At 42.0% G+C, this 144,179-nt stretch overlaps 1 protein-coding gene across 3 annotated transcripts; it reads left to right on the top strand.

The window, feature by feature from the left end:
- Positions 1-64,048: 64,048 nt before the first annotated feature.
- On the top strand, positions 64,049-140,887 carry EGFLAM (EGF like, fibronectin type III and laminin G domains). 3 transcript variants are annotated; one of them, XM_059492763.1, is made up of 24 exons: positions 64,049-64,269; positions 79,643-79,752; positions 81,684-81,767; positions 82,869-82,895; positions 87,237-87,354; positions 87,596-87,731; positions 94,144-94,310; positions 108,773-108,888; positions 109,132-109,426; positions 111,907-112,007; positions 113,197-113,297; positions 114,377-114,521; positions 116,364-116,553; positions 120,195-120,320; positions 121,051-121,294; positions 125,567-125,678; positions 127,236-127,352; positions 129,543-129,723; positions 132,034-132,057; positions 134,188-134,266; positions 135,140-135,283; positions 137,745-137,828; positions 139,165-139,268; positions 139,800-140,887. In XM_059492763.1, exons 1-24 carry the CDS (start codon positions 64,161-64,163, stop codon positions 139,952-139,954), a joined length of 3,069 nt encoding a protein of 1,022 aa, XP_059348746.1. In that variant the 5' UTR covers positions 64,049-64,160; the 3' UTR covers positions 139,955-140,887. The 3 variants fall into 3 exon arrangements, with proteins under 3 accessions (XP_059348746.1, XP_059348745.1, XP_059348747.1); XM_059492762.1 differs by having other exon boundaries at positions 64,057-64,269; positions 79,640-79,752; XM_059492764.1 differs by lacking the exon at positions 132,034-132,057 and having other exon boundaries at positions 64,058-64,269; positions 79,640-79,752.
- Positions 140,888-144,179: the final 3,292 nt, after the last annotated feature.

Genomic DNA, 144,179 nt, shown 5'->3' with positions numbered 1-144,179 from the left:
TGTGAGTTTCACTGGATCTCTGTTCAATAAGATCTTCCTGTGGAGCCAGCCTGCTGGTCTCTGGGTGTGCACCCGGCACAAGCCTCATTCTCCACTGGCTCTTAAAGTGAAGATTACAAGTAACAGTGAACTTTTGTTACCATTCTGATATTGTCCTGTGAATCATAATTTAAATAGAATATGACTTAAAAACACTCCAAAACCTAACTCTGTGGTCAAAGAATTTTGCTCTTTCTAAAAGAGGGGACCTGTCCACGTGAATCCAACACACAGATTAAACACAACTGTACAAACAGATAAATTTTTAACTTTAAAGCCCTATTTGAAAACCTTAAGAGCAAAAATGTACTGAGACAGATATCATGACACTCTAACAGAACCGTGGTTTGATTTTGAGGCTGAACTGTGAAACTACAGGTTTTGCACCTTTAGAGCCTTCCCAGGTTTTTTTCAGCTGCACTGATTTTCCAGGGCTGGTTTTGCAAATAAAGAGAGTTGTGTGACTTCTGAGAGTGGCAGGTCTGCCAAACTGTCTAGCGCTGTCTGCCATGTGCAATCATGGAAAATAAAAATGCTTTTCCTTTAGAAAAATCTCCTGGAGGCTCCTTGTGCACAGGACTGCTTCCACCACCTTGCTGTGCGCCAGGGAGGGCCAGGTTCACAGGATCATTTCTCCTTCCTAGCAGGGCCAAGTCTTCTGTCAGCTCATGAAGTTTCTGTAAAGGCAGGTCCTTTACCCTCTCTCTTGAAGTATGTTGGAGAGCTGGATACACGAGACAGTTTCTTAATACTCATGTTTTTAAATTCACCAGTCTTGATGAAAAACACTTTGATCTTACCCGGCTACCTTAGCCTGGCTTAAATTAAAGTAGAGTTTTGGGAGGTATGCCAGGAGCAGTACTTGCAGCATCCAATATAGGCAACACAGTTACAAATGTTTATAAAAGAGGTAAACGAAGACATTACGGAAAGAGAACACTTAATCTAATCACAGCAAGTTCATATCTAACAGAATCTTTTGGGTTTCAGCTGACTTTTCATTGCCCCAAAAGCCTTGCAGGGTGTTTCTGTCTTTTGCATCTGCAGCTTGGGGGGAACCTTCCAGGGCCAGCTGGGTCCTCATTGAAGGGATCAGCTCCCTCCTGATGAATTTTCCATGTCATTCTTCCTTTCACTTCCAGGCAGAGCTAGGTGAATTGCATGTGCTCCATGGGCCTATTGCTGCTCAGATAGGCAATATCTGGGAGCTGTGGCCTCAGAGCTTTCCTTTGGTGTCAGAGCTGGCAGTGTCTGCGTTTCTGTGGTTCACAGTTTTCATGCTCCATACCTTAGAATTTCCTGTCAGCTTCTACAGTAATAGATGCCCTTGTTCTTGAATTCATGAATGGGCTCAGTGGCAATGAGGATGTCTAGGCATGGGGATAATCAACCCCATAGAGAAACAAAGATTATGACGCACTTGGCCACACCAAATTTAAGCCTCAAAAGATGCTCTAGCATTCACTTTTAATCAAACTAGGAGCTAATCTTTTTTCTGTCGAACAAACTCTGTAGTGTGGTTTTTCATAAATGACAGGCTGCATTTGGAGAGAATTATTTTTTAATTTATTTGTGGATGGACATCTGAAAGTACAAAGCTGAATAAGATAAGGGACAATGCAATAGAAAAGGTAGTGTTGTACTGGTTTGAGAACTGATATAAACAGAAAGCTTTCTTTTCATATCTGGGTGTCATCAAGAAAGTTTGTTACAGACTTGAACATGAAGGGACAGAGCTCTCCTGCAAGCACCCTGGAAAATTTGCTGCAACATCCTTGAGGTATCATCCTGTCTGCTGCTATGAGACAGATGCATTGAATATTATAAAAATCATCAGAAAGAGTATATATGACTTTTTAAAAAATCTACTTTCCAAATCCACAGTCAAATGGAATGATTTTACTGTTAGTTGAATGTGCCTAATATATACTAGTATGCATAAAAAAATCAAGATAAAGGAACTGTTTGGCTTGCTCATGGTTTTAATGTACATGCTGGGAGATATTTTATTATTTTTTCAGCTTTTTGAGTATTTGGAGAAAATGTCCATTGCTAGCTCATTGCCCAGATCTCATTCTGATATTCTTTGCCATATGTCCTGATGCCTCACTCAGGAGCTGCGGTGTAAAGTTGCGACTTGTTTTCCAAATGCAAGCCTGTATCCCTCTTCTGCTGTAAGGTTTGAACATGAAATATCTCTTCTCAGTTGAAGTAAGAGTTTTTTCTATGGCTGTTGGTATTGACTGACTTCAATTACTCATATGCTTATACAATTCAAAGTTTGTAGTAATGATGTGGTAACATGATGTGCCCCACAGGATATCTATGGCAACGCAATTTTTAGAAGACTGCAAGCGTCTATTTGAGAGGATGGAGCCTCTAACTTTTAGATTTAGAATAGAGTGTTTTCCATTTTTTTGTGAAATGTAGACATATTGCTGTTCAGAAGAACATACAACTACAGACACTCCAGAGAAAATGTACTACAGTGTTGAATTTATGTATGTGGAGTTCAACTACTGCTTCTTCAAAGCTTTGGCTACTGCTGTTTCTGCAGCTCCAGCACTGCTCAAAAGCATCAGAGAGCTTCCCTTCCATGGCCACCTCTTGTCCCTCACGATGACTTCCCGACACAGGCAAAATTAGGGGGACCATGAAGGTAATTCCCATCACTTCTTCCCTTCAGGTTGAACAGTCAGTAATTATTGAACTGAATCTTGACCATTTACATGCAAATAAAATTGCAAATAAGCAGTGGAAATTCATAAGAGCAAACCATTTTCTTTATCTTTATTCGGTATCAAAGCCAAAATTCAGTTCAGCCTCCTTTGTGTATTTAGTTTCAGGGGTTAGTGAGGGACTGCTATTTGTGAAAACTAATGCAAATGAATGATACATTTGCTTTAAAAATGACTGCAAAAAGAACATACTAGATTCCAGTGAGTGGTAGTGTTTTGGAATTCATTCTTCAATGAATACATACAAGGTTGTCTAAGTCTTCAGGAGAAAGCCTTCACAATTTGTATTTTAACACTAAATACAAGCTTTTAAATGATCTATTTACACATGTAATTGAAACTAATTCACAAACTAGCTGGAGGTCAAACACTAATTACTGAAGAAATTTTTCCCAAAACATGAAGTAGCTTGTTCTGGAGAGCATGCAAATAGTCAGGGAAGAGCAACGCAGGGTGTGGGGAATAAGTTGCTGGGACATGGTAGTATTGTGAAACCTCAGCCCCAGGGCACAGATTGTGTATGGGCAGAGGAAGGAATAAGACATAACTGAATCACTGTGAAATGTGAACAGCTTAAAATTCACCTCACGAATCGCTTTCTTTTGGATACCATGCAATATTGTGATGGTGACATACTAGCTTTAAAAAAGATCTGTTTCAATCCAGTCTTCCAGAACTATGGGATGGAGACAACTTCACAACATACTGTAGTAATAAGCACCTAAAGCACATATGTTTACCTGAGAAACACTTTAACTTCAAAAGACTCACTGCAGCTTTTCTGGGATTTACTAAACATGTGCACACAAAAAGTACGGCGAAAAGGTATTCAAGGAGGTTCTTTTGGTTTTGAGGGAATGCCATAAAATGTTATTTGAGGTCTCATTGTTCCAGCAGAGTGATGCAGGTACTCTGTGAACATCTCTGAAATGCCTCCCTGTGAACATAATTAACTAAGGACTGACTTTCTATGGTTTCTAAGAGAAAAAAAACCACCCAGTATTAAATATTTATTGTTTGCTATTTACCAGTGAATTTTCCTCTAGTCTAAAACACATCCTTTTTTTTCAGTAATGGATGTAGTCTGTTGACAGTTGCAATATGTGAGAGAAAATCTGTCCATTGGCATCTCCTTATCATGATGCTCAACAGCTAGAAGAAAACACAGTTAAAGTAATAAATCTGTAAAAAAAGAGATTGAATGTAAACTCCCGTAAAGCAATAGGTTCTAAATCCACCAAGGGCTGTATTCAGATGGGTAATTTGTTTGTTTGACTTCATAACTGTGTGCAAGCCAGAAAGAGAAATAGATGCTACCAAAAAAGCAACGTCTGATCAGAAGCAGTGAGTGGGGAGGAGAGGGGGAAGCTGGAAACACTCTTTCCTGTTGCTGTGCCTGCCAAGCCTTGTTTCACAACTCCCGCTGCCGCAGAGCCCCACAGACCCTCTGCTCCTCCGGGGAGATGCGAGTGTCACTGTCTGCCAGGACCTGGCCTGCGCTGCCAGGTGGCAGCAGAGCCAGGCAGGGGACCCCCAGACATTGTAGTTTAGTTTATTAATTAGGTCACTTACTGCCACAGCCTCATTAATTAGTTCATTAATGAGGCTGTGGCAGTACGTGACCTAATGTTCTTGAGGACATGCATGTCCTCTCTCCAAATGGAGGGCTTTGCCCGACCCTCATGTCTGTTCCAAGAGTGAATCCCATGTGGAAGTTTTCTGACATCTCGCTTTGATGTTGCTGAGGGTACCAGGAGGTTGGTAATGTGCTTGAGGTCTGAGCTGCCAAGGACTCAAGAGAGTTTACTTAATCGAAGACCAAAATCTGCTGCAGTCAATGGGGGACTTGCATTGACCCTAGGGCTTTTTGGATCAGGTTCCAAATGATTAATTCCTCATAAACAAAGAGGAAAAAAGAGATTCCAAGGACTCGGGCCTGGAAGAAAGACAAAATTTGGCCCTATGACTGTCATACTCTTTATAAACTGAGTTACATGGTTATATAGCTTCTAATTATCTTGTAATCTTCAATGCTGTGCGAATATTAATATTTACATGATTGCCGTGTGCTATGGTTCTGTGAGTACTTGCGCTTCCAAGAAATGCCTGTTCAAGAATGAAACAAAAAATAACTCACATAAAAGAATAAAGTTTGGCCTCTAGGAGCAACTTCCAAGCGCATTACTGAAATTCCAGAGTTGAGTATGATATAAACTTCAAAGATGCTGACTAGGAAGAGAGGAAGGAAGGGAGAAGAGCAGACATGACAGTGAAAAAGAAGATGAGAGTGGCGAAGGACAAGGACCTTGAGTTCAGTAACATTCATTTGCAGTTTTCAACTGAACATTTTTAACATAGTCAGGTTTAATTCTGTGTTGTTAAAATAGTGAGGGCATGGCCGGACAGAGGAAAGCCTGATTGACTTTTCCATTAGGTGGATGTGTTTTTTCTCAAGTCTGCTCTGACCTTTAGGTCTGTGTTTTTTGTTACAAAATCATAATGGCCCTAATTGGTCTTCCTCCTGAGTTGTTCCCAGACTTGTGAGATTCCTAGGAAAGGAAGCAAAGGTGCTCATTTGATGATGCTTGTGGGTCTCTTCCAACTCAGAACGTTCTGTGATTCTTTTTGCTGTCTGCTGGCAAATGGAGGGTTGTGTCGGAAAGCGTTAAGCTCTTGTCTGCTGGGTGCCACCAGATTCTGGTGTAAAGCTCTGCTCCCCTGGTGTGCAAAGCCTGTCTGCCAAGTGCATCTTGCCTGTGTGTGAGGGACAGTTGTTTCTTTGTGCAACAGAGCAGCAGGATTGAGCGCAGTTTGAAATGCATGTTCCTTGCACTCTGAGTTCTTGTGTATAACTGAGGTTACAGGTGGGCCAGAAAAACTCCCTTCTCTTCTCTTAATGTTTCATGGAGCACAAACTGTATGAGAGCAAATATGTGAGGCAGGGTTCTTCTCAAGTGTGGGAGTAGACATCTGACTGCCAGCATTAAGCTGATACTCACACAGATGCCATCACTATTTTTACATTAGGGAAATTAAGTCCTTGAGTTGTTATAAGGGGGAAACATAACATGACAGTTTGTATTGCCATTAAATGTAAAGGAAATGGCAAAGGAGGAGATTTTCATGCAGGCATGACGTTGCATCTAAGAGTGCCATGGGAGCCAGGTTCACATGGAAAACTTCTTGTGGGAATCAGACATAATTTCCTTCTAAGAGCCCCAAATGTGCACCTTTTTTTTGGCCACCGGAGCCATACAAATCCTTTATGGGCAGTCTGCAGAGGGTTTTCAGCTCTGGCTGTTTGTGATGGAACCCACAGGTTATTAGTTTTGTGGTCTCCTTATCCTCCCTGGGACTGAAGAAAATTAGAGCCTGCCATATTGGAACTGGTAGTCACCTGACAGTGACAGTCAGCAATGAAATATTATATATAACAAGCTGTGGATGCAACTTAGCATACATCCAAGAAATAAATTTCTTGTCCAGAAGTCCAAGGCTTACCTATCTGCCTTAACATTCTCTAAAAGAAATTTTCAGTAATCCTAGCGTAGTGTTTTGCAGAACAAGCACGTGCTAAGATGGGAAAAAAGCTCAGACTGAACACTATCACATTACAAAATGTTTGTTTGGGACTAGCAGCTTAAAGAAGTTCTGACTGACCAATCTTAACAATATAGAGACAGCTGTAATTTTACATGGTGGACATGCAGAATTTGCACTATCAATCAGAAAATCACAGCTGAAAAGAACAGGGTCAGTTCAGTTGCGTCTTGATTTAAAATTGTTCAACTTTCTTCTGAAGTGAGCTGAGTGCTCATATAGCAGTTATTTTGTCTTAGCTGTGAATCCACAATGGACAGCTGGAACATAACTTAGGCAGCTGAGCTGTCTGGCAAGTGATCCTGTGGTTTGCCACTGCATGTGAGCCATTAACGCTGGGCCACAGCACCTTGCCATTAACATTGCAGTTGAACAGAGAGCTTAAATATTCCACACTGGCCTGGCAGACTGGGTTCCCTAGGAGGTAATAACTTCCCAAGGTGCCTGACAATATGACCTGGCTCAAGGCAAGAGTTCTGAGTGATGAGTAGTCACTAGGTCTGTAACCACAGAGCTGGCAGCTTCCCAGGCTGGTGTGAGCATGCCCTTGTCCGTGGGGTTTGACAGGAGCACAGCCCAGAGTCTGTGCCCTGCCCTGACTGCACAGGAGCACAGCCCAGAGTCTGTGCCCTGCCCTGACTGCACAGACTCTCTAGCACAGAAGGCTCAGAAAAGCAGAGAGGCTAAATGGGGTGGACAAATGCTGACCTACTAGTGGATAACATTCTTGCTGTCTTCCCAGGCTCCTTTCTCTGACCTGGTGGGTACACATGTCTGTGACGAGCAAAATAAACCATATAGGTAGAAAGAATATGAGTGGTTAATTCACACATAATGGCTATCTTTAAACCTACAACATCACTCAGGGCAGACAGACTCTGGCCTGCTGCAAAATGGGTGTATTTCCCTTTATTTCAGTAACAACACATTGTATCCTGATTCTACAGTTGGAGAGGGAGCAGTAGACCATGCTACATTGGCCAATGTATATCAATTTTTATGCTGTAAATGCTTCCAGTTGCAATGTCTCTCATCTCCTGTCCTCCCTGGGAAATATCTTCAGTGAAACTCTCCACGCCTAGTGCTGTCCTAAGCCATCTACAGCATAATGGTTGGGAACAGAACTCTGAGGCACAAAGGGATGAGACCACTGGGAGTGAAATCTTAGTGGGCAATGATTCCTTCTTGAAGGTGGTCTGGGGGTGCCTTTCAAAATACAGTGGCGTTTTCTGCTTCTAAATGTTGCACTGCTGTTTTGTATCATTGGTAAAGGCATATTCATTTTTACCCTGGAGGGAAGACTTTCATTACTTTAATTGTAACAGTTCATATGCTGCAGACAGTCTGATTTTTAACATATGTTCCCTGGTATATCAGTTGGAATGAGTTACGCTCCTTTAAAAAAGTCACTTTACCCAGTACAGGATATTTCTTTTTGTACTAGTTGTTTGGAAATGTTAACACTCAAATGATCATGAGTATCCTTTGAAGTGAATCCTGGCTTGGAGATCGATTGCTGAAATTAGCACCTTGGTTATTTTTGCTTTAGTCTGTCTGCTTGAGGTCTCTATAACCATGTGGGTTGATTGTTTTACAACTTGGAGGTTATCTTTGACATCTAAAGGGGCAAAGCACTTCATTTTCTTCTCTTCCCATTTGGGGTTTGGAACTAGAGAACATCTCAGTCATGAGAGTCTCCAAAATTTCTCTGTCTGACAAATTGAATTACTCAATTTTGATTCAAACTACCAGGACAGATATTTCAGTCTCGTGTGGGAGAGGAAACATGGAGGAGTCTCTGAAGCAGGAAGGTTGTGGGTTGTTTCACACTCAGTATCATCAGTGGGTTACGGTAGAAGCTGATGTAAGGGAAAAGTCTAGTGACTTGTGATGTCTCTGTGCTAGACTGGCTAACAGGAGGCACCAGCAAGGCTGCTATTTTCAGGCAACACCTTAAGCCCTGGAAATCAGACCTCTTTATGGAGTCTCAAGGCACCTACAGTCATTAGTCACTTAAAAAAAATCCTGACTCTTGTTTGGATAAGGCTTAAAGGATACTGCAAGGTTATTTTCTTCCTTGCTCACTGGTCTCAGATTGGATTATGCTTCCAAGGAGCTCAGTCTCACGGGAAAGCAAGTAATTTGATGGGTTTCGGATTGTCACTCAGAAAATTCATACAAACATGCCAAGAAGGATTTTTACCGCTCCCAAATGTTTTTCCCCTTTTGCTAAGAATATTTGCAGATCTTGACTAAATTTGTAAAAGAAGATATAAGACACACATTCTTCACTGTGAAATATACATTAAGGAAGTTGGAGTGTGATTTATTTCCCATATATATATAACATAATGTTCCACAATCTGCATCCACTATCTCATACCATGAGATGATGGCAACCTGTGTGCATCAAAAAGATTCATCAATAACCCTTTATTTGGAATGCAGCAGGGGAAGGAATATAACAGGAAAACAACTTTGCAGCAGTTATCTCAAAATATCTCAAAACCAGCAGCAATAAAACCTTTCCAGAACAAAAATGGCTACATTCCTAAGGATATGTCCAAACTGCTTGAGATAACCAGAGGATACATCTAAATTTCTGACAAGTTAGCAGTTTGAGAAAATCACCACAAATCCTTCTTCATGAGGTCCCAAAATAAAACCTGAAGAGGTTGCAATGGACTCTATGTGGTCTGAGAGAGCAGAAGGGAATTCCAATTATTATTCTATAGTAGCATGAGAGCTTTTAAACTTCTGCTGAAGTTTCTGGAGTTTATTGCTAGTGACAGCAACTACTTTAGTTCTTCTGTGACTGTCTTGAATTTTGTCCTTGGCAACTGTTAAGGGAAAAGAATCTGTGACTTACTTCAAAGCTTCCATGAAGGGCTCTGTTAGAGACTTTCTGCTGTACACTTAGACTTTTGGAGGGCAGTTTTGTGGAACTGCCTGCCTTCTTCTCCTCTGGGCTTAAGGAGTATCTGGAATGAAGAAGCTTGTTCTTCTGATGTGGAAAAAAGACTTCTGAACTGATGGAAATGACAGTTTGGGCAATGCCAGAAGTTCAGGATCCTGCTCCGGACGTGTAATTAATCACTGGAAGTCTTGTCCCCAGGTTGTCATAGAAACAAAATAAACTGCATAATCTGAAGCAATTGTATTAGCTGAGATTATATAGAAATTTTAAAAGGGAAATATGGTCTCAAAAAAGGAAAAGTCGGTCTATAAAAGGATAAGGAAGAAGCTAATCCAGTGATTGGGTCTCCTCAGGGTGGATTTCTGGCACCTGAATGGTGGCTCTTGTCACCAAGATTTGAGCAGGTTGATTCATAAAGTCAAAACCTTTCCCTATGTGTTGTGCTGCTGTGCTTATATGTAGGCTATACCAAACATAATTGTAGTTTGGTGTTGCTGGACAAAACTTTTGCATAGGACTGAGCTAGCTGACACCAGACCAAAGCCTCAGAAATCTTCAAATAGGGAAAATTATTGTCAGGCTTCAAAGTTTCTGAACTGCTCTTTGACTGTTAATTGACTTTGGTGGGACTCAAACCAGGCAAACACTGAAAATTTTTGCTGAGTAAGGGTTTGAGGAATGTTAAACTACCAGCTGGTTCTAATTTGAATTATTGTCTTAATTAGTCATTTGATTTTGACACATCTAAAACACGTACTCTCTTGGAATAAGCTTTCTCTTTCTTCTGACTAGGCTGTTTCTCAGTCCTCCCTCACAATTTAACCTGTTCTTCAAACAGCAATATTAGTGCGAGAACAACTAGCACTCTGCCCTTGTCAAGACTGAGCTCTCTAATTTTTTTCCCTCCTGAATCATCTGTTGGAAGGATGTGAATCCAGGAAATTATTTTTAAAATATTATCTCTGTGATGGAATATGGCATCTTTGATGTGGGTGACCCATTCAAAAAATACATCCAGCTGGTAGATTTTGAGCCTTTCATTAAAGTTTAATCGTGACTTCATTATAAAGATGTCAATATAATTTATTTAACTTAAATGTCATACGTAGTTAACACTTGGAAAAGTCGCTGACATTTCAATAGTCACATGTAAATGTTCCTGAAGAATAAAGCTCCAATATTGTTTTCTGCCACTGTGCACTTTTTTGTGGTGTAACTTCTGTTTCAGTTCCCCAAAACTCTGCACATATCCATTGTTCTTGGGGCCAACACAGGAATTAAATGTTCCCTCAGGATTGGAGAATCTGTGCTTGTTCTCCTGCTACCCCCATGAAAATCCCAAGTAATTATTTCTGAGTTTCTTTTCATTGTTTTCGTGACTTGGGAGTACTTGAAGGCAATGAAAAGGATGGAATTTGTTCTAAATTTAGATGAAGCAATTCAGAGCACAAGATATGGGAGAGATGAAACCAGCCTCTAGCAGCTTTCCTGAACTGTGTCTTAAAAAGTCATGGCACATCATGGATCCATCTTCTTTAATAAATTCAGGATGACCACACATGAATTCCTGCCAGTGCATCTCACAGAATTTAAACAATCCCTTTTTGTCTTAATCATGCAACTTCTGTTTCAGCTCAGGTCTGTGTGTCTGGAGGACACTGGTGAAACCCTTCAAGTGAAATAGAATTCACTGTACCTGCACACATTGCTGAGAGGATTAGTTACAACTGCTGTTTTGACTAAACTCCCAGAATTAATTTCAAGGAGATGTTTCTCTGTTATCAATCAGGTACGTGCACACAGTAGGCTGAGGAGACCATGGTTGAGTTTGCAATACCATGTGGTCTTTTCTGTCTTACATGACCTCTTTTGGAGCCACCTGTTGAGTTTCACTCAGTAAATCCTCTGGGTGATGTATACGGTTGCAATTCATTACTATGCTGACTTCAGACAAGTAAATGGAACTGCACTGCATATAAATTGTATTCATCATTTAGTTTTAAAAAAACTTTTACTCCTCTTTTACTGAGCACAAAGTTTACAAGGTTGCAGTAGTTCCAGAAAGAGCAGAGTCTGAGGTCTCTTACATTGTCAAATGACAAGGATCTTGTAGTTGTGAGACAGCTTAATAATATATATATTTTCAAAACCTCAATTTGTAACTTGTTTATCATCAGTTGATCTCTAATCCAATTTGACTGAGTCTTAACTGAAACTCCTCCTTAATATTTCGTTATCTCCATCAGCTTTGGACTTTTAGCCCATGTTGACAAATTTAAACAGAGAGGCAAGAAAGAAAAATAGTTTAGTTAGTAGATTAATTTAACAAGCAAGAGTAGGAGGAAGCTGTTATTTTGTGTTTTTAATTTATAGCCATATGACCAAGAATAAAACCTAGGTTTCACCAATAAACTCATCTGGAGTACATGTGTAAGCAGTTAAAAAAGTATGCTGGACTTTGGCAGCACATCTGTCCTAAATAGTCAAGCAACAGACTGGAAGTTGCTTTATATTCATTTCACAACAAAATCTTTAATATGAGAGTCTAAAGAGGAGAAAGAGGAGGGGAAAAAAAAACAAACAAACCAAAAATCCTCCAACAACACAATCTTCAAACCTTTCACCCTCATAAATGAGTTAAATTTCTATTGTGACTTGTTACCAAAATCCAGAGGAACAGTCAGAATAAAAATAATTTTAAACCTCTTATTCCCTTCAGACACAGTGACAGCACATTTCCACAAAGTCACCTCCGAATGCACCATTTGAAGTAAAACTGTGTCCAACAGATACATGGGTCCTGACAGCTGCGCTACAGAATTTCAAAGAAATTATGTTCCTTTTTTTGGGTTTTTTTGGATTTCCCCCGCCCCAATCAGTTAATTACTTTTATGCACTTAGAAGAATAAGACGTGCTCAGTCCTGGCATAAGAAGGAATCCACTAGTGCAAGCGAGGCATCCACAGTAAAAGACAGAAGTTTAGTGAAATCAGATTGCACTTCTTTTGTCCTTTCTTATTCTAGTGGATTTAATTGACACAAATCTGTGCAAGCTGTAATGCATTCTGATGGATTTTTACTGACAAAAATATTTTTTATGTAAACCTAATATTCCTTTTCAGATTTCTGTTAATGCTTGGTAGCTAATGCTTTTTATTTCTACTGATATTTCTAGTGTTTTGATAGTATGAGTTCTGTAGTGCTGACTCTAATTGTGCACCCCAGTTAAGAAGAGTTACAATAGGAGATTTGGGGTTCTTTGGGGTGGAAAATTTCACTTTTTAATGTAATTTTAGAGACTTTAATCCACAAAACCACAACAAAATTACATGGGAAACTCTGGAAAAAAAGGAGAATGCAAATTATATGGAAATAATTCATTAAAATATATATTAAAATGTTGATAAACTTGAGTCTGCTTCATATAAAGGCTGTTTAAGAGCCTGACTGACCTCCCTGTGGCTCACTGAGCCCAGTTTTCCTTTGTGCCAGCCTAGTCCTAGGTGAGCCACCACGTTTTGGGCAGAGGAGAGATGTTTGGGGGACTCTTCGATCCTCCTTGTGTTTGAGATCAGTTTTTAGTACAGAGATCTGAATACTGTGAGTGCTCACAGAGCAGCCTGTTGGATCCCTGTGTTGGAAGGTGAATTATGAGGAAATCGCTGTGCTTTTTACCTCGTCCTTTGGGAAAATTCAGAAGGTTACCACTGTGCTTCCTTTGAGGTGAGGGAATCCAGACATTTTTGGGATGGAGCAAAAATGTTTGAATGGACAAAACCATTAAAGCAAGAAAGCACAAATAAGACCACAGCTACCTCTTAGTTGCTAGTTCCTCCCAGCTGAATTTTAAAGATTTCTGCTTTGATGGATGCAGACTTCAGTAAAGGTTTGTCTCTGGCAGTTCTGAGTTAGGGATGTGTTGGGAATGGCTGTCATTAAAACCTCAATACCTGTAAGGACCTGGGTACAATTTTGCAACATCTGGTAGTGGCCACCTGATCTCTCACTACTGGTGCTGATTTGTCCACACTGAGACAATTTCTACCACAGATATCTCTAACATTTCTTCTCAAGACTGAATGCTTTGCAGGCTGCATCAAGCAGCAAGTAGCTTAAAGGCAAATACTTGCCATTACCTGGAAGGTAAATGTCTTTCAAGCCTCTACAAGCTCTACTCGTACTGAGCATCAAACAAATCAGTGTCTGTTATGCATATTGCTCCAAGAACACAAGTACAAGAACAGTTTTAGACAGGGTAGTGAACAAGAATTTATTTCTCAACCAGTTTTTTTCTCTTCTGTTTTAGTTACAAGAAAACTTTTTGGTTTTTTTGCTTTCAAACGGGACAAAACAATATGAGAAGTCACCCACAACATCTGCTAACATCTAGATAAACATCTCAGTGACTCAGGCTGCTTCTGCCCTGTCTGCCAAGCCTCTACTGCCACCCACCGTGGGTTGTAGAGGAGAAACTCCAGGTGTGTTTTCAGCTGGAAGTCTTTTGTATCTGTTATGCAGACAAATTGCCAAATGAATCACCAAACCATGTGATTTACTCAATATGCAGAATTTTGCAATGGGAAAATTGCAACTATAAACAAGCAAATCTTCAAATCTTTTAAAGGGCTGTTTCCATTCAAAAGGGTTGCTGAATAATACTGGTTAAATCCTGTAGAAACAAAATTTTAAAACTGCTCAACTGAGCTTGAATTTTGTTCTCTGGAAATACAGAGTAAATGGCCCCAGATTTTTCATACATTGGTCTCTGAAATAGCATAGGCACATTTGAAAATGTCTCACTGTGATAAACCCCCATCTGTTGTCCTTCCTCCATGGAGAGCTGATGTATGTCATTGTTCTTTGCTGTGGTGCAACCCAGGACTTTCCAACTTGAACCATCACATTTGGGTAATGTCTTAAAATCATTCATATCTGAAAGTACTTGGATGATTATTTACTTAACTTTTGCCCCATCACTTGATCCCAGACAGCTCCTCAAAAGCAGCACCTGGTTTCCTGCTGGCTGGGGGCTGCGTGCACCCCACAAAGGCAGGGGAAACCCTGCCTGCAGTGAGCTTGGGCACAGCACTGCTTCCGTTGCCACTGCTGTCTTCAGAGCTGTTCTCACAGCAGCTTTCCCAAACAATAAATTTCTCTGATATAAAACAGCACGGTGTAAATTTTATTATTGTATGTCACTAGAACAAACCAAAATGGTCTTAGTGATGAATCAGTTAAGAAAACCCTTCACCCTGTCCTTTTAGTGTCTCATCCCCCCTGTAGTGTTTGGGTTTATGGGCTTTTTAAAGGCTGCAGTGATAACTCTCACGAGGAGAGTCTTATATGCAGCCATAGATAAGTGTAGGCAGGAGAGGGTCACTGACATGCTGGGAAATCTGCTGTCTCCTCATGCAGGGCAGTCCAAAAATAGTATCCTAACTGGTCCTATTAACTCTTTAAGGTCCTTATCCCACCTCTTGTGCATGTTCTTGGGCTGCCTTTGGTCAACTGACATCACATTTTCCCTTTGGACACCCCATAAATGTGCGATCTGTTTCCTCACGGATTTTGGCATGTTTAGTTGTGCACTGGTGTGCAGCACCTAGTAAGAGCTGTCACAGATGTTACCAGTGGAAACAGGCTCTGAAATAGTAATTCTTTTTGTTCGCAGACCCTCATTACATCAGCTGAGGCCAGTGTTGTCCAGTGCCCAGAAAGAGGACGCGGAGAGGAGAGCAGAGTGTCCCCTTCCTGGGGACACCCAGCCCTGCTGGGTTACAGGCTGGGTAATCTCTCTTGCCCTCCTGATGTCTTGCACACCCCTGGCTGGGAGAGAGGAGCAGCAGCTCAGCTGCACACCCACAGAGGTCCTGCTGGGAGGTGACAGTGCACAGCAAACCTCCTTTGGTGGCTGACACAGCTCCACAGTTTGACTGGGATTCACCTTAGGCAAATGCACCAGGGAGAGGAGCTGCCCCGGGCCGTGCAAGGCAGGAGTGTCACACTAAAGGCTTTCCCCAGAAGGAATGGGAGGGACCTGGTTCTGCCCTGCAGTGCCTTGTTAGGTTGCTCTGCAAATGATAAATGGCTTCTCTGAGGACTAGTCATAGGGGAAGCTGTCCAGACAAAGTGGGTTTACATCCAAGGCTCTCCTGTGTCTAGCTGACAGTTCTGGTGCTGCTGATGGCCCATACCTGTGGCCAGACTATCTCTCATTTTTGGTATGAAAGTATTTTCCCATCAAAAATGCTTTCAGAAGAACCCAATTTTCAGCTGATACTTTGGTGAAAGCAAAACCTTTTATTTCTGACTACTTTGCCAAGCTTTACTATGAGTTATGCCATTTTAGATGAAGATGTCTGATGCTTTTGTTGCTTCCTCTCATGAACTCTTCCATTTGGCATTAAAATAATATAGGGAAGAGAGTGCCACATTCCTTCTTGGTAGAAACAGGGACTTTGATTTGTGAGTGAAGACAGTTGTAAAACCAAAATATTATGAGGTAAAGTTTAGATCACAGATTAAAATTTTCTGATGGAAGTCATGGAAAACCTTGCCAGTCATCCTAGCTGTGTCCCCTTCAGCTTCCACAGCACAAAGCAAGAAAAGCACAGTGTCCAAACAGAAAGGATGTGATCACACATTTATCAGGTTACTGCTAACAACAGTTTTATTAAACAACAGATACATCTTTGTTGTGGCACAAAGCAGTAATGGGCATGCTGAACTCAGAGTATGAAGGTCATTTATGTGAAAAATGTATGGTAAATACTTATTGATAAGTTGCAGGGAACCACAGACAAGAGTGAAGAGCTTTATGTGCTACTAGCATAAAACAGAGTTTTCAATCCAGTGACAGCATTAACCATTTTGAAACCCCTCAGGGTCAATACTGCAAGTGTGTCCTCATATGCCCAGGATTCATATGTCTTTCTCCATCTGGCTCTTCTCTCAAAACAGTTTTATATTGTTCTACTGATTGCAATGTGTATATCATCCTGCTCAGATCTCCAGGAGAGTAGAACTGAGTCAAAAGAGCTGAAGATGAATGAAGTAAAATTTTGAGTGAGATCAGGTGACAGGAAAGCATCCAAAAATGAGCATTTTAAAGGGAATTAGGAAAAAGGTTTAGACAAAGAGGAAAATTTAGGACAGAGAAAAGTTAATAGTTGTTTTGGAGATATACAATTCAGTCAGTACAGAGGTAAAATTGCATCTTTAAAAATTATGCAGAGTATAAAAGAAAGTGCTTTTGTTTTACAAGTTCTAGGTAGGAAAAGGGGGGAAGCAAAGTTTTTTATCTAGGATTGCTAGTGGGTTACTAGATGTAACCATTAAAAGTTCTATTATTGATCATTTTAAAAGCTGAACAGGCTTTTTGTGTATGTGTGTTATCTCAGAAATTGACTCCATATGAGTGGTATGTGAGTGACATTTTACTGATTCCAGTCCTAGCTGTGTGTGTGACATGGCCTGTCACTGCTTTTTCACCTTTTGTGCACTGGAGCTGTTTGTTCTGGCTTAAAGTTTGCAGAGAATTTAAGACCTGTCATGTAACAAGACAGCAAAAAGTGGAAAGGGGCCATAAAAGCCAGAGGAATCTTTGTTATATTAATCTAATATAACTAGGAAACATAGATATACAGCTCTGCTGTACTCTGTCCACATAAGTAGGGGATGCTGAATGCTGATGTTTAAAAGAAAATAATTTTACTCCAATGAGGCAAATGGCCCAAGAGACAGAATCTCCTGTTTTTTTCTGGCTGAAACTCAGTTGCTGTGTTTTAAGGGTCAGATCACCAGCCGCAGCATTGCTATTTTGTCTGTGTGTGAGCAGACTTGGCATGGCCAGGCAGTGATGTGCAAACCCTAATGGACAAAAGCTAAGCCTTTGATGCACTGGAGAAGGACACCAGACTGCCCTTCCTTGAGAACTACACTGCCACAAGTCTGCGAAGGAGTTGCTTTTCAATTTGATGGATTATTATAAACTGGTCGTGAGTGTGCTCTTTGGGTTTCTCTTTCCTTCCTTTAGCTATCTGGTTTTAATGAAAGGATATTTATTCTCTATTAGCCCTTTGGTGCCTGTCTCCCTATTTTTTTTTTCCAGATATCCCTCACAACTGTTGTATTGTGCTCTCTTTGGGGAGTTCCTCAGGAGAGGCACATACCCTTCCTGCAAAGAAAGGGTTGTACAGGGGTGGCACACAGTGCCACAGGATGCTGCAGACACAGACCCTCATATTTCTTCATCCATTTTTGCAATAAGGAAAATTCTATCTGACTTTTGTAGCAGTGTTACTTGTGTTCTCATTGCCTCCCACTTGAGCATAGCAATTCTTGGTCGGGTACAGCATCAGATTGCAGCGGGGTTAGCATGTGGTAACAAGAATGATGCTGGGGGGCCTGAAGGAGGGAGAGCATTGCTCTAATTTTAAATCACTGAACTGGCAGCTTCATCGTAGATCAGCTTACCCAGACTCAAAGGATATTGCTATCATCTGTTTAACTGAAATTAACCTTCACTGATACGAGGTAATTGCGTTCCAAAATCATTGGCAAACTTCTGTTAATCAGTCCCCATGTGACACTGTCCTTAGGTTTAGGAGCATTATTTTCAAGCTGTGAGAACAGATTTTTAAACCCAGCTTTGGGACTTCCTGACTTCCAGCCAAGTTGTGGGCAGCTGAGCGTGTGTGCTATGCAGTTTTTAAATCAAATATGTTCTATGCTATGAGAAAACTTTGCACAGGAAGCTGAGTCTGACCTGTGACCAAGCTTACCTGGCTCCTGGGCTCTGTTGTTCTTAGGAGGGAAGAATAAGGTAAGAAGCCTTCTGATATGTTCTCTTCCTGTGTGCAGTGAAAGTCTCACCTCCCACAGTCTCTGCTCTGTGTAGGGACAGCACTAGCATGGCTGCAGAGGCCTGCTCTGAAAGAAGGCAGGAAGAGACTGGGCAGAGCCAGCGCTAGGGACACCTATTTCTGGAAAAGGGCTGAAAGCCATCAAAGCAATTCGTGTTTATGGGTCATCAAGGAGGACAGAAATAGGAAGCTGCCTTGTTCGTGTCCTCATTTAACAATGACTTATGGACATGGGAGAGGAAACTGTTATTGAATGGCAACAGCAGATGCCAAGTCAGGTTACTCTGCTGTCTGAATAGGTTAAATCTAGTGGATACCATCAGAGGGTGTTAGAGTGTCCTAGAGAAAGGACATGTGGATGAGAAGGATGAGCAGTTTTGCTTCTCAGGCTCATCCTTTCCCATAAGCCTGTAAAGAGACCTTCCTATGGAGTGGCATTTGGACATGAGGATGTCTGGTCATCTGAAAGGAATCTTATGAGTTTGAGGAATCAGCCCTACTTACTGATATTTAACTCTACCTAAACATTCAAACCTTCACATTTAGGCAGTCATCTGAGGAAAGAGGTGAGTTAGGACCCATGTGTAAACTCCACGATAGTCCCTTGTTTTATTCTAATGGTTTTCCAGACTGGCAAGTATTGTGAAGATACTTTGGGATTGAAGCTTTGCTTACCTTTGTTAAAGCTGATGTTGTTGTGATCCTTTTTCTTCTTTTAATATACTGTGACAATCTTCAAACAACTGTTTTCTGCATGTGGCCTTAGAGCCTGTGTGGAAGATTTCTTGTTGTGCCTTGGTTCTCATCAGTGGTGTTAAATTTGTTGAGGGCTGAGTGCAAAAAACTCTACTGTACAGTCATGGGAAGGCCCTGTGTGGCTATAAGGCAAGGTAAGAAGGAGAAGAAAAGGTAAAGTGTTGTTTATTTAAATTTAAGCACAGCTCAGCTGCTAAGCCAGCTCCAGCTCCCCTCCATGCCCAATGCATTCAGACCTCACTGGTACTGGTGGTGGTCAGTGCTTCTCAAGGCTCTCTCTCAGCTGTTTCAAAACACTTGCTCTTCTATTTGATGCTTTCTTGGAAGACCCCCCAACAAAGTAGGTCTGAGCAAATGTGCTTTTGCTTGTGTCATCTTGAGTCCAGGTTCAAATTGTGTCCAGAAAGAGCTCAGCATTTTGTGTGCCTCAGCCCATATATAGAGGGAAGCAGCTTACTGGAGTCAGGACCAATAACCAGACCGCTTTACTTCTACTGAAATAGAAGCGATATGGGAAAAGATCAGGCTTTGTTTATTCAGGGTAGAGAAAGATCCTGTTATGGCTAAGACACAAGGCAGTAGGATATACACATCAAGATGTAATGCTGCTAAGGTGCTTGTAGAAGTGGAGAGCTGCCAGGCATCCTGATTGCATTCTAGTGTCTAAACCAAACAGAGTGGAAAAGTGCCTCTGTGCTTTAATGACCTTTCCTGGGGTCACGTTCTACTCCCATTCATTTGGGGTTTGAATTTGGTTTTTTTTTTCTCTCTTGAGAAAATGTTTAAAAGTTAAAGTTCATTGTGAGTCTCAGATGAATTTCTGAACCCTTCCCAAAAGTGTCTGAAGCACTCACACCTGTCTGTTGATGCTGACTTGCTGCATTCCTTATTTTGTATAAGGTCTCAAAAATTGCCTGGTTTGAGCAGCCTGGTGATGTTCCCCATAAAAAAGAAAAATTTAGGAATACCAAGAGCCTGGATAAATAGTAGAACTATTGCTCTTGTAGGACACAATTCCTGTGTTCTTAGCCCAGTTTATGCATTGACTCATTGGATGACCTTGGAGAAAGTGTATTGGAACAGGGATTGACTTCATCAGGCTGGTGATTAACTCATCTCAGCCTTGTACTGGTGAAAGAAAGGTTTCTGTGTGAAAGGAAAGCCCCCACCAAGGCCTTAATTCAGCTCTTTTCATGCTTGCTGGGCTTTACTCTGAGTATTCTTTTACAAAAACAATGCCACCTTTTATGGATGGGAGGAGTGGAGTTTATCAGAACCGAGTGATATAACAGAGAGGCTTCCATTTGCCAAAGATTCAATCCAATACTGATGGGAAAATCTAAATGAAGCTCCTCCAAACATTTCTGATCCCTGCTGCAATATTATTTGAAACTGGAAATATCTGCATGTTCATCTTGTTCATAAAAGACTACCCCAGAAACTCACATCCCTTACTCTCAATTATGAAAGAAATGTCTAGTAGCTCTTTTCTTCACCGTGTTTTGATAGTGAGGTTGGAGAGTGTTTGCACTGGAAAGCTTCCCAGAGAGAATTTGATTGGTCACATTCAATTTTAAAATGGTTTATCTCTTCCTAAACCCTAGGTTCACAGTATTTAATATTACTAATGGGATGGTGAGATTGCCAAGCCTTTATCAGCATACAGATATCAGAATGGAAATAGTAAAATGACACATTAATCTTTGAGTTCTCAATATGTCACCATAGAAACACCCACTGCCCATTATCTAAGTGTTACGAAAATACCAAGTTCTTAATAACAGACACGTCGGAGGAGCAGTAGAAGTGCTGGGAAATGAATATTGCTGTTGGCCCAGTCCTTCCTTTCCTTATTCATCTTCAGTCACAACCTGGACTTGCAGGCAGCACTGCCTGCCTCCCATGGAGAAAAGTCATTGCCATGCTGTCTTCAAAGGAAAGATAAGAGACAAATTGTTTTTTGGTTTTTTTTTTTTTTTTGTTTTTGTTTTTGTTTTTTTGTTTTTTTTTTGTTTTTTTTTTAATTAATGACTCTAAGTACTCCTATGCATGATAGTTGATCTGTGGTGATAGCAGAGCTCTCTCTAGCTTCACTGTCACTAGGTGAAACTCTTGGGGACCTGACATTTAGTTTAGAGCCTTATAGGTGAGGAGGAAACCAAATAGCAGGCAGCTCGTGGCTTGCAGGGCTGTGATTTAACAAATAGCACCATTTCTAGGCTTTCCCCTCTCCCTGTTGTTCCAGATCCTGACCATACCTATAACATATTCCCAAAGGAAAGAATCAGAAAATGGAAGAATTGCCTATTTGACATTTCTGGCAGATGAGTGGAGAGTTAGCATCAGTAGCATTTGCACCTCTGCCTCTCAAGCTGTTTCCCACCGGCTTTGTTGTGTAAATGAAGTTTAGTCAACTGTCATCTCATTAAACAGCCTGCTTCCCTCTGGGTAGTGAAGGAACTGGAGCTAAGAAACACATTCCTGAAGGTGCTTCCACTTTCTTCTACACACAAAAATAATTGATCTCTTTGTACTAATCAAATAGAAAGGATTTTTTTTTTTTCATTTATGATTGGGGAGGTGAAAAAGTTGTCTGAGCAAATATTTTTTGATATATTAGGGTGATAATCTTTCCTGAGAAAGAAGGCTCTTCTGGTACATTCTCTAGCATACTCAGAAAGAGTTTATTCTTTCAGTGAAAGAAGGAGAATTCAGCCTTTAATAGTAGGAGGAGGAGGAGAAGAAGATGAAGAGAAGAAGAAGAGGAAGAAGAAGAAGAAGAACAGCAGCAACAACAACAACAACTGGTCCTGCTTGGACCAGGAATTATGCTGCAAAGAGTAGTGCATCACACGTGCTGAGGGTTCTGAGCAGAAGCAGCATCCTGTCCATATGTTATGGTAACAGTATTTTCCAAAGCCTGTTTATAAGCAATGCAACTGATGCTTTGTAACTTGTCCTAATGAAAGTGGTGATGATTATACTCGTGAAACAGGCAATGGGACAGAACAGAGATTCTTTCTTTTAATCCAAATGTCCTAAGACATAGAGAGCATATGAAGCCAAATGAGGGTTTTATCTGCCTTAATATGCAGTTGTACCTTTTTTATGAAGCGTGCACACAAAACCTCTCCCTCGTGAACAAGGGTTTAATGCTAACTGGCAGAGATACAAGCTCACAGTCCTTTGGTATGGCTCTCTAATAGTACTGTTGGCCCATCTCTTCCAAAATCAGATCCCACACACAAAATGTATGTTTAAGTCAAACTTTCTCTGTGAGACACTTATCCTAAGCTCCACAGAGGCTTTGCAGGTGAGCCAGAAATAACCAGAGCTCACATAGCTGCAGGGAAAACAAAAAGCTCTGTTTATTCACTTAGTGATCTGGCTGCTTGTGTCATCCACAATGTCAGACAGAATGTCAGCACCTCTGTTTAACTTATGTTTCCACTTTTCACAGACCTGATATCCTTAAGTATAACTAATACCTGCTGTATATCTTATGAAGAGTTGGGAAGCATGTCTGAAAATTGCAGTTCTATAAGAAATCAGTCGATGTTTGTACACTTTACCAGCCACGGGCTGTCTCGCACAACTGTGTATAGATAGCAATGATCCTTTCAGCATTTTAGAACAACAGAAAAGCCCCAAATACCAACCTTGCAGATTCTTTCATATTACTTGCCCAGAGCATTTTATTCAACCATAATAAACACTGTGTGCTGGTGATGACCTAGTGGAGCACACTGCAGGGGAAATCATTAATGCCCACACATTTGTTCCCTTGGTCACCGTGGCCTAAGAATAAAAAGTCATATCGTGGTGATACATGTGCACTTTGCAGGGATTAGCACATCTGTATATTTCCATTTTTTAATAAAATGTCAGCTACATGAGTGTTACAGCACTCGTGATGATTACTGTATTTTGCATCTGCTAAAACTAATGAGGCAAGGAATTTCTAAAGTTCAAACACTTTCTTCATTTCCTAAAGCTTAAAGATAGAACAGTTCTGGGAACTGAATGCAAATTTCTGAATTGAATTAAGAGGAAAATTGAATTAGGAAGGGGTTTTTTTCATTTTATAAAAGAGTTACATGTCCTACCACAGCACAACTGCACACAGTAGACCACACATAGTAAAAATTCAAAACTAGATAAATAAAAGTCTTGATTTGCATTTGTTTTTGGTGGCAAAAGATATGTCAGAGCCTCATCTTCTCATTTAAATGAGTGAAGTTCTGCTTGTGGAGTTTTTTTGTTTACTTATGTTTGTTTTTTGGTGGGTTTTTGTTTGTTTTTGGTGGCGTTTTTTGTTTAGTTTTGGTTTTGGGGTTTTTTTTTGGTTTTTTGTTTGTTTTTTGTTGTTTGTTGTTGTTTTTGTTTTTGTGGCTTGTTTTTCTTTTTAGTTCCTTGCTTGAAGTTCTTTTGGTCTTTTTTGTTGTTTTTTGGAGGTTTTTTAATACTGTGGATATGGTGTTTGATTTTCCCTCAATAAGTGCAACCCAGTCTTATGTGCGTGTATGTATATATATATATATAATTTTTTTTTTCCATTGAATGGGGCTTAAACTTGCATTCTAAGCACATATCCCTGCCTAGACTTGTCTGTAGCTGAGGGCTGGACTGCTCTTGCCAGCTCTGTACTCAGCTAGCCTGGTGATTCAGACCTGACCACCCTTTCTAGCAAAGCGACCTGCTGAGGCTGACTGCAGCAAGGCATCCCTTTCAGCAGAGGGCTGGTCCAGGCAGGGAATATCATTGCATATTGAGGTAGTGTGTGATTTATACTGCAGTCCTATTCTTCATTAGCTGTCCATAGAAATAGGCTTAGTGAGCAGATGATGTGGATATCAACTCCACTCTGATAGCGCCAGACATCACCTGGCTTTGAAAGCAAAGGAATTTCCTTGTGTTGGCAACTATGTGTGGTTGGACTGGGGCAGATTAATTTCTTGGTAAAGAGAAAGTAACTGTTCCCTGTCACAGTAGCCTAAAGCCAGCTCTTAATCATCCATCAGCTGACCATTCTTCTGTGGTGTCCTATAACAGCCGTTATGGCCCAAAGATCACAGAGCCTTTGGTTACTTGGTTGTTTTCAGAATTAAATTCCTAGTCCAGAAAAATCTCCTAATCCTATCTCAGTCATAGGAGCAGTTGAATTTTGGATTTGCTCAGACTCTTAATGGAAGGCAGCGTTCTGGTGAGCTGAGACTTCGGCCAGGCTGAGCTGCAGAGATCTAAAGGAGCACATTGCACACCTGCACTGAGGATGTAACATCAGCTGCTGTGAGTCCAGAAATAAGATCCTCCCAATGTGTTAGTACCATCCTACAGAGGTTCAGACAGAGATGAATAAGAAGAGGTTTTGGTGAAGCACAGCATATGAAACTTTAGGAATAGTTCCTAGATCAAAGACATCCCAAAGTACTTTGCTTCCCTTTTGCATACCACAATTTCAGTAACTTCCTTATGTCCTTAGCTTCTCTTCTCTGCATTCACATTTACCTTCAGCTTTCCTAACCCTATCCCTATCCTCATCTCACCTATGGACATAGAAAACCTGCATCCTTGTCTCTGGGAATGGTGGAACAACAGACTGAAGTATCTGAAGGTAATACCTCCTCATTTTGGAAATTCATATACTTCCTTTTCCTTCCTATAGGGTGATGCAAAGTATGATAAAGAGCAAAATAAAGTTGGACAAATAATTTAATCACTATGGTACAGTATTCATTTTTCTGAAATAGAAGTCCTAAATGAAGAGAATCCTGTAAATTTTAGTAATGTAAAATTTACATTTTAGTAATGTAAAATTCCTACTTAGATTCAGCAGTACATTCAATAGTAGCAGGCACAAAGCTCAGTAGTAGCCTATTTTTGGGTCATGCCTTTATGTTAAGAACATCTTTTCCCTACTTTTGGGAACATTTGGAATTATGTGGTGAGATTGTCATAGTAGTACCCCGTGTCTAAGAAAACAGCTTTTACGGTTCTTTTTGCAGAAGGAATATCTGAGGAATCTTAAGGCAGAGAGTGCAGGTTCATCTTACTAAGTTGTGTCTCCCATCCCCTTGTAGGCAAGAGTATAGTAATTCTAAACAATTGTTTAAAGCAGCCTCTGAATTCCTGGGATAGCTTGAGAAGATAATTAGGGTTTATAAAACCTGAGTAGCACCCTGCATGGAGATTAGACACGGCTTCTCCAGCCTTGAAGCCTCTACATTGCTGTGGAGACTTTGCTCTGCATTTCCAAGCTTGTGATGCGCAAGGTTTTAAGTGTGAGTTGCATTAGAGCCTGGAGGTTTGAGCCGAGATCCAGAGGAGTGTGTGCGCCCAGGAGCAGCCAGACATGCCCCTGTTCAGAGGGCAGGCTGTCCTGTGCCTGGAGGAGTCTGCCTTGTCCCTGCAGACTGCTCCAGCAGCCTGCCACGTGGGCAGAACAGGTGCTTGTGGGTGGCAGTATCATTTACCCACTGCCATCAGCATGGAGTCACCCCTCCACACACTGAACAGGGTCAGCAGCAGTTGTCTGCTCAAGATAATGATCCACACAGGCAAGGGATTAGAGCAGATTGCTGGTTGCAGCCACCTGAGACCATAGTGTAAGTGCTTGGAAATGGGTTGCTGGTTTTACTTTCTCTCTATATTTGTGCTTCATTTAGCATAATGCAGCAGGACACAAACTGATAGTGATGAAAAAAGTTAGGAGAATTCTTAATTTAAGAGAATACACGCTAGTAGATGCATAGATCCTGAAGGGGAAATAAAAGGAATTACAGGACCAGCAGAGATTTCTCTGCAAACATCTTTGAGGAAACCAAACCTGAAAGCATTTTCCATATAAGAGGAAGGGAATTAATAAAGCACATCTTTCTCACAGGAAAGAGCTCTGTTCCCAATGTTTCAGCATAGTGCAAACTTCTGTTGACTGCAGAAGTAGAAGCAAAGCTGGTGCCTGGTAAGTACCTAAGTTCTTTAGCTGTATTGGACAGAAATAGAGGTAGCTCAAGGGCAAATGACAGCAGAAAGAAGCAGCTGCAGCTCCTTGGTGTGGGCATCTGCACTGTTACTCCAGACCCACATGACCATTGATTTTTGTGAAGCCAAATCTGTTCAAACTCACAGAGCGTCTTGATTTAGCTAAATCTCTCAACTTGTAAACTTATTCTTCTATCTCTCAGAGTGCTGGGAATATTCTATCAATCTGCATGCTGTAACTGTAACCCATCAAGTTATCACTGGGCAATCAGCATCCACCTGTTTACCATGAGCATCAACAAGAACAGCAGGTTGTAGTACCAACCTGCTTTTCCTCTGCAGGTTACCTCCATCTCATCTTCATCTGACAGTGTGAGACTGCTTCATTAGGAGCCATGTGAGAAGGCACAAACCCGTCCTTTTAAAACTTCAAATGGAATTTAAAAGTGTCTGTATATAACCCTGCTATAACTTTCCTTATCCTTGAGTAGTGCAACACTGATTTCCATTCAAAGGCTTAACTTACCTGAGTAATTTTCCTTGATGCTTTATGGAGAAATCACTTTTACCAGTGAATTATTTTTGCTTTATTTCACATTTATTAAGAAATCAACACTTACAGTGCTTTACACAGGGGCTCACTTTTACAAAGGGCTACTGAATACCATCAGCCCTGTCAACCAGAGGCTTCCAGTAAATAGAAAACACCTTGCAGAATTGAGGTCAAAATTAATCTTATCAGGGAAAACAGTGTTTGTTCTGAATATGTAATTTGTATGAATTTTTGCCTGTTTCAGTGAACAGAAGACACTCAGCATGTATTGAAGCTGGGACAATCCTGCCAGAAGTGTTTCATCAGAGCAGTCCTTCCCTGTGAGAGGTCAAGGACATTGAGTACATTGCAAAACTGATCCTGAACATGGATTTATTTCATGGGGTCTTAAAAGAGACTGGTGAAACTTAACAGCCTTGTATACTGCAAAAGCCTTTTCAAACAAACACTTATCTAAATGCATTTGTCCCTGAAGGTCAGCACAGGGAAAGGTACAATACATCCACTAATGGCGTCTCTCAGATATGGTTTCTGTTGTTGATTTTTGTCTCATCTGGACACCTTCCCTTTTACTAGGGGTGAACTACAAGAGAAAAGCTTTTCAGAAGCAGTGAGTAGTCAGCAGCCTCCTTCACCATTCTAGAACTGCATGGCTAGCTGCTGGTGCCAGTGGAAGCATGCACAAAGATCTTCACTGGCTTGTACCCTTGGATAAATAGTTGGAAAACCAGGACAGTGGAACAACCACTTGACATTCAGCAGATCTTCCATGGCTGAGATTTTACCTGCTTCGAGGCAGGTAGTAGAGCTTGAGGATAACTACAAAATCAGCCCCAGCTGTCAGCAGAATGAACACGTCTGCTTAAATGCTGTGTTTGATCTGGCCTTTGAATTCTGACCCAGGTGAAAAGCTGGCATGCTGCTATCTAAATATTCATGGTTAACAGCAGCAGAAATGTATGTAATGCACAGAAACCTGTTAGAAATGTCCTGTGTTGCAAGAGTTCTGTCAGTTTTGAAGGCTTTCAGGATTCTTGAGAGCTAGCAAATGTGAAGTGCTTCAGATGACAAACTACTACTCTTTCTCTCCATTTATTGTATATGCCGAAGAACAAACTCAGAACTGATCCAACATTTTTTGGGATGTGGCCGAGGCAAACTTTGCCCTTTTAACTCTTGTTTTTCTTTACAAGCTGTGTTTAAATACTTTGGGCCCATGTAGTTTTTATTACAAGGAAAACATACTTGCTCTGCGCCTCCTCGTGTCACTATTTTGACATACCAACCCCTTCTTTTCTCTCCAGGCAGTCTCTGGAGAGCCTGGATGAGTGTAACAGCTCATTGACTTGCAATGTGATTAATCCTTGGATTAGTAAAAATATGATGCAAACAGATCCTGACCCAGTGCTGAATGCTCTTCTTGCCTGTGCATGCAGTGTTAGGTGCCTTACAACTGTCTCGAATTGATCAGGACATCCGGATTTTGTAACTTCATTTTATAACTGTTCCTCTCTCTCAAATTCCATCCTGTGAAGTTCTGAGGATATGTAACAAGAAGCCACCCAGTTACTATTCCTTGCAGCTATCTGCCAGTGTCACCTGCTTCTCTAGCATCATCATGCAAGCATGCACTGTCACACTCCCCACTGGAATCTCAGCTCGCGAGTTGAGATTCACACCATCATTCAGCCTGACAAGAGTGTTGACTCCTGGAGCCAGAGCTGTGCTTGGGAGCACATAAAAGCACCGGAGTCCCCTACAACTTGGCAGGACTTCAAGGACTATCCCAACGAAGAGATCTTGACAGCATAGTTGTAAACTCCACAGGCCCCAAGGGCTCAAACACCATGATATTTATGCTGCAGACTGGATTGCCAAGATAGTATCAGTGTTATGCAGACATCAGTCCCTGGGTAAGAAGTAGCATTTCTCACACCTGTTAATTGGCATTTGAAAAAATTGAAGCTGATTGGAGTGGGCAGCACAACTGAGGAAGACAATGCATGCAAAGGCTGTGTCCAGTGTTTCTTCTGTTCAAAAAGACTTCAGCTGCATGGGTACCACAAATAATTGCAGAAGCCACTATTAACTGAAAGAATTGCATGCTGAATTATTGAAATTCCTGGTATATTTAAGATGGTTGTTTTACAGCCTTTCCAGTTCTTATTATGACTTCAATCTCTGCAAAAAATGTGAGAAGTCCAGAGCTGTTAAACCCAAAACATACTTAGGAAGCATCTAATAGTATGACCAGCAACGTTAAGATTATATGCAGGCTTTCAAATGAAGCATGATCTTTATACTTATCTCTGATGATAATACTGTATCTAAAGTAGGTCCTTCAAAAGTTTCACTGGACTGGTGTGACTGTAGAAGTATGTCCAGGCATTTGTGTATTAGTAGATAGTAATTAAAACATCAAAGAGGAGAGATAAAGCTGGAGACCTTTGGCAGGTAGTGTTTCTGGAACTTGAGGCAGTGTAAATGCAGAAGCACTAAATTAAGTTCATGAAGTCAAGTATTTACAGCAGATTTCAGACTCTACCTGTTGAAGTAAATGGGGCAGTTAATACCTTTGAAAGCTGGTTTTTATGTTAATTCATGGGGGGAAAACCTTAACAAATTCCAAAGACGTAACTGCATTACTCACCTCTAATCCTCAGATTTTTTTTCCTGGGAATTGCAAGGCTTATATATTAGCATAACATTTAAAAAGAAATTGGACCACAAAAAGTAAACTTGGAACAATTCAATTCATTTCCAAGAATTATAATGAAAATAAGGTTAATCTTGTTAATATGAGAATCTCAACCATGGGAAGTCAAACCCCAAACCATGTTGAAATTATTCAGCCCCATGTGAAATATCTGGAAATTGCTCCCATCTAGTAGCAGCAATTAATCAGATTCTTAGGAAAAACCTCTCCTCAATGAATGTAAGAAAAATGAGAACAACTGTTAAAATTTTAATGAATAGCTGAAGATATGCATCCTAAGGCTTAACTCAGAATCAGAGCATGCCTTGGGTTGGAATGGATCTTAAAGATCACCTAGTTTGAACCTAGCTCCTTTCCATGCCACTCACCAGTCCAGGCTGCTCAAAGCTGAATCCAGCCTGGCCTTGAACACTTCCCAGGATGGGGCACTCACAGCTTCTCTGTTCCAGTGCCTCATCACCATCTGAGTATCAGTTTACTGCTAATATCTAATCCAAATATCTCCTCTCTTAGTTTTAGACCATTGCCCCTTGTCCTATCTGCTGTAAAAAGTCACTCCCCATCATTTTTATGATCTCTGTTTAAACACAAAAAGGTTCTCTCTGGAACCTTGCATGCCTCGGGCTGAATATCCCCAATATCCCTCCCAGTCTGTGCTCCAGCCCCCTGATCAGCTTTGTGGCCTCCTTTGGACCCTCTTCAACAGGTTCATGTCTTTTTCATGCTAGAGAGCCAAGAGCTGGATGCAGCTCCCCTCCAGGTGGGGTCTCACAAGGATGGAGTAGAGGGGCAGAATCACCTCCCTTGACCTGCTCGTCTCATCTGCAAAAATTCTGCAATAACATTCCTGCTCAGATTTTCTCCTGGCTGTTTCTCTATTTCTAATAAGAGTAGAGAAAACAACACCCTATGCCAGCTACTGTTGTGCATTTTTCACTTCCTCCCTCTCCCCTCACTCCCCATTCTTTATAAGCCCTCGGACTTGTTGCTCTTTTCAATTTTTTTTTTTCAGGTGTCAACCTTTGTACTTTTCTTCTATTGAATCTTGATACAATCTGAAAATTGTACCTTTTCTCCTCTTGAATCTCTCCAATTCTACTGTTTTCTTTTTACGGTTTTTTTGGGGTTTTTGTTTTTAGGATGGCTTCCCCACCTGTCTCCCCAAGGAGCATCTCTGGCATTTGAAGACGGTGCAAACAGATCCTCGCCATGAGGTAAAGGCGGGCAGGAAAGGGCCGAGGGCAGGGAGCGGGAGCACCGAAATGAGACGGGAGAAGGACGGAGAGAGGTCCTGCGGGGTCCAGGGTCCCTCTGGCGGCCACCAGCCCCTGTCCCTGTGTCCCCCGCATCCCTGCTGGTCACCCCGCGCTTTAAACCTGCTCGCCCGTCTCTTTTTACTTCTTGGAGCAGCAATTTTCAGCTGTCAAACTCATTCTCCTTTTCTTTGCTAAGTCCGGTACTTAACCTGCATTATATAAGTGGCTTGAAAAAATGTTGGCTGTGTCAACTGCCAAAAGCTTGACATCAGAATTTAAAGTGCAAAAACGTTTACATGATGCTAGCCTACTATTTCAGCTGATGCTATTTTAAACTTACAAATCCCCATTTATTGACTGAATATTCTTATCACAAGCACACTTGTGCAGACTTTTGCAGAGAGGGGAAGCACCAAGAGAACCCCTGGCCAGAGTTGCACACTGTGCAAATCAAATTCTGAATACTGCCATAAAGTTTTTCAAATGGCAGCTCGTATCTTTAGAACTCACTGCAAGTTTGTGTAAAACTTTGGACCCTGAAAACTAAAAGCATTGATGTTGTTGTCCTGCATTTTTGTTCCTGGGATGCTTTGTCTGGTGATGTTAACATGAAGGTTTCAGCTTTTTCTGGGATGCTTTGTCTGGTGATGTTAACATGAGGGCTTCAGCTTCTTCTCACTTTCAACTTAAACTCACCAGTAGGAAGCCTGTTTTCCTTAGTGGTCTTCCAATTAATTGAAAGTTTGAACTCCTGGACTTGCTGTGATTGAAATTATCATATTATGTTGTTTCATCCCCAAATAATGTATTTTGTGAGTCTGCAAGTTTTGATACTGCAGTACTGCATAAAACGGTTTCAGTTTCTTCCAAAGCATTATAAGAGAGCTCTTACTTTCCTTTCTTGATTAAGCTTTATTAGAGAGAACAGTCCTCTACACAGGACTTTAGACAAAGACTTCATCATATTTATTAGAATTCATTTCAGGGCTGAACACAAAATACTAGGAGAGATTCCTTCAGCAGTGTTGAAATAGCATATCTGATGCTGACCATGCATATTATATTCCCAGCAACTGACTGACATGCCTCCAAAAGATCAAATTCAGCCTTCCTTGCATGATGTAAGATAGAAATCTGGCCTAGGATTTAACTGTACCTGGTAATTAAGTTTAAAGAACAATAAGGCCTCACAAACCTCTCCAGGCCTACAGTAAGCATGCTGGAATCTTGGTTGCCATTTCTGCAAACTGTTTACAATTCACATACCTCTGCAAATCCAATCCTGATCTCAAATTGCTGCTCATAAACAACATAGCAGAGATTTGATGTATGAGGACATGCTCTGAATATCCCTTTGCTAGCAGTAGCATGGCTAACTTCTAGCATTAAAAATGCCTCTTATTACAAGCAGTGCTCAATTAACTACTTGAATATATCTCTCAGCCAATTTTTCTTTTTTGTGACTCGTGGCAAAAAGGCAGATATAACATGCTTTATTCTCTTGTTCTTTTGCTAGCTGCCTGTAAATGAGTATTTTTCATAACTAGAGTCACGGCAGCCTCTTTAAACCATCCCAGAATTTCTGCAGCAGTCAATCAAAGCCAGATGCTGTCACCTTCAAAGCACGATACAAAGCTGATCTTTTAGGCAATGTTCTTCTCTAATCTTAACACATCAGCTGTACATTAGTGAACCTTGCTGGTGCAGTGATTGTGAAACATGAGGTAAATTCTCCTGCTTCATTAACTGTATTTTATGAGGAAAGAAAGGTCTTTACAGGACCTATTGTTCAAATAAGAAAGAAAGAAGTTACACACCTATATTTATTTGACTTTACAATATAAAAATTCAGGGCTCTATCTCCAATATTAGCAGTTTCATGAAGACAGGCAAGCATCCCAACTCTGAGGAACTTGAGAAATTGTGCAGAAGGGAAACTTGACCTGGTTCTAAAAGAATTGTTTGAAGAGAGGTTTGAGGGCAGGAGAACAGAGAGAGGAGAACTGGGATATACAAGACTGAAAGGAGAATTGGCCAAGGTCAGGAACAGGAACAGCTCTTCCTTACCTGTGTTGAACAGGTAAAGCTTAAGTTTTATGAGCTTACTTAAGTTAGGGAAAAATGTCATGTCCTGAGCTGGGCTTATTCCCAGTGGGCATTGGTGTAACGATAAGTTATTTCTAAGAGAAAAAGCATGGGGATCTTAAAAGAACAAGAGACACCAAATATGCATTCAGACATGAATACCCCCCATCCTAGTCTCAGGATGTATGAATTGGTTGCAACTGAGGTTCTATCCTTGCACTGTTGAGTTTGCTCTTGCCTGGGGCAGTGACTGGTTGTGAGGGATGATACAAAAGAGTGTAACAAAAAAGGCAGCCTAGGGAAACTCATTTCAGGCTCCATGGCACCACTGCAAATTAGATTTAGTAGAGACATGAATTGACATGCCATAGTGGAGAAGGATTGGGTGTGACTTTACAGGAAGAAAGTAGCACCTCAGGATTGTGTAGAGTCCCTTTGATGAAGCTCTTGGTTATGTGAGTATGTGCTTATCTCCAGGAGACTTTCAACAATGTGTCAAAAAAAGTGTCAAAAAAACCTGCTAATCTATAAAAGAATGAGATTCAGTGTTCCTCCTAGATTGATAAATAGTTACAGGTAGAAATGTGGAGTAGGAATAAAATTGTTTTCTCAGTCCTCTGGGGAACCTAGAGGACTGTGCTATCTGACATATTCATAAATGATGTAGGAAAAAGGAGAAGAAGATAGCAAATTTTGCATACGATAAACTACTCATGACAAGAAAGCCAAGAAAGAGCTGTACAGGAGAATGTGCTGAGCAGAAAGATTTCATGCTATTGGTAGGTTAGAAGATACAATACCTGGTAGAATCCAATGCTACCAAAGATGCAGAAATGCATTTGGAAGGAAAAAAACCACAGGTGCTATGACAGATCCAGCACTAATTACTACCTCTGAGGAAGGGACCTATTTCTTTGGAAGTGTCTGCTCACTTTGCAGTGACAAGCATACAATAGTAAAACTTAGTGGGAAAGTAACAGGGACATACCACAATGCTGCTACAGAAATTCATGGTGTGAGTGTATCCTGATGACTGTTTTCAGCTCAGAACTGCTGTCATTGAGAGGACATACCAGAAATAATAAAGAAAGAAAAAGGTTCAAAGGGTGGCAAATATGAACCAAGATTTGCAGCAGCATCAGTTCAAAGGTCAACTGAGCAAAGATTCTGCTACCTACAAAGAAAGACATGTTAGAGAAAGAAGAGATGTCTAAACAGAGCAACACAGAGAAGGTATCTGGAAAAATAGCCCAATCTTTGGGAATAAATTGTCTTTTGCATTGTCTAATGCAAAAGAGAATTTCTACAGGTAGTGGGGTTTCACTACAGATGTTCTATTTAGACATTACATAAAGAAGAAAGGTTTTTTTACAAGGAAGGTGGCGAGGCACTGAAATAGGATGTGTTGGACTTCCCACCTCTGGAAACATTCAAGATCAGGTTGGATGGGACTCTGAGCAACCTGACCTAGTGGATGATCTCCCAGCTGATTGCAGGAGGGTTGGGCAAGGTGACCTTTAAAGGTATCCTCCAATTCAAACTACTGAATGATTCTGTGATTCTTCTTCATAATGATATAGAATGGAGAGATGTCAAATGAAACAAGGTAGTGCCAGTCTTAACATCAAAATTATGTATTTCATAGTGGGCTCTGAACTGTGGAAAACATTGGCAGAAGTTTGTGAGTGGCAGTGTGGATTAAAAGACAGGATTTGTTCATTGAGTGTAAAAATTCTGTTTGACACAAAGAGAAAGCTCAGAATCCTTTCTGAGAAAGTGCATAACCATGACAGTAACCTTCTTTTCCCACTAGATGTCCCACAAACCCAGCGATTGCAATAATTCTGCTCAACTGGCACTTCTTTCCGCCACGAAAGTTTATCATCTCTAAATTAAAAAGGTTCTAGCAAAGACAAATTCTTTATTCATCTGTACTGATGCTTGAGAAATACTGGAGAAGAAGCTTAATATTCAAAAACCACATTGATTAAACTAGATTTCAGTGGGAATTTATTGTTAGAAGCTGGGCTTCATTCAAGGGTTCAAGTCGAGCAAGTTGTGAAAGTGTAATTGGACCTCAGGGGACAAGAATGAACAAACCAGTTTAGGACCTGGGCGGTAATGCTGTTTACAGCTCACACACAAGGGCTCTTTACAAAGCTGGTTCCTAACTTGTTATTAATAATGTTTGGGGCTTTTTGTTTCTTTTGTGGTACTGCCTTTCTAAATAAGGCTCTTTCTTTCAAAATGTCAATTCTTCTGTCTCTAAACATATATAAGACCCGCACAGATATACAAGTTTCTCTTGTATACAGCATACAGATATCCACTTAATAACTCTTCCACTGAGGATATGGAAATTTAGCCACCTGAGAACCTGTATCTTTTTATTATTTGAAAAAACAGTCAAGGGCTCCTGCTCCTGCTTTTAGGGTGAGAACACAGGATTTGCGAGCTAAAAGATAAAATTTGTTGCAATTATTGACTCTACAGCTATCACAGTGCCCTGAAATTTCTTTCCTGTGCTATCTAGGCAGCTGAATTTGGGATACCCTGTTCTAAATATTGCTAAACTACATTTACTGTGAAAAGCTAATTTTTTTTTCATTTTGCAGTAGAAATACTACTCAAAAATGTCTGAATAGGCTGGGTTTGCTTTTATAAAATTTTATTATATAAATGCAAAGAATTATAAGAACTTTTTTCAGACATGTTTTTAGTACAGACCAGAGATACTGGCCATACAGTTGCTAATGCAAGTATTTAGAAAGGTCTCAACACTTGAAGTGTTTGCCGAGAGTGACACAGCTACCTATAGACACCTAAACTGCAAGGAAGAATGTAAAATCCACTGTGATCCCAGGTGTGTTGCTCTGCTAACTCATTGCTCTCATTACTTAAAATGTGTAGATTTCTCCACATGGAATTTTCCTGCCTTTACTCCAACCCTGGACCTGATTTTGCCTTTCTGAATTAGGCTAAAAACCACCAGAGCCAATACTGAGTCTTCTATTTGTTCTAATGAACATTTGTTCTGATGAAACACTTCAGGACCTGACAGGGTATGGCATGGTACCTGTTTAAAAGAGAGGAAGAGTCCACAGAAATTAGATTTAGAGTACTAGGAGAAACCTTAGGTCTTGACTGTTACATCACTTGCAATGGCTCTCCCTTCAAGTACCTGCTCAGTTAGAGACTGAGAAAATAGAAAAAAATATTTAGTGTGGTGTGTTTTAGTGGGAAGGAAAACATTTGTGTTTCTACAGCACTGCTTGGTAGAACTTTTGGTAAAGTTCAAATGAAGATGAAGGGGTTTCTTCTCTAGTTAATGTTTCTTAAATATCGCAGTGTCTTTTTGGGAAGTGGTGTCTTTGTAAACCCAGATAACCAGATAAACTAAGATAGTCTGAAATAACATGGCTTAGGAATTTTATGGCTATTTCAGTGTTAAAACAGATTAACAAAGCTTGTCTTCTTTGTTGGCAAAGAGATTTTTAGTGCTTCCTTTTTCTTTTTTTCCCCCTTCTTCTCAAGCCTATCACAAAATGGTATTTCATTTGGAGAATGAAAATATTTTCATATTTTCAGCATGTTCTCAGCAGTTGCTGCCAAAATCTGGGGTTCTTTGACTTCATATTTCTACTTATGACAAATCTCAAGGGAGACTTTCTAGCAGGCCTGGGGTGAAAAAGGCACTGGAGACTCTGGCTGTACAACGCGTATGGAGGGGAAATTTGCAGTGCAGTGATAAGAGAGCAGCTGAGGAAATGGTTTAGATACTGACCTTCAAGTTAGAAGGGAGCAAAATCTAGGACAGCAGAAGGAAATCTAGTAATTTGAAAGAAACAAAGAGCTTGTGAAAGATGTTTGAGACAAGAATGGAAAGAAGACTCTTGAAGCTGGGAAGGTTTTGAACAGACCTAAGCTTTTCAAAAGCTAGGTTCAGCAGTATTTGGGAAGGTGAAACAATAGTGAGAATAGAGGTTCATGAGCTGCAAGTCTGGGTTTCTGTGGGACACTAGCTCATCCAGTCCAGCTACCTGTGTAAACATCTTTATTCTTGCCCCAGAACTGGTCCTGTCAGAGGACTTACTCAGACATTTATTTATTTTACTATTACTAATGTTCTGATTCTCAGATTAAATATTTGCAAACCAATACTGTTTGCAACCATTTTTTATGTTATAGAATCATAGCATATCCCGAGTTGGAAAGAATCCACAAGAGTCATCAGTTGAACTCCTGCCCCTTCACAGGACAGTCCCAAGAGTCACACCATGCTCCTGAGAGCATTGTCTAAACAATTCTTGAATTCTTTCGGGCTTGATATTGGGACCAATTTAATGGGGAGCCTGTTCCAGTGCCCAATCACCCTCTGGGTGAAGAACCTTTTCTAATATCCAACCTGAACCTCTCCTGACACAGTTTCAGGCCATTCCCTTAGGTCCTGTCACAGAGATCAGTGTCTGCCCCTCCTCTTCCCCTCATGGGGAAGTTGTAACTACAATGAGGTCTCCAGACTGAACAGATAAAATTACCTCAGTCATACCTCAATGGCTTCCTCTCCAGACCCTTTACCTTCCTTGTAGCCCTTCTTTGGACAGTTTAATGTCTGTCTTATGTTGTGGCACCCAAAGGTGCCCCAGCACTCGAGGTGAGGCCGCCCCAGCTCAGAGCAGAGCAGGACAATCCCCTCCCTTGCCCGGCTGGTGATGCTGTGCCTGATGCCCCCAGGGCAGGGCCGGCCCTCCTGGCTGCCAGGGCACTGCTGGCTCCTGTTCAGCTCCCCATTGACCAGGAGCCCCAGGTCCCTTTCCATGGCACTGCTCTCCAGCACCTCCTTCCCCAGTCTGTCTGTTCACCCACAGCTGTCCTGGCCCGGGTCCAGAGTCCAGCACTTGTCTAAGTTAAATGGCTGATGATTGCCCATCTCTGATTTGTCAAAGTCACCCTACAGGCTCTGTCTGCTCTTGCAGACATCAACAATTCCTCCCAGTTTAGTGTCTTCAGCAAACTTGCTCAGTGTCCATTCCAGTCCTGTGTCCAAGCAATTTATGAAGACGTTGAAGAGCACAGGGCAGAGGATGGAGCCCTGTGGAACCCCACTCGTGACAGATCACCAGCCTGATGTCGCCCCAGTCACTGTAACCCTTTGTGCCCCACCCATGAGCCAGGTCACACATCACAGGATGTGTTTATCCAGTTGTGAGCTGGACATTTTGTCTAGAAGGACACTGGGAGACCCTGTGGCAAAAGATCTACCAGAATGCAAAAAATTTCCATCAATTGGCTTCCTTTATCAGCTGAGTGGGTTACCTTGCCATGAAAGGAAATCAGATTTGGTAAGTAGGACTTTCCCCTCATGAAGCTATGCTGGCCGTGACTGATGACTGTGTCACTCTTCAGCTGTTTTTTAGTATCTCCCAGAATAATTTTCTCCCTAACTTTACCAGGAACTGAAGTGAAGCTGACAGGTCTGTAGTTTCTAGGATAATCCTTCTTGCCTTCTTGCCTGGACAACTTCCAGTCAAACGGGACCTCTCTAAATTTCCAAGACTGCTCAAAAGACATCAAGAGAGGCCTTGTGATGACATCAGCCAGCTCTTTGAGCATTCTCACATGAATCCCATCAGGCCCCATAGATTTTTAAGGCTTCATCTGGAGCAGCTGATCCCACACTACTTCACGGCCAGCTGAGAACTGGTCACTCTCACAGCCGTGTTCCTCCAGCTTAGAGCACTGAGTCTCCTCAGTCCTTCATCTGTATTGAAGACAGAGGCAAAGAAAGCATTAAACACATCTTCCCTGTCTCTGTCCCTGGTCTGTGAAGGGATCCTCCTTCAGCCTGTGACAGGCTGATGCTTTTTCTGCGCTGATTTCTGCCAACACTGAATTTGAAACTCTTTTTCATTTGTCCCCACATTTCTGTCCATCTTCTACACCAACTGAGCTTTGGCCACATGAATTTTCTCTCTGCTGTAGTATATTTCTCCCACACCACCTAACTTGCTTTCACTGGGAATACACTTTTCTTTTTGCCTTAGCTCCTTGTGTCCGTTCCTTATCTCAGTGCTGCCCTTTATTTTAAATAAGTTTTTACTTTCCCTGATTTTTACCTTTAGAATATGATCATAGAAATAATTGTCTCATGATTTTTTGTAGTACTTAATCCACTCCAGTAGCATAGAATCTCTCTTTTTTTACATTAAAAATGTGTCTTATTTGCACATCTGTATTTAAATATGGTATACATTCATAAATGTTTGAAAATCACTATTGATTATCTGTGAAATCAGCATAACACTTAAAAAAGAAATGAGGTTATACTACCATAATTTTTTTAAGTATCTGTAAACATACTTGTTTTGCCAGATTGAAAACTGAGTCTGTCATGAGCCTTTGTAAAGTAGATTTTGAAGCTGGAACATGTTAATTTAAGGACAGTATTTTTAACACTTGTTTTTATTTTGCTCAGGTCTCTGTCTTTGCAAATATTTTGTCTGTTGTTTTTCACTATAATGGACTGAGGAGTTAAATTTTCATATTAGAAAATATTTGCCTGATTGAAGTAATATTTCAATTAGGCAACTACCTCAGGTACCACATTTTGTATTTCAGAAAAACGTAACACTTTCATTTTTTCACCCCACTAAGTTTATTTTGCAGTTTGAAAACACATTTTCTTCCAAGTACCTTGTGAAATGACACTCAAGTAAAAAGTGCCAGAAAGACATCAAGTTTGCAGAGTTAAAAGAGTTTTTATCTTCCTTTGGTGATTTGTTGCCATTCTTGAAAAAGTCCTTTTGGAGTTTTGTTCTTTTGATGTTGAGATCTAGATTAAAAAAAGAAAAAAAAAGATAAATGTGTATTATTGGTTTAATATGTACACTCAAGCCTGATCCAATACACAGAGAAAGCAAAAGCCTTCCATTAGCTTTTATGGGCCCTTTAAACATCAGCATATCCTCCAGAGCAGCAGCTGATAAATTGTTGCTGATTGTGGCCTTTGAAAACGAACCATGCTGAGGTTTTTACCACTTCCAACAGGATCCCACCAAGGTAATCATTATGTACAAAGCTAAATACAGAAACATTTGTTCTATGGCAAGTTATTTATGTTTCTCCCCTTGTCTCACAGTATCTCTTTCATTACACTCCCCTTTCCTATTTATTATCTCTGTGATTGGATTCTTTCAGTATGCATAATTTGTTGGAATATAGTTGGTATGAAAGGCACCATAGGAAATAAGGTTTTATTTCATAAAGAATTGTTTTTAAATGTTGGGCATATTGGCCATTGGTTTCATTTTTATTGCATTATGAAATCATAAGCCACTTGAACACTTGAACTCTTACATCCTTCACAGCAAATAAGCAATGAAGTAATGAATAATACATTTTTTATTTATGTTGCTTCCTGCAAGTTCCATCTAAGGCTATTGGGTGAAGATTTAATTTTCCGTGCACTGTGTAGTTAGCAGTTGTACATCCACAATCTATCACAAAATAATTATTTGTATTGTTGCATTTAAAAACAAGAGGAAAAACTTGGTGGGCGGTGGGGGGGACTGTGCTTCTGTGGAATAAGAATACTTTTGTTTTTGATATAAATTTTTACCCGGAGATCCTGCTATGGACAGGCATGGTGTGTTTCCTGTTTATGTTTTATGTGAAGGTGGGTGAAAGTAAATTGTATTTAGGTATCTAAGGAAAAGGCTGTGGATAGACAAACTGTTAGCTTAGGTATCCAAGTTAACATTGCTTTGGCAATGAGGGTTGATGTGCCTGCTTTGCAGATGACACACAAGTGTTAGAGCAGCCTCTTGATTATTCCTACCTCAGACATTAGACATATCCAACACATGGGAGCCTCAGGAATTCAAGTGTCTTGCCAACACTCAGATGGTATCTTGATGTTTGCAAAATGAAGTATCATTCCCCAGCACCCTCCCTTTCCCATCCATCCTTCTCTTCCATGGCTCATTTCCTCCATTTTTGCTAGCAAAATGACCTGGGGTTAATCTGAGCTATTTTTGTGTTGTTTTATTTTGTTTCAACAGACAGAGTCTTATCCAGCCTTTTTTGAAAATCAGATTTGTGGGGTTATTATCAAAATAACTACACAGTCAGTTCTAAAGGAACAAGAAGACAGGAAAAGGCACATGCATAGGATCAGTAAAACTAACTGAAGCACAGATGTGGCAGTTTTACAGGTACTGGAATCTTTCCACTAAGCTACAGGCAAATGCTTGTTTTAATCCGAATGCTTATATTCAAACTTTCCAGTGCCTGCTTTACCTTTAGATCTCGTCTCTTAAGGATGAGGAACTCTTTGTAACACAAGAAACGTTCAGAGGTGGCCTTTGTGATGACTTAAACCACTCCAGTGGCACAGATGGAACAGAGGCACCCTCCAGTCCTAGAAAGACCTCAGCAATTTGGACTGCACTGAGTAGTTCTGAGCCTGCCAAGGCTGAGAGGCCTCCAGAAGGTCCCTTCTCCATAGCTCAGCTCCCTCACCAGCTAGGAGGGTGTAACCCCTTCCTAGTGAAACACTTTCGAGCTCACTGATGGTGGTCTGAGACTGGGGACTGTCAAGCTGCAATGCAGCGTGACAGTGTGTCCACAATACTCCAGTGACATTGCAGGTAGGCACTGAACATAAAACAGCTCTGTGAAGATAGTCAGAGACCCTCACAGAATCACTCATGAAACTGATCTGAGGGAGTTTTCTTCCACTGCCAAAACAGAGGAAGTATAAAGGTTCTCTTAAACACAATGTAATGTGTATAGCAATTCAATTTCTTTCAATGAACTGACCTTATATCTATAATCTCTGGTGCTGTTAGGCAGAGCAAGGCTCTTAGTAGTTCTTGCTGGTATGCAAAGAGCATTGGTGTCATTGCATTGAAGTTTTCTTCCATGAATGTCTTTAATGCCCAGAAGAGTGATACAGAAGGCCCCTCTTAGTCCTGTGAGCCTGTCCTTGGGGCCCTTTTGAACTCCTGTTTGTCCTACAACACCATGGGTGGTTTCCCTGAGACACACAGTGGGCTGAAGTAAGATTGTTGCTCAAATACAGGGGTAGCTCTTAAGCTTCATTACCCTGTATTCCAGCTACTTGTATCAGTTACCTTCATGTTTATAAGATTTCCTTCTTGCTGCAAAGGCTGGGATCTCATTTATTTTTAATGGAAGCTTTATCTTATGCTTCTAGAGCATGAGACTCTCAGTTTGGTATGGTAATATGTACACTATGGGTTGAATATCCTAAAGAAAAAAAGATCAGATAAATTGTTAGTTTATCTGGACGTAAGAACTTGCAGTGACTTTCAGTTTCACTGGTATAGATCCTCCACTTGTGATCATTTGTTGCTAAGCTTAACCCCTCTTCCAAAGGTTTCTTGTTGATCATCACTATTTTCACTTTTAAATAGCTAACCTCCACTTTGAAATAAGCTCAAAGCTCAGATCATACTTCACAACTTCTCTATCTTTGTGCTTCTCTTGGCCTCTCAATGCCTTTCTCAGCCCATTGCTGTCATCAGCTGCTGCCTTTTTCTCATCTCCTACAGAAGACTGACTTCGACAGGCTCAATTAGCATTGAAGTGCATTGGGTGAGTGTTTCCTCAGCACCTGACATGATGTTCACAGAAAAGGAAATTAAAGTTCCCAGTTTTTCTAAATATTCCTCTGGGTCTTCTCCTTTGAAGGGGATGAATTTTGCATCTTGTACATCTTGATTCTGTTGCTTACCAGCTCTTGGGCCATTGAGGGTTTATTGCCCAGGATCCCTCGCTGACATACACATTTTCCTTGAATATTGTAGCAGAAGTTAGGATGCAGCTTTGCTGATTAAGCAGTGGTATTGAGCAACAATAGCTCTATACATGATCAGAAGTATTTTTCCAACCAGCAGCTCTTGGCAGCACAAAGCCCCCTTTCATCAGGCAATGCCCATGGATATGTGGAATACAAAGTCAGGCTGTGTGCAGGAGCTATTTATCAGAACAGCACCGTGCACTTTACCAACCATAGGCAACAGTGGAAAGGGGACCAGGGCTTGGAAACTCAGACCAGGAACAAAACTTAGCTCTTGGACACAGGGACCAAATCTGGTAACAGCTAAGCTTGTCATGCAAAGGCCTGTTCAGCACGAGCAGTCCCCCTGAAAATACATCACTGCAAGTGTTCTGCCACAGAAAGAATATGTGTCTGTCCTATTCACTACATGGTAAATTGGATACAGCACAGCTTTCCATCCTTCCACAGTAGGGAGGCCCTGTGCTATAGGAGAAAGGGTAATTCAGGAATGTTTGTGCAGAAATTTCTGAGAAATCAGTGATGGAGGTTATAGCGCTGCTCACCTTTCACAAGGAAAAATTATCCATTTTGCAGGGGTATGCTACAATGCCCATATCTGACAACAGCAAGTTTCCTCACATATCCCACAGAAGTCTCTTTTGCCTCTACACCACTGCTATGTAAATATAAGAAAGAAGATGGGAGTCTCCTTGTTCTTTTTTGTTCTTTCAATCTGAATCTGGACATAAGTCTGAGACAGAGGACTTCAGAGTTACCTTCAGAGCAAATGCTACTAAATACCTCTTATTATTTGATGGTCGCTTTCCACATGAGAATAAGTCATGCTTCATTTTCTTCTGCCAAAGCTGGATTAGGGGGCTGGGTGGGAGGTTGTGAGATGTCTCCTGATTATGGTCTCAGCACATCCAGCTGAGTGCCACAGAGTTTCTTTGAGGTTACATTGCAGCAATGAGTGGATAACCTGCCAATGTGTTCTGTTTCCTCTACAGGGAGTAATTGAGAGGAGCACTCACAGGGGAATTAACATGAGATAAACAAAATACTGCAATTCCCTTGCCAGTCAGTGACCCTCCTGGCAGATAAGCATTCTTCACGCCGTCATCTTAAACCAGTGCAGTGAAATGTGTGCTTAGCATTGCTTTGCTGTAAACTGTTTTAACTGCTGGTGTCAAACATGCTTATCCTTGGCTGAAATACTAACATTCACAGAGAAATTTGCACCAGCTTGGCTGGAGAGCATCTGTGTCTGGAGCAGTCTGGGCAGCAGGACCTCTTTGGAGACCCAGCACAGAGTGGCCATGACATATCTTTGCTCATCTCTAACAGCTGGGCTCCTCTAGGCAAAACAGAAAAAAAACCCCCACATCTTCTGTGTGCCCAAAACCACATCTGCACTCCTGACCTGTGACAGAAACATCCATTTCTGTATGCAGGGTTTTACACTCAGATTTTTCTTTGTTGCTGATCATTGCAGCATGGAAACAGCTGCAAACAGCAACATATTGATGATCCCAGCATCTGTGTACAGAAGGGCAGGAACTTTCTGCTGCAGCACAGGGGTGAAGCCCCACACTCATGTCTAGTATCTTCAGGAGAGCAGCAGGTAGACAAGAGAGTGGAGATTTTTCCCCAGAGTACTGAAGCTTTTTTTCACATACATTTTCCATCAGTAACATTACCTGCTAGCTTAGCATATTTAAATTACTAGAGATTTAGAGAATATTACATTGATTCACTGACAAAGACACTGACCAACTACAGGGTCAGTCAGGTGGAGACAGTACAGCTAATGCAAGAAAGCACTTTTGTCTTTTATTGCTATCGTGAGCTGTTGTTTGTGTTTCACTCCGTGTGTGTGTGTGTGCGTGTGTGTGTGTGTGTGTGTCTGTATTTTTAGCAGCTTGGGTGTAGAATAAAACTAACTTAATTCCCTTGACAAAAAATATTAAACATCTGACAAAAAGTGTATGTTCAGCAATTGCATTCCACATCTATTTTTTTTTGCCTTTTACAGTTACACCCCCCATAGCTTCACAGTGCTTTGAAGTCAATGAAAAAGTTTCTCTGTGGATAGGATTCACTCTTTTGTCTTGGCTTACCTGCTATAAGACATATAAAATACAATGCAATAACAAACAAATGGGAACGGATTATATGAAAAAATTAGATTTTTATTATATGAATACCTCAAAGACAAAAAGAAAAGAGTTTATTCCTTCAAAGAGAAAACAGAGAAACAGAGAACAATAATATAAATACTGTAGCAAAACAAATAAATAGATCATATTCCTAGGCTTGCTCTTCTGATTAATTCCTAATAAAATGCAAGGATTTTTCTGGATTTAATTCCAGACAAAACATGAGTGGCTTTTCACTGATGAAGTCACAGTCTGATGGTCTGAATTTAAGAGAATGGTGGATTCTGAATATCCAGCATCAGTCTGTGAATCAGATTATATGCAGTCAGACGAAACACACTGGTAATGTAAAATTATAGAGACAATGAACCTGAGGCTGCACCTTGTCCTTAGCAGTGCTGATGGCAAACTTCCCACTGGCTTTAGTCTAAATCTTTGCTTGATTGTGACGTTGGATAAATTATTATTAACTTGAAGCTATGTCACAGAAATGTTAACAAGGCAAAAAGATATAACAAGGACACAAATTTTAGCAGGAAAACGAATCATTATATATTCCATAGAAAATAATTTATGTTCTTGAACTGTAAATTATCCTTGGAGTTCACTCTTTTGCAGATTTCTCTGAAACGAAACATGAAGAAAAGATTTATATTTTCTCTTTAGGAACTTCCTTGTTGCATTAGAGAAAATAAAGTCTGACTTAAAACAGAAATTTGAAACTAAGCACTGACATTTTGAAATAAGCACTTTGGTTAGTTTCAAAATGTTGCTTTGAAAAATGGAAGTATTTTCTCAAAATTGCTCTTTTCCCAGGGGTGGATGGGACTCTTTAAATTAGGAAATGCAGGAAACTTTTCTCCTCCACTAATTCATTTACTTGACTTTGGAATTTGAGAATGAAGCTGAGGCAGTTCTTTGAAGGAAAACTGAGTGTCTATAAAGAAGAATAAACTCTAGTGTATCTCTCCATCTGCACAATATTTGATCATGTCAAATATTTTCTTTTTGCAAAGCAGGAACAGAAAGAGACTATACATCTGTGCTATGCTTAACTTAAAAATATCCTGATTTTCGCCACAGTGCTAACAAGAACCAAAATTGGTTTGTCCAGTTCACTGTAATGTTTAATAAGCCAATGAATAGAACTTCTGCACATCCCAGGGAGGTAGATTAAAACACTCACTCTATCAATGGTTTTTTTCTAAATATTCCTCAGGAAAGTGCCAGGACCTTCTGCTGCTCTTCAGCATATTCCAGGCGGTGTCACTCACGTGTTTCAGAGCTCTGATGTCTAGCACATATCTGTGTTAGAAGCTTTTTCCTCCTTCAAGACCATCACTTCCCTGCTCTGTCTGATTTTCTGCAGATTTTCCTGAGGTGAAAAGAATTCATGCTCCAGACAAACTCAGTCCCTTTGTGCTGGGTAAAGAGATGATACTAATCTTGCTAAGCCTAGAAGCTCAGCTCTAATGTCCAACACGGTAAGTCGGTCTCATCCTGTTCCAGTTTCATAGCTGAAGATTTGCAATTTAACCTTACATGATGGTTTTCATCCGGAGGAGCCACTTGTTTCAGCTGGGTGCACTAAGGACAGGCCTCAGATGACCAAAAGCTGCCAGACAAGATTGGTGATAGCTGCCAGAGATGTGCTGTGCTTAAACTCACTGTCCCAGCCTCAGTGCTGGCAGAAAGACACTGGGATTACCAGTGGAATCATTTATATACATATATAAATATATATGTATATGTATATGTACACACATATAAAGAAACGGCTGGTTAACTCAGTCCTTCACAAACTGTACTGTTATGTGTTTCACCTCGTCCTAGTTTTTCCCTAGCAAAGAGATGAAGTAGCCATCAATCCTGGCTTTCCAGCCTGCTCCAGTGTCTTCCCCACCATGTTGTGCCAGGATATGCACCAGGCTTAGGTCACAGCACAATGGACATGTGCTCTTGCTCATTTCTCTGCTCTTTAACACCCTGCCCCCCGAACCTGAACTTGCTGATAGAAAATTACAAAATGTTCCACCCAGCTGTGCTTTACACTCCACTACAGCCAAGAAGTCATTACTGATTCTCTGGTGCCCAGGAGAATCCAGATTTCCCCTGGGATAACATGTCACTTCCTTTCAGGTACTAGCTTGCAAGTTTTGCACTGTCACAGCATGAAATCACAAGTCTGAACCTTATTTTGATTTTTTGTTAGTAGCTGATTGACACGGGTAGCCAAGTAGAAAATAGACTGATATCATGGAATACAGTGAAAAGCAAATGGAGTTGACAGTTGCTGCAGATACTCCAGGTTATCTTCTCATTTCCTCACAGAATGGGAGAAGGTTCATTTTTCAGGGCTTTGCTGTCATTTGGCCATTGTGAGCAAAAGCAGAGCCAGTGCAGCCACCTCTAGCTGTATGGGTGCCAGACAGAGCATTCCAGCCCCAGGGCCACCTTCATGAGCAGCCCTAGGGCATCCTGTTTCTTCATCACTCATTCTCTTTCTTTGGACTATTTTATTTATTACTGGAGGTACAACACAAACACCTCCTTGTGAAGACATAAGGCCTCTCGTTGTTAAGCACTAAGTTGTACTGGATAAGGGAAGTCCAACACTTTCACAACCCTTCGTTTTGCATTCCGCTGCTTCAAAGGCGTGTGAGGGAGTGTGGTTGTGTGTGTTCTGTTATAGCATCCCCTCTGCTCCAACACAAAAGGATATTCCTGGGATGACCCCAGGAATATAAGTTCGTACGTGGGTATCTTCTTTGAAGAGGATTTTTTTTCAAGAAGGACTGCCTGTAGACATAGGAGGTGTAATGTTTTTAAAGTGAAAGAGGGTTAATTCAGACTAGATATAAGGAGGAAATTTTTTATGCTGAGGGTGGTGAAACACTGAAACAGGTGAACCAGAGTAGCTGTGGATGGGGCTCTGAGAAAATGGTCCAGTTGAAAATCTCCCTGCTTATGGAGGCTGGACTAGGCAACCTTTAAAGGTCCCTTCCAACCCAAACTGCTCAGTGATCCTATGATTTTTTTTCAGGATAATGCTTTTAAAATATGTATTTTCTGGTTCCAATGTAAAACATCTTAACACCTATGCCATGCAAGTAGTCATCACTGGGCTGTGAGGGCATATGAAAAGGATTGGAGAGGTTACTCCTGGCTCCTCTGAACTTCTGTCCTCAAAGTGGGACTGGGGAATAGGTAAGACAGAGGATGTTCAGAAATAATATTATTTGCTTTAAGATAATGTAAAATTACCCAGATTAATAAATTTCCTTCCCACAGATTGCCTTTTGCTGATGGATTTTTTTGGGATTTATGCAGAACACTTCTTTTTTCCTCCAATTTAAACTACAAAAACTGAGTTTTATCATTTAATTCTATATATGATCATGTAACTCCTGGAGCTCAAGTTTTATAATGCAAAAATTGTCGCCCCAACTATTTCCTCAAAAAATTGAGGGATTCAGAGCTCCTACAAAGCTTTTCAATAGAGCTCCAGTTCTGAGCTGGTTCCTTTATCTTCATCTTTGACTTGCTATCTTTAGCACTCTCCCTAGACTTATTTAATGTCTCTGATCTTACATACCCTGCACGCTTACATACTTGGCTCTAGTTTTTCCCCCTGGACTTTGCTCTTCACTGATTCTTCTCTCTGGCACTCACTTCCTCTCTCTATCAAGATACATCCTCTTTTGGAGTGTACATCTCAAATCTCTCTGTTTTTCATTTCAGGCCTGTAGCTATGTACTTTTATCTTTGCCTTGCAAACAAAGTGGATTTAATCTTCTCTTTTAGCTGCTTTTTTATTTTCTTTTATCTTCTGTATTTGTACTGTTTATCTGTTTATAGTCAAGTCTGTGCTAAACATTCTTGCACTCACCTCTGATGAAACTTTTTTTGACTCTGGTCAAAAAATTAGTACCACTTTCCTGCATGCAGCCATCACTAGTAATTTCTTTGTTGTTGTTCCTTCCTTGTAGTGATTTATGTTAGGTATTCCATTGCCTTGATTATGCACGGATGTCATTTACACACACAATTTAGGCAACTGGACCATATTAACCTTGCTTTGAAATGATGGCTCTCACTCTTTCACAGATTAACTCATTACAAAGAAAATCCTGTCCCTCACTTACTAGAAGTTAGGCATTTCATTTCTCCAGCAACTAGAAATACATCCATTTTATCAAAGAATAGTTACTGAGGTACACAGACTTCCAAAGGAAGAAATGGAGAGCTGGACCATTTCGATGAGGCCAAGGGCATCTTATAGACCTAATATCCAATTAGCAAGGAAAGGTTTGCAAGAGCCTGTGTCTTGTCTAAGTCATCATTCTCCTTTGTTCATGGAGAAAGGGAGGAAAAACACAGCCACTGCTGGTATAGAGCCCTCTCTCCCTATCACTTGGTTCATTTCAAAAGGGAAAAAGTTTAGCTGTCCTACCTCATCTTTGACCATCTTTTTTCTGTCCGGTTGCATGGGAGGAACAGCAACCATAACAAAAGTAGTTTTGTACCTCAGACTGGGCTGCTACACTGCAGTGTGGAGGCCATGAAGGACAGCATCAGCAGTAGCTACCAAATTGTGTCAGGCATGGACAACTGTTTACACAGACAGGAGTCAATTCAAGGTTTCATTTCCTTTGTTTCCAAGAAGTGCTCTGGAAAAGAAATGTTCCAGTTACTTGCAGCTGTCCTTAAATTTTCTAATAAATCCACTCATTTTCCCTTTTCGTGCAAGTTTTTTCTGGAACATATTTCACCAATGTTTTCCTTTGTAAAAGGTATTGTATCCCTCTATCACCGTCTTCCAAAGTAGATCCTCACTCACAGAATCATAAAATTGTTGAAGTTGGAAAAGATGTCTAAGATCAAGTCCAGTCTAGCACCACCATTATGTTCACCATTAACCCAGTCCTCAAGTGCATATTCACATGTTTCTTGAAGACTTTCAGGGATGGTGACTCCACCACCACCCTGAGCAGCCCACTCCAATGCTTAATACTGTTTCAGTGATTAAATTGTTCCTGATGTCTGACCTGAACATTCTCTGGCACAGCTTGAGGCCATTTCCTCTTCTGCTGTCACTGGTTGCCTGGAAGAAGAGGCTGATGCCCACCTGGCTACAACCCCTGTCAGGCAGTTGTAGAGAGTGATGAGGTCTCCCCTGAGCCTCCATTTCTCAAGGCTAAACACCCCCAGCTCCCTCAGCTGCTTCCCAAAAGACTCATTCTCCAGACCCTTCCCCAGCCCCACTGCCCTTCTCTGGACCCTCTCCAGCACCTCAACACCTTTCTTTTACTGAGGGGCCCAGAACTGGATAGAGAATGTGACTTGTGGCCTTCACCAGTGCCCAGTGCAGGAGAACAATCCCTCCCTGGTCCTGCTGGCCACACTGTTGCTGATGCAGGCCAGGGTGCCCTTGGCCTTCTTGCCCACCTGGCACACACACTGGCTCTTGTTCAGCTGCTGTTGACAGCACTCCTGTTCCTTTCCCACCCAGCAGCTTTCCAGCCACTCTTACCCCAGCCATAGCACTGCCTGGGGCTGCTGTTACCCAAGGCATGACCTGGTTTACTGAGCCTCCTACAATTGTCCTTGGGACATGGACCTAGCCTGCCCAGATCCCAACTGACCCGCCAGGTCTTAGACAAGAGAGCAGGATTAGGGCTGGATTGTGAATCTCCAGTCTAAGCTGAGATGGGTGGGAGGAGCAGCATCACTTTGTGTGGGGATCAAAGTATAGGCTTTATCTTTACCTCTGGCTCCCCCATTTGTTTTGGAAAAGTCATATAACTAGCCTACAGAATAGCACCACACTGCTCCCTGCCCTTTCAGTGTCAGTGCCCAACAGTGGCTGGCTTCCACAGGAATGAGAGGCACTAATTTTTCTCTGTTCTACTGCTATCCTTTTCCTAAGTCACCAGTTTGCTTCTTGTAGTGTGGGGAGAATGAAGGTCTTTTTATTTTCTTCACCCACTAAGTTGGAGCAGTGTCAATTTAGTTCTCAGACAGCAGGTCACACCAGCCAATAAACAAACCCCAATGATCCCCTACAGCTTTCACAGGCCTGCACTTTGACATTTGATTTCTGAGACTCCCACTGCAGCTGAAAAGGTCTGTTCACATTTTGCTTCTGAGAGTTCTGGATGAAATTCAAACTATCTTGTGTACATACAACATGGGCAAGGAATTTGTTTATTACATTGCTAGGTATTCATAAGTGTTTAAAGTGTCCCTAGACCAAGCCCCCAATGCATGGTTGCATTTCCAAGTCCTATTTGTTTTTAAAATCCTTCTTGTTCGTATGAAGAAAACTAAGCACTGTTTTTTACCACCTAAACCAATTTTTATTTTTGTTTTTCCAGAGTTCAGGAACAATGGGTTTGCAAATAGCAAAAGAAGTGGTTACAGCATGTGATTATAACCAGCAGCTAAGCATATCTGGACGGTTTGCCACAATCATTGTGACACCAACTCTATTGCACTCAAAGGTGACAGATAGGCTAGCAGGGTTCAGATGTCTGTGCTGTCACAAGTGCTTCAAAGTCAGGGGCCAACAAAGCAGTTTGCTATATTTTGGTGTTGCAGAACAATTTGCTATATTTTGGTGTTGCAGAACAGTTTGCTATATTTTGGTGCTGGCTCTGGATTCTGGTAGTGAGTGGAGCTGCAGTACAGCTGAGAGCCACGGCCCAAAAGCCAGAGAATTCTGGTGAGACCAGAGACAGAACACTGCAGACACTGTCTTCCTGATGTGGCTGTGCTGGACAGAAAAAACAGGAGCTATTTAAGAATTAAATTCTGCATAAAGTCAGCATTAGATTAGTAGTGAGAGCAAAGGTTACAGTACTTTTTTTCAGCAGTACATATTAATGTAATATCTATAAATATGGAGATATAAAACATTTTATGCTCTTGATTACATGCCACATGCACATAACACAATCACAATAGATTTAGTTAACTGAGATCTTGACAAATGTACAGGTTACAAAAGATGAAAATATATGGAGTGCATTGGTCAGAGAAATTTAAAGAATGACACTCTTTAATAACTGCCATTCTGCTGCATATGAAGAAGAAAACAGATGGATCCAAGTGGTGTTTTCTTAACAGAAAACAGAATGGCATAACTCTGTGATTGGTGCAGTAATAGAAATAAATCAAAGAAAAATTACTCTAGGAAGATACAGAATGGTATCCTTGAGGAAAGATATCTAAATGCGACACCAACAAAGCAGCATTCAATACATTTTAAATTGGCTTAATCCAAGAGACAGTGTGATGCCTCATAGATATGATACATGTGATTCAAGATTCTATTATTTCTGTTAACAGAGTGCATCTGGAAGGTCCTAAAGATCTGAGAAATTTTTATGGGCATAATTTGTTTCCTTCTTTCTTTTGAAAATATTTTTTCCTGATGGTAGACAAAGGGAGAACAATCACACCTGTTCTTTCACCATGTAAAATAAAATGTAAAAATAGTTTGTAGTGTTAAATATAACGTTAGGATGCTTTCAATTCACAGGAAGACTCGGTCATTGTCTTCCTCCTGGATGAGTGAGCAAAAGAAAGCCTTGATGACTTCAAAGAAGGGTTTGGAAAACACAGGCTACATAAACACTGGAATCCTATTTCATGAGCAGGCTGTCCCTTCTGCCCTTACTGCTATAAGGGAATGTGCTAGGGCCAGACCCTTGGTGACTGTGAGAGGCAATGTTTTTCTGAAGCTGGTGGAGCATCCTAGGAGCTGCCCTGATTCAAATTAACAAAGGACCTGACCTAATAAATTACAAAATATAATATAGCTGTAGTAAAGGGGACATACATTTATATCCTTATTGGTCATCTGTGTGTTTGGCAGCAGCAAAGTGACCTCAGGAAACATGGTTGCAAAGCAAAGATACAGGTGGCATTTGTTGCTATGGCAGTTTGAGACAAAACAATGAGCTTCGAGTTACAGAGCAAAAAATTACTTGGTATCTCCTCTTAATAAAATCCCTGGACATCCTGCACCCAGTGTCTGTGAGATTTTTCTCTATTATATGGAGGGTCCTTTAGTAACTAGAATAGAGAAATACAGCCTAGTTCACTCTACTTAATCTAAAGTTATGTATGTGCCCTTTATCACTGCTCTGTCTTGAGCCTGACCTGAAAAATGATCCTGAACTGAAAAATGGTACTATAAATCCAGAGTAGCTCCATACATATGGGTAGTGGTGGACAGATTACTCTGAGTATAAGCTGTTGTATTTTTGCTTTCAAATTGTGTAAAAGTCAGTATTTACTTCCTTCTACAAAGAAGGTGGTTTATCTAATATTGATAGAGCTCATTGCTTACTAGACTATAAACATGAAAGAGGCACTATCCAATGTAGTTAGAACAGCCATTTTTCTGGCTATTCTTGTTCTGTCTGGAAATTTTTATCTGGACAGAATTTAAGGACTTTTGCACATTTTCACAATCCCTTGGAATCAGGCCTAATGAAGGAGCAGAGCAGATGACACTCATTAAGAATCCATATCCCACCCAGTACACATGCTCCTTATACCAGCAGAGTAGGCACTAGACCACACACACAGACATGTGTTTCTGAAAGGAAAACCTGGTTAAAGCCATGGTAGTACCACTGAAATGATAATATTTAAGAGTACTACAATTCAAAACAATTTTAAAAAGATGTGGCACAGAGTAAGGAAGTCTCTCAAAAACGTGAAGTTCTCAATTCGTATAAAAGAATATTAAAAAAAAAGCAACAAACATTTTATTTTTCCCTTTTAGCTCTTTTTTTTTTTCAATATTACAGCTGTTTTAGTTCAGCCTTAGGTTAACTGTCCTTGTTACAGCATATCTGTGCAGATATTAAGACTGTTTAGGAAACCCTAATAATCTGTAGCTTGTGCACCTGAAGAAATAGGGCAGTCTTTAGGGAGCTAGGTCAATGGTTTCCTCTCTCCTGTCTTGTAAGCCAACGCATAATTTGTTGCTTTTTAACTTTTTGTTAAAAAGTAAATTTGATGGGTTCTTACAGTGTCCACATCAGGTTTCTCTTCTCACTAAGACTACACAAAACTTTTGCTCTTACACAAGAGCAGTGTAGCTCTGAGACCTTCACGCTTTTTGGAAGCTGGATACAAAGTCCTACATATGTGCATAAATCAGAATACAAAGTGGTGTTTCCCAACTGTTGCCCTTTTTTTGCCTAGAGTAGGAATAGCATGGTTGTAGCTTCATGTATCCCCAAGCACTGAGCTATTAAAAATCATGCCTGAACACCTCAACATTCATCTGACAAGCGCAAAATCCACTGAAGTCACTAAAAGGTTTTCAGTTGACTTTACCAGCTTTGGTTCCAGTCCAGTAAGGCAATTCCATTAATAAGATTTCCAGAACCATGTGGTCTAAGTTACAAAGTGTCTTATTTGTATTAGACCCATAACAAAAAATGCTAAATCAGATGGAGAACTCATATTCTAATTACAAGCTGAATATACCATTCTGTTCCCTGTCTCTGAGAGAAAATAAATTGCTTTGTCCATTGGCAAGGAGACAGCTGGCCAAATTAATGCATAACTTCAAGTGCAAAACCACTGCCTCACAGTGACTTTGCTCTGCACTTGGGTCTCAGCAGTGGGTACCAGAGAAGCAAATGGCAGGGTGGTCAGCATTGAAACTGAAGTGGAAATTTTTTGAAAACAAGCTCAAGATGGACATTGGGACAGGAACATAGTATCCCACTCTGCAATATAACAGGACTGTTGGGTGGAGATGCATCTCAAAACTGCCTTGGCACTAGAAAACTGTACTGGAACAATCTGGCCTTGAATTTCAAAGTCAAAGGAAAGGGAGATGCATGAACATGCCAGAAGGCAGCACAACTGACCCAGGCTTGAGAGAGTTTTACATAGCATGGATATGTAAAATCCATGAATGGATTTTACAGTTTTACATAGCATGGATATCACATGTGACGTGAGTGCACAGCTGCCCTGCACAGAGACTATCAGTCACCTTCAGAGTTATGCTGCGTCAATGGAATAGTTCCTTCATCTCCTGCATTACAGATCAGCCCCATTTCCCTTGGACTTTGCAGCCCGCCAAGACACTTGGAACCTGAAATACGGATCTACAACATAGTCATTATAAACATAAATAAAATGAATGATGACATTTCCTACTCCATAAAATCTGCTGCTCTGTGACTGCTCAAGAGTTCATTTGGTCTTGTGCTCTTGGGGAAACAAAGAATCTCCCAGATCCCTTATGTTAGTCTGGGCAGTGCTGTACTAGTGACTGCCACCAAGCAGTGGCCCTTGGCAGCCACAGTTGAACTTGTCCCTCTAGAATTGTATGGAATCTAGATATTACCCTATGCAGGTAAGCAAAAGGAAATTGCTGTCTTGTTTCAAACATCTTTCAGCCTAAAAATAAGAATCACGATTTTAGGATGAGTACCTCAGTAACCCACTGTTTTCATATTTGCACAAGCAGGAGGCTTTTATAATGACAAGAAAGATGTAAGATCAGATTGAGTTAAGCTTGTGAAATAAATAACATATTTTGTGAAATAAATAACACATCATATTTTTTTAAATCTTCTTAGTAAAAAAAAAGAAAAAGTTAAAAGGTTTCACAACTTATTCACCTTCTAATCCTACCCTAGTGCTGTTGATGCCTTTATGGTTTATTGGCTGGACCGTGCTACCAGCTATTTTTATATAAACATTACTACTCTGCTAGGGCAAATACTAAAAAGTGCTTTTAAGTATATCTTCAAAAATTATGATTCTTAAAAACTCCTTAGAGGCTTGTAAAGCTGCAAGACAGCTGGAGTTAATCTCTATGGTATTTTCTCTGTGTTTCAAGACAGTGAATAATGTGTGACAAGTGAAGTTTTCAGTGATCTCTGGAAAGAGACAGAGAAAGAAGATCTTAGATGAATCAATGATCAAACTTAGCTGGACACCTCTTATTTTTTATATTCATGTAAACTTGGAGACCATGTGATACCTACAAGAGGGTTTTTAATGTCAGGTTCAATAGGTAAACTAGTACATGATGTTATAGCTATGGAAATATGTTGGAACACTCAAGACCATGGCTCCTACAAGGTACATGACACTCATCCAGCAGTTTTCTCCTTGACTTGGAAAGAAAAATTAATCTTATGAAAACTTTTGCTTTTTCCTCCAGTGCTTATATTTCTCTATGGAAGGAGGAGAAGAGAATGACTGAGTGAAAGTGAGCAAGTAGATCTTTTGGTCTTCCATGTCTTCAATGACCTTCCTAGAAATGTCATTCCTTCTGCAAAATCATCTTTTAGTGCCCTCTCTGGCAAGGAAGAAGGGAGGAGTGGATGAGACCCCAGAGTGCTGCACAGTCCTCAGAAGAGCCTTGACAGGTAGGAAAGATAGACAGACAAGAACAGTTTGAAATTCTTCGAGGGCAAATGCAGGATCCTGCCCCTGGGGAGAAACAGCCCTGGGTACCAGCACAGGCTGGGGCCCAGCCTGGTGGGAAGCAGCTCTGTGGAGCAGGAGCTGGGGCTCCTGGTGGACACCAAACTGTGCATGAGCAGCTGTGCCCGTGTGGCCAGGAAGGCCAACAGAATCCCGGATGCCTTTGGAAGAGCACTGCCAGAAATTCAAGGGAGGTGATCCTGCCCTGCCACTCAGCTCTGGTGAGGTCTCACCTGGAGTCTGCTCTGGAGCACAACAGAGATATGGATCTCCTGGAGTGGGTCTAGCAGAGACCTGCAAAGGTGATCAGGGGATTGGAGCATCTCCATTATGAGGAAAGGCTGAGAGAATTGATCCTGTTCAGCCTTGAAAGGGGATAACTGAGAGGGGACCCCATCAGTGTCTGTCAGTGACTGCAGGAGGGGTCAGAGCAGGGACCAGGCTCTGTTCAGTGCTGCTGAGCAAAAGAACAGAGGCAAGGGGCAGTGAGAGGTGCACGGGAAATTCCACCTGAACATTGGGAAGAACTTTACTGTGCAGTGCCCCAGCACTGGAACACCTTGCCCACAGAGTCTGTGGAGTCTCCCTCTCTGGAGATATCCCATTTTTTTTGATGCAATCCTGTGCCGTGTGCTCTGGGATGGCCCTGCTTGGGCAGGGGATTGGACCAGATGACCCACAGTGGCCCTTCCTACCTGACCCATCCTGTGATTCTGAAATTCTGATCACAAACGTGGGAAAAATATCCTGGCAAATTATATCCTAAGCAGGAGTTATACATCAGTTTGTGAAGTTAACAGATGAGAGGGTGGGGAGATGGTACATATCATATTAAACAGAAAAAACAATGAAAGACAATCTTTGAAGTCACTTTTTTTTGAGAGCAGCAGAAGGACTGAAATGGGAAAACAAATAGGAAGATAGTGCCCTGAGCTCCTCAAAGCATTGTGGATCATTCATTTTTCATTATATTGTTATCATAAACAGAAAAGACAAAAAACCCATCATTTTCCCAACACCTGCCACACTTACAAATAATAAATATTTAATATTGGATGCATGTAAACTTTATGAGTGTCTAAAGCAACATCAAGCAACATCTAAAGCAACATATAAAAGACCACATTTCTTCCTTCTGCTGCTTTTCATTGCATTTACCATTAGTCCAATGAACTGACTTGACAAGAGGAGATCTTGCTCTGCTAAATCACCAGGAATAAACTGGAATTATTGACTTATTTGAGATGAAAGGATAGAGAGATGTATAAAAATATGCTCATATTCTTAAGTGGTTTTTTTTTTTTGTATTTTGGTCCTTGTGCTTCTGCTATTTCTTTATGAGTTGAATAAAGGACACGGTAAAGAGTGTCTGAGTTCAAAACAATTCTTTCCCCACCTTACCAAAATACAGCCAAGGAAGAGGAAAGGAGAAGGAAAACAAGGTTATTAAACCAGGAACCTACAAATCCACAAACAATTCTGACAGAAAGAATAACTAAATATCTTTCTTTTCAGGTTTGGCTCTCACAAGCTACCACATGTTGCTGGGCCCCATTTCCATGGGGCTCCTTTGCTTAAGAATCTTCCAATCTTGTAGTTAAATTTATTTAGATTGAACAATTTTGGAGCTTACTTTGGACCTCTGTAGCACACTGAAACCCTAATGTATGACTGAGGAGCTGTCAAATTTGTTGCTACAAGAGTCAGAAAAAGTAATATTTACCAAAAGAAACTAGAGGATTACATTTTTGCATTTGAACACATAGACTACAACATCCATTTTGGAGTGCTGGCACAAATGAGTGATTGTGCACACTCCTAATCACATTTATTTTAAATTTTAAACAAAGTAACAAAGTCGGCCCACAAACAGAAGACCTATAGTTTATAGCATGTAATCCTATTTTTTAAGCAGTGTAATGCATACCAGTTCTTCATTATAAATTATTGTAAGTTATAAATATAGATGATCTAATTATAAATACACTGCAACGTGTGACTAATAAAAAATGTATAGTGTGTTAGGGAAGAACACTTGATAATATGATAAGTACTAATATGACATAAAAAGTGAAAATTAGTGAGGGCAAAAGAGTGAGACAACAATGAGCAATGCAATGTTTTGTGCTGGTCAGATGACTGCAGGGCTGTGACCACTATTTTTCTTGCTGCTCATCATCCTCCCGTTCCCCACTTTTGTTCTCAGCATTTACTTGTGGCATGCTTGGAAGTCTGGGGCACAACAAGGCCTTTCTATGTAATGTCCTGGTCTCTGTGTGTAGAGCTACAGGTCCTGGCTGTGGTTTTAAGTCCTGATGGAGTACAAGGAACAAAGTAACCTGTGAAATGTATTTAGTAAAACCATCCTGAAATGTCATAGGAAGCAAAGAGATGGAGGGACCAAAAAATAGCCCAGAACACAGCAGGGGGCAGGGAGGTTGGGAGAAAGAGCTGACAGCACATGAATGAAGGTTGTAAAGACTCTCTTCTCTGTAGCACAGTCATTGCTTGCAGATGCTCATGTGTGCTTCTGGCAATGCTACAGCCAGTCCATACGAGAGACAAGGGAGGGCAGAAAGAATCTGAGCCCTTGGTGAAGCTGATGGTTTGAAGTTCATGAGTCTGGGTAATAAATATATGTAAAATATTTATTTATGTGACAAGAGAAGGCTGATGATGTTTGGTCTTGTTTTTTCAGCATTTAGTACCTGTCCATGTGTAGTACGTCTCTGATGTACAGTTGTTTCTATAGTGAGATATGAGTAAATGGCAGGCAGGGATTGTTTTGGGTTCCTTCCCTTAAATGAATTAAATCAGGACTTCATAGACTGTCTTATGGAAAACATAAAGAAAGAAAGAGCTTTGAAGGCTCAGTTGAGATCCAGATCCAAAATAAGTTGATAGTGTCGGAAGCTAAGAACCTATTGGATGAACTCATCCCTTCACTGTTTCAATGTAGTTTAAATTCACATAGACCTTTATGTGTTTCCTAATAATATGCTAAGGAAGAAGCCCTACCAACTCTGCAGGAAAACTAGTTTCCATGACCCTTGAGTTTGTTGGGCAGCCTGAACTTCCTAACTTGTTCAGATGTACATTGGCTGAAAGAAACTCTACTCAAGACACTTTTTAGTTAAGCCAGGAAAAACCAGTTTATGCAGAAGAGTTATGGCTTTAAGTGAGATATTGTCATATGCACTCTATGCACATCTATGGCATTTTGAAAGTTAAACAATTACTAATTATAAAGATTAGTAGAAGCAACACATATATTAATCTATTAAACATCACTGGTTTCTAATTTAATAATAACATACAAATTACCGTTGGTTTGCTTGTTATTGCTATAAAACAAAATGTGACTTGGTAAATTAAAGTTTGCTGGTTTTAAGTGATATGACATTTTTGAGGTTTAATTTTGAAAACTAGTAAGTAATAGTCCTTCCATTTTCCATAAATATATGAAGTTACCAAAGTCAATAAAAAAATCTTTTCTTCTACATAATTCTATTCAACACATATACAGATTGGTAAACCTCTTAATCAGTATCTCATTGGAATAAATACCAGGATGGTAAAACAGATAGAGTGACCTTGGCATACTAAAAGGACCTTAATAGGTCAAAAGTTTACACTCTTCCTTTGAGAAGAACCTATGGAAAACTCCTGACAAAAGTCTATAGTGGATCATGAACAAATAGACACAATGCTACATATTTGGAAATTGTCTTTTAAAAAATGCTGATTATTAAGAAAAAAAAAAAAAGAGGGAGAACAACAGAATTTTTAAAGCTTTAATTCATGAGAAAATAATCCATTCTTCATAATTATGAAAATGTCCAGATTCCAAATGTCTTAATCTGCCCCCTATACTCTTATCATAAAAAGATTTATAAAGGTACAAAATATCTCATTTCAACATGAGATGCCACCATTTTTACACTTCTATCTCAAAAGACTTTTTCACTGTTTTTATTTTAATCCTATTCTGGACTAAATGTATTCACATGTTCAACAACTCTGGAAATGTTATAAATTTATACTCCTGATTCAAGTGAAGACAAGCTCCAAGGCAAAGACGAGACTCTCCGACCCCCATGAATCACCTCACTGTCCAGATTCTTCTGCTCCCCAGCCTCTTATCTGGTCTCTTAACTGCCCACAAACAAAGGTTTTCTTGCTTCTGCTAAATAGTTTTGGGGTAAACATCCTGTTTTAGGTCCCTTCCACAGTGATTTATGGTAAAATCAGGTGTTGAAAATAAGAGTGGGGATCTATTTTTAACTATGAATGAATAATGTTCTAGATGCCTACTAAACACACTTTGTTTCTTAGAGTCCTGATGTGCCAACTTTGAAATTTACCCAAAAAATGAAGTCCTGCTACACTGGACCTCCAAAACCTGAAAGGGAGGTTATGGCCGTGCTTGAAAATTTAGTGCTTTGCATTTGTATCTATTTTTACCTTTTCAAGGAAAAGGGGTGGCTCTAGATTCCAGCACTTGGAAATCCCATGTTGATATAACAGGCTAATGGAGATGCAAGCTGAATCAGGTTGATGAGTTGATCCTTCTGGATGTGGAGCTTTTAGAAGGGTCTGAGTACATAGAAGTAGGAGACACACTCTCTCCTGCCTTCCCAGGACATCATTCCTTGCATCCCTATTGCTGGATGCACATTCATTGCCTCTTAAGGAAAAGAGGTGAGAGGAAAATTGTCTGTGTTGTATCCCTTTGCTTCAGTGAGTAAGAAACTATGTGGACTGGAGTCCGATTCCTTCCCAGAGCTACAGAGCAAGAGAAAGAATGGAATATTCAACCTGAACACAGGGCTAGTATATCCAAATTCACGTGCTGGCTTAGTCAGCATCTTCCATGGTGGTGGAGATACAGATGGAAAATTGCCTCCACCACCACTAGACTCCTGGGTTTATGGGCTTTTGAAAGACTGTGTCTCAGTCCTTATCAACAATTATTTACATCCACTGGAGAACCAGGCACCTGAAAGATATTTTACATATTCTCTGGAACAAAGCAAAAATCTCATCACTGGTATAGAGGTGGCTCTAAGGCTGAATCAAATGGCAGACCACTGATTAAAGCCAAATTCAGACAGAACAAATTTCAGGTAAAGACAAGGAGAGGCAACTGGAAGAATATGCTGACAAGAGGTAACAATGGCAACTGTGCTTTTCTGGTACAACACACTCCTCCATGATAAAGGTAATTTTTTGTCTGTAAGATGATGCAGTATCTCACAAGATGGTCTGAGACAGGCACAAAACTCAGCAACAGTTGAACCTCCCAAAACTCAGCACTGTCAAAAGTTCATGTAAGTCTTCACTCATCTTGCCATCTCCCAGATCAGTGAACAGCAATGCATATGTTTATCCTTTAAACAGAATTCTAAGCTTTAAGGTTGCATTAACAAATGTGTGCCAAGTTTTATTAATTTTAATCAGTATGCTACTGGAAGACAACAGGGACTATGCCAATGAGGAGAGTGTAAAAATCTTACCAGTGAGAAAGCTACTGGGAATTGTGTTGTTATTTAGAGGGAATTCACCAGGCTTGTGGTGGATTACCTTTGTTGGTCAGATTTTCAGGAAGAGCACTTCTCCATACATCCAGAACTGAATATCCTGCTCCATCGCAGCAGAAGGCAAGTTGCCAACTTGCATGGCTGCAGAGATAATCTCCTAAAACTGTAATTAAAATTACAAAATCTGTCTGAATCTTATAACTGCCTGAAACTCAGCAGTATCAACTTTGGTGTTCCAATCATTTTGGCCTCAATATGTCCAACTACAACTTAATCACAGAATACTTTGGGTAGATGGGCATATGTGAGAAGACAAACCACAGTGGTTATTATAAGTGCTGCCAAAAAAGAAAGTCAGAGGAAGGCAATGGGGGAGTGAAGGAAGGGAGGAAGGTGATCAAGCAAGAAGAAAAGCAGAAATTGTAATGAATTTGATGACAGCACACTATACAAACCACAATTACTTGGAGTGTATATAAAGGACAGGCTTTGCTTTTCTCCACCCTTGGCTGTGATCTGCTTGCCATTTTTGCCAAGGAGTGAGTAGTCCATGTGCCTTTTGGGCAAATATGGAGTCCAGAGTTCATTCTCTGCCCTGTGAACTGCAGTTTCTTAGCACACCACAGTTACTGACCTTGCCAGGAATTCCTGCCATGAGTCCTGCAGCTCTCCCACATGTACTGCAATTCCTCTGTCTCTGCAAAGGCAGGCTGATAAGAGTGTGAGACAGACACACCACTGGCATCCCAATCATGCTAACAAAACTACTCCTCATCATTAATTCCTGTAGCCTCGAGCATATTCTCCTGGCAGTGATCACTCTCAAGCTTAGATGATGCCCTTTCTAAGGGGACCAGGTTTCTGTCTCCTCTCCTTTCCTGAGGCAGGCAAGCACTGTCCTCTCCACTGTCTCCTGTAAAGGTTTTGATTAAAAGTTGTTGCCTCCAACAACTTCACGAGGTACTTGCAGTACTTTTACAGGATCCCTTCCTCTGATCTTCTGTCCAAAAGGACTTCATCACCATTTCCTTGTCTCCTCTCATACCCTGAAGAGGTACAGATTTCCTTATTTTCCTATATCAGCATTGCTCCCACAGAGAGACAATTTTTCTTCTAGTCTCTTCCTGGTTTTTCTCCACATGTCATAAAATTACAGCATGGAACTCATTGAACAGAGTATCAGTTTTACAGATTCACAAAGAGACTGTGTAAACATACATAATTTATATGGACATCAAACCCACTGAAAGTTATCAAAGCAAACAGCAAAATAAACAAATGAAGCAAATTTCCAAACCAAAGCCCACACGAACCCTCAAGACATAACAACTCTGGTGTTTCAGGGTTTATACTGATCTCTAACTAACCAAGCTTAGGATGAGACCTGGAGCAGAGGACAGATAATCTCATGTCTGCTAATACAAAGTTTCTGCACTTCCTTCTCTCTTTTAAATTTCAAAGACGGGATACTGAACCAAATGGACTTAGTCCTTCATCCCACCAATGTTTCATTGCTCTGAAGAGATGCCTCGGATTTCTTGTTTATCTCAGTTTTTTTTCTCGTATGGTCAAACTCCGGCACTTCCCTTTGCCTTCCTCCTCCTGCCCTCCCCATCCCCTCTAATCTCCACGGGGGTTTCTATATTAGTCTGAGTGGCTGGATAGGTCTCAGCCTCCATCTGGGGGGGCGAGGATTAAACTTAATTTATCCTCTTAATTCAGCAACAATTTCCTCACCAAATCCTCTTCCTAGCTTCGCCTTCGCCCCAGCAGCTGGCTAGCATTTCAGCCCCGTACCTTCGGGGGAAAGAAAAAGGAGGAAACCCGCGTCAAATGTCGATGCTCCCTGGGGCGAGCAGCCCCGGGGCTGGGGTCCCGTCGGGCGGAACGGGCCGGGGGGCAGGAACGAGCAGGGGTCCCCGCTGAGGCAGGGGTGACACGCTGCACCCAGGGGTGACACAGGGCCCCAGGTACCCAGGGGTGACACGCTGCACCCAGGGGTGACACAGGGCCCCAGGTACCCAGGGGTGACACGCTGCACCCAGGGGTGACACAGGGCCCCAGGTACCCAGGGGTGACACGCTGCACCCAGGGGTGACACAGGGCCCCAGGTACCCAGGGGTGACACGCTGTACCCAGGGTGACACAGGGCCCCAGGTACCCAGGGGTGACACGCTGCACCCAGGGGTGACACAGGGCCCCAGGTACCCAGAGGTGACACACTGCACCCAGGGGTGACACAGGGCCCCGGGTACCCAGGGGTGACACGCTGTACCCAGGGTGACACAGGGCCCCGCTGTTCCCAGGGGTGACACAGGGCCCCGCTGTTCCCAGGGAGGCTCCTGAGGGCAGGGCCGCGCCGCCGAGCGGCCCCGCGGGCACGGGGTCTCCCGGCAGGGGACGCCGCGACCCCTCCGGCGGGGCTGGGGCGGGCGGCGCCCCGGGGGGAGGCGCCGAGCCGTGCCCCGCTCCGAGCGGCCGTAATCCCATCAAAGGGCCGGAGCCTCCTCCCCCCTTCCCTCCGTCCCTCCCCGCCCTGCCCGGCGCTCGTCCCAGCCCCGCTGTCCGTTGCTCGCCGCCCCGGCTCCGCTCCGCTCCCGGCAGGGCGCCGGCGCCCCTCGCCCGCGGCCAGCGGCCCCAGCTCCGCGCTCTCTCGGGCGGGGGGACTCGGCGCACATGGAGGTGCCGGGCGGCTGTCACGGCCGCTGCCTCGCCGTGGTGCTGCTCCTGGCTTCGTGCATCGGCTGTGCGGCCACGCCGCGCAGGAACATCCCCCGCCGGCAAGGTAGGACGGGCGGCGGCGGCAGACGAGCGATGCCTGCCCCGCGACCCGCTCCCACCGGCGGAGTTCCCTTGGGCGCTGGGGCTGCCCCGGCTCGGCACAGGCGGCCCCGGGGCCCGGGTGGGCAGCGGGCAGCGCCGCGGGTCGGGCCGGTCAGGGAGCTCGCCCGGGAGCCCGGCGGGGCGTCCGCCGCTCCTCGCCCTTCGCTGGGAGCCCCTGCCGCCCTGGCATGGGGAACAGAGGATGCCCAGGCAATGGCAGGGACCCGCCAAGTTGCCGGGTCTGTGTGTGACCCGTCGGGTCGGTGTATAACCCGTCGGGTCGGTGTATAACCCGTCGGGTCGGTGTGTGACCCACCGGGTCGGTGTGGGACCCCTTTCCTCCGATATCTTGCGCCCAGTGACAGTGGGTGCGCTCGGTTTACAAACCAGGACCAGGCTGCAGCTACTGCGGAAGAAATTGGCGGAAATTTTATCCGGTTTTCCCTGGATGCCGTTACCTGCGGTGCGGCGTGAGCAGAGTTAGAAGCCAGGTGAACCCCTAAGCAGTCAGGGGTGACCTGTCGGGAAGGTTGTCCGCGGCTGTGACATTGGTATGTGTGGCAGCGAATCACCTAAGACACAGAGTAGTACATGTGAAAGAAAAATGACCAGAGAAGCAATGATTTTGTCCCAGAAATGCAGCTGTCGTGTACCAAGCATGATGTGGTTGCGTGCCTCCGGGTCCTGCTCCTGGCTGAGCGCTGCCCGTGTCCTGCGGGAGTTCCCGCGGCTGTCGAGGGGAGGTTTGCGCTGATCAAGGAGGTCCTGCACAGCCCTGAGAGGTTGAAAGTTAAAACCCCGAGTCTGCTAAAACCATTTTACAGTTTGCAGCATATTAAACAGTAAGGTAAAATGTAAACAATAAGATGAGACATAGTGCATGATGAAGTTTGACATTCTGTATACTTTACGAATTGCGGTGCTAAGAGAAGATGACGATGCCTGGGACTGTCTCAAGCACTGGGACTGTCCTGGAGTCTGTGACCAGCACTGGCTCTTATCACTAAGTTCACTGAGGTCAGTTCAGCTGAAAATACAAAAAGTTTAGTAAGTTCTGCCTCATCTCACAAAATGTTTGAAGCTTTAGATCTTTTTTATATCTATCCCACAGTATTGAAAGATTTTTATTGCTGGTTTTTAGAATCACTATTGTGCCTTTTCTTGCTCATATGAAAAGAAAACAAGTGCCTGTACAGTTGGAAACTTAATACTTAAATACAGCCTGAGCTTAAAACCCTTACTGGACAGATGGCTAATTTTACTGGTCTGACCTTGTCTCTTAGGGATCTAGTCCCATGATCCTTGGTTGTCATAATAGCCACCATTAAGAACTTGAGGAAATTAGGCAGACAGACGTTGTGAATGAAATGATTAGTAGTTTGCATTAAAAATACTGGATATGTGGAGCTGGGGAGGCAAATATGTGAATATGTTAAGATATTCTTTCACTGTAACATACTGTTACATGTGTTTCCCTCTAGTCACAGGAGAATGGCAGACCTGGGGAAAACGTATTTCTGTGCATTAAATTAAAACGGGTTACAGCTTGGAAATTTAACTGTAGTGTTGTGAAGGAAATTAATTAACATGTTTGTATTGTGTTTACCTTACTTTTGTTAGCACGCATTTTTATGTTAATTTTTTATAACACACTTCAGATTCACCTACTGATTCAATCATTCCTTTCTTTCTTCTTTTGCTGTATAAGAAGTAAGGAGTTTTATTGGGCAAAATTTTTTCAAAATCCACTTGTAACAAGACTTGCAGAGGGAGAGCCCCCACAGAGATTGTGTGCAGTGTATATATATATATATATATATATATATATATATATATATGATATATGATTTAAATCCCATCTGTATTTTGTGGGGACTGTTGGAATTGAGGGCTCCCAAGCATGCCATGACCGGGTCCTTACTATGAAATGTTGCCCTCAAAACACTCAGAACAGATGTAGTTTCAAGCAGCTGGAACACCTCTGCCTTGTTTTGCAGCATATCATATGCTGGGTGGTTAAGAGTGGAAAAGAGCTATAATTTACTCACACATACAAAATTACACATTCAGTGAGTAAAGAAGAGATAAGATAGTAAAAAGTTCTTTAGTTTTTTTTTTTTAATTTTGCCCTTTTAATATGGATAGAAGTGAGACTTGTACAGGAATTTTAACTGAGGTGACAGGAAGAGGTTATATCAAGAGAGAAGTCATAAAACCAATTGATCTTCAATAACAGAAGCTGAATTTGAGGTCCTGTGGATCAAAAGAAAAAAGATAGTAAAATGGATCTCCATTTTTTCTCAGGTTTCAGTTCAGGGTTTAGTTTACAAAGACCAGTTCTGTAATCCCAAGAAAGCAGCAAAGTGAGAAACCTGTTTGTGAAGTTGAAAATATGTAGTAAAATGGCCACAAATGCACATTCTTAAATTAATCTTCAGAGAAAAGGGCTGTCCTACTCAAATACAAGAGATTCTGATGACTGCTAAAATCATTTGAACATTTATTTACAGTTACATAATACATTTTCTGGAGACAAGAAAACGGGATGACAGACTCTTTGGGAAGGGCTTAAAACAAATCCTTAGACACCGTGTGGTGAATAGTATAGCTGGGAACAGATTAGCCTGGGATTCTCTATATCTTGTACTCCCAGAAGCTGGCACTCATGCTGCTGTTTTCACATTGTTTTCTTGTTTTTGCCTTCTGCAAAGGCACAGGTTTTTGCCATCTCTGTTTCAAGTTTCAACTGGTTGAAGAATAGAGAGTCTGAAGCTAGCTCCCAATGTGTTCCTTTGCTACTAATATAAACACAGTATTTAATTTTAATGGTTGTATGATTTTAGAGAGTTTAAGGAAAAGAGCTGACCAGTCCTGTGGATGTTCATGCCATAAAGTTGTTGCACTCTATTGCATGGATGCTTCTTTAGTAACAGAGTGTAAAATTCCAATGCCCTGTAGAATAATAAAATGGGTAAGATGGTCTGCGTGGAGAGTAAAAATAATCATATCTGATGCTTAGGAATGCTTCTCCTTTTATAAATATATTATGCTTGCCAGCTAATATAAATAAAGAATTTGGCTTGTATCTCTTTCCCAGATGTCCACAGCAGTAGATATCACCAGCTTTCTGTGGAAGTGCTGGAGGAATCAGACCAGTTAAAGCCTGAAGACTTTACAAGAGAGCAGCACTCAATACCAGGGCCAGAGTTTCAGAGTTTCAAAAGAGTACAGATCCTTGGTCAGGACTACAGTAAATTACTTTTTTTTCCAATGGATTTGGCACTGGGATACTTGAATTCTTTAGAAAATCTGAGTATAATAAGAGCTGCTACATAAATAACACTTCTGAAATTCTAGCCGTATTTATGTATCAAAATAGGTCAAACTGCCTTGAAATCAGGTCTACAGATATGAAAAATGCAACAGTCTTTGGGAAAGAAGGTGCTTTTTTGAGTTTTTAAATATTACAGTGTTTTGGAACAACAATAGGATGAATTCTTATTCACTGTCATCATTAATCCCACATGTAAAGCATGCAAGGGTAAGGTTGAATTGCTGCTGGATGTGAAGTGTCTGAGAAGAGGAATGACTTGGAAGCTGAATGATTCCTAATGTGAGGAATGTAGAGCTGTCAGAGAATGTGCATACCTGCGAGCTAGAACTAATAAAGAAGATGTGAATAATTTATTTGAGGGAAGATTAGTATCATCCTCTTACAGTTTCAAAAATGCCTGATTTATTCAACACCAATAAAATCAAGCACTTATTATATATGTATTTGTTGTTTGTCACCTTCAGGTGTAAGTTGCATCACAACATTATGTGACATTTTGATTTTGATTGGAGTTCCTCTTGTACCTCTGGGATCCATGGGCTGTAAATTCTGAAAACTGATCAATCACATCACTACCTCTCAGAATGCAGATAGGAGCATTCTGAGAATACTTTCCAGGGCAGCAATATGAATATGGTGAATTAGTCCACTTGAGCATGTTATTCTGTGTGTCACTGTTACTCAGTTTGGAGTATGTTTTCTGACTTTAGTTAGTCTCACTTGCAGCAAAATGTTTGTGCCCTTTCCATCATGTAATTGCAATGTTCCTCTGTACAAGGAAACTTTCAGTAAATATTTTTTGTTGGCACATTTTGCCAATGCCAATGTCCGAAATGACTATTCAGACTTCCACCAGTGTTCAGAAGGGTAAAATAAACCAAGGCATTCTATACCAGATACTGGGATTCACAGTGATGCTTTGGAGAGGAGGGGTTGTTTTGGAGTTAGGGCACTACAGTGAGTCTGGGGAAATCTTTCTGCCTTTGAGACTGTCACAGCCTGTCTTTGATGGCTTGCCAGTCCTTCACAGGCCAGATTCTTATTTTTAAAAATAGGAATGGAGTGTTTTTATGCTTCTATCCTTTTCCAACCATGCCACTTTAGACAGTGAAAATACTCCTATAGGGTGCTCATCACAGCTGTACCCTAATTTTAGTCAATGCTTCCAGGGTTTAACTGAGTGATAATGTGTGGGTGATTTTCACGGTGTCTTCTGGCGTACCTTGCAGAAAAAAACCCTCTTTTTCTCTCAGTGACACTGGACTAGGCAGGACACAGCACTGTGTGCTGTTTGCAGCTCATTAGAGGTGAACACATCCAATAGTGATACTCACCTTGAACTTAATGGCAGAGCTTCTGAGTGTCAGTCACCCAAAAGACATCCTGAGGAACAGAATAGTACCTTGTTTTCTTAAACTGGAAAATTTCAGTATTTGAGTTCTCTTCAGTGCCCCTTAAAACTCATTGATTAGCTGAGAGAATACTTGGAAGTTTGTAACTTCATGCTTAAATTTGCACTCAAATTTTTGCATGTTTCTAGTCTCTTTTAATATGTGTTTATACTCTTTTTAAAATTGAAAATAAAATTAATTCAAAAAAGGTGACTATTATTGCTTCATGTCCTCAAAACAGGACTGAGAGGACCCTTTCACAACTTTTCCATCACAAGGAAATGAAACTCTCAAATGCTTATAGAAAGTTTTTCATATTAAAAAGTCATTAAAGGATATTAAAGATACCTGTAATCTAAGCAAACAGCCATGAATAGATCTTTGCAGAATTTATTATTTCATTGTTGACTGTACAGTTGGGTGCCATATTTATCAGTGAATGTGTGATGGTGGCCTGTGATTGCATAACAAAAGACTTCCTAAATCACAGGGACACAGGAGATTATGTTAGATGTGTGATCTTGAATAAAATTTCTTAATTGTTTTCTGTGCAAACAAATGATCTATCTAGAAAAAAAAAATCCACAAATCAAACAAATTCCCTATTCTTCATCACTAATTCCAGCTGAAAAGAAATATTTTTGGGTAATGCTAGGCAAGATTTTTTATTTTACTTTTTACTTTTAGTGAACATGCTTTCACATGACAACCAGATTAGTTATTTCAGATAATGTCACCATCCAAATCACAGCGAAATATCAACATTACTTTTTCAGACTTCTCAGAGCCGCTGAGCTGAGAACAAGCACACCAGAATTCATCTTTGAAAATAACTGCTTCAGGAGGCCATAAGCCACTGAAAATTGAAGGCTTAGGAGGAAAGCTTTTGCACAACCAGGTGCCTAACTCAACCTAGATAATGATACGCTGTGTCATGATCCATAAAACTCTGCAGGTGAGAGGTGTATAGTGTGAAATACACCAAGTTCATGCCAGTTCCTCCACTGAACAAGGGTAGCTACAGTCGGGAGTAAAGATTACTGTTGAGGAAAGTCCCTCAGGATATTGGCCTCTAATGAAAAAGAAATCCACATGATATTGATAAAGGGAGCCATTTGTTCATAAGGGATAGGACGCCAATGTGGTCGTGGGAGAAACCCTGTCTTCTCTTGGGCTGGATCACTGTAGGTGGATAGCCAAAATGCATTGGCTTTTTTTTCTTAAAAAGGTGTCTCACTCAAGCATTGCCAAAGTTATCCTGGATAATTTTTAAAGCAAGGAAATAGAAACAGTGTGCAGATGCCAAGAGATGAACATGACTTTCTGAGTGTATCCCCAAGTAGTGATAGGGTGTCTTCCCCCTTTTATATGTTAACCTTACAGCTAATAGACACATTTTATACAGCAGTGCAGACAGCAGCCATGTCAAGAGCAGTTCTTCTGAGATGTGGACACTGAGTGGGTCTGAGTTTCCCCACATCCTCAGAGGATAGTCAATCCAGTGTTATTTGCCCAGAAAGGTCTCTGAAGCTGGAAGAATCCTAAAACAGATTACTCTTCAAACCTCTCTCAATTTTAAAAGTAGGTAAAAATTGCTGGCATCTATGAAAACGATGGTATATATCAATACCTATGTACATTTGGAACTTGCAAAGTTGTCTTTCTAAAATGATAGGAAAGGAACATCCTGTGAATGTTGATCATACTACAGAAATCATTCTGATCTTTCTGCTGTGCCAGAGGTATTGTTGCACATACAAAGTTTTAAATCAAGACTGGCTTTGTGTTTTTACACTCAAAAAATCTTTTGATAAAAAATCCTAAGGGCAAAAATTATACAGTATTTCACTCAAGCTTAATTGCTTTTATGCATTATAAATTTCAGCTAGAGTATAATTTTAGGAAAAAAGAAGCCAAGCTGTGAACAAAACCCGTCAAACTGTACATGATGGAAAGTATGTGTCTAGGACCAAAATTTTTGTGGTTTAATTAGAGATTGCAGAAGCCAAAATCTGTTCCTTGGAACTGAAATGTGAGGTCTCTTTCATATTTTTCTTTCTACACAATTACAGGAGAAGGTAACATGTTTCCAAAAATAAGAAGGCATTTTATGGAGATGATTGTTTATGGAGATGTTGGCATTGCAGCTGATACTCCAGCCATGCATGGAGATTGGTGTCCTGCTGGCATTTTTAGTTCCCATTCCCATTTCATGGTGTTCTTGTTCCCATGTAAACCTGTGGTGTGCAGGTTGCCAATGTTCCCATCTTAACTGATCAGTCACAATGGCAGAGTTGAACTTGGCAGTGAAGAACTGTTTCTCTGTCCGTGTGTGTGCCAAAAGACTCCCTCAGGAGAGTGAGGTGAGGCCATTTACCCCTGCAGAGCCATAGGGGCACAGGATGGAAGAAGAAACCTGCAGAATATAAGCAGTTCTTTCAGGGACTTCTGGACAAAGCACAAGACAGCACCTAAAAGGGCTTTAAAGGGGAAAAAAGTGAGCTGTTTGGACCAGCTGATGCCAAGTAAAGGGCATGGTTTGCATGAGGTGGCCCTCGAAGAGGTTTGGGACAAAGGGCTGGACTCTACAGGTAGCAGGAGGCAGTGAGCAGGGAATGCTTTGAGCGGATTAGGGAGCATTAGATGCTGTGTGGACATCATAGCTGTGCCTGGGTCATGTGCTATTTTCTGCCCTATGTATTTGTTTATGCTGGGATATATTTCCATGTCTCATTGTCTCTTGCACCAAAGAGGGTTTTGTCCTTCCCTGTCGGTCTCTCAGCTCTCACATACTGCTGCTTGTTGCTGGTTCTTTGAAAGCACAGGCCGTGTCCCATGCTAAATCAGTGCAGGGATTCAGGTTTAAAAACCACAGTTATTTCAGTCACTTAGTACAGACAAAGAATTTCCTCTGGTTTTACTGATAGTGTTAGTGAATAGAGAGACTTGCTGACTGCAGAAGGTATTGAAATGATCCCATTTCTTATGGAGGAATTGAGCTGGGGAAGAATTTCCTGCTCCTTGAGAAGATGCCAGATTTTCATCAGAAGTAAAATACTTGTGGGAATCATACAAGTGTATGTACATGATGAGGAATCAAGGAAGATGGAACTAGGCTTTTCTCAGTGGTGCCCTGTGGCAGGGATGAAGGCAGTGGACACAAAGGGAAAGCAGGAAATTCCCTTTAACATGAGCAAATACTTTTTTTACTGTGAGGGTGACTGAGAATTTAGCCTCCAGAGGCCATGGAGTCTCTGTCCTTGGGGATATTCAAACCTCTCTTTGCAAAGTCTTGGGCAGCCTGATGCAGCTGGGCCTGCTCTGAGCAGGGGTTTGGACTGGGTGATCTCCAAATGTGCCTTCCAGCCTCGCTCCCTCTGTGATTTTGCAGAGTGTCACGAGGATCTCCTGAAAATGTCTATTTCACCTTGCAGGATTAGCTTCCTTTGAGCTCTCCTGCACCCAGTCATGGACTGAAAACACCAACTGGGCCAACTACTCTGCTTTCTGCAGAGAAATTAGTGTTTTCTGGCATTGTGATCAGTATAAAGTGCTTGGTGGGAGGTTACTGCACTTTGTGTTGTGTACCTCTATGAGGCCTGTGCCAGATTCTCAGGGATAATAAACCCACACGCTGATTTTTGTGATACTTTCTGGGGCAGGACCAGATCATTTGTGTCCATGAATAATGAGCTTCACTCAGGACTTGGAAGGATTGTGGGAACCCAAATGCTGCATGTGTCACATCCTTCCCCTGCACATTTGTGGCCTGTCACATGGTCAGCTTTGTCCTCTTTACACTTTAATCTTTCTGCATATGTGTATTTAATGCATGTGTGATTGTCTGATTGTAATTTTTTTCTATCTGACTACTATTCAGGAAGCTCCCCTTTAATTATTTTCTTGTACCAAGTAAGATGTTTCTTCAATAACTGTTTTGTTCTGGGTTTCAGCAAGAAAGAAATGTGTAGTAGATAAAGTGAACAATTAAGGTACATCAAGGAGAACACTTTTCAACTCTCATGAACAATTTTGCCATGTGTTCCATTGAGTTAATAAGATATGGACAGCAAACACCTGAAAAATAAGTGATATTAACGGGATAATAAATTTTCAAGTTATTTATTTGGCATTTTTAAAATTTCATTGGCGTTTTTACTTTTTGAAGTAAAAAGTAGCTTCCTAGCACCTCGGAGGCATAACCCATGAGACAAAAGAGGTGGGAGGAGATGCCAAGATATGGTACTGGCATGCTGGTTCCTACGCAGCCCACCCCACTGCTTACAAAATCTATCACACAGGCAGGGTGATGTACTGTTGCTTTGAGAACTGCTGAAGCAGCTGATGGGAAGGCAGGCCGTGGCAGGGCAGGCAGTGTGCTGGCAGCAGGCAGGGCTGGCTGCAGCCTGCCAGTCACTGGACACATCCACAGGGACCAGGCAGGCTGGAGCCCAGACTGGAAATCCCAAGCCAGGAAAAGTGTTGAGCTTTGCACTTGAGCAGCTTGTAGGCTGGAGAAGGGAGAGGTGAGCCTCAGTGCCATCCCATCCCTTCTCCAAGAACAGGAACCTGGTTATCAATTTCCTCTGCCAGGCCAAGGTGCTGCAGAGATATCAGGAGCTGGGACAGCTGTGCCCCAGCACTGGGGCTTCAGTGGGCAAAGCACAAGCCTGGTTTTAGAGGAGTAAGTGCTAGGTTTGACTCAGACTTCCAGAAATGCACTGGAGATTATGCAAGTGGAGTGTCTTGGAGGGGGTTTTTACAGGCACCTTCCACCAGGTTATCCAGGTGCAGGTACAAGGTATGAATGTATGCACTTGTGTGAATCAAACTGGCCTCTGAGCAGTAATTATTAAAAACACAAGCTTGTAAGAGTTGCCTAGAGACTGCCTGATGTGCTCATTTTGACTAAGGCAAGACAGCTACAAACTTTGCTCAGAGATATGATGTCCCCTGCTTTTTATAACCTTCAGCACCTGGAGTTCTTCAAAAGTGTGTCCAGGGCATAACCATCCATTGCCAGAATTTCTTATATATAGCTCTCCAAAAGTGTTTTTTTTTTTTTTTTTTTGTTGTTTTTTTTTTTTTTTTTTTTTTTAAAGTAGTTACTAGTTTTCCTTTTCAGTTGTGGAAGTCCCCGTTGCACTGTGCAGAGGTCACCTCCTCTCTCCTTCCCTTTGCTGCAGCTGGAGCCTTCCTGGGAGCCTTGCTCCAGGAAGGAGTGCAAGGAGAGAACTTCCCCTTGCTGCCTTTCTGTTCAGTGATCTGCAGGGCCAAGGTACAGCAGGAAAAGCCATGACAAAGCCACCAGTGACATTGTGCCTGTTTGCTCTTAATGGGATTCGTGGTGTTGCACTGTAGCTTAAGTTCTGAGCTCTGTATCCTTCATTCCCCTTTGCTGGGCTATAAAATCCCAGTGACTGTCACCTCAGTTGTCCCTGGGGCAGATAACAGATGCTATATAAGCATCAGCAAAACATCACATGAGTCCAAGCCTGTTATTTATTAAAATGTTGAGAGATTTTTATTTTAGTTGTGGTTTCTTTTGCAGTATTTTTAAAGGACTAATGAAGGTCAGGTTAGTCTCTCCAAAGATTTGTGCCCTGTGGTTTGAATCCAAAACCATGGTGCCTCTCTAGGGCCATGTTACCTGCCATCTCTGCTGCAGGATCTGATGCAGTGGTAGGTGATTCATTCAGAGAAATCACTATCAAGATTTTCAGTGTGTGGATGTTGCTGCTCCGGGTACAGAACCAGGACAGGCTGGCTGAGATTTTCCAGCTTTGAGTCCTTGTCCTTTGTAGTTGTTGTGGCTGCGACATTCTTGCTCTCTTACATACTGCAGCTGGGCAGTGGGAGCTGGAAAAGGCTTCAAAGAAATTTAAAGATGGCATATTTTTTTCATTTAGAATTTCCTGACCTTTTCAGTTTGTCACATTGTCTGCCTTCCACTGTGGTGTTTGCATAACTTTCAGTCTGTAAAATAAGGGAAGCAAAAGACCTTATCACTGTTTACTGTTTAATAAATAAGAATTTCACCAATATTTCAGTGAAAGAGTGAATGGGCTGTTCTACACTTTGTTTCACCTCTTGGAGTAGACAGGCTTTTTTCCTTCAAAAACAGCTATTACAATGATAAAATGTGACTTTAATAAAATTCGTAGAGGGTTTTTCTTGTGAATTGGTGAACACAAATAATGTTTCAAACAGAAGAAATTCAGAGGTATTTCTGGAAAGTGTTTTTTTTTTTCAGAAAACTTCAATTTAGAATTAGTTTGAATTGTTTTTCTTGAGCTTTTTTTACTCCTCTTTTCTTACATTGTGACATTTTAGTAGTGACAGCTGGCATTTCATCAACAAGTTTCACTTGTTTCATGAAATGGGAGACACATCAACCTGGAAAATAAGCAGCCCTTCAGTCAGTACCTCCTAGGCTGTTACCCATAGAGATTTAGGAGTAAAATAGTGAAATGCTTATCTCCTTTCATTGGCTTGTGCTCTCTCGTTAAGAGTAGTACAGAAAATGTAGTATGTATAGTTTGATTTTCCAAACTACAAACTCATAAAGATGAAATTAACCATCTGTTTTCCCTTGAATGTATTCCTGTATTATTGCATGTGGATTGTATCAGTGAATTTGCATGTTGCATGTAACTGTGACTACCTGCATGCCTTGATACAGCAACAACATCTAAAAAGAAAAGATTAAATTCAAAATATGATTAAAATTCTAAAGGAAAGATTTCTAATACAAATCCTTTCAGATATTCCATTCATCAGTATTTAAGATTAAAACTGTTTTCAATCACTAGTATTTTAATCTAATTTTAAATTTGAATCAGTTTTGAAATTTGCTCTAAAATAGTACTACTAGTAGTATATACTAGTAGAGATAAGCTTTATCCAGTTCATCCAAAGTGCTTCAAATGTGAAGCTTATGAGCATTAGAAATGTATTTGGCTTGAAGTTGAGGTTTTTTCTCACAACTGTTCATCACTGTAGTAAGATTTTGGTTTCAGTCCATGACCAGAAGGAAGGAAGGAAGAGCTTCCTGTGTAAGCAGTTTTTTTGGGGTAGCTGGAGGAAAGGATCCGGATGAGGTGGCTGCTCCTGAGCCCTGCACGAGGCCAGCATGGCTGGCCTGGGAGCAGAGGGTGGATTCACTGGAAGTGTTTCTGCTGTGTACCCGAGGTAACTGCGCAAAATCACAGGGGCAGACATGGAAGTGACATTTCTGCTGGTGGATTCAGTGACGGCACTGGTAGAATGGTAGCATGCTCAAGGGTAGAAGGGACCTTAAAGACCCCCTAATCCCAATCCCCTTGCCATAGGGACACCTCGCACTAGACTGGGTTGCTCAAGGCCTTTTCCTGCCTGGCTGTGAACATTGCCAAGGTTGGGGCATCCATGGCCTCTTTGTGCAGCCTGTGACAGTGCCTCACCACCCCCACAGCAAAGAATTTCAGCTCTTCATTGCAGTAAAGGATGACACCATTGGTGGGCCCAGGCTGGGGACCATTCCCAGGAGGCACACCTTTAGCCTGTGGCCACCCTGATGGTAGCCCATGGGTGTTTAATATTTGGGCAGAGTCTGTTGTATGTGGCAGTGAGAGCCAAACAGAAGTGACACTTGTATTGATGGCATGACCTTTTTCACCATTTTTAATTTGAGTTGCTTTTGTGAAGCAGAAATTTAAATAATGGGTCATTATTTTGAAATAGCAAAATTTACTCCACCTCAGGAAGACTTCTTATGTATTCTTCAGCTTACTTGGAGAGCTTCTTTGGTGACTTTTTTACTGGTTTAGTGGCTTTTGCATATTTTTAGAAGTATGGAACCAAAGATGTATAAACGGGAAGGAAAATAGCTGTAAGCAGAAGACTAAACACAACATTGTCAGTTCAACATTGTTTATCTAATGAGGCTAAATCCTCTTTAAGTTCTTGTGTTTGATATACTTTCACAATGTACAGTCATAATATATGTGTGAGAGTGCTCCCCCTTGATTAATGGCTCCTTTGCATGGCACTGGAGTCATTGCTTCCATTACCATAAGAGCATTTTGGACAGTATTGAACTGTCTGTGCCTGTTGGGCCAGAAAGGAGAACGACTGTGTTTGTACAAAACATGTTTAATTTTATTGTTTATATAAATTGGCTCCTTGTTCTTTATGATCAGAGCAAACCTCCATGCCTTCATAGGTATTCACTGACCCAGCTGCAGAGGCCACTGGCAGGGGGATCATCACTCAGGCAGATCTTCAGAGCATGTACAAGTAGTGGATATGTCTCACCCCCCTTGTCTGCAGATTCCCAATCCAAAGGGTGCACAGGGGAGGAGGCTCTGTTGCGGTTTTGCACTGTGCCTGGTCCTACCAGATTAACAGAGGTTTCATGCTGAGTTTTGAGAAGACCAAATTCTGACCCCAATTGTGGGAGAAACTACAAATACCCCAAGAGTTTTACCCTTGGAAACTCTTTATTATTTTTAATAGTCTAAACATGACGTTTGACATAAAGATGTAAATGTTTAGACCAGCTTCAATATCTGTGTTAGCGTGTTTAATACATGATGCTCTGTAAAATCATGCAAAATACATTAAGCTCAGGTTTATCTCAAAATGGCTTGTCAGTAGAGCGGTGACATGTGCTGCAGCAGTTGTGGTCAGCTGACAAACCTCTTTGATATGGTTGTTCAAAAGCCATGACATCTCCTGCAGCTCAGTGCCACAAACAGTGCTTGTGTCAGATCCTGCCATCACTTTGCCGTGGCTGAGAAGGGAAAGTTCAGTCCAGAAATGGACATTTTTTACTTTCTGCCAGGCTGTGCGAAATTCTGACAAGCAGAAGTGACTCTGAATCCCCAGATGCACATCACTGGGCTGTCAGGCCAGGAGTGGTGACAGCAGAGAACTCTGGGGCTGCCATGCTGCATGAGATACTCCCCTCTGCCTTGCCCTCTAGCCTCCCCAGGAAATAACTCTGTGCAGGGGTCACAGCTGCCACTGGCTTTCCTCTTCCTCTTGGCTGCTGGTGTGGGCATGAGGCAGCAGGTTCCCTGCAGTGTTGGTGCCATGTGCCTGCCTGTCACACGGCTCTGTCACAGACAGGGCAGGATGCAGTGTGTGCTGAGCCTGGCCATCACCTGAGGCTGCTTGCAAAGACACTGCTCGGGCTGATGGTGCTTATGCCTGGCTCCCAAGCAAGCATCCAGCCATATCCCTGTAGTGTTAGGGGAATTCCCTAACTTCTAGGGATAGCTAAACAGGGAGGATAAAAATATAGGCCTCTCTGGCTCCTTGCTCTTGTTTTCCCTGGCATAGTCCAGGGCTTTGTATTTACTCCACAGTGACAATTTATAGGCCTGTGTAACTGAGGTCACTGTTTGGCTCTCTGTGTCTCTTTCATCATCTGCAACCTGGAGATAGTAGTGTTTTCTAGGGCTGAGTGAATAATTCATTATGTGGCTCCTTATTAAACAGATGTAGTCTCTCTGTTTGCAGGTAGTCTACAAATGGATTGCATTTTGTTCAAATTTATTTGTTGTTCCAAATTATTCACCAAATACTTTCAGTAAATAATGTTATTGGCCTATAGTGCATTCAGAATATGAATTTGAAACTTGCCTTACATGACTATTTGTCATTGCTGGTTAAAATTCATTATTTAAGTACCTATGCCTTCCAGCAAATTTGTCTCATAGAGCTTCCCCAGAAAGTAACACAAGGATGCTATGAATATGTTAAGAGTGAATGTTTAGGGGGTATTCTTTCTTCCTTATTACTAATGCAGCTGAAATGCTAATCCGTCTCATTGGGTGTTGTGAAGATTGGAAAGCTGTTTTCGGAATGTGAAATGCTTTTTAAGTGGACACTGATACACCAGCCCTGGTGTATCACTCCTTTAGGTAGCAGGTAGCAGGTGGTGTGTGGTTCCAGCTACTGCTGAGTGCAGGGAAGAAGGTGAGCATAGGAGGTAGCACATGCTGTGTTCAGAGCCACTGGGCCAAACAGGAATCCATGGAACTAAGTCTGTGCTAATGAAGAAAATGGGTGAGGGCCCAGGGAACGTGGCATTGCTTGGGTCTCTTCCATACGGTTGGATTTTCATTCCCCAAAGATGTCCATACTGACTTACACCTGTGGTGTATGAGAAGTGCTGTCTTCAGACCATTCCTGGGAGACCTTCCCTGTAGTCCAAATCTCTGCCACAGCTGTACTGTACTGTACAAGCAGTATGAATGTGTGAATGTCACTGTCTTTGGGTCCTGGGTAGTATCCAGCATGTCACGAACAAATGTAAAAGCCTATGAGTTGTTCAGTGGCATTGCTTGAAGCACTGGGTGCTCCTAAGCTAAGCAACAGCTTGCCCACTAAGAGGAGGAGATGTCCCCCTTTGCACCCCCTCTCCTGGTCTTCCACTGCTACCTTGGAAGTCAGAAATGGAGAGGGAACAGGGGCATCCAAGTAAAATCTGAGTAGTGGTATGTGTTTGGAGTTTGGAGTGAGAGCAGCGCAGGCCTGTTCTTCAAAGACGTACCTGCCAGGCAGCAAAAGTAGAGGGGTTTTGTCCTATGGCTCCTCACACAATGCCGTTTTGCTTTTAGCAGATAGGCTGGGGCCTCCTCTGGATATTCTGCTGGATTCACTGAACTGCACGGCATTTAGCGTGCAATGGAAGATGCCAAAGCAGCACGCGAGCACCGTCACAGGGTACACGGTAAGTGATGCTCTGTGCTGCTGCCTGGCCCAGGCTGCACACTCTGAACCCAGCAGCACAGCCCCTGCTCCTCACAAACAGTGTCACTGCCCAGAAAACAGCCAGGGGACAGTGGGCTTGAGCGGACTGAGCTGTAACCTTAAAAAACAAGCAGCTTATGTTCTCGAAACAAGCTGTGATGGGCATTTGGATTGGATGCCAAGGGCCTGCAGTGGATATAGATTGCTGTTCTGTTGTGGTTTTCCTTCAAGTGCTCTCTGATAAAACAGTAAAGTGGAGCAGAGCAGGTCGATATTGCACTGTGCAAGTAAGGGTCATGCAGATCCTTTGACTTGTACTTTCAGCCTGAGGATTACTTTAGCAGGAATATGTTTTCAAACTAAGCCTCTAAAACTTCCCAGACTTGCAGTAGGTACAAGGGAAGGACTGTTTCATGGAATCTCTTCCTAGATAGGTACTGTGCTGCATAGAGTCCCTGGGAACCCACCTGCAGCCATAAATATCAAAAGGGCTTTTGTTTTATTCCCCCCTACCTCAGAAGTCAGTTTCTGTTAAAGAAGCTGAATGATTTTCCTGTTGCACTCAGCAGTTTTTTTGGGAAGTCTCTGACCCCATCAAGCCTCTGCCATGTTACCTTCTGCCTATAGGACAAAAGAGAAGGGCTAGGCTAAACTGGTTACTGTATTTTAGTGTGCAAGAAGAAAAACAATGACCACTAACATGCCATTCATTCATTTTTGTTAGGTATTGTTTTAACAGGTATTCCATGGCAATGAAACTCAGTCCCAAAACAGAACTGTGTCAGTGAGAAATAAGGACCAAAGGTGCGAGATGTTGACTAGAACATGTTGCTTTCCCTCTTGACAACAAAAAAACCCGAATAGCAGTTTTTCTTATTAGCATTTTCTGTGGACAGATTTGAAATTTCCAGAAATAAAATGCCCAAAATTCAGCTTTATGTAAAAAGGTGGGAAGCAGAATACTACTGAGTACCTTACTATTAATGTACACTAAGATAAAGAGAAAAATCCCTGCAATAGATATTTCTGGTACACATGCTCCTTTATCCCACAAGTCTTGTAAATGGCACCAGTGTAGCCCAGCTGCAGAGTTCATTTTATTGTTATGAAAGTGCTATGAACTAGCACATAGTAGTCTAAAACTCCAAAAAGACTTGCTGACAGCCAGGAGCTGCCTCAGGTAGGCTCTGTGTGTAGCTGGGTGCACCCTTCTCTGTGAAAGCAGAGGTGCAGGGAGTAAGTGGCCTAAGTCATACACAGTGGTCACTCTTTATGCATGCAGATCAAGAATCTGAGCTCCACTTCTTTTATTAAGCCTTGAGCTGGTGTGTGGCATGATCATAAAACCAACGACAAGCAGCAACAATAGTGCTCTACCCAAAATGTCTTCACTGTAGTGTCTTGACCCTCTGGCATCTCTGGGTCTATGTGCACAGGAAAGCTGATTGTCTCTCTCATTAGTCCCCAGTGGCAACAGACATGGAGAGACATTTTATGATAGAGCAATTTTTATAATGTCATAATCATGAAATGTCAACATCTTTCTTGCATGAAATAAGGTGTCTGTGTAGTGCAGACTAGTCCCACAGCTCTTCAGCTGTCCGTGTCAACCGTGGACAAATGATGCACAATGAAACAACTCAGGCCTGTTCTACAAGCACTACAACTGTGTTCCACATTAGGTAGGTGTATTCACTGTGTGATGGTGTCCTTTGGTCACACTGACAACTTCTAGCAAATATGTAAGGAATATTAAAGGACTTCAGCTTTTCCTGCATTTGAAAAGGCAGGGGATCATGGGCTCACATTCTGTCCTCAGTATGAGAGTGATGCATTGGTGCACTCATTCGTAAGCTATTCTGAAATACTGAGCTATTGCTGTAACTGGTTTGACTATATCTTCTTCCCAAGGTCTTTTACTCAGAAGTTGAAGGTGACAAAGCAGTTAAACAGCTCTCACATGATGTTCCCCTGAGTCTGGATATGATTAGCATGGTGAGTATTTCTTTTCAACAACCAGACCACTGGAGCAGAACATGCAAGTGGAAACTTGCAACTGTCTCCTTGTAGTTTTGTGAAATATGGTGGTGAGGATCCAAGTCGCAAATCTGCTTTGGATATTGAGCAGAAGGAAATCACAGTGTTTTTGTGTTTGAGTGATGCACTTTTCCTCCTTCTTGTCTTACCGTTTTATCATGTAAAACTACTGGGACTTGCTCTCAGCTTCCTAGTACTGACCTTTGTCAGGAAATCTACTAAAATAGAACTTTTAATCTTAAATGCATGCATTTTCACACATGCAAGGGGTGGAATTGCATGAGTCTGTGAGAGAGAGCTGCATTATCACTGTATGTGTATTGCAGTGTCTGACACAGCTGTGTGATTAACACACAGAGTGTTTCTGTTTCTGTATGAGACTGTGGCCGCCTGAAATATGGCCACTTTAGTTGCTGTTCTGCAAGTTCATATTCTAGAAGATTCCCCCAGTCGCTGGTGTTTATTTTGCTCTTGAAAGGAGTACTTTTTCTCATTGCTCTCCATTGTTTTTAAAGTTATATTTTTCCTTTTATAGCTTTGGGGTTTTTTTCCCATTTTCCCCTTCTCTTTCCTCCTTCCCTTTTTCTGCCCCACTTCCTCACTAGAAGCAATAGTGAGGAGGGTGCTCAGATTTCCTGCAGGTTTCCATCACTCTGGTTGTCAGTTCTGATTTCTGCAGGATTCTGGGATCACAGTGAATAAAACAATATTGTTGTCATGATATATCATTTCTTTATTCATGCATTATTTTCTCCCTTCTTATCTTTATCTCTGTATTCCTTTCTTGCCTTTTTTGTTTCTTAAAAACTAGTTTCGCTAGTAGTGCTGAGAAAGATCAAACAGCACTGTTTTTTTATCTTAATCCTAACAGCAGTACTTCTTAATCAGTGGGAGAGGAAAGTCTGTATCCCCGTACTCATGCAGATGATTAACAGCCACATAGACTGCTATATGCTGGAGCATTGGTCTTGTTTTAATTCCCTGACCCATTATTTATGTGTTTTTGCCATCACTTTTTATTATTTTAGTTTTTAACAAGTCCTATTTGCTTTTTCCCAGGGTCAACTTGAAGGACAAGCAATTTTTGTAAGTATTGCTTCACATGAAACTTGGTCACAGATGTGATTAAAAATAAAATTGAATGTTTCTGACTCGGTGCCTCCACAGACACATGCAAAAGTTGATGTCAAAAGTTGATTCTATGTAGCATTTACACATGATCTTTTGTGGTCAAAATGTAGCAGATAGTAGTCTCAAAAAGCTCAAAATCCACAGGTGGACAAGGTGGATACGTATAGGCAAAGTAGCTCCCTTTTTAGCAATGAATTTTTCTCAGTGACCAGAGGTATCTATGGATGTCTTGTTTTGATGGAGTAAATTTTGTAAAAAATGAGATATATCCAGGCAGTGAGGATTTAGAAATTATGGGGACAGTCAAGTAGTCAGGCAGACAGTAGAAGGGAAGAACAAAGTCTGGCATTTGGAGAGGAGATGAAGAGGGAAGAACCTGAGCCAGTCCAGAGAGAGCCAAGGAGGAGGAGGAGCACAGGAAGAGGCCAGCCTTGCAACACCCAGGAGGAAGGAGTGGGAGACTAGCTACTAGTATAAAACAAGTTTGAAAGAAATACCAACTCTCCTAATGGCTTTGCAGCTGGTGAATTAATCAGATTGATTATTTCCAGTCTTGCACTCAGTCCAGTCTGCTTCCTGTGAGCAGTAAACAGGTTGGGTTTATTGTGAGCAGGAAGCAAGCAGGAGGTGCTTGGGTTTGGATGGGAGAAGGACAGCAATTTCAGTGTTTAACTGAAATCCCTAGCATCAACAGCCTCTTGCAAACTTTTGTTTTCTGAGAGCTATTTTAGGAATAGAGAGATCTCATATGGTTGGTGGAGCTCACAGAGCTTCTGTGGTCTGAAATAAGGGGAGTTTGTTTGGACTACAGGAGGCTGAGTCCTCAGGATGCACTTGAACCAGGACTATCTGGTTCAATCCTAGATGAGCTGAGTCTGGATTATGGCATTTCAGAACTGAGGTTCCATGCTGGGCACTTTTTTCCTGCTTGATAAAAATAAGACTTCTGAGGGGTACTTGTGGAAAAGTATGAATGGCTGGGATTAATCAGTTCCCAGCTGTCATTAATCCTCCAGGAAGTGGTGTTCTCGATGAAATGCTTTCTGTTGTATTCATACCAAACTCAACAGAAATCTGCAATAGTTTTGTGGTTAAGTCTGCATAGTTCATGTTTCCATCACTCCTCTCCTGGTGCTGGTGTGACCCTGCTGCTTTCTTGGAGGCTTCTCTGGGCCTCGTGGGACTGCTTTAGCAGCAAGAGCTGATTTGCACTGCATGTTCCTGTTTATGTGTCTGTGTATTAGCAAAGTGGATAATATATTATTGTGTATTATATCATCGTAAAGCAGAGAATATGTAAGTGACAGCAGCCAGGGGAAGTGCAGATGCAGTTTCTTTTAGTACAGGCAGTTGTTCTAATGGGGCATAATATTCAGGAACTCCAGTACACATAAAAAACAAGAAAAATCAATAAAAATTAGTAGGCTCTAAAGGTGGGAGGTTTTAGGCTGGGCACAGAGCCCTGGAGAGCAGCACTGCCCGCTGTCAAATCACAAACATACCAGTACAAAATGGGAAGTGACCAGCTGAGACCAGTAGTTCAGGGAAGGAATTGTCGCCAGGGGAGAGAGTGTCATTAAAACCAGCTCAGTTCCTGCAGCTGTGCTGTAATCCTGGTTTGATGGTCTTTTGGATTAAAACAAAACAGAAAACAGACATTCCTCTGGAAAACAATTTGTAATCCTGGTTTCTGTGAGGCAGCTTACTGAGCCTCACAGTTTCAACACACTTGTAGGAAAGGGAAGCAGTGTGGCAGGGCAGGGAGGGATATATGGGATAATCCATGTGAAATTGGCTCTCCTGCCACTAAAAAGGCATCACATTGCCTCACCCTGTTCAGCAACGTGAGATTGTAATGAGAACACCAAATGTCATTTATCAGGATTTTAGCAAGAGAGTTGTGCAAGGCAAGAAGGTGAAGCTGGTGACTATTGAAGCGTCATCAGTAATTGAGTGTTGAGTTTGGGGCATCAGGCTTCAAAATATAGAGCTAAGCTGAGTGGAGGGAGCACTACAAAAATGATGAGGATAACTCTTCCACATACTACCTAAATTTGTTATCTGTGAGGCTGCTCTGTCTCTTCTGAGAGGGACAGAACTTAGATTTAAGACCTGTCTTTGAAATACAAGGAAAAAATAAATTAACTATGTATTCCAAGGCTACTGGACAGTGGAGCACAATTAACTGTGTTTCTTTTCCAGAATCTGATTTGAAAATGTTCCTGGTGTGAGGAGGGTATTCCCCGACATTGCCACAGGTTAGGGTAGCTTGATGGTGTCCTGAATTTTTACTTATTCACTGATATCCCTGTCCTTGAAGATGAGATGTTTGGTTTCAGAGATACTCACTGTGTGTTCCAGGGCTGTGTTCATGGAGAGGGCACTGCAGGAGGAGGCAGGTAGCAATGGGTGTAAGACATGAGTACACCTTGCTGAGGTTTTGAGGGCACACACATTGAACTTGCTGAATACCTTAGCAGATGTCAGGGCTTTGATCTTGACTGGGCAGGAACTCAAAGAAATTCTCTCAGTTCAGTTTATTGTAGACTTGAGTCTGGAGGTAATAATATGAGGCGCATACATGAATATCTAACTCTCTCCAAGGGCCAAGTTCTATTTCATACTATTCCTGAATAGTGTGAAAACAGTAAGACAGATAAATGAAGGACTTTTCCTCATAAGCATAAGTGTAATAAAGAGGAATACTGGCAGGAAAAAAATGCAGATAAATTAAGGGCAGACAGACAGTATGTATGTCATGGAGGATAGAAAGGCAGGAGTGGGGGATCAGTTCTGTCACCAGAAGGAGGTACAGGGTTTTCAGTAACTGGCTTCTCAGATCACATTGTAAAAGACCTCAGTCCCTTCAGCTATGAGACTGAAACACCCAGATTAATCTTTCAGAGTGAGTGTTCTTGCTGCCTCTCTCTGGACAGTTACTATTCCAGCATTGTTATCATCTCAGAGTCATCTCAGACCTATCCACATCATTTGAGCAGATCAAGGGTGAATGATGGAAAAACAAGATAGTGGTCAAGTGATCCACACTGATTAATAGGAAATCAGTGTTGGACCTCCAAAACCAGGTCCGCAGAAATGACAGATGGCAGGGTGTTGCTGAACAATGTTTTAGTAATAATGTAGGTTCCCCAAAGAGTAGAGAGGAAGTGGTTTTTTCCAAAAGACCATCAAAAGGAAATTTAGCAGTTAATAAAATTTTGGGATTGTTTACTATTTTAATGCAACTGGAAGTGCAGTTTTGTTCCAATATGAAGAAAAGTGAGAACTCTACATTTTCAAATACACTGTGACTAATGTGTTTAACATCAGAGAATGAAACCCAGAAGAATAATAGCTGTAAAACAGGTTCTTTGTAAGTGCTTATTTTTCACACCATAACAGTCTGTGGTATAGAACCTGATATTTCTCTTTCCTTGTATATGCTGTCAAAATTCATAAGTCTGGGATTAACATAGGCATTCCAGGTAGGCTGCAGGTAAAGAATACTCAGTTTCTGTACACATGTATGTACTCTCCATTAAAGATCAGATCTAAATGTCTGATGCCAATCCATGCTATGTGAAGCAGTCAGTGATGAAATGTAATGTTTTGGTGATGTTTTCTATTTTCTGGGAGATTTGAACAGACTCCTCTGAAGAGTATTCATCAGCCCAAGCTCTCCACACAGAGCTGAGTGCTGTCTCCTTTACAGTAGTTGTCTGTGGGTTAATCTTTCTGTGTTTATGGCAGAAGGACAAATAAGGGAAATGCTTGCTTCAGGTCAAGGCTGTTAGCTGAGCTCATAAAATTGTGAGAGATGATGGGATAGGGCTCTGCTCCGTGAGAAATTAAGGATCATCAGTTCACACTGCATCAAATTGCTTTGCTCTCAGGAGGTTTTATGAATTTAAAAGAGAAATAAAAACAAACAAGAAAAAAAAAAGAGGAAAACACACCAGACTGATACCAAATGCTAGCAGTTGGCTCAACAGAGGGAATAATATGTGCCTTTGACTTCACCATTGAAAAAGCTGGATATAAAATGCAAATATCTGCAACCTTATGAGTTATGCTGAGAAATGGGTCCAGGTCGACCTTGTGGATTCCTCTGGGGCGAAGCTACAGCTTGAGAGGAAATATGATTCTATTTGTGTTTTTTGTTTCTGAGCTGCACTGGGCAGGGGACAATTTCCCAAGGAGAGTACAGGGAAAACACCATGAAAGACCCCTGGGTCCCAGCTCACAGCACACACAGAAGTGCTGTCACAACGTGCTTTTCTGCTCTTGACTTGGCAGGATGTTGTTATTGGGAACCTGAAGCCGGGCACTGTGCACCGCGTTAGCGTTGGAGCGTACAGCTGGGCAGGGAAAGGACGGCCCAGCGTGCCCAGGGAGGTGACAACTTTACCCCAAGGTAACTCTGCCTGCAGGGCTCTGCTGCACAACTGGCAGGGCCTGTAGCACGCACACCTGACCTCTGTCGTGTGCAGCATCATGGTATTTCCCTGCTACTTTTCCACACATGTAGGGTTTTAGAGGGGCAAAAGCATGAGGGGAGAAGCCTATGAATTTGATTGCTAAGTCTGTGTGTGTTGAGTGTTGTGTGCAGCAACCCAGCTGCTTCTCTAATGCTGCTCTTTTGCACTTCTTCTTAGATAAGTGCATGCCTCCTGCGCCACCCTGTCAGCCCCAGATTGTGGTGGTTTCTGATTCAGAAGTTGCGTTGTCCTGGAAGCCTGGAGTGAGTGAAGGAAGTTCTCCCATCCAGTACTACATGGTGGAGTTTATCAGGCAAGTTTGCTAGTGGAGTCTAAATTTCAGTGTTTGAGCACTATAGTGTTTTGGGGTTTTTTTTTAACCTCAACTGCGCTGTTCAACTGCATATAGATATGATTTATTTACTTTGTATTGTATGCTTAGTTTTCCTCTCAGTGTGTGTTGAATTACCATGGAAATTTAAAGACAAAACCAGAAAGGATCCAATTTGTTATAAAATCACCAATAAGTTGTACTTTCTGATGGAAAAAAAAATAAGGTCTGATTTGATCTGTTTCCTCTAACAGCAGCCTGGATTAATGAAGTTTTAAGTTTCTCCTGTTATCAAATGCTGTCAAATCATGATGAGAGAAGGATGTTTGGCAGAGTGGTTTCCCTGGGCTGCTTTAGAAAATAATCTGAGGACTGGAAATTCAGTGTGTTTGACAGTTTTACCTGACAAAAGTTATAATATCATAGGAATATCAGTTTTGGAAGGGACCTTCAAGATCATCCAGCCCAATCATCCACCCAACACTGTAGCCCCTAAAGGAAAAAATCACATAATCCAGTGCCAGACCCAGACACCTCTTGAACATGAAGTTGTTTTGTCGAGTTTGCAGAATTTAGACTTGCTTTGTTATGCTAATGCTAATCAAGTTTACATGAAATGTTGATCTCTCTGTTTAGATCTGGGGGAAAAGTGGGGTGTTGGTGGGGTGCTTTTTTGTTCTTTTATGATGAACTCTTAAAATTCTCAACAATAGAACTGAACTGTCAGAAGTTTCCAGTCAAATTGGTTTTATAAACTGCATAAAAAGGGCCAGGAGGAGGTGATTGTATCTGCAACCATAAACAAGTATTTGTACTTGACTGTTCATATGTGTGTGTGAGCTAATATCTGCATACAAATCTATTTGTCTCCGTGTTTACCCTTACAGTGAATGTAAAATTCACCCTTTTAATCCTTTGAGCAAATACTTGATTAGAGGTTTTAGTTGAGGTTCCTGGAAGAGAGAGAATTGATTCTTAAACTACTCAAATGTGTAAAAGGTCAAAAAAAAAATTGTTCTTAAGGAAAGCATAGTAATTTTTTAAAAAGAATTGTTGTTGTTAGAACACACAGGAAGAACTTGATTTTCAAAGTATGGGTACAATCTAGAAGATATTGATATAGCAAAAAGATATTGATATAGCAAAAAGAATAGCAAAAAGATATTGATATAGCAAAAAGAATACCCAGATCTAAAACCTACTTGTTAACTGGTGCACTTTGTTGGGCTGAAAGCCCCCACGTTTAGCTGGAGGCCATCCAATATTCAGTGCACTGCGAGGCAGGATATGAGAGCTGAAGATCCTTATCTCCTTTGTGTAATGTCTGCTGTAGACCTACAGTGAAATTTCTTCAATATCTATTTTTGAACACAATTTTTATCTGAGCTTTTTGCTCTCTCTCCATCTCTTCTCTCTCATTTGCTCAGTTGATGGAGAAGGGATTTTGTTGCCTTCTCATTGACTGCACAGTGGAACCTGGAGGGTTATGTAAACTTCTTCATAGCACCAGGAGCCTGCTAATGGAAGAAGTGGGCACCATCATCTCTATCTGACACACCAAAAGTGCACCCTTGAATGTTTTTGTTCAGCCAGGGAGTGGAAAGCTGCTGTTTAGGTCAAAAGATGCAAGTGATTGAAATTTCAGTGTTTCGTTGGCTTTAGACTTTGGGAAAGAATTTGCTAACAGCAAAATGTTTTGATTACACTGTTTAGTTTGAGGTTTAAAGCTAAGTTGAAAGTACTTTTGTTAATCTTGGGATTATGCTCTCTTAGCCTTGGAAACTTGGTTGTATATTTGGAGTAAGTTCAATGAGCCATAAGCCCTAATGGCAGCTAAAGGTAAACATTTAACTTTAAGCTTTGTTGTCTTTCGCTGCATATAGTTTTAATTACTATAAAATGTATTATCATGAGTTAAAGCCAGTAAATTAAACCATTGTAAGACTAAAACAAATCAGTTCAAGTAAATTAGAATTAGGTCCTCTAATGTCAAAGAAATACACCATTATCCTGTGATTTTGCAAAATTAATAACTTTCTAATGCAAATCTGTAATTTTTCTTGGGCACTGCACAAATGCCTAAAAACTCTGACATTATTTAAGCAATTTCCCTCTCCTTAGAATTAACTTTATGATTTTAAGCATAGGAAAAACATGTTGGGACAAAGTACTCCTCTCAATTGCTCAGCTATGATACTGGTGAAATTCATTGCATTCATGAAAACTCAGTATATTAATTGTTTTGAGATACAGGAATCTAATCAGAACCAGAGCTAGCTGCATCCCATCTCTACTCAGGGTCTAAATATGGTGCTTTATTTAAGCTCTTGCCTAAGGGACTTCCCTTGGCACCCAAGGAAGTAGTTGGTTCAGTACAGGCAGTGGAGGGTAGCCGACAGCTTCAGGTAAAAGATGAGCTGAGCTGATTCAGACTCTACTGTGCTGCTGACTAGCAGAGGATGCTAAGGAGATCACAATCCCACTTGTCTAAATGCTGGAAATCTGGAAGGAGACTGTAGGATTCATTCTTCACTGGATAGTTCTAAGGGAACAAAACAGACATATATATGTCTGTGTGACTTTTTAGGCTCAGTGTAAATATTCTTTTGGTTAATGGTGAAAAGTATTTAACGAAAAATTACATTATTATGGAAGTCTCTAAAGTGAGACCCCAGACTTAAGCATATGAGCTTAGGTGTTTTTCCTAAAGATGCTATGCAAAATTAATTCTTAAAAATGTCTTGGATATTTTCACTCAAATACTCAAATTTTTAATCCGTTGAATGCCTACATGATCTTTTAAACTTGGTGATTAACTTACCTGAATTTTTATAGCCACATAGCAGCTACAGAACCACAAGTGTTTAACAGCACATGCCCTAAAACAATCAGGTCACTTTCTTTTCATCTCATTGGTATGTAGATGAAATCAAAAGCTTTTAATATTAATCTTGGCATGCAAAGGAAATTTTTCAGTATCTTGGTAGTGACATGAAACTTCTGCTGCAATGAACTAGTCAGGTTCTGCTGATAAAACTGGGAGATTTATTAGTATTCAGATGTTAGGATGGTGCAGATTCAGCATAGTGTTGTGCACAGATTTCTTGATTAGTTTGAAGCCTTCCCTCTCCCTCCCAGAAAATTCTACCCCTGAATCCATTCCCTGCTGAACTATCTCTGGCACTGCACTGAACCAGACAGTCATTGTTTGCTGTTGTTTGCAAAGAACCTGAAACAACAGATCTGACCAGGGAGACACCTCCCAGTGTCTAGGAAAAAATACTTTTAATACTGTTTCCCTGATTATTGGATGAAACAGGCATATTTGACTCAGTGTTTAGCTCACTGCTTGTGAGATTAACTCCTTGAAGGAGAAGGTAACTGATGAAGAAGGAGGAGTGAAAGATATTAGGGAGGAAGTGCTTAACAACATTATATTGTATCAGAAGAATATCTAACAAGAAAAAAAGTTACCAAAATTGTTCACTTTTCCTTTCCTCACAGATGGCCTGGCATATATCAGTTGATCTATTTTGCACAAAGTGTCACAGTAATGTGAAATAATAATAGTTACTAAAAATAATATGTTATAGTGCAGTATATTATACAAGACATTTTTCCATCGCAAATGATGATGTATTGTACTTGTCATCATATTTATTATTTGCTGGAATACTTTTTAAAACCATTATAAGATGAATTTTTCCCTTGAGATGAGTACAAATACAGCATGGAAGAACAATCAGAAACGTTAGAAAATTGGATTGCTAGGGGGTGCCTCACACTTAAATAATTTCCAGGTGATTTTAAAAGGAAGTTCAAGTCACTATGAAATTGCTGCTCTCTGCATCAGAAAGAATTACCTTCTTGGATTGAATCAGTTCCCAAGTTACAACATAAAGCAATAATCCAAAATTTTGGGTACATTTGTCATGGAATTCTGCCCTTGGTTTATACCCATCCAGTCTTATTTGCTTTAGCCATATATTTATTATCTTAAAACCACTATGACTTGTGTTAGATTTTTTTTCTGCATATCATTTATGTGTTGGAGATGCAGAGCTGCATCAAGAGCAGGCAATGTCCATGGAAGGTGTCTGATTTCCCCAGTCACAGATACAGTGCTTGGAGCTGCCCTGCAAGGTGCTGTCCCCTGTGTTGGGGAATGTACTGCTGCAGAAAAATGGGAAAAGGGGTGTCAGAATGAGCCCTTCCAGTGTAAAAGTTGACAACACATTGAAATAAAACATAAAGAAAAGGACCATGAAGACAGTTTTCAACAAAATGTTCCCATCTCAGGGAACATGGGAGCTGGCTTGCCCTGGATGCACTCACCAGCTGAATTTGTGTTCCCTTCCCCATCTGTTTGCCATGTTTTCATCTCATACTGTTTTGTTCACACATGGAGCATTCTGGAGAAGTAGCAAAGGTCAAGTGATAAATCTGCCTCTTTCCCTCTCCTTCAGCTGCAGATCCTTACATGTTTGCAGGCATTTCCTTTATTATAAACTTCTGCAGAAGGAAATGTTGGGAGGGACAGTCAGTGTGTTTGAAGCCTAGCCTGCTGTTTGTGTTATCTCCAAATCTTTTCAGGGTGCAGTGCCTCCTTTGGGTCCCTTCATCAAAAGTGTGTTGTTTCCACTTGGGTGGACACACGGGCAAGGTCTGTTGCAAAGAGGCAGCTCTTGAGCTAGCAGGAATTCCTTGGATGGGAATTAAAACCAAAAAAGGATGTGTACAGGAAAATTGAAAACACTACTAAGCGAGCCTTTGGAAGGAGGCAGTGTTAACAGCTTTCATTTGGGAAACACTATATATTTTCATTTTGGCCCAGGCATCAAAAGCTCAGAGGAGGGAAACTATGGAAGAGTAGCCAAAATAAATGCTCTTCTGTCTACCAGGAAATGGTGGTGAAGGGTGACTTAAGATGGTCTGTTTAGCTATCATTACATCTTGTGCGTTTGTCTGATTTTGTTTTTATTTTTAGTGAGACAATGAAATACTCATGTCCTGTGTGCCACTGTGCACTTGAGACAGGCAGCTGGGAACTGCTGCTTTGCCACTGCATTTGCCATGCTGGCACACAACAATGGACCTCAGTGATCAATAAATCCTGTATCGACCACTAAAAGAAAACATAAATTAACTTCGGCATTTCCTTCCAGCTGAAAATAAACAAATACAAAATGCCTGCCTTGTGCTATAATTTTTAATTTGAAGACTGTTGGAGACATTTGCAGCTAGTCCTATGTAAACACTGGTAGATTCAGGGTGCACTTGGAGGTTATTTCCTGTAATAAATATTGCAAGGACGCTGGAATAATTTTCTCTGCAAGCTATTTCTGTCCTTATTTTACTTTCATAAACTTTAATTTTAATATTTTGGGTGGCCTAGAGTGAATGTTTACATTACTGTGTTGTTTGTATTTGTTTAGCTTCTTATTTTGTTCTCTCTTTGATAAGAAGAGGCCACTTTTGGAGAGAGTGGAAATGGTGTGAAAGCATCAGAATACTCTTTCAGAGTACTTGAAGTTGCCCACCCCTTTACAATGTGCCTGTATGCATGAACTTAAAACACTTGATAGCAAACTGCCATGTGAATGGTTATACTGGTTTCACTTGAAATATAATGGCACCTAGAGAAGTACTTATTGGCAGCTGGCTTGCAGTATGAATTGGGAGTTAACCAGGCATTGTCCAAAAGCAGCTATAGGAATGTTGTTACAAAATCCGGGCACACAGGCCATGTTCTGTGCATTATTGTTCTGTGGGTTTTGTGGGTTGTCTCTGTGGGGTTTTTTGATGGTTTTGTTTGGGCTTTTTTGGTTTGGGTTGCTTTTTTTGTCTGTTTGTTTTCCTGAAGAGAAGACTTTGGGATCTGTATGTTCGTATGTAAGTGTATTAAACTGATTACTTGGGAGATCAAATGTTGGATTCCCATCTTGCTAATGCTTGTGTATGTTTAAACGGACTTACTGGCATTAGAACGCAAACTCTTAAGAAATAAATCAAGACCTTTCTCTCTATTGCAAACTATTGCTTTATATAGCCACGTAGGGAGGTGGGAACTGTGGGTAAGAGACCTTCACTTGAAAACTACGAATCCAAAATCCACAAAACAGATAAACTTAACTGGATTTGTCAGTTGTTCCTCTATTTTATAAGCAAAATCCGAGTAACTGCGTTTCTATGATTATACAGTTTTGGCATCACAGGCTTCACAACTTGGTAATGATGGGTTGCACAGTCTGATCTTTAAGAGTGAAGGGTTTCGGTGATGATTTAGTAGACTTCTGACTCATGTATTAGTGTATTTCCTGGAAAAGTATAAATGCAGCTAATTTATACAGCCAGCTTTAATTATTCAAGATCTGGTCTTTGTTTGATCCTCAAGGCCAGACCTTGACAGCAACTGGACGGTAATAAGAGAGCAGATCCAGATGGAGTCCATGGTTCTCAAAGGACTTCTCCCAAACACCAAGTATCAGTTTGCCATCCGAGCAGCAAACTCCTTTGGATCCAGCCCCGCCAGTGCGCCGAGCGACGTCATCCGCACATTCAGTGAGTACAGACACCTTTTTGTCATTAAAGCTGAACAAAAATGAAGTGTATCTGTAAAGAAAGTGTATCTGGGGCAGCTGTGGAGGCCTGCTGGTGGAAAGAGTTGCTCTCCAGGCACAGTCACCTCCATTCTGACACCTCTCAGTCCTGCCTGAGGACCATGCAGCAAGCACCCTGTGAAAGACCAGCCATGAGCAAAGATCTGAAAAGACCCAGGCAGCATCACTCTCGTGCCATTTCTTTGTTCTGGAGGTCACTGACAGGTATTTTTGGATCACTACTTTCTGAATTTTGTGCTGGCTTCCTGCAGTACTAATAATTGAATATCAAGGGGAGAAATGAGAGAGACAAGTCTATTGTTCATTTTTTCTATTCTTTGAAGCTGAACCTTATATATTACATTTATAATTTCAGCCACTCAGAACGATCAAATCAAACTTGTACTGTTTTCTGAGGAGTAAGACTCTTAACTATTAAGCACAGTCATGAAAATAATTATATAAGGGAATAAACACCCCTTTTTGATCAGAAGCTGCATAGCAAAAATATGAGGTGAACCTGCCAACATATAAAATTGTTAAATATTATATTTACATTTGTGTAGCAATATAGACCATGCACACTGCAGTAAGTGTTGGTCCAGTTGCTGCTGGGCTTCCTCAGCAGCAACTGAGGCAATTCTCTGCCACTACCAGTGTCTCTGTAGGCTGACTTTAAGGGGCTGTTTCTCCTCATCACACCCAAATTCATAGCTTGTATGTGAGAATCCCAACCATGACAACACAGAGCATATTGGGAATCACACAAATCACCCAATGATTTGTCAGCAAAAAACCCAATGTCATGCAGAGAAACAATGTAGGAAACACAGCCGAAGCCAGCAGGGTATGGGGACTAACTGAGCTATATCATTAATGTTCCAAACTTTTTCTATACAAATGCGTGTCAGTATTTTTAAATTTAAGTGCCTTTTTTTTCCTTTTCTCACTCTCTCAATTGCAAACCATCTGTAATTAACTAGTGAAAATGAGCAGCAATTATTCAGGTAGGACTGTGAGCTCTGCAAGAAAAGTTTGCATGCTGCAAAAACACGAACAACATGCTTAGTGATCCACCAGTTAAACCAGATAAAGATTTATTTCTGAACTGCCTCTCTGTTGTGGAATCCCTTTTCTCATTGACTCTAATATGGAAGTTTCCATTTCTTTTGTCCCTCTGTCATAAATTCAGTCACTTGAACAGTTTGCATGTAGTTTGCTATGGCTGCTGAGCTCATAAGTTTAACTTCTGAAGTAAATGTTTGTGAAAACCTTGTGCAGTGTACTCTGGAGTTCCTTGGCCCATGGATCCTCCAGGGTCAACTCCTGCTGCCTCAGGCACACGTGTGCTTCCTGGTATCTTGTTTATCTTTGGATGCTAGCAGCTGCATCCTTTGGTCAGAAAAGATAAAGTGTTTAGCTCTGTTAATAAGGGTGGAATCATCCTCACGCTGTGCTTATTACTGCAGTACTCCAGGGAAAGCACTTTGCCTTGGAAACTGCTTGTTCTGCAGAGGCCTGCCAAGATGTCTCTAGAACATGGGTTTCTGTCATTAGAGCTTGGAATCAAATTCACATCTGGTGTGCATAAGCATTGATTTCTAGAGAGGTTCATAAGGGACATTAGCTTGAATCTCTATGCCTGGATCAGATCTGAAAATTCAGTATATTATGCATTTTGCACTGCTCTTTGATTGGACTTAAACGCCTGTGCTGGCCCAGGGTAGGCACATCAGTGCTGCAGTGGCTGAGAGGTTGATTTCCCTGCTCCAAGGGCCTGGCAGTGCTTGGCAGAGACCCTCATGAGCAGGCAGAGCTCCTGCAGGGCAGGGCCATTCCATGTCCATGATGTGCTCCAGCCCTGCTCCAGGCCACTTGTACTTGGGGCTACTGTGGTGTTCTGGACCCTTTGGCAAATGTTGTTCTTTTGTCAGTGTACTATTTGAAAATAGGCTTAAAAGCTACATATAGCCACTACCCATGAAAACCTGCACTATCTTCTGGATACCTGTTGTCACAACAACCAGATTTGTGCAGAGCAAGAAGTGTTGCTCAAAAGTGTCAGGGATGCATGCCTTTAGAAATAAATTATTTCGTTTTCTGAAGGGAGGAGTGTAGCTGAGATGATAGTCTAGCTGATAGCAGCTCTCACTTGTCTTTACTTGTGGTGTCTGTGTAGGAGACTGACTTGATGTTGGCCAGATGCACAAGTACTCTGCATATTGCTAGAAAAGCTAAACTTTAATGAAGAAAATTTTTCTTCATTAAAGCTGTGCATAGCCTGAACATTTATTTTTTCCCAAAACAGTAAGAACCTCTGAAGAATGATTTAATGGACAAGTTTCAGAAAAAAAAAAACAGGAACAGAAAAAAACCCCAAACTACATACTGTGCTCAAGGGCATCCAATTAAAACTCACTCCTAATTCACATTATGTATCTGAAGGTACCCTCCTGCTTCTAGCAGCCAGAAAGCCCAGAATTTTGGTCCAGTTTATCACTCACTTCGGCTACTCAGGAGTTAGTGTTCAGCAGATTTGAGGTCCTCAAAGTTTTGTGGTTTTCATCAGTCACTGGAGGAGGGCATGTGCCATTCACAGACACCTGATAGTCCCCGGGGGCTGGCTCAGGTGGCACCAGCTGCTTGAGTGTCTCAAAGCGCCAGCCAGTGCCCTCTTTGTCACCTGTGAGTTTGAAAAGGTGCCAGACAGCTGGTATCTCTGAAACTGAAGCACCTTTTTTCTTCAGAATGCACATCATAAGAATTACCACCTTCATTATTACTGTGGTTCCTTCTTCTACCTAAGCAGTGAAACATGCCACATGCCACAGATTTTTGATGCTATTTTCGGCCTGCCTATGTATTCTTCAGAAATTCCTGAAATATCTTAGAAAGCTGGCAGAAGTTATGTCTGACTCCTTTGCATTACATTTAGCTCACATGGTGCTGGCACTAAGGTCCTTAGTGTGTTTGGATTTTAAAAATTTGCAGATTTACGCTTGTATGTGCTGGATTTTTTATGCATGACTTGACATAAGTAGTGCTTTTCTGATGTTTATTTTAATTGATTAACAAATTCCCAACATTACCTCAAACACAGAGGACCCTTAGGGTCCATGATGTCTGGCACAAATTCTCTTGCAGCTCTTGCAGGCAGGCTGAGGCAGAGATGAGTCCATGCTACTTGGGGATGTTTTCTGTTGAAGTTTATCTCATTCTCACAGGTAGTTCACTCATTTTGTTTTTAAAGTGGGGATGGATTTGCAGTACTCTTGACTGCACTGTTTCAGGTCAGCGTAGGAAAACATTGTCTTGGTTTGCTCCAGTAAAGGGATGCTGACAGTTTCACCTAATGTGACAGACCTCCCAAGGTCCTTGAAAAAAGAACATGTGGCCTTGATTATAAGGAGTTACCCCCTTACCTACTAAAAAATGCCTGCTTTGTTAATTGCTCCATTTTCAGGGAGTAAAGAGAGGGCAAGTTTCCCCAAGGGTTGTCATTTATTTGTGATTTGGTTTCATTAATTTTTTTCCTAGAGGAAAATGATGCAATAAATCAATTTTTTGTTGCCTTTCTTAATTACAGTTGCACATTGTGGGTGTTTCACCTACATGGTTGTTGGGATTTTGTTTTATAAAATCTTTCAAAATGGCATGGACAATTCACTGGAAAATAAAAGATTGCACATACTCAGTTTAGAAACAACAAAATAAACTGTCTCAAAGAATGAAACAAAAACAAAAATGTAATCACCTGCATTGCTTAAATACCCTTCATCTCCTCGGGAAACAGATGGGATTTGCACTGTGCCTGCAAGGTCACCAGCCTTGGGCTTTACCAGACCAACAGAGGAAGTGTCTCCTGTTAAAAATACCTCCTGCTTGTCTCCACAACAAACGTGACAGAAGTGCCTGCTCAAGCAGGGCACATCCCTTCCTCTGCTCCTGGCTGTCACTGCCAGGATCACACAGAGCAGGGCATTGCCACAGATGCTTACATATTCTGCATGGAGCTTGAATGTGTCAGCTGAGGCTCAGGCACAAAAAAAGGACCAGTCTCTGGGGCCCAAACCTTGATTTAAATGGTGGTGGTGTGTCCTGGAGATAGTAAAGGGAGAAGGTTTTCTACAGAACTGTTTCCCACACATGTCCAGAGAATTTACAAAAGCAGTGTTGGTACTTGTAGGGACAGTGACGAAAAGCAAGAGACAGGCCAAGCGACATGCAGGGTCACACTGTGAGTCACTGAAAGGCATAAAATGTGTTTTAAAATGTTCCTGATGTATTTTGGATTAAGACCTGTGTGGCGTTCTGGATGAAGCCAGTCAGTCTGTTAACACTTTCATTCAATCTGTCTGTGTTACAGTGCCCCCTGTTCTACCTCCTACACTCTCTCAGGTCTCTTCATCAGAATGATGATGGCAACCTAATTATCAAAACAAAAGTTTTTGTGGCTTTGTATTTGTTTTGAGAAGGATTTCTTCAGTATAACTTAATCCCTAATTATTTGGAAAGATGATGTCTAAAGTTCATGAGCCCCGCAAGTTCCTCAATTATTTGTAAAACAGGATTATAGGACCTGGTAAAAGGTCTTACTCAGACTTCATCTCCTTGTACACTGGAACATTGATTTAATTAAATATAGCCTGCTTATAATCTCTGCAGTCATTGTTTTGGTATTTGCAGAGTACTACTTTGCTTAATTGTCCCTTATTTACCACCCATTACGAGATGAGCTCTCCAGGAAACCAACACAGTGCACTTAAGAGATGGGCTGCTGTCATGGTTTATCTACAAAAAGTCCTGTTAATTTCTCTGCATCCTGTTTTGTAGTTATATTGCATCTCATCACGTGGCTATCATGTTATGTCCAGTGAGCGATGACCAAATGTAGGGAAGAACAAAGCAGCTGAGAAGCCAGTGGTCTGACACCTCATCAGTATACTCACCTGTGTAAGACCAGACATGGTCAGGAGTGAGTGCACCCAGTAGCTGCATTGCTACCAAGTGCATTGCATGTTACCAAAACTGCTCACACATCAGCAGGTAGAGCAATGTGGCATGTGCTGGCTGAAATGCAGATAGCTAGAGTCAGGAAGGGGAAAAATTGGAGGCCTGTGGATGTTAGGACATCTTCTTAAGTCACACTAATTCTGGTGACACCAAACTTACATAGTGAATGTCTTTGAAGAAGGGGCTCAAAGCAGTCTTTTCTACCAGACACAATGAGCCATGCCTTCTTTGTTCTCTCCAGGCTCTAAATGTTGTACCAGTTCAATAATGTGAAAGGAGCCATGGTCCAGTTTGAAATAGTGGGTACATTTGGTGTCCCAAGGTCTTCTGTTCCAAGCATGGAACATTTTGATCTGCTGGATGAAAGAGGCATACCTGCTGTTTGGAGAACTGCCAGTCTCTTCTACACTAGCACATCTCATTGCATGCTGGTGGTTACTAATGTATTTTAGTGATAACCACTCAAATCAGGAGGGTTACATTTCTGTGAAACTGGCATGACATTAAAATCATACCCATACATGCAAGTGCATTTATCTGAATATTAATTCCAGAGCTAACATTTTCCTATATATGAATATATGGATACTTCATTTTCTGCATTGCTTCACTCCTGCCATCCTCATTGAACTTACATCCCATTAAGCCAATAGAACATTTGATTGGAAAGAAAATAAAATATGACAGCATTTTGACCATAACAGATGTTCATTTTGTAGCTTATGACTTCTAAGTCAGCAAATGGAGTTTGTGTATTACAGCTTGTTTGGATACAGTTTAGATTGTTTCCCTTGACACATCATTGTGAGTTTCCCCTTCTTGATTCCAAATTATCTTTATGGCTTCCATTGCTCTTACGCAAATTATACTTTTATATATTGAAAGAACAAAATAAGCTCTGAAATACTTTCAGACATAATATAAAGGCAATAAGTAATAGTGTTGGAAATGATGCAACTTCTAAAACGTTTATCTAACTTCAGTCAGGGGTTTTGTTTGTCTTCACCCTGAGGTGAAGGGAATGGAAGTTTCTTTTTAAGGGACTGTTCCCTGGGCAGGGCGTGATGAGCTTGACATCTCAATGGACTGGGAGCTGCCAGAGGATGCAGAAGGAATTAACATTAACCATTTACAAACATTAATGCCTGATCATCCTCCCTGGTGTGTCAGAGACACTTGGTCTGGAAAAAGATCAATAAGAGAATCAAGAATGAGGACTTAATTAGCATTGAAGGCGAAGGGATCAGTAACCAATAGGAAACCAAATACTAAGAACTGTGTAACTTAGGACCAATGAACCAATGGATTTCTCTTGGTTTTGACTGTATAAGTATGTGAAAAATCTAGTAAAGAGCCATGTGTGATGGAATGATTTTCTCTGCACAACCCAGGCAATGTGTGGATGAAGTTATTTCTGTTACAGATCCTGGCAAGAATAAAGTAATGTCTTAATTTTGTAATACTTAAAAAATGTTGTTGGAGAGCTTTTGTTTTTCCTGTGGTTTTGGTGACAGTAGCATGGACCTGTTTTAAAAGCAACAGTGTTCAGGGAGCTGAAATTGCTGCAAATGCTGGGAGCTGAGTTAGTGCTGTCCTTTCCCATGGTATCGAGGTGTGAGCAGGATGAAGCTGCACATCTCTTTCCCAGCCACTGGCTGCCAGAAGCCATTGAAATGGGTGATGGGTGCAAGCTAAGAACATTTTATGAGAAACAAATGGCCACAGAGGTCGTGGGTGATTCCCTCAGTGAGGAGTGGAAGGGATATTGAGTTAAGGCAAAGAATTGTTTGGACATAACTGCTAGCTGCAGCATAAGGAGAGAACTTTTTTGGTTAAAACTGATGTTCTCCAGCAGTAAGGTCAAGAGCATACCTGGATTGCTCTCCAAGTGGAGTTTTTGTTGTCATGATTTGATGCTGGTGCAATGCCAGTGCTCCAATGAAAATACATTCTCTCTGGTGTCTGCTGTGAGATGTGACTAGGAATAGAGTAAAGCAGGCTCTAACTTAGGAATACAGAAGTGAAAACTTTACTAACCTACAACTATATGTAAAAAGAAATACACAGAAAGAATGAAAACTTTCTAAAAACACTCCTCCTCCCCCCCACCAAATTTCCAATACATCTCTCCTTCAGATCACCAACTCTCAGTCTATCACTACTCTTTAGGTAATCAATTCTCAGTTCATCAAGGAGTGAGGAGTCTCTCTTGCGCCACAGGCTTCCCCTGGAAAGACAGTTGAGATGTCTTGTGTTTCCTGTCACACATGGCACTGCCTGGAGATCATTTGCTATCATGACATCTTCTTTCTATGCTCAGTGCTCTCACCACTGCACATGGACTAGAGCTGCTTCTAGGGTTTTCTTTTTAAGGGTGCTTTGTCCAGGCCTTGTTGCCCTCCTCTGGATGCATTCGAGCATCTCAGCATCCTTCCTAAGGGCCCAGACCTGGACACAGCACTCCAAAAAAAAGCACAATCTCTCACTTTTTGGACACCTGTCTTCCCCAAATTTCACTCTCTGGGGCTGAGAGGTCTCAAGAACAGAGATCTTCTCCTCCACTGAAGATCGAGGGCATCAACTACTCTGTTCACCTGTTGTCTGTTCACGCTCTCCTTCACATGACATCACTGCACTCTCTTGGCTCTGAGCCACTGCTTCCCCCTATATGCAGTCTCTGTGTCACAGGAAAAATGGTTCTGTCCATGGCTATACAAGAAAAGTCCAGCCAAAGGCCACTCCATCACCTCCTCCCACCCAAGATTATTCTCCACTTCTCTCATGGCCCATTTCCTCTTATCTCATCTCTCTCTTCTCATTCAGCTCCAGGAGGATCAGCATTTGTAAGGTTTCCATCATCCAAGAAAAGGGTTAAAAATCTCAGGCTCTGCCTGTCCAGAACTCCCATGGCTGCCCTGCCAGGCACCTTCTCTCTGCACCCCTCACCCCCCTTCTCCTTCTTGGCCGGTCGTGCTGCCAAATTTCAAGGTGGCACAGGCACAGTCACAGGCTCGCTCTCTCTCTCTCTTGGTGGGGGAGGATGGCTGCCTGATGCTTCTTGGTGCTCCTCCACCCTCCCATCCTCAAGGGCCTCTTCAACTCCCCTCTCTGTCTAAGGCCTCGGCCTACCTCACCCGGCCCATGGCTTCCCTTCCCCCATGCACCCACAGCAGCCGGGCAGGGGAGAGATCGGAACCTTTCCCTGACCAGAACCAAGAGAAGGTTTTCCTGGGAGTTCTCTGCTTTTAACCCCCGTGTTCTCAGAGGCGTATCCATGTCCTCAGTGGCCACACCAGGTGCCAATATTCAAATCTGAACACCTATTGGTTTGACCACAGCATCTCAAAAAAACTCACTTCCTCTCATACCATGGCAGTTGTAAACTTGTAAAGCTTGTCTCTGAGAAGTAACTGGCAAAAACTGCAGCTAGGACTTGAGAGGACTGGAACTTTTGCAAAGGGGGAAAAGAAATCTCCTGGCCAGGTAGCATGTGGTCAGTCTAAGATGGCTGTCCCAAAAGAGATAAAAAACATAAGGGGGTCTTAAATGGCTACCCTAAAAGAGAAGTACATTTTTGCTGAGGAGCTGGTAAAGGTGCCAATTGCCTTGAAAGCTGAAACAACAGCTTGTCCTCAGGGCTGAGGCAGAACTGATGGCCCAAAAGCAGCTAGCCCAGAACCTAGAAACCTATTTGTGCAGAGCTGAAGGGCTTTAGAATGCAAATCAACATCTTTGAGGGAAGCCTGGATGCCAATCTGGATGCAGTGCTGGACCACCCTGCACATGACCTCACCCCCGGGGAGGAGTTTGCCCCACAGCCAGACTCCTCCCCACAACACTGGATTCTGCCCACCTGTAAAAGATGAGGAGGCAGAGAGGGAGGCAGGGCTTCCTGACCATGATGCCACTGATGCCACCTCCCTTCACACCTTGGAGGAGGGGGATAACTGATCGGAGCCACCCTCTCTGATAATCACCCTCAGGCCTGCTCTTTTTTAAGGCATTAGCATGTGATGAAGCAGAGCTGATGGTGATGATATCACACCCTGCAACAGAATTAACTAAATTACAAAGGGCAGAGACTCTTGAAAATTTTACTAATGTTGGAAAATTAAATAAAGCTTTCTGAAGAAAAAGCACATGGTTTTTAGACTATGCTATGTCTTTTAATCTCAGCTATGTCTTTTAATCAGAGTGTATAATGTTGCTTGAGAAGTTTGGACTTGTTGGGAAGAGGGGAACTGATCCCTCTACCCACTCCAACATGTGATAAAAATATTGGGAGTGTGGGAGAAATGGTGAGTTTCCAAACAATGCCTGAGACGGAGTTGATACCCCATTGGCTTCTTCCCAGGTTATTTTTATTCATTCCAAAATTTAAAGATTACTGCTGAGACAAAAAACTCTCAGAATCACTCCCAGAAGGTGAGATGGAAGTGGGAGCCAAATCAGAATATCCCAAAAAGCTTACTAAAAATGCATGGAAATTTAGTTTCCCTGTATTTTCAATGGAACTTTGTGAACAGTGTTCAGTGTGCCCAGGTGGTGGCCAAGAAGGCCAGTGGCATCCTGGCCAGTCTCAGGTACAGTGTGGCCAGCAGGAGCAGGGCAGGGATTGTCCCCTAGCATGTGGCACTGGTGACGCCACCCCTTGAGTGCTGTGTCCAGGCCTGGGCCCTTAGGAAGGATGTTGAGATGCTCGAATGTATCCAGACGAGGGCAACAAGGTCTGGAACACAAACCCTGTGAAGAATGGCTGAGTGAGCTGGGTTGTTTAGCCTGGAAAAAAAAAGGGGCTCAGTGGACCTTATCACTCAGACCCTATCACTCTCTACAGCTACCTGAGAAGAGGTTTAGGTTACTGGCGGGTCAATCTCTTCTCCGACCACTGATGCAACAAGCGGTAAACATATTTTGCTGCACCAGGGGAAGTTTAGGCTAGACATTAGGAAGAAATTCTTCACTTCCAGAGTGATTGGGCTCTAGAATCATCTGCCCAGGGAGGTGCTGTAGTCACCATCACTGCACATGTCTAAAAAAAGACTGGATGTGGCACACTGCCATGGTTTTGTTGATAAGGTGGTCTTAGGTCATAGGTGGGACTTAATTATCTCAAAGATCTTTTCTAACCTAGTTAATTCTGTGATGCTGTGATTCAGTGAGCTGGAAATTGTTGTGAATGCTGGGAGCTGAGTTAGTGCTGCCCCTTCCAGCAGCATCAAGGTGTGACCATGATGAAACTGAATATCTCTTTCCCAGCCACTGGCTGCCAAATGCTCACTAAAGTGGACAATGGGCGCAAACTGAGAACATTTTATGAGAAACAAATGGCCACGGAGCCATTCTGATTCCCTTGGTGAGGAGTGGGAGGGATATGTCATCTGGATCAGTGGTGGCAATGACAAAAGTTTCTCCATGAAGCAAGGTGTCCTACCTCACAGATGTGTCTGCCTTCTGCTCAGCAAGGAGCATTCCTGCTATCAGCCCAGAGGAACTGGAGAGAGAAAGCACAAATCCATTTGTAGTTGCATTGTTGATGCAAAGTTGAGTGTCCTGAACTCTGTCATAGTGAAAAAGAGTGAAAAGGGCATGCTGGGGATGACTGACACAACCCTGTCTAAGAGGACCAGCAGAGTCCCCAAGCTGTCCAACCTGTCTAAGAAGAATGATGTTTGCCAGTATGTTGTGAGGGAGCCTCTGAGCAAGGGGGGAAAGAAACCCAGAACCAAGGCTCCTAAAATCCAGTGACTCAAGTGCTGCAGGATAAGTGCAGGCATGTTGCTCTGAAGAAGCAGGGCACTCAAAAGAACAAGGAGGAAGCAGAATACAAAGCTCTTAGCCAAGAGAATGAACAAAGCCAATGAGAAATGCCCGGAGCAAATTGTGAACTGGAGCTGGCTTTCTTTGTTGGGAGCTTCTACATTTAAATCAAGGCAGAAGTAAGGACATTGTATGTAATAGTAAAAAGATATTGTACATGGTATTACCAATAAATCCCTTTTGTGGTGAACTTAAAAAAACCCCTAACATTACATCCAAAATAAAATTATCACAACACAGAACAAAAATGAACAATTTGCACAAAATTCACTCCTTTGTCCTTCACCACCATTACAAGAAAAATTCCCCATGATCATTCTACTCTGTAATACTTAACACTTTTCAGTACTTGTTTTGCCCATTACTTCTCCCAGTTACTGTCCTTATCTGAAAATCTTCATGATTGCCCACATTCTCCAGTAAGAGGACTGGGTTAACCTGGGCCAGATGCCGGGCCCCCACCAAAGCCTCTCTCTCTCCTCTCTGCAGCTGGACAGAGGAGAAAAAAATTAATGAAGGGTTCATGTGTTGACCTGTAGAGATCACTCATCAAATACCATCACAGACAAAACAGCTCAACTTGGAGATATGAAATTAATTTATTACCATCAAAATCAGAGCAGGATAATGAGAAGTAAAACCTTTAGAAACACCTTTCCCACCCCATTCCGTCTTTCCATCTACCTTCTACCCCAGCAGTGCAAGGACAGAGGGAATGGGGGCTGTGGTCAGTTCATCACCCAGGGCTTCTCTCACTGCTGAGGGAGAGGAGTCACTCACTCCCGCTGCACCGTGGGGTCCCTCCTGTGGGATTCAGTTCTCCATGAACTTCTCCAGCATGGCTCCATCTCATGGACAGCAGCTCCCTGCAGATTACTGCAGTGTGAGTGCATCCCATGGGCAGCAGCACCCCTCAAACACTGGGTCACTCTTCAGTGGGGTGCAGTCCTTCAGGGACAGGCTGCTCCAGCCTGGGAGCAGGGCCCTCTTCCCACAGGTCTCCCTCAGGCTCCTCTGAGGCACCCAGCAGCTCTGCTGTGGCTCCTCCAGGGGCTGCAGGGGCATCTCTGCATTCCTGTGCACCTCCCTGTGCTGCAGGGGCACAGCTGCCTCACCAGGGCTGCACCAGGGGCTGCAGGGGAATCTCTGCTCCCCCCTGGGCCTGCAGGGCCTGCAGGGGCACAGCTGCCTCACCAGGGGCTGCAGAGGAATCTCTGCTCTGGGCCTGGAGCAGCTCCTGCCCCTCCTCCTTCACTGACCTTGGTGTCCACATGTTGTTCTCATATATTCTCATCTCCTACTCTTCTCTGTCAGGGATTAAAACTGCACCACAAACTTTGTTTTGATTTCTTCTTAAATATGTTATCACAGAGGCATTGCCACCATTTCTCATTGGCCAGCATGTCCATCTTTGGGGCCACCAGAGATTGGCTTTGCTGGATATGGAAGAAACTTCTGGCAGCTTCTTACAGAAGCCTCTAACCCCACCCTGCTACAAAAACCAGGCATTGCAAAACCAATCCAACTGCAAATCATATTTGTAATGCATATATTTGTGGCTTTACACCCTGGAACTCTCTTGTAGAAATGCATGTCTTACAGAATCACTGTTTACCAAAGAAGGGGATGTGATGCAATGATAGGTAGAACTTGCAGCTTGACAGGATGATTATTGTAGATTCCTTCCAACTGAATAATTTTCTACGGTACTCTGCTTTGCTGTACACTGCTCTACTCTACTCTTTTCTGCTTTAGTCTCCCTAGCTTCCTGCCTGGTGTAAAATTGTTCTGGATGATGATTAACCTGAATGATTATAAAGGTGAATATTAGGAGTAAGAGGGTTTTTTTACATTTTTATTTCAGCATGGTGAAATTCATTCCAGTTTTTGTACGACTGGGACCAGTTCATAAATGTGCAGTCTGATTTCCTAACACTTAATCCTTTGCCTGTGCATTCACAGTCAGGAGCAGAAATTATCTGGATGTAGTTTGTCCTATTTGCCTCATCTTGTTACCAGTCATAGAGGGGAGCTCTCTTCTTGGCTCATTTGGTTGAACTCAGTGCTGAATACTTCTATTTAATGTACAGATAAAATGTATTATTTACAGATGACTAGGTATACATGTTAAAGTGGAGACTTATACACATTCTGTCCCAGTCCAGCATGCTTTCTATGTTGCAAGTGTGTATGCCTCCTTATCTCTACTCATTTGTTTCTAATTTTTCTGTATGCTGATGTAATGTGCAAAGCCCATGGATAAGTAACCCCTGCAGAGCATAGGGAGTGTGGCCAGTCAGTCAGCCAGGGCACACATTCATCTCTGATGCACATATGTTGGATTTCACAACTGCCTGCCAGGAATTCTGGGTAGCAATCACAGCAAAGGAGGAGAGAGTATAAAAAGATTTAGGTAGGTACACTCAGCTTAGTAGAGAGACTTTGTAAACCAAAGGTTGCTTATGTTGTTTTTAAGTGATGGAAAAATACTGTATGGAAAAGGCAGTTATATAAGTCTGTTGTTTTAATGGTTTAAAGACATTTGTTCTCAGCCTCACTGCAATGACAAGTAACTGTAATGGTTTGGTTACTTTTACTGTATTTCTTCATAACCTAGTGAATTTTAATAGTTAAAAAGCACAAACCACTGTTTAGGCAGAATTTACTATGTGAAGTGCAGAAAAGTACAGACACTTTCTGTGAAATAGAAATGAGGATCCCCTTACTGTTCAAACCGTCCATTCCCAGCCCAGAGTCCTCCAAAGCGCAGTTCAGCACTCTGGGAAGTGGCAGAAGTAGATTATGTACTTGCAAATCACATGGCCATAGAAATCACTGAATATCCTGAGGTAGAAGGAACCAAGAAGGATCATGGAGTCCAACTCCTGGCCCTGCCCAGGACAGCCCCAATAATCCCACCATGTGCCTGAGAGAATTGTCCAAGTGCTTCTTGAGCTCTGTGAGGCTTGGTGCCGTGACCACTTCCCTGGGGAGCCTGTTCCAGTGCCCAACAACCCTCTGCGTAAAGGTGTTTGTGCTTGCTTTTTGTTTCAAGGTGCTGAATTGTGTTTTAAAAAATAGTCTAAGAATACACACAGGACATTACGGTGTCAGGAGTTTTTGAGTCAGTGGAGGTAGATTAAGTCCTAAAGAGAGTGTATCTTACTCGTACACATCACTTTTGCTTTTCCTATTTATTTTCTCTTTTGCTGTTCCAGTAAGGCACTGTATTTCCAAAAGGGAAAAGCTTGACTTAAACACAATTCAGTCAAAAAAGTCTGAAACCTTTGTCCTGGAAAAATGAGGAATACAAGTCAAGTTTGCAGAGAGAGAACTGAGCTTTGCCTGCTTTTTTTGTTTAATCACCTAGTAAGTGACTGAATTAACATCTTCACTTTGTTTTAAGCTGTGTGTATACCACTTGGACAGGATCTGCCTTCTCCAGACTGACACTTGCATTGTCTGCACAGCATGAACATTAGCATCAGTTTAGGTTTAAGTGTTGTGAATTGGGGCAGTGGTAAGATCTGAATTGCTGTGTGCAAACTGAAAAAACTATATGAAGTGAATATGCCAGTTATGTCTTTTCAGGCTCTGAGGAGTTGGGAAGTGGAAGCTTTGGGCATCGGTACATCACAGACACAGTGACTGGTGATGGTGATGGATTTGATATCGATGATTCAGACTATGACATTTATATAGAAGAGGTACATGTCAAGATTTGTTGTTGGCACTTCTATTTTCTTTATGGTCTGAATATTTTAGAGTGTCTGGTCCTGTCAAGAAGTTTAATATCTGATATTAAGTGCTTAGATATAGTGATGTGGTCCCTTCTTTTTCTTCATTGAGGATGAGTTTGTTGCCTCAGATCTGTATCTTAAAATGTGTTAATTTTGTTTCCCCACAGAATTTTAACCTTACTGAATTGGTGTTTCTCTACTTCCTTTCAGCTCAGACCACTTCCTGCTATTAAAGGAGGCAACAGAAAATTTCTGGTCGAAACTAAAGTCACTCCAGGGTCTAGTTCCAGGCTCCTGTCACGGGTCCTGACAACCACTTCCGAGCCCACTGCTGTCCCTGCTGCCAGTCCGGGGCCCTCAGTGTCCCCGCCGGTGCCACGGCTCTCCGAGCTCTCCTGCGACGAGGCCGTGTGCTCCGCCGACAGCTTCTGCATCAACGACTATGACCGCGGCGGCTCCCGCTGCCACTGCAACCTGGGCAAAGCAGGGGAGGCCTGCCAGGAAGGTGGGCTTCTTTCTGGGTGCCCACGGCTGCTGGCTGCTCTTTGCCTGGGTCGAGGAGTGGCTTTGCAGAGAGCCTGCCAATGTGCGCTTTGGGAACAGCCAGCTGGGCTTTGTGGGTCCCCACACACAAATTGCAGTTCTGGCATTGCCCCATTTGCTTTTTTTTCCTCAGGTGGGAAAAAGTAATTCCCTAATAAAGCTGAATGCAGAACCTGTGTAAAAAATGCACAGGGGCGGGTAATCATCCTTGCCCCACCTAGAGTCAGGGGATGGTGGAGCAGATATGCTGTTAATCTCCCAGGTGTGACAGGATCCAATCATGGCACCCTCAGATGGAAACTGAAGACATTCAGCCCCTCTTTGACAGTTGCATTTTAGCAGCAGCTTAAGCCCTGAATCACCTCCATTTTCTGTGTAGTCCAGATGATACTGGTCCCACAGCAGGGATGTGAGAAAACTCCCATTGTAAAAATACCTCCAGAGGAGGCTTTCCCCATGATCTGCAAGTCTGCAGTGCAGCACTCATGTCAGGCAAACTGGGCAAGGAAGGAACAAAATCTCATCCCCAGTACAAAAAGCATGTGAGGAAGTGTTTGCATTAGTCAGGACTTGCCACCCATCCTATTGCTCTTTTCAGGGCAGCTGAGCCATGGCAAGAACTTGCTGAGCTGAAGGAGGCTGTCCTACTTCTTCCCTCGCTGCCTTCTTGTTCTTTCCCTCTAGAGACCTAAACCCACCCTTTCACAAGGTTAACACTGAGCAGATCACTGGGTGAGTCAGTCTAGCTCCATCACTAGGCCTTAAGCAGGTCACTTTTTCCCTCTGAAGTAATTTTTATTCTGGTTTGGTGACCAAGGGTTCAGATGAATGCCAGGACTCATGAAAAGAAAATGTCCCATTGGCTATGGAGGTGCTGTTCCTCCAGCTAAGAGGGAGCTGATCTGCCCATCCCTCTGCATGCTGATCTGATCTGGCAAGATTGTGCCATACAGCAGAGCAGGGATACAGGTTTCTTCTACAGGGTCATGTTAGACTTTCATGTTGCACAGCATCATGCATCAGGGATACAGACACTGAGGGTGCTTCATCTTTAACTGGAGTGCTGGAACAAAGAGAGCTCCTTCTGAAAACAATTTGATGTGAGTCAGCCACATGGAACAGCTGCAGATATTATTTTAGGTCTTGATCAAGTATGAAGAGTTGAGGATTTATTTGAACTGACAAGGCCATATACAACTTGTAAAGCAGTCTATTAACACCAGCCCAAACCCTCTATTTTTCACAGGGGAGGGTGTTATTCCAGAGTAAACATCATGTGCCAATGCTCCTTTGTACTGAGTTTGTCTTCAGCAGACAGTATTGTTAAATAATGTATTAGTCTGATGGAAAGAGGCTTTTCTTCACATTCAACAGCTGCCTGGTACTCTGGTCCAGTCAGTTCTGCTTGTGATCAGGACATGAGATAATTGTTCTCTGCTGAGGTTGCATTCAGGTTTATAGCACCAATTCCCTTCAAATCAGCCTAAAATGTATGCCTTGCAAGCAAAAACGCTGAGAGAACTCTACCCAGATTCAAAAACTGAGTAAGAAAACTCAGTATTTAAATAGCAAAGAGGAATAGGAATCCACATCCTTCCTTCCTCATTAGACTTAAAACCTCTGTCCATATAAAAGCTCAGGCCTGAAACTGTCTCTCCTCAGTGCTTCTTAGGAAAATAGGCTTCAAAGGTAATTTTACAGCTGACAGTGGCTAGCAGTAAGACATCTCTAATTTTCATTTTCTCTTGGTGTCAGGATTTAACACAAGACAGCAAAGGGTGAAGGTTAATAATGCCATTTGACAAGAGCAGTTAAAAGAGCCACTGTTGCAGCCAGGGATGGAAAGATGGCTGCAAGGACTCTTTTTTCCCCATCACTCCTTTTAGCTTCTGCCCTGAGCTGACTTGAGAGAAGTGCTGGAAGCTGCTGGGCTGTTATGAGACATCCAGTGATTCTCCAGATGCTGGATGCAGCATCTACGGAGTAGCAGTGACTAATGCTGCCTAGAGTCTGGCCATATTTCCCATGTGTGTGTTTTTGTAATCCTGCAGAACAGAAAATTGCTTTGTCCTCTCTTTCTTAAATCAGTCCTTAAAAGAAGATAAATATAAAGTTGATGTGGTCTTTCTTCTACAACAAGGATGAAAACCTGCCAAAATTTCCTCTGAATTCTCTGATTAAACTATTGAGCATTATTTGGCCCTTGGTATCCTGTTTCTTTTCAAGTTCACCAGGCCCTTGGGAATAAAGGAATTAGCTGTAAAAAATGGTGGGAGGACAAGGCAGTAGGTTAACTGATTGTTGACTGCTACTGCCTAATGGTTGTCTCTGGAGGAACTCTGCCTTTCATTGCCATCTCATGTTATCTAGTACTAAATGTGTATATTGATTTTTATTCAGAAGAGAACTGCTAAATAACATGCTTCCCTCTTTGCTTTTCAGATATTAGTATCCAGTATCCCCAGTTCTTTGGCTACTCATATATCACCTTTGAACCACTGAAAAAGTCCTATCAGACATTTCAAATTACTCTTGAATTCAGGGTAAGTTTAAGGAATTCTCAGACTGGTGTTTTAAATTTTATTTATTTACTCTGATGTGGTGGACAATAGAGCAGTAACTTAGCTTCAGCATAGCTTCAGTGTAATTGTGGCGAACCTGTGTGTAACCTTCATCTGTAGAGATCTGGCTTGACCCTCAGTGAATGTGAATTAAGTTTGTAAGCAGCTGAAGGGTTTTCATCCATGGTTGATAGGCACTGTGTGAGAGAGTCCCTGGGACTGGTAGCTGTGGCAGCTAGCAGCAATGTACATTAGTGAGGTTACAGCCAGGTGGATGAGCTACAGGCTGAAGAACACACAGAATTTTTTGTGAATTAGACTTTGAAAGTGGTATACAGTATCTTTGTGGACAAGAGATGATGATCCTGTCATACTAAGCAAAACACTCCCTCTGAAGTCTGCCACACGGGCTACTGATACATTCAGGATACTGTATTACTTAAAATGCAGGACTAAAGTAGGGATACATCCCACGCTGGCTTGTGTTAGTGCTGTCTGTTCACTATGGACAGAACATGTAGGGCTGCCTCTAGGGAAGGTGGCCAAGCTCTTGGATGCATCCGTACCCCCACATGAAGCAGACTCCCCAGCCTCACAATCTGGGAAGGAGACTGCTACTAAAGCAGCAGCAATCAGTTGCCTCAGTGCTGATCTTACACTCCCCTGGCAATTTGCCATTTTAAAATGCAGGATGGCTGCAAAAGCCACTGTGTCAGCTGCTATGAGCATATGGGGAAATGCTGCCAGCACAGCCTGTTTGGCTTGAGGAGTGTCAGTCTCATGGAACATGTGAAGTAGGGTGTATGTACTCATACACAGTGAGTCTGATGTGTCAACACTTAACAGGCTTGCTAGGACATTCTTGCTAGACATTTTACTCAGGAGTCTCATATGGGATATGTCTGACAGTCTTTAATACTTCCAGGCTCTTTTCTGGTCTGATAGTATCATACTTTAAGAGATGGTCTTAAATTGTTTAGCCATTAAGGCAGTGATTTTCTACGTTTTTCAAATGCAGGATTCAAAACTGATCAAGCAATTTCTGATTCAGCAAGTTAAAAACTCATTCTGAAAAATGATGACCCTTTTCTGGAGACAAGTCCCCCAATGCTGCTTGCTTTTATCTGTAATTGTGAGGCTTTGGTTTTTTATGTTGGTGCAATGATTGCAGGCTGAATCCGAGGATGGTTTGCTGCTGTACTGTGGAGAAAATGAACATGGTCGTGGTGATTTTATGTCACTGGCAATCATCCGACGTAGCCTCCAGTTCAGGTAAAACCTCCATCCCACATCTGATGTAAAGAGACAGGGCTATTTCTGCCTCCTGGGACTGCTACATGTGATGAAAATCTCCAGTGTCTTTGACTTCTGCCCCATACAGTGCACCAAATGGACAGTATAATTTCATTTAAGAGTACTTCAATACTTTTTTCTCTCATCTTTCTTTAGTGTGTGAACATGCACCGTGTTGAGTTCTTTTATTCAGACCTCAGAGTAAAGGCAAAATGATCAGTTTTCTTTAAGATATTTGTCTGGGGCTCATAGCTATGTCATCAGAAATGCCAGTGAGCCACTGTATTTGCTGAGCTGATGGTACATTGATGGTATATTGAGTCAATGTTTTTGCTTCACAGAAAATGCCTTGCAGATAATGTAGCAAAACAAAGGATGTAGTGACAGCAAGGGGCCAGGAACTTCATCCTATATGTTTTGTTTAGATGATACCTTGTTTAGATTTCTTAAATGAAGATGGAGAGTGTTTCTTGCAGTCTGATAGATATGAAGCAAGTGAGAGAGTATTTCCAGGACCTCCTAAATTGGGAGGGTGAATCCCTTAAAAGTGGGGAATAACAAAGTGGGTGATGTGCCTTAGTTGTGTTTCTGTTCACCTGCACTGCATGACATTCAGGGAAAATGGGACATTTTGTGCACATTCAGCTCTACTGGAGGTCTTCCTGTCAATTGGCACTGAGTTTCAAGTAGACTAGCAGAGTTATTAATGTATCACTGCCTTTCACCGGCGAGCTAGAAAAATTCCCAGGAGAAATTACTGTGATAGCAGGAGCTCAGATTGTAATACCCTCCATCCTGAAAGAGTTTCAGCTGTTGGCAAGCTTAGCAATGCGCTTGGTACGAACAGAGAATGCAAAATCTTCTCCACGCTGAAAGACAGGTAATGAAGTTTGGAACAGATCTTATGTAGACTTGCTGTCTGAATTTCCTGTGCTAATATGCAGTGTGGAACAGAGAGATTCCCGAGTACAAAAATAATGTTTGGAGTCTAAAACCAACTTTTGGTTATTTGGGTAATGTAAGATTGTCACCTTGCCCTCTCTATCTCATGATCCCAGGTTCAACTGTGGCACAGGAGTTGGAGTCATAACGAGTGAAAACAAAATCAAGCTGGGGAACTGGCACAGTGTCACATTGTTCAGAGATGGGGTGAATGGCTGGCTCAGGATGGACAACAATGCTCCAGTGACAGGAAAATCTCAGGTTGGTAATCCTGCACTTGTGGCTCAATCTTGGGGTCTCTCAAGGTTGTGATGATGTTTCTTTTCTTGCCACCAGAAGTCTGATCAGATTTAAAAGGTACAGTCTTATTTATTGATGTTAGGACATTTAGTGAACTGAGATCAGAGTGCAGATTATTCTTCCAAATACATAATTTAGAAATCACAGAGATAGATATCTCAGGGCTGAATCCCATCACTCTTTCCCTTTGTGCTCCGTGTTTGCTCTGCTACCCTTCATCTACCCTATGCCAGTCTCTAATACAGGCCATTAGAAGTTTACTAGATTGCTCAGCTGCTGTCCCTGATTGTTTTTTTTTTCAAGCCTCAGAGAACTGCTCTGCTCCCTCAGACATAAAAATGAGATGCATATGTGTGTATGAGTATATATTTATGTATAAGATGCATATACCCACACGAGATTTGTGTACAGAGGTATAATTACATGCATATTCTGGACAATGATTTAAGCATAGTAATGGAGATAGACATTCTTATCTTATAGTAACACCAGCAAGTTCATACAAGGCTGACAAGATAAAATATAATGCAGGAAGATGCTTTGACTTGCTCATCTGTTGCTGGGCTAGAAAACAAAATTAAGGCACTGGAAGAAAAGGCAATTTCAAATTGTTTCAGATGTCTTTCCTTTGATAGCCACTATTAACATGCCATCCCTAGCCCTGAAAGAAAGCAGTTTCAGATGTCTTATTACTTTCCACTTTTATGTGCAGGCACTGAAGAGAAAAAATTGCAGTGTATTGAGTTCTCATCAGCTGGCAGTGACAGAGGAAAGAATTTCAGTGTGTCATGTGTTGCTGTTACCAATGCTATGAGGCTATGCAAAGGGCAGATGTGATCAGGAGAGATGTGTACACAGCTTCTGCAGTGTACTGTGCAAGTGAACACCTGCAGACTCAATAAACTCAGCTTATTTAGCCTGGCCAAATCCAGGCTATGGTGATAGAATATATTGTTATAAGCACTATGGGGGCAGGGCAGGGGTGAAAAATCCTGAAAGATTTTAGGCTAGAGGTCAGTGCTGTCAAAAGGTTGGTAAAACCTGGCCCCAAATAACTGAGAATTTTAACTATTTTCTTCTAAAGGTCTGTGGGGTTTTGAAAGAGCTGTTGAGTAGGAGGCAAAAGTCGTATTTTGATCAGTTTTGGAAGGAATTGTGACTCATTTGGCCACAGCAGCATGGAGTTTGGGTCAGTGGTCCAAAAAGGTTCTGTTGGTTTTGATGTTTTTTGTTCTTTCACTGTAGCAATTTTAGTAAACTTATATATGTAGATTTCTGTAGATTTGTTAAAGAGAGGGGCAGTACATTTAGCAATTGCAAAGTGAGCAGAACCCCACTGAAGTTGCGACTTTTTGTGACTGGCTTTTGCCTTTTCTTTGTTTTTTTACCTTTTTTGTCATTTCATAATTATTAAATACCAAACACTTGCTGGGTTCTGTCCAAAAGACAATATCTCATTGGTCTATCCCTCAGGGCTTGCAGTTTGGAAGACAAACAATTTTTTGGCAGAAAGAAAGGAAGAAATCACAGCAAAAGACAGACCACTCAAAGCAGTGGTTTTTAGTCTTTTTTATTGTGCTTTTAGTCGTTCGTGTTATCGTGATGGGATGCAGGTGAAAAAGTTTGGTTTCAAATGGTGGACTGATTTAGGGACTGACTAATGGGAAGGAATTACCAATGAAACAACATTTCCTGACACAGTTTTTCATGGGGGGGAAAAACCGGACTGTAAAGCACTGTAGCTTAATGATTTCTGCTGTGTTATACCTGTTACACAGCGTGCTGTGCTCTGCTCTCCCCTAGGGCCAGTACAGCAAGATCACGTTCCAGACTCCCTTCTACGTTGGCGGTGCTCCCAGCGTGTACTGGCTGGTCAGGGCCGCCGGCACCAACCGCGGCTTCCAGGGCTGCGTGCAGGCCCTCAGCATCAATGGGAAGACAATTGACATGAGACCCTGGCCATTAGGGAAAGCTCTCAGTGGTGCTGATGTTGGTGAGTGTAATGGTGTGGGGCCTTTAATCAGTGACTAACCAGGGGTTGCTTTTTATCCTGTTGGCACAAATTGAGTGATGGTCCAGGTCTGAGGGGGGGAAGACGCAGTCTCTACTTTTGGCCTGGCTTTCCTCTGTTCCTTTGCACATTGCTCTTGCTGGGTCTGTAGTAGGACAGTTCATCACACTGGACCAGCAAGCCCTTTGAGGACACCCGGTGCACAGCAAATAGTAAACCCATTTTCAAGAGCGAACAGTAGGATCTGTGTTGCAGATATCATTACAACTGCGCCGGTATTTCTGCCAGCAGCTCTCAGGGCACCACTTTGTGCCCCTGACTGACACAGTCATGTCCTCAGAAATCAATAGTCTGTATGCTGAGCTTGCCTTTGAAACAATACGAGCCCAACAAAATGCATTTTGCCTAAAGACATCATTGCACTTATCCAAAGTAACACATGGATCTCTGAGGCCCTGTGGATGTCACAGAGGGCTTTCTGTGTTACACCCAGCCACTGCTGAAGCATATAGGCTTTCCTGTATACCATCCTTTGTTTTGCTGTCCAGAGCCATGGATGTGATTTAAAAATAGCTTGAAATAAATACTTCCAGCAGCTTTATGAAGTGTTGTTATAAAATTATTTTTCCATCACAGAGTAAAAAATGGAGAAGTAGGGAAGATAATTAACTAGTCCTGTCTTATTTATTCATCTATTTCATCCTTTTAATGGACACCTGGAAAAAGGCAGGGCTACAAAATTCTTGCTTTAGTGATCTCCCAGTCTAAACAGTATAAGAATAAGGGTAAACCCAAGACAGAAGGCAAGTGCTAGCAGCAAGAAATAGATTCCATACCACTGAACTCTCCCTGCCATGCTTCTGCCACAAAGTCATCTTTCTTCTCTTCTGTGCTGTGCATCTGACATCCCAAGAAGGAAATGATTTATGAGAAACTTTGTAACAATTGTGCTGTATTCTCTAGATAACATGGCCAAACTTCTGTGCAATGCAGGGGTAGAACAGACTGGCCAAAGAAACAGTTGCTGAAAAGAGTAAAATTTTGGAATCAGAGTGTAATTTCACGATAGACTGAGAATCTATGGAATTTAGACAGATGAAAGCCTTGCTGAACTACTCTTGCCCTAATCTCTATTGCCTTTTGGGATGCATCTAGCTTCATTCCCATCCATGAATGCTCCACGTACTACTGCATTAACAATCAACATCAGTGAAAATAAATGCTGTGCTCTGCTATGTGTGACTCGAAACTGACTGATAAAGCCTTGCTGTCCTTGTGTCACTGCACACATTTATATGAAACTGTAACAGAAGAGACTTGCAAACAATAGGTCATGTAAGTATAACTCAAAAAAATTGCTAGTAAGCTCTGCTAGGGTTTAGAAATGACTTTTGCAGGTCAGTCACTTGGAGATTTTTTTCTGTTGGCACAGTATATAAATTGGGAGTGCTGTGCTACATGGATCACAGAACTGAGGGTGAGGAGAGGGGTCCATCCATCTCTCTGCTCTCCCTTCTGGCTACAGCAGAGATCCTACTGTGAGCTGAGGATGCAGCAGAGGATGGTCCAACCACTGGGCATGTTTTGGAGCAGACATGGCAGGACGTGGGAGTCCTGGTGCAGTTTCTCTCCTTCTTCATCTGCCATTGGAGCGAAGCAAATGCAGCCACCACACTTGTGATTTGCCTCATCAGCATAGTCACCTATGCTGGCCCAAAGGCTGTGAAAAGCCACTGGGACATTGGGAGAGCATTGTCTTTAAACATCAAGACTACTCCAGTTCAAGCTGTTTCTCAAATCAGGGGTCCCATGACTGGTCCTGTTGCTGTTGTCTTCCTTGTTCTTTTCTGTTTCTCAAAGACTTTGTTTAACTCTGATCTGTTTGAACACACTGTCAGCATTAACTCTGGAGCAGAGGTAGCAAAGAAGAGCATTGATGCACAGAGATCACACACTTGATGCATAGAGATCCTTGTTTACACGTCTTGGCTCTGTTTCCTTGCCTGTAAAACAGGGCTAGTGCTATTCTGTCAGGGTCATGATAGTTGGTGAGTGTATAAGGGATCTGAGGGACAAGATACCTGTCCTGCCTTGGTTCACTTGTGGCCATTACAGTGCAAGACAGCTCAATGAGCACAGCCAGCACCCTGATCCCATGGCTAGGCATGGGGCAGATAGACCTGTCCCCTTCCATGGAAAAGGAGCATTTTTTCCCTGCTGGGGTACTTTAATGTTTTGTCTGTGCTCCTCAGGTGAGCCCTGGAGTCCTGTGTCATGGCTGCTGTACTCAGACCTGCCCTCCCTACAATGAAAAGTGGTCCTGGTAGGAGATTTGTAGATGAGCAATAGGAGATAAGTCTGGTCTATCAGGGAGTGGTACCAAATGACCTGTGAGTTGTTTCTGCTTCTGCCCTGAGTTAGTTAGAAAAGGTTGTTTTCCACTGTGGAGAGCAGAGTGATTGGACCAGCACATCCACCATTTATATCTGCATTTTTGTTTGTGGAATTCAAACTGTAAAGCTGGTGCTGTACAAACACCAGTGCCTTACTGAAGATGTGTAAAGACCTGCTCTTGAAACTGTCCTTGCAATCAGAGTGCTGTGTTTAAACAAAAACAAAAGTGCAATAATTTTTTAAGACTTCTTTTAATCACTTCAAGTTGCAAAACACTTCCCCAGTGTTTATTGCCAGAATTGCCTCATGAAACCTTTGTCATCTCAGAGGTGATACTTCAATGTCCCTCAAAATAAATGTGTAATTCTTAGTTTGCTATAAGACACTAAGCCCCTCCAAATGGTGTGCTGACCACTGTACACCACAACTTGGTCTCTCTTAATGTATACAGATAATGTAATCAGCTTGTTACTATTGACAAGGAGAGAGTTATTTGATCAGAAACTAAAGGAGAAAATAAATTCAACAAGAATGTCAATCAGGTGTACATTTGATGGTTGTGTAGTTTCAGTTTGACAGTTTTATAGATATCCATTTTAAAAAGCAAATGAGAATTTATTTGTTCTACAACGATTTCAGCTAAAATCCAGCAAGAAGAAAAAACCTTCTTGTTATTTAAGTTGATGCGCCAGCATAGTAGAGATACTTCTTAAAAAGTCCATATGTTGATGATATGGATCCCTTTTAGTGTGGACAAGAGGGTCGACAACCTCATTTTGGTTAATAAGATTAGTTGATAATGATTAACACCTCCCATGCTCAGCATGGTATGAATTTATAGTGAGCAAAGAAGCATTTAAGATAATTACAATTAAGCCAAGCTTGGTGCATGTAAACAATTCAGAGAAATTTGTATCTTATGAGAAAATAAGAAGAAGAAGACCTTGGTAGACAATAAGTAGACCAAGGAATGATTGAATGTTATTTCTATCATGGTTTGCTTCTAAGAGCTACTTTTTGCTATTTATAAGGTGTCTTGCTGGTCTTATATATAAAAAAAAAATATTAATGATCAAGTTCCCTTTTCTAAATTACACACCGTTTGACAAATTGGGAAAGAATCTAGGCGTAAGAGCAAATTGTGTTGGTTAGTAGCAGCAATCAACAGCCAAATAAATCTTCTTTGACAAATTTCTCCAATAACTTGATGTTCTGACTCCTGTGTTTAGGTGAATGCAGCAGTGGCATCTGTGATGAGGCAGCCTGCATCAACAGTGGCACCTGCACTGCAAGCAAAGCAGACTCTTACATTTGCCTTTGTCCTCTTGGATTTAAGGGTCATCATTGTGAGGAAGGTGAGTGGATACTGGGATTCCTCTGTTTCTTTGTGTGTGTTATTTAGTGTTCAATGTGTTTTCCACTTAAAGACATCTGAGGAGGTCTCATACTGTTACACTGACAGAAGAGAATACTTGTTAATTTATCTTTTTAAAGTCAGGTACTGAAACCCTTCCCTTACTGCTTTGGAGCTGCATCCAGCTCCTACATAATCTGTTATTCTCAAACCTTTTTGCTTATTTAAGCTAACTGTGCTTAAGCATCTTGAAATTCCTATTCAGAAGTTAAAATAATGTACCACTCTACATCTGCATATTAATCCTAAAAATCCTTCCTCTAAAACCAGTGTCAGTTGTATATTTTGAAATGTAAAGGACATAATGTCAATTGCCTGCTAATATCAGAGATGCAAGTAGTAAAATACATCTGGCGTTATTTTTTATGCTGTAGAAATTTTCATGCTACCACCCACTGTGTGCATGCTTGATACTTTGAAAGGCACTATTATGAATCACTAAAGAAAAGGTACAAAATGCTTTACAGTACAAATACATCCTTGGAAAAGGAATGGATTAACTAGTATTGGGTAGGATTATAAAATATTTTTAATTTAGATGAAAAAAAAATCAGGCTGTTTTGCTAATCATTAGCTTAAGTACTTAACACAGGGAACAGACACTGGTTGGTAAGAGTCAATCCTTTATGTTTGAGCCTCAAGTGACCTGCTTGTGATTTCTGGATTTCCAGCACTCACCTTGGCCATACCTCAGTTCAACGAATCCTTAAGATCATTTGCTAGCACACCCTGGCCCTTGGAACCACAGAATTACCTTTCCTTCATGGAGTTTGAGCTGACATTTCGTCCAGATTTAGAGACTGGTGTCCTTTTGTACAGCTACGACACAGACAGCAAGGACTTCCTCTCCATCACCCTGGTGGCTGGCTACGTGGAGTTCAGGTTTGACTGCGGCTCAGGAACAGCTGTTATCAGGTAAATGCATGGTTAACACCTCCCAAAGCTGGTGTTTGCTTCCCAGCAGTGCCACGGTGCTCATCCAGCAGAGGAGGGGGCTGGAAAGGGTCACAGCCTATCATGAAGTGTGCGAGCCCCTTGGTCTCTTGTGCTTGCTTCTGAGGAAGCACAGAATCACTATTAATCACAATAATTTTGGTCAAGGGGACAGGATTTTTTTCCTATGTCAGTGTATTTCAAAGCGTTATGCTTTGTCTTACTGAACATGTTATATTTGCGTCTGTATGGTATTGCAGTAATTCCCTTCTTGCTCCCATGACACTGTTAGGGGATCTATAAATATTTTATGCGTATACTTTCTAGCCATAGGATTTCACAATATTGGCACTTATGTGAGCATCCTCCTTTCTGGTTTCCAGTTCCAAGCAGGGATGCCAGGCTGGAGGTGGGGCAAGAAGAGACAGCTCCATGTCCCTCCACTCCCTCATAGTGCTGATTTTGAGGGACCTGAGGCTAGCATCCAATTTATACAACCTAAGCTGTCTAAAACATAAATATGTGGTTTAACCTGGTCACTACAGTTCCCAGACAGACCTTCTGCAAGTGACTCATTGCATCCTAAAATTAATGTCTAGGAGGATAGAAGCAATGAAATACCTCAAAACCACTGTTCTCTCCCCCTGTGTAGCTGAGTGCCCAGTCACTGGGCAGCTGTTCCTCTGCTTTCTGAAAAGGCACTGGGCTGAACAGAGGCACTGAGTATCTTGCATTATGGCCCAGGAGGCTGCCAGTTTGACCAGGCTGACCTGATATTTAGAAATTATCTATATAAAGTTTATGCAAAATGTGTACACTCTGCAAGTCTTGCATACCAATGAATCCTGTGGATGGGCATCAGTAATTTTGATTATACTGTGATTAGGGAAAATGCACTGATTTTGCAATGAATGAGGACTCAAGCAAACAAACCCATTCAGTTTTACAGACAAAATTAGATATGAAATATAAAGGGAGCAAATGCAAAATAATGCACAAGCCTAACAATGCACAGCTGTGGAAAAACAGTTAGCGTTGTCAGACAGAAAGATCCTGGAGTCATCATGGATAGCTCTGTGGAAGCAAAGCAAGCTGTTTAGAGAAAAATACAGATACCTGAGTACAATGCAGAGAATTATTAGGAATGAAATAAGGAAGAATGCCTCTGCTGAAGCCCACAATTGCACCCTGTCTTGAAAACTTGCTGCTATTCTGGTCACATCATTTCAAAAGAAATTAGCAAAATTAAGAAGGAAGAGTAGTTTTGACACACAGGAGAGGGAATGAAATATCTTCCACAAAACTCTTCCGCAGCAGGACCTTTCAGCCTGGAAAAGAAAGAATTTGGTCGAAGTATGATAGAAGTTTTAAAATAATAAATGGCATGGAGATTAATGAGTATTCGGTATTTTTTCAATGTGCAAAGAAAATAAGGAACCAAAGAAAATAAGACTTTTTTTCTTTGGGTTTGGGGTTTGTTTGTTTGTTTTTTTCAGAGGAGTACATAAATAAGTTGTGGGAACTAATCGTCACAGCAAGTTACAGATGCCAAAACTATAAATAGGTTAAAAAAAATTGGAGAAATTTGAAGAAAGCTCCATTGAGGGAGATCAAACACAGTCGTACGGATGCAGCCTCTGACTCAGGAAATTGCTAAATGACAAGTTGCCAGAAGCTGAGAGGATATATCAAGGGAAGAATCACTTCATACTTGCCCTATTCCATTCTCTTGCTGAAAAGTGGCAGAAATAACTAATTTTGGAGACCTTTTCTCCAACTCAGAATAGCCCTTCTTACAACAGCCTTCAATCTTTAGTGATTGCAGCCTTCTAACTCCTGTTACTGGCAACCATAAAATATTACAGTAGAATTTTTTTCTTCCAAGAATATTGTAGCACTTCAAAACACCTTGTACTAAATTTTAACTGATATGTAGTGTTATGAAGTGTAGAGAGAGCCACAAGCATATGCCTGGGAGTAGAAACTGCCCCTTTCTGCTGGAAAGTAGAACAGCAAGCTGGATGGCAGCTACTGCCTGAGCTACATGCACTGGAGGAAAAGAGTGTGGTGAGGTAGCTGAGGAATGGATGAGACTCAGGAGACCATCAGGATTCAGTGAAAGTTGTCAGGCTGTCCTGTTAGCTCTTTTTCTAGATAAAATGTGCGACTCGCACCCTGTCATCAGCTCTGTCAGTGATTAAATACGACAAATAGATTCCCTGTTTTTCATGCCTGCCTGGTCAATGTCTACTTAAAAGTCCATCTTAATTATACTGTGTCATGCCTACACTGTGTCTGTAACAGGGGTATACCTCTGGTCATCCTGATACCTCTGCCATAGGACCTCCAGGCTGTTAGATTTTGTATTATAATCAGAACACAGCCATAATAACATTATAATTAGGATGAGGCAAGCTTATTTGTGTACGTCAGCTGCAGCAGTAGGAGAGCTGATGCTGGTGAAGGTTGTGATTTCCTGATAGATGGAAGCAGTACAGTGTGCTCTGGGGGCTCCACAGGCAGAAGGCATGCAGAACCTGAGCACTGAAATGTCTCAGAGGAGAAGCTGTTGGGAGTTCCCTTGGCCAAGCAGCATCAAGATCTTATGATCTGATATATTTTTTAAGCTTTGGTTTACACGGGAAAAAGTAACCCCACAGCACATGAAGAGCCAGGAGTGTTCAAACATCACAAGAAAGTGTTACCAAACTCATGCTGGTTTCAAAAAGCTCATGATTCCACAAAAGAGCTTGCAGCTCTGAAGTGATGACTCTGCAATGCCTAATCATCCCTGATTGTAATTAAATCTAGGAAAGCAGGAGGGTCAGCAGGATGAGACCTAAGCAGCAGAGGAGATAATGTCTGTATGGCCACTTACTATGTAGCCAAACCTATCTGATTCCTTTATATGTATATGTTGACTTCTTCAAGGTGATTAGATTTCCTTAGCTGTTGATTTACCCAAGACAGTTAAACCCTCAATGGTGCTACATAAGAAGGAGGACGAGTGACTGGCATTGCTTGATAATATTTTTAGTGGAGGTTTTGTGAACCAAGTATCATTCAGAAATGCAAGTAATACTGCCAGCATCATTAAAATAGACAAAAATGAGCTTTAGGAAAACTTGAAGGATCAGAAAAAAAAAAAAACCACAACAGAAATGTCTCAAAACTGATGTTGATTGTTAAGAAAAAAAAGAAAATATTACTTTCACATTTTCAAAATTATATAAGTTTTTTATTCAGCATTTGAATCACTATTGACTCACTATTCCAGATTACATTTTTTTTCCACGTTTTTCATTTCAAAATACTTTTTTGTTTTGTTTTGTTTTGAAATGCAAGTATTCTGAAAATACAAAACATTATTTCATCCCCAGAAATTATGTATTTTTTTACTGAAGCTAGGAAATCTTAGGGGTCTGAGATAACACAGTTCTGATTTTTCCAGCTTGGTCAGTAAATCAAACACAAGTTTCCAGTCCTCCTGGAGGAAAGTGCTACATCTCATTTAGACATAAAATGTTTTAACCAGTGTAGTAAAATGGCATTTGAAAACAAGATACAAAGATCTATAGAACTTGTGAAGGGGAATGTGGTTTTGCCCTTCATACAGGCTGCTATTCATATTAGTGCTGTACCAGTAAAGATTGTAAGAACTGTTTAAAAATGCTTCCTTTGAGACTGGTGAATATGTTGCACAACTGGGGATTATTATTCCTAGCCAAGATCTCACCACATCATTAGGATAATTTTTTAATTACTTCCCTTCTATGTACAGCATCCGGGCTGCACGTGTGTGTGTGTCAATGTCAATGTAGCAGGATGCATAAAAAGAGCTGATAAGCCAACACAAAGTAGTTCTGTTTGAAAAGAGGATGAAGAATGTGGGGCTAGACCAACCATTAAGTGGGAAGCTTTTAGTGAATTGAGGATGTACAGCTGAGACAAAAACTCATTTTTATGTATTATAAATGACTGAGCAGATAAACTAGCACAGAGGTGGCTAAAGTGTGTGCTGGTGATAGTGTTTCATTTATAAATAAAAATAGAGTGCTTGTTATTTGCTCTAGATATATGGTCTTTGCTGATGGGGCTCAGAAGATTGTTACTTCCTTATAAGGGAAGAATCACAGTGGCTGATATTTCTTTTTTATTTAGAAAATCATCCCGGAGGACTTGACTTTTTAACATTGCAGAGTATCAGAAAGGCACAGTGTTACATGCTTGAAAATTTTCTTGCCCTTAAAACAGGAGTGAGGAGCCTGTCAGCCTGGGCCAGTGGCATGAGCTGCGAGTGTCTCGCACGGCCAAGAATGGGATCCTGCAGGTGGACACACAGAGGCCAGTGGAAGGGATGGCAGAGGTGAGCTCCTGGCAGACTTGTCCTGAAGGCAGCTCTTGGACTGTAAAGTGATTGCATGGTAGACTGCACAGTTGTTCTCAAAGCTATTACTAGCTTAAAACAGTGTACACTTTATGGTAACATTTTCTTAGGCCCAGAGTTGGGAATTTGTGCGTAAGGTCTTCCCTCTGAGGGCAAGGACACCCATAAAGGCAGGGATCTCACTGGAACCCAACTGTGCCTGCTCCTGACATGGAACTGGACTCGCATTTTCATTCTGGCTCATATATCCTCCTGAGGTTCTCCTGTTGGCTCTTGTTGTGGCTAAGTCTGTTAGCAATGTGTGCACTGTGAGAGATGTAATTTGGGAAGTATCGTGCTGAAAAGTATGTGCCCAGTCTTTTTTTACCTCTTGCTGAATGTTGTCCTGGAAAGGTAGGCCTGAAGAGAATTGTTCCTTTGTCTTCTTCTTGCTAAAGTAATTTGCAGGCAAGAGTAAGTGCTGGAGCAGTTAGACAGTTGATGACTTGCTTTTTGTTCTTCACTCACCAAGTGATCATTGTGAGTCAAATTTGTGATAAAGTGAAACTGTACTTGTACCAAGCAGGATATTCACTCTAAGCACTTAAATGCCTGCACAGAGATACATTTTCTGTCTTGATAAAAGCCAAGGCTAGACCTGCTTGGGAAATGTCTTTTACCTAGTGGAGAGTGCAGGCAGAAAACCAGACTCCAGATCCCATAGCAAAAAAAATCCCATAGCAGAAAAATCCCATAGCAGGCTTTTCAGAAAACTGGGAAACTTTTTTACCAAAACTTTGACTTCTCTTCAAAAATTTTAACAAATTGAAATTCCAGTTGTCTGTCAGGAAACAAATTGAGTGAGAAACATTTGACTGGAGCACTCAAGATTTCTTTAGATAGATGAGTTAAGGTGAACACTCCCATTTTTTTTCTCTTAAGTGCTGTATTGCAATGCTCCAGGAGGAGGGTGACTGGGAACCATGAAGGCACAGAAGCTCCTGCAGGACTGGAGTTACACAGTTATTCTGTATTTAGCTGTTAAATGTCTTCCCATTAACTCCAGGACCCTGAATATTCCCATCAGGTATCCTGAGCACCTGCTTCTGGTAATTGATGCAAACTCAATGTCTCTTTAATTTAGCCCCATATCTTCCAGTAGGTTATCACTTAGATGTTGGAAATACTGAATGAGTCTCTGCTGCATGAACTTTGCTCTGATTTTAGCTTTATGAACCCAATTCTGGTTACAGATTTACATCAGTGTACCTCAAGTCTTTGCAAATATAGCTAGATGTGTAGTCAGAAAACACAATGAGTCGTTTTCCTTTCTTTCTTCCTTCAGTATTGCCATTTTGAAATACTTGAGATTTTTCAGCTACTTCTGACAGGGATAGTGTAAAGTCTGTCAAGAGTATTCCACAGTGGCTTTCTTGATTGTACAAAGAAGAGGCATTGAAATAAGCTATATGACAACTCATGTGGGCTAATCTGAAGATAGAAGCATTTCTAATATAGAAGCTATTGTAATAAAATTATATTCTATGTTTCTTGCAGGGGGCTTTTACACAGATTAAATGCAGCTCTGAAATATTCATTGGTGGAGTCCCTAATTATGATGATGTGAAGAAGAACTCTGGGATCCTCAGACCCTTCAGTGGGAGCATCCAGAAGGTGTGTGCCCAGAGAAACACACTGTGGGCATTTATTTCCATTGTATCCATGCATGCTTTTTATGCAAACCTGCCATTATTCAACTGGCAATATTCAAAACAATCAAGGATTTCTCCTCAGGAGCCCACCATGAAGTGGTTAAATGATTATTTCACAGTGAAAATTCTGCCTAGTGCATTCTTACACCACCATGGAGATGAGCACCATACTGCTTTCCCCTCTTACAATTTTATATGAGGCACATGAATGGAGGAGATGTTTTCCATTGTTAGCAGACCTTAGGGATGATGTTCCCATGTGGTCACCTCAGCATGAGTGCAGTTTGTAAAGGCCTAGTAAATAATCAAATGAAAGTGCAAACTGAACTTACATTTTTCTTTCTAAACATACCTAAAATAATTGTATAAAGTTGAAGGTTGGCCCTGAATCCTCACAGTGTTAGAGGAGTGAATTGCATCAGATTAGTGCAAAGAAATAACAAATAAACCCACAATTTTAAACATAGGGTTTAAAAAAAAATAATTTAAAGCTCTACAGTTAACAATTGCTCCAGGATAGAAAAATAATTGTAGTTCAGTGTAAATGGTTCAGTCACTCAGTCTGACACTTTTTACTGCCTTTGTCAGCTGTCCAGCAGAAAGCACGAAGTTCAGGAAAACTGAGGGAGTGAGTAATAGTGATAGGAACAGGTCAGACACGTGAAGATCATTGGGAAGGTAGACTTGACTAAACACAATGTATTTTGGGATGCAAGATAGAGAGCCTGGGAGCAATTAACAGAGGTTACAATTACAAGGTGAGGGGTCGTACAATAAAGGCACTGATAAGTATTGGGAAATGCAGAGTGTGAGCCTTTATCTCTATGATGTAGTTAGTAAGGTGGATTTGTATTCTCGGAGGCATGAATGGGATGTCAAGGAAAAGTACTGCCTGCCTTTTGGGCACTGGGAACATTTAGTTGCCTTCTTTACACATGGTAGGATTTTGGAAAACTATACAGAAACAGAGCTACAAACATCACCAAGTACTGGAAAATATGCAGTGCATAGAAAGACCTAAGATCACAATATGTTTAGTTTAGTTAGATAAGTCTGAGAAGTGACTTTATTGTGGTCTTCTAGTTCCTAGATAAGGATGAGATTTCTTTGGATACATGGTCATGGAATTATGCAGAAAAAGACATTATGAGAGACAAGGGCTAAAAACTGAATAGAAGTTTAAAACAAAAGACATGTTTTTATGAGTGGAGGCTTGTTAACCTCTGCAACAAAATTTGGAAAGAAGCTGAAAATATAATGGAGACTTCCCTGGTTCATTACATGACAGGACTGGATATTTTTTCTGCTGTTAGAGTTGTGTGGTGCTTTATGTAACCTCTTCTCTGGTCTGGATCCCTTAAGGTGCATTGTCCAGGTTATCAGGAGCCAGAGCAGCTATTACCTTTCTCAGTCCTGGCTTTAAAATCTATTGTTTGTAAAGATGTACTTATTTTGATGTAGCTGAGATCAGATGCTGTGCCTGCATCCAATCTCTCTTGCTGAGATGTCAGCTGAGATATACAAATGTTGGTTTATTTTGGAGAACATATGCTGCTGACATATTGGAAAAATCCCAGCATTTAGCAGTTCTCTTCCATTTATATACAAACAGTTTTGTGAAGTCATTATTTATGTTTTCCATTCATCTTAACTCTAGCTTCTTTCAGGCAAGATGAGATACTAGAAAGCAATAGAAAATGTGAAAAACAAGCTGTTCTGTTTAGTATTTCTGTTGTCAACACTCATCTCCTGGGGGGTTTTCTGATCTCAGAAATGCTTTTCTTCAGCAGCACTCATCTAATTTTACCATCCCAGCTCACAGTTCAGCTACAAGCAGTATTGCACCAGTGTTCAAGCAAGGGCCTGAAAATTCCACACAGCTTTACTCCTTATAGGGGTTGCCTGAGGCTGTTTCACAGGACACAAAAGAGATTATTCTTCAGGGCATCAGGAGGAGCAAAAGTATGAGTTGGACCTCTGCAGCTGGAAAACACACAAGAATAGGATTTGGCCAAGCTTTGAGAGTTACATTTCAATGAAGTCTTTCAGAGGAATCATCTAACTAGCAGTAGGATACTCTGGATTTGGAAGTTTTAACATTGTCTTTTCACACCTTTTTTTTTTTTTTTTTTTTTTTTTTTTTAACATATAGATTATCTTGAATGACCGGACAATTGATGTGAAACAGGATTTCAGTTTTGGAATCAACCTGATAAATGCTGCCCACCCCTGTGTGACCTCACCGTGTGCCAATGGAGGCACCTGTGTTCCCAAGAAGGACAGCTACGAGTGTGACTGTCCCCTGGGCTTCGATGGGCAGCACTGCCAAAAAGGTAACAAGGGCTGGGTATCAACCCAGGGGTCAGGAGTTGATCACAAAAATAAGGAAGATTTAGCACCTGCAACTGCTGCTGTACACATGCCTTTAAATAGAAACCCTGGAGGCCAGAGCACCCCTATTATCTGTGCACTTTCCATGTATCTAGGGAAGAATTTGTTTTGTTATTTAGGAATGTGGTAGCTGTTATCCCAGCACGGGGCTAGGATCCATAGATAGCAACCTGGTATCTGGTTGCTTGTGAGGAACAACAGTGAACACACACACTTGGTACACATCCCACATTGTGCAGTGCTGTGCAAAGGGGGAATTCCTGCCAGGGTCCTCCAGCCAGCAGTTATGTTACATCCTGAAGCATGAGCATGGATAACCCTTGTAATTTTATCCGCCATACAGCTGACAGCAAGCGCTGTTCTCACACACAGAAGGGTCTGCCCCTGTTCTAGGCACTGACTGCTCTGATGGAGAGATTGCACCATCTGCCCAGATCCTGCCTTGGTGGGGCAAAGGAGACCACCAAGGAAAAAACTCATCCACGTGCACATTATTCTCTTTTCTTCGGAGCCACTGTAATAATTTAAACCCTAGATTCAGGAAAGGGATAAGGTTGCAAGAAAAGTGTTTAAAAACTGTGCTTTGGGTTATTCCACTAGATGGAGTCATTTCACTTCTGTCAAGCTTGATCTTAAAAAATTCCTGAGGGGAGGTTTTGTAATGTAACAGTAAACTTGGTTCAAAAGAGCTGACTGACATTATTATCCTCACCCATTGCGTCATTTCTCACAGTCATAAACTTCAAAGTTAAATGTAGTGGTTTTGGTTAAATTGTAATGAATATATTGGCTTTTTTTCAAAACAGACAATATCTTAGAACAAAAGCATTATAATAAAATGCAATGCGAGAAACTGCTTTGCTTACGTTGTTGTGGTCTAACTAAGAGCTGAAACGACATCATTTACACTGGCTTTTTTGTAGAGATGCAGGAGAATTGGGATTTTGACTTTCTAGGTATGTGCAGGGTGCTAAATTCCTGACTTCAAGATGATATCTGCAGCAGTACCAGCACGTGTCCCAGGGCAGTCATTCACGGGAATGCTTTGCAGCCGGGTGTGTGACTGCCTGCCTGTTTGGTGGGCAGTGCTGGGGCTGCAGCTCCCCACCCGTGCTCAGCTTCTGGCCTGTGCTGAGCCCAGGGAACAGTGTCTGACCTCGTGCTATCAGCAGTGGTGCCACTTGGCTGGCATGTCCTCCCTGTTGTCACCTCAGTGGATGTCCAGGCTTTCAGAGACAGTCTGAAGCACTTTTGCCTATGACTTAGCCAGATGCTGGGTGCTGCTGCCTATGTGAATCCAATCTTTATTCATTTTTAACGGTGTCCAAAAGCATGAGCCAGCTGGTTTCTGTTCCTGATATCTGTGGCTCCTATTCAGGTGCAGCTCAACCTCTCTGCACTTGTGCAACCTCAGCCACCCCAAAAAATTGAAAGTTTTTCTGATAGATGTGCATAGAGCATGGAGTTGCTCCTGAACCTCAGCCTTGATAAGAACCACCTGAAAGAGATTCTTCAAAATAATCCTTACCTGTGTCTTTGTTGGGATGTAGATATTGTTAAGGTGAGATGCATATCTGTGTCACTTCTGTTTCACAACAGGGTTTTGGTTAGTGCACTCAGAAGGTATGTGAGGTGAAGGTGCTGTCTCCATCCTTCTTGGTGGTAGGCTGTTGTAAAAAACCCTAAAAAACAAAGTGCTTTTGATGGAGCTCACCTCATTGTTCAAAATTATACACACCACTTAAAAACTCAAGTAATGCTTGTATGAAGTATATGAGATATTGATTTATAATGTAATGGATCATTAGCTGAAAATTCAATAGAGTTTTTGCTGGCATTGCTAAGTTTTATATCTTCTGTCCAAGCTGGGGGAGTGCTAAAGATGTTTTTATACTTTAACTGTAAGATAGAATAGAACAGCAAACTCCTGTTTTCTCTTGGCTAGAGCTGATCCCTGGGTAAAATCTGGTGAGTCAGAGATTTGAGAAACAGGAGTAGCAGAAGGACTTGCTGCTGGTCCCACCTGTCTGTCCCTTTGTGTGTTTTGAGCAGACAAATAGAGATACTTGGAGCAAACCAGTTATGAAAATAGTACTATCTTCACAGGAGATTGTAGCCACTTATGCAAATGGTAGGTGGGAGATTACACATGTGTAGAAAAGTGGATATGAAATTGGGCTAAAGGAAATGTTTATGCTTTAGAATAATAAACCCAGAATGTTCTTGTTTTGTTTTGTGCTGACTCACTGCAGAGTGTGGAAGTTACTGCCTGAACAGTAAGTACTGCAAATTGTGTGAAAACTGCTCTGTCATTGTGTGTTTGTCTGGATGCTGGGTTTCCATTGAGCCTGTCAAGTTTCTGTCATTAAGCCAAAATATTTTCTAAGGTTATATAGTACTTCCTTAAACATCATGCTGTTGATATTTCAAACTTCATCCAACGCATTTGCCAAGCTCAGAACAGTGGCTATCGAGCTGTCCCTGTATTTGCAGAGCAGAGGGCCAGGTAGCTGGCTGAGGGTTTTGTGGTGTGACTTGAGGCTGCCCTGCAGTCCAGAGCTCACTCCTGCTTGGCATGAGGATTTTGGTGCTGGTCTGCTGAATCATGATGAGCAAAGAATGAAGGTGTGTAGTCCTAGATCTCCTTACTGGCTCTGCTCCCTTGCAGCTGCAAAGATCCTGGCTGCATCAAGGGCACTGCTAAAATTTGCTTGTTTTTCTGCACTCAGATTCAGAGAAACAAATGAAGAGCAAGCAGAGGTAAATGCCCATTAAGCTCTCTAGAGGAAATCAGAGTACTCTGGCACAGCCGAAGGTGGCTGCATGGCATGGACACCTCTCCCTGCTGAAGGCAAGAGCAGTGGGGCTCCAGTCCAGGATGTAGAGGGGGAACAAGGGCTCCTTTCATGCTCTGCTGCCATCAGAGGCTGTCCAGTGCAGGAAGTGTCAGACCTGGCGAGGAATGTTTGGCCAGTGTAACACAACTTTCTGCAATCTTCCAATGCCATTGGCAGACTGCAGGCTGAACATGGCCTGTGATGGTTTCTTTAGATGCATTAGGCAGCTTTCCTGATTTCACTATGGATGAAAACAGTCATTCATCACTATCTAAAATTCTCAGTCTTGGCACCTAGAGCTAAATTTCATATTACTGTTGCTGGCTGCCAGACACACCAATTGTTGCATATCTGTGTCACAGTGAGCTCTGAAAGCCCAGCCAGACCCTGTGTTGCGTAAAGAAAGCAAGCATCCTTGCCCTGGAAAGCTTGAAATTTATATAGATGGGATTAGCTGTGGGTTGAAGGGATTATTCCTCAGTAAGGAAATAGGATGAAGGCACCTATTTTAAGTAATTGATACAACTGGCTTATATTAATGCAATGCAGCAGTCAGTTGTGGGAGATCAGCAACAAACTGTAGGATGTTCACTCAACAAAAAAATCTGTTTGGGCCGGTGCTCACAGCCTGGTAAAGGGCTCTGTATCAGGGATGTTCCGTGGTTTATGTCACACAGCTGAGTTATTTTGCCAAAGTCTTCTCTGTGGGCAACAGTGCACTCACTTCCGTTCTGGCTGCAGTGTTTGCCACTGTCCCTGCCATACACCACAGGGGCACCTGGGGCTGTCCCTAGAGAAATGCTGTATGGGGGACACAGAAAAAGACCCCCAAGGCTGCACTGCAGTGTTGAGTGCACCAAAGGGCTCCACAGCCTCTGCCATGCAGCCTTTGGCATAGTCCCAGCTGTTTTCAATGGACTAAAGTGGTGTGGGGCTCTGTGACTCCTCCCTGAGACAGCCTGCCCCCCACACTGCACACCAGGGCTGAGCTCTGGGCAGGCAGCAGCCACTCAGGGCAGTCACAGACACTGAAACAGAAAACAGAGAGCAGCTCACAGGTTGTGTGTGCTGCCTCAGCCTCCCTTGGCAGGGTGAGAGGTCCCTAATGTGCTCTGCATGTGGTGCTCTGTTAGCAGCTGGGGAGGAGTTTCTCAGCCTATAAACAAAGGTGGTTAATGCGCAGTCTTTGGCAAGAGGGAGTGTTGGAGCACATAGAGAATGAAGAAATGTGGAAATGGGGATAAAGAGAAAATTTGCAATGTTTTCCCAATGCTTCGTAATTTTCTGCACTAACATTTGTAGTGGAGCAATATATTAGGCTCCTGACATGGAGGCTGTAAGCAGAGGGACTGTCAGCCATTCAAACTCCCTTAACTGCTGCCCCTACATTTGGGCAAAATCTGGCAGTGCCTGTTTGCAGAGCAGTGTGGGTTCAGCTCAGTTCTGTGCCACTGGTAGCTACCTGCCACTGCAGCAGTAAATCAGTAAAAGAGTCGTGTCTCTTTTTTCCTTCCATTTCCAAGTCAGCTATCTGACACTTATCTTCATTTTGTTGTATTTACTTCTCAGCCATTACAGAAGCAATTGAAATCCCACAATTCATTGGTCGCAGTTACCTCACATATGATAATCCAGATATCCTGAAAAGGTAATGTATCTCCTGTGGACCTAAATATTCTGTTTCTTAAGTGTTATAATGTTAGGAGCCTTATGTGTGAGAGAGTAGTACATGTTTTAAGCCATACTTACAATATTTCTAACTGTATTTCTGCCATATTTTTACATTTCAGGGAAAAATACATTTTAAGTGCATATCCTTGTGGCTTTGTTTATTATACTTGAGCATCTTGCAGCCTGTCAAGAAATAGCACACCTATGTCTGGCACAGAGAGGGACTGGTTTTTCCCTGAGGGCAAAGAACAGCCATACAGGGCTTGTGTCTCAAAAGAGACTAAGGATCTTAACTCCTTTTTAACTCCTGCTTTAGCCTAACGTTTACATGCTCAAGGTTACTTTTTTGACTGCTTTGTATCCTAGAACATCCCCACATTCCAGCAAATGTTTGCTTCTTTCAACAGATTCCTCCATCTACCTTTATTTCAGGCACCAAGTAGAGAAGGGTTCACCAGTGCCCTCACCTTCCACCTACTGGGACTTACTCATTTGCCCTTCTAACGCTCCTTCCTCTGGCTTCTGAGGGCACATCTACTGGGCATTCTCAAAATCTGCTTTTTGGGCTGGATTTCACACTAGGCTAGAGGAGTAAAAGGATTTTCTCTTAATTATATGGAATAACCTAGCAGCTATTGTGTAGAGATATGAGTTAAATTCCCATGCTCTGAAATGATGGAAATGGGGATGTGAGCCAGAATCCTTCACAGATCAGCATGTAAATGAGTTGCAGGAGAGTAACCCACCAGACCAGCAGAGACTAAATACTGCATAAGCTTTTATGTTTTTTTGAAAGAAGACTGGCACAATTTAATTTTTTACTATTATTTCCTCCTTTTACATTAAACAGGGTATCAGGAACAAGAACGAATGTGTTCATGAGGTTTAAAACCACAATGAAGGAAGGCCTTTTGATGTGGAGGGGAAACAGTCCCATGCGACCCAACAGTGATTTCATCTCTCTAGGCCTTCAGGAGGGAGCATTAATATTCAGGTGAGCTTTTCTCTCCCTTGTTTGTGTAACACACAGGGCTCAAAGGAGTTGCTACAACACATACAGTGCACTTGTCCCTTGGCACAGTGTGAGACAATCTCATCCTCAAAGTTTTGTTCAATGATGGGTCCCATCTTCTGTCTGGGAGAGGATGTAAGTTGAAGAGGTGATGTGCTGCAAGATTTGCATCACTCCTCCTTCCCAATTTTTCGGATATCAGGGCGTTATAGTGATTTTCTGAAAGCCTTCTTATGAGGGGGTGAATACTCTTGGTAAACCCCCCACATACCCATTAAATCTGTCTCTGGCAGAGCAGGGCAGGGCTGGCAGGGGTCAAAGACAAACTTTGGTGGTGCCACTGCTCACTGTGGGCTCACCCTTTGCCAGACAGTGCACACAGGACCAGGGCTTCCACCACCTCAAACCCCCAGATATCCTGCCCTGTGACACACACCACACCTTGTTTCTGCCACCATCCACAGAATCATTAATTAAGCAGGAATACCACTGCCAAAATGGTGAAACTGGGGAGTGTTGGGAAATGCTGGGGTCTTGCTCCAGCATCTCTTTCTCCCTTGCAGTCACTCAGGCACACCCTGTGCAAGTTTTTGCATGATGCTTTTTTGGGAGTCCTGTGTTTTGAAAGGCTTGTGTTTCCTTATGGTGCTCCTTTAGGTTGTGTTAGACAAACACTGAAACAGCAAATCACAGATGCCATCGCTGTCGTGGATTGTTGTGAGATACCACTGATCATGTGGCAGAGAGTATTATTTAAGCTATTTTTTTTTTTACTTTACTTAACTGGCTGCTCTTTGCTACCATGAATGTATAGATAAGTTGCACATTTCTATTTAAATTAATTTCTTTTAAAGCTTTTTTAAAAATGTGATTTAACAGTAGCTAACTTGGCAACAACTCTTAGTTTCCTCATTGATTTATAAACCAGGAACTGACTCTGCAGAAGTGGTGTGTTGTTTAAATGTCTTTGGAAGGGACTGTCTTTCTAGCATGCATGATACTAAGTGGCTACTCTGTTCTGTTTCCAAAACACAGTGCAATTTTTATTAGGTTGCTGCTCTTCCTCAGAGATAGTCAAAAGCTTTAGTCCAAACCAGCTGAATTTTACTGAAATATTTGTACATTCCACATTCATTTAGGAAGGCGAAAAATTAATCTACCAAAATAAAACCCTCATAAGCAATAACTGCTTACTGAAGGGGAGCATCAGAGAAGATGGTGAAAGGACAAATGCAGAAAAAAAAATTCTGAAAGCTTGATCCTCATGCTAGATTTTCATCTTTTGAGAAGTGAAGTCAAGAGACTATCAGGTCTGTGAATTTGTCTGAAGAATTTTACTGCAGTTCAAGTTTAGATGTCTGTGTTCTGATCCAATTTGAAATCCAAACCACACTTCTACTTTCCCATTTTCTATGGCCTTATTCCCTGTACAGTGTACTTGCTGCTAGAAATTCTTTCTGTTGCTCCCTGCTTCTGTCAAGGGTTACTTCACTGTTGTAGGGAGATAGCTGTTGTAGTGGGATTCATAAGGGATATGAATCTCATTTCTGTTATCAAAGGTCTAACATTTTGACACAGTCCTGAACACTCAAATCCTCTTGCTGTTTTTGACTTAGACTGGTGTCTGCATCCTGGGTAAAAGGGGGTGCTTGCCTGAGACTCACTTAAACCCCTGGGAGGACGCAAATTTAGGGTAACCAGTTTGCACTGGACAGCTCACAGTTTAATGTGCTGTTCTTCAGAACCTCAGCCTGGCCATGAGTTCATTCCATGTTCAGTCTTTTTTGGAGAGATGGTGATGTTGGCTTTAATCCCTCCTGCTTTGTACAGGCTGAAGTCCAGCAGCAGCTAGCTCATCCGGAGCACTCAATAGCTCACTGTGCTGTAGCAGCTACTTCTCTTTTGTTAGGGTTGGCCCAAGCTTCAGGGACCCAGAAATTAAGATGCCTGAAGTGTAAACATGATGGGGACATTATATCTGCTGAGTTATTTTAGTAGAAGCAAGCACAAAGAAATAATTAGAGTGGCAAGCTGAAGCAGCTGCATTTATTAGACTTCATCTTTTCTAACATCACAGGTCTCAACCTTCCCTATATTCCAGACGGTTTGTAGATCAGTTATGGGTTGCATGCTTATTTGGTCTTGCAGAAATTTATTTATTTGCCATATTTGAAACTGTAGATCACTGACCTTCATAGTCCCCTGCTTTGGGGAAGGATGGCCATGCAGAGGCTCTCATCCTGCTCCCATGGGAAGGTGGTGATGGCACCCACTCTGACTCAGGGAGTTCTCCTGCTTGTCCATGAGACTGACTTTACAAAATAAGAGCACTGCTGCTGGGACTCCACTGCTTGCCCCAGAATCTGAGCCAAAAGGGAGTAAGGATGCCTGAGCAGGTCCTTTCAAGGAAGGCAGTAACATTTCAATTTTTTTTTAACTGTAGCTACAATTTGGGCAGTGGCGTTGCCTCCATCACAGTGAACGGCTCTTTCAGCGACGGCCGGTGGCACAGAGTCAAAGCTGTTCGGTGAGTGGGCAGGCTCCATCTGGGGGCACCTGGGTGGCACAGAGCCAGAGCTGTTCAATAAGTGGGCAGGCTCCATCTGGGGGCACCTGGGTGGCACAGAGCCAGAGCTGTTCAATAAGTGGGCAGGCTCCATCTGGGGGCACCTGGGTGGCACAGAGCCAGAGCTGTTCAATAAGTGGGCAGGCTCCATCTGGGGGCACCTGGGTGGCACAGAGCCAGAGCTGTTCAATAAGTGGGCAGGCTCCATCTGGGGGCACCTGGGTGGCACAGAGCCAGAGCTGTTCAATAAGTGGGCAGGCTCCATCTGGGGGCACCTGGGGGCCACCCTGCCATTAAAGATGCTGGTTGGTGTCCCTGGGGGCTGGTGGGGTGTGAATCACTGTGGCTCCACACTCACACCTCGCTTAAGAGTGGAGCTGTTAGCAGCTTGGCTGTTTCAGGATGAAGTGCACAGGGATTGCTGTGTTTGAGGTGACAGTGCCAGCTCGGCACAGCTCAGGGCAGGCTGCCAAAGTCATGCAGGGCTATTCTGGGGCTGTGACAGACATTCTGTTAAACCCGTACCATTTCGGTCAAGAGTATTTTTCTTTAATGTCTGCATTTTAAAATTCCCTGGTGAGCGTTTTGTGGGCTGGCACAAGCATTGGAGAACAGACAGTGTAAACCTAGTTTTTCTATTTGGAGGAGGTGCAGACATCTTGCAGTGTATATATAACTCATATTTATAACTCATTACCTCATGGGAGGCAGCTGTGTCCAGCAGGGAAAGCATACATCCCTCTCTTCATGAGAGGTTGATTCCTTGGAAATCACATTTAGCTCAACTTGTTACCAAATTCAGGGAGAATAGGACCCATCAAGTAGCTTTTCTGTTAATACTGTTATTAACCATATGTAAAATATCTCTAGTGAGTAACAAAACTGCCTAAAAGTAAGTTTTACCATAGCTTGCCCATTTTTCCCTGGTGTTGAAACTTCTGCTCTTCACTTTTAACATTACATTTGATTTTTAACGATAGGTCAGAATGTGCCCTTCCCCTCTGTCCCCTACCTGTACAATCTGATTATTTTCCAGCACTTTCTGCTCTGAAAATGTGTCCTGCACACTTTGCAGGTCTTTTACATCTCTTAAAAAAAATCCTAAAACCTGAAAACTCTGGATGGCCTGAGTACACTGTGTCTGTGGGGCTTCCCAGTTCCATCCAAGCCTTCACCATGAGCCCAGCTCAGCTCTGAGTTGCTGTGGCAAGTCTCCTGGCAAGTGGAAAATGCCACTGCTCCTCCTCCCTTCTGACTGTAGGCTGGTTGAATGAGAGTGGTTTGCTTTTTGTTTCAGGGATGGACAGTCTGGCAAAGTAACCGTGGACGATTATGGTGCCAGGACCGGTAAATCCCCTGGGAAGATGAGGCAGTTAAATATCAATGGAGATCTCTACGTAGGTGGGTGCTAATTATTCATATTCAGGACACCTAAGTGCGGTCAGCTGCAAGGCAGGGGTGTCCAGCTCTGTCCAGCTCCTGGTGGAGGTGTCACAGAGCAGCCTCCAGTCTGCCACAGGAGAGTTTTGTGTGAGGATGCCTCTCTGAGTCGGATGGGGGAATGGGAATCAGGAGGGATGAGCACTATAGGACACCCTGTGGTACTCCTGGCAGGTACATAGAGAAACAGCCAGAGGCAGCTAGAAACCCCACACCTGGGCTCAAGCTGACTCAGGTCTTACTGATGATACAATTTCTGAAATAAATACTTAGTGTCCTAATTCATTACCTCCTGCTTATCCCCTCTGTAGTTTCAAGTGCTTAAAATCGTTAAACTTAAAACAACTTAAAACAACACAAAGCAACCTATAAATCAAAATTCCCTTCTGAGTTGCATTACTAGGGGTGGCATTGCTGGGTGTGCAGCCTGCCAGGCAGGAGCAGAGGCCCATGCTGGTGAGGAGCAGTTTCTGAGAGCTGCCTTTCCCGCAGGGGGCATGAGGGAAATCGCCCTGCACACGAACCGGCAGTACCTGCGCGGGCTGGTGGGCTGCATCTCCCACCTCACGCTCTCCACTGACTACCACATCTCGCTGGTGGAGGATGCTGCCAACGGGAAGAACATCAACACGTGTGGGACCAAGTGACAAGAGCGGGACCCCGGTGCTGAGGACCCGTCGTGTGCGTGCGTGTGTGGCTGAGCGGGAGCCGGCTGACACCGACCTCTGCAGCCAGACCATGCTGCCCGTCTGGGAAGGTGACAAAGCCAAAGGGAAACCCAAAAACAAGGAAAAGAAAAAGAACATTATTCCCCTCTCATTCCCTCTCCTTTCCTGTCCTAATGAAACCAAGCATTTTGTGTATGAACCGTGCCCTCTACCCCTTAAGTGTTTAGTGAGTGCTAAGGGTTGTGCATCAGTGCAAACGGCAAAGTGTGGTGTTACAAATAAGAGTAGCTCAGTGACTGTGTTTTGTGGTCCTTAGGATATCTGTTGTAGTATCAGAGGAAGCAATCTTGAAACACCTGCAATCATCCCACCCTGCAGTGATACAGTGACTGTGCTGTTCAACAAATACACCATCGGGCAGCATACTCCTGCATTCACATGTGGGTCCTGGAACAAACAGTTCTCCCTACCACTCTCTGATTTAGCTAAATTATGTTTCATCCTGTGTAGCAGGATAACAGTTACAATGACTGGTTTCAAAACGTTGTTGTTTGTTGAGGAGGAAAGTTCTTACAAGTCTACTTTTTTATTACAAGCAACAAAAAAATGAACCAATTTTGTAGAAGTAATTTTATACTTGTCTATTTTTTATAGCAGCAGCAGCAGACCTGCTTACATGGCATCACTTTTAACATCTACATGTACTATACAATTAGCTCTTTGCACACTTTCCTAAAAATAGAAAAGTGACCTGTGGCTTAATGTCTGTATTATACAGTTTTAATGGGGATATTTGTGAGTTATGACCAGTTTTACATTTGACTCTTTTTGTTCTGTAAATTTTGACAGTTTAAAATTGTACATTATGAAGCTTTCCTGTCTTAATCAGATTAAAAGATTAGGAAAAAAAAAGGGCAAATACTTGCTACTGTGGTATTATAATTTATTTTATTTTATTTTTTTAGAAAAGTGAGAAAAGCTATTGCAAGAGACCTTGCTAGGTCACAGTCCTCTTAAAATGTTATGTTTTCTAGGCACTGGACCAGCACTTACACAACCTTGATTGCCAAAGCATAATTTAAGCAGGCAAACAAAGTGCTGTTGAGACACTGAAAGAGTGGTCCAGAATTTCTTAACTTGGAGATTTTTCTTCCTTAATTCTCTGTTCAAAGTGGATGAGTGAGCCTGTGAAGGGGCTGGGGGGAGGAAGAGAGACCAGCCATGCAGCAGGGCACCCCACAGCCTGCCCTGCCTGTGGCAGGGGAGCCACAAACTTCCCCAGGGGCACAGGCTCATCTGAATGCCCGTGAGCTGGAAGGACCTGATGTGGTGAAAGCAATGGATGTGAGGTGGTTCCTGCTGCATTTTTAGTGTGCTCAGAGTGCTCCCGGCCCCCTGAGAGCTCACACACATTCCTTAGATTCAGCCCACCTACACCTACACCTACACCTAGATAATGGTACAGACAAATTCCTGCCAAGGATACCCCAGCTCCTGTCCTGCATGCTAAAGGGACACCCTGATCTCTTAGATGAAAGATTTGTGCTCCTTAAGGTAGCAGTAGTCAAAAACAAATGCAGGCACTTACTACAAACAGAAAATAAAAGGAAAATGGCAGCGGTGGTGCCATCATGTGATGTGCACCTGTGTCTACTCCCTGTTCAAATGATACTACGGGGGAAAAAGTCTGTAGAAGACACAGACTTCAGCTTGCAGAAAAACTGGAGACACTCATGGCTGTCCTCCCAGGAGAAGCAAAGTTTTGTTTGGCTTGGGAGCCCCATGGGGAAGGAGAAATCCTCTGTGGCTGGGAAAAAGCATGATAAAGTATACCAGATCAAGATGTGCCTTTGAAACTAAAAAAAATGGAATTGGATGCCTTGGGATGTAAAAGGAAAATGTGTAGAGTTTGAAAAAGAGTGAAAACTAAAATTTCTGGAGGCTGAAGATTTTTCTGTCTACTCAGTGTAGCCCTGTGGGAGTGGCCTGACACAGCCTTGGGTCGTGTCTGAGCTGCTGGCTGCCTGAGAGGGAAAATTCACATCTTATGAGCTTGAGGGGTTTTCCAGATGCTAGTGACCTGTCGTGACCTGGCACAGAGCAGGGAGATTTGTCTGGCTGTACCCCTGACCCTCTGGACATGCTGGGCTGGTGTGGATGGGGCTCTACCGTGCTCTACAAACAGCATCATCCTCTGCTCTGCCTTATGTGCCTCGCCTTTCCCATCCTTTCGTTCCTGTCACAGAGTTTGGAGACCAGTTCCAAGACAAACATCTGGTGGGAGAGGTCTCTATTTTAAGATAATTTACTGCAGAATACCGGGTGCTTTGGTACGAGGTGGTGCTTCTCCAAAACAAAAGCAGCTCTTCTGAAATGTCGGGCAGGGAGGGGCGTGGGTAGGAAATACCTCTGTCGTTGCTGTGGGAAAAGAAGAGCAACTCCCCATATGCCTGATTCCAACTCTGCCTATCAGAATTCTGGGCTGGCAACATCACCCTGCAGCGGTGCAGGCTGAGCAGGAGCAGTGCAGCTGCAGCGGTGCAGGCTGGTGGGAGTGGGGTCACAAATGGCAACGATGCTGAGTGGTTTAAATAGTTAAAAAAAGGATCCTTCCTGCATCCTTTTAAAGACAGTCTGAGAAACATCCCTCTTGTACATCTCCACTCTTCCTGTAAAGCTGGGGCATGTGTTTCCACTGTGGTTTCCACTTCAAGGGCTGAACAGGAGACAGGTACGAGAAAATCAGGAACATCTGACCACATGTGGAGGCTCTGCCCCTCTCACCCTCTGCCACCCTCCCCACTGACGCTGGGTCAGGGAAGGAGAAGGGAAAGATGGACAGGGAATGGCAGAGTGATTAGTCATTTTCCCAGGAACTGGCCTGCATGCGCTGCTCGCTGTCTCCAGGAATGTTTATTAGTCACATTACTCATTGCTTGGGCTGACTCAGATGCAAGGCATGACCCCAGTGCTGAGCAGGGTAAGCTCCTGCCTGTTGGAGCCCTTTTGCTGCAGCTACCTGAGCAAGCCAGTAGGGAAGGCAGCAGCCACAAGAGCTTGTACCTCTCTTTGCAATTCAATCTCCTTCCTTAAACTGCAGCTCTTATTTTTCTTACTAGTTTTTCTTACTAGTTTTCCACATTATTCCCAGAACATGTAATATTCCCCTTGGTAGGGCTGAACACCTGCCGTGGTGAGGAGGAGGAGGAGGAGGAGGAGGAGGAGGAGGAGGAGGAGGAGGAGGAGGAGGAGGAAGCTGCCAGGGTTGGGAAGTTGCCCATTCCCTGGATGGAGTATTACCCTGAAATAGCTGCCTATTGTAAAAGTTGCTATTTTGTCAGCCAGGCTTTCCTTTTGAGAAGGCTTTCCTTTTGAGAAAAAGTTTTCATTCTGTTTGCATGGCAAAGTAAGCTGGGTGGAAAATGTATTGTTCCAGCTCTGCATGTTCAGCTGCCTCCACGACAGCATCACCCCTCAAGGGGAAAATCTCCTCACTTTGAAGGAGTAGAAAAGGTACAGTCCTGGTTTATTCAGGGAGAGCAACAGCCACATCCCATCAGACAGTTCCATCTTTTATCACCATTTAATTTCTTGGGTGGTGGAGGGTGGGGTGGAGGTGTTTCCCTTCCCCAACTCTCTCCCGCTCCATTTTTCATTGGTTTGAGTCATTGTGGGCACTGTGATGTTGTGCCCTTGATTCTGCTCTTAGGCATTTCAGTCATGAATTACAGCCTGGAGCTAGCACCTGTGGTCACTGCAGCTCTGCAAGGTCCTGGCTGTCTGTCCCTGTGGACAGGACTGGCTCATCTGTGAGTGCCTTCTTGTCAAGCCCCTTGTGATGGAGACTGCCTGGCAGCGCTGTGACCGACTGCCCTGATTTCTTTTGAATATCCATTCACTGTCACAGCATTTTCCTTTGTTCATTGTGCACTAAGACAAAGACGACATTGTTCCTCTTCCCCTGCTCTTTCTTTTTAAATCTTCCCTCAGTCTTTCTTTCTAGGAAAACAACCATGCCAGTTCTTTCAACACCATCCCCACAGGCCATTTTTTCCAGCACTTTTTGTTACTGAGATATATGGAGAAGCATGGAAGAAATAGAGCTGCAGAGCACGGACACCCCATGTTCTGTCTCACAAAACAGCAGCTTTCCAACCTAATTTTTTGTTTTGCAGACTCTTAAATAGTTTCTGTTGGCAGTAGT

The sequence above is a fragment of the Ammospiza nelsoni genome, chromosome Z (assembly GCF_027579445.1).
Source record: "Ammospiza nelsoni isolate bAmmNel1 chromosome Z, bAmmNel1.pri, whole genome shotgun sequence".
NCBI classification, from domain to species: Eukaryota; Metazoa; Chordata; class Aves; order Passeriformes; family Passerellidae; genus Ammospiza; species Ammospiza nelsoni.
The sequence above is the reverse complement of the archived record's forward strand: the minus strand, read 5'-3'. Positions and strand labels throughout refer to the sequence as shown.

What these genes read in the sequence shown, in the direction of transcription:
- EGFLAM (XM_059492762.1), top strand. Translation starts at nt 64,161, where the DNA reads ATGGAGGTGCCGGGCGGCTGTCACGGCCGCTGCCTCGCCGTGGTGCTG. An exon ending in AATCCAGATATCCTGAAAAG is followed by an intron (nt 134,267 to 135,139) that starts GTAATGTATCTC and finishes TACATTAAACAG; the next exon opens with GGTATCAGGAACAAGAACGA. An exon ending in GAGGGAGCATTAATATTCAG is followed by an intron (nt 135,284 to 137,744) that starts GTGAGCTTTTCT and finishes TTTTAACTGTAG; the next exon opens with CTACAATTTGGGCAGTGGCG.